Below are 120,168 nucleotides of genomic sequence, written 5' to 3'. Positions count from 1 at the left end.
ACTCATAATATAAGTTGACGCAATTGCTTTTATTTTGCTTCTTCTGAGGCACTGATTCGAATGCAAATGCAAGAGCATTACAAAAGTAAATAATTTTTTCAGCTGAATGCTGGTCTATTTATGCTTGAAAGAAACTTCTTTATTTTTAAATTCAACATTTTTCACTTTCCTAGCATAATGAAAGAGCACTTCATTTACCTCTTTCAGAAAGCAAAGGGAATAATATGTGCATTACTTTAACATTTTGGTACGAAAAAGTCAGTGGAATGTGTACTTTTCATTGAAAAAAAAGAAAGAAATTTTCCATAATGACATCATGAACTGCAGCAGTCTTGTTATCTAACAATGACAGCACCAAAGCCTTAAAAAATTCATAACTTTGGAATCAATTGTCCCATTTTCCTTCCACTTTCTTTGATCTGTTCTACTTTTATTATCACTGTCTTTCACTCAATCCACACAAACTGTTGGCCAATCAGGTGATGTGAAATCCAGTGTAATGTACATAGTATTATCTCATGGAGTTACATCATATGCTATTTCAAGCAGCGTTTCTTTGTGGGATTTAATAAAAATATAGATCACTAAGAATTTTACCTGGGCTAAGCACAGAACTGGGAAATTGGATGCTGTGAGCATGGTGCACTCAACGATATGGATAAGGATGAACTATTACGTAATATATTTGACATTCAATGACAGATTTTCGCCCGACATACATTCAATCATCATACCATGACATAATAAGATTATGAAGAAAAGACAGGCACATAGCAAGCAAGGTACGAGGCAACAGAATATCTCCTTGATTTCATTGATATTTTATTAACTAGGAACACAAGCTGTACACATTAACAGTTGGAAAATATTTCTCAATCTTTACAAATTCCTCGATCATAAAAATGCATTACTTTATTCACCAGTGAAGAGGAGGGTCAGTCTCTATGTACAAAATGAACACAATCCAACCCTGACTTGCTATGGTACATTCACACTACTTTTAGTGTGTCAGAAAGATTCTTAATGGTCAGGTACCCATAGCAGTAGGTCTTTAAAATAAGTCACATTTTATGACTAATTTACGAAGAATTTCACATTAAAAAAAAAAAGACAGTGACAACTTTTAAAAATCAAAAGACAATCCAAATTCAGAGAAAAGAAAAATATTCATGGCATGATTGCGAGTCACTGCATTTCATTTTTATGACAAACATGCTTGCAAAGTGAGGGAAATGATCCTCTAAAGAAAAGGAATACATGGGACTATGATGACACAAAGATGACATGGACTCCAAATTGAGCAGCCACAAATTTTGAATTAATCCATGTATTACATCTTTTCAGACTCACGTGACAAAAAGGGGGGAAGATGAGCAGAAAGTTTACGAAATATGGTCTAAGCTTTCTCTCAGCATACTCTGAGTTACATGAATCACAATGGTCTGCTTGTCTTTTGAAAATTGTCCCTACATGTATGTAAGTCTGCCCGTATGTACAAAGCCTAACCAGCTGACAGAATGGGAATGGTTAGAGTCAGAAAAAAACAAATTCTATAATGATATACAACCGTTTTATGTTCATGGGGCAACTAGATACTCACTTACCAATGAGTTTTCGGTCAGGTGCATAGCTTTTACAGGGTAAAGAAAGAAGAGGTTGGAAAACAGCAATGTTTTGAAATCAGTGTATGAGATGCCTAGCTGCGCATCTTCCTCAGTTACCAATTAATAAGGCAAAATATATTTGTACACCTGCCGAACATAGTAGCAAGTTATTTCTTACTGTTCATATTCCAATAACGCCCTCTGGAACTACGCAGAGAAGTTACATGGCAACATACTGTGGCTCTTCCTGATGATTTAACTCATTAAGAAATAATTATAAGTAAGTTGTGACTGGACATTTAAAGTGTCCTCACATGACAATGTTTATCCACATATACTGGTCTGCTTCCATAGACTTACAATGCCTACAGTCCACTTCAAACTAGAATCTGCTTCAAGCTGTGCATAAAATGAGAAAGCTTTTAGTCCCACTGCATTCGTCACAAAGAGATTCCATAGGCAGTAAAGTGCAGAGGATATTTGTACAGCTGCACCCTTTTTGTGCCAGGGACTTTGGACAGTGTGTATAATGCTATGAGGTTCTGTGCCATAAGCACACAGAGGGTTTAATACATCTGACGATGAGTTTTGATTTGTCTGAAGATGATTCCGTGCAATGGGCTCTTTTCAATTCTATCCCCTCCTATGATTTCATCTCTGATTCTCTCTAAAAATATGCCTTACCCCCCAATCCACCAACACAACAAATTTTATAGTCTAAAATTTGAATGCCCAATGCATCTATCAACAGGGAATTACAATACATGAAACAAGTGGTGCAAACAAGCTAAACATGGTGCAAAGTTATGATAGATAAGAATACCTCATCATGACGCTATACTGGGTATGTCATTTTTCTAATGACTTTCTGACAGTGAGTACATTGACGACCATCACAAGTTAGTGCTTTAATTACACTCTGGACAAATTAAACATTTATGTTCATATCCACTAATCAAAGACAGCAACAAAACTCTGCAATCGATGTTGGGTGAGGAGGCTGTAAACAAACTATGAGCACACACTCAGCCATAAATTTGAATTCAATCACATATTTCATCAAGACATATGCTAGTAGTGTACAGAGTTTCACAAGAAAAAAAAAAAGGCTCAACTGGAAAATTCATTCTTCCCTAGTGCAGTATATACTGTGTCTGAGAGATGATCGTTTTGCTTGTTTGAATAGCAAGTTATAAACATGCTTCATCATGTACTGCATAATTTTAACAAAATAAATATGACATTGGCACAGTGTTGCATGCCTGTTGAGTATTCAACAGAATCAGATTGTTGAAAGCTGTTGCATATTATCACACAAGCTACCCTAAGAGCACTGGGTACTTGTAACAGAATTATGAAATAACAAAGCACAATGAATAGAACCAAACAAACTTTGACTTCTCAAACAGGACAATCAGAAGTTCCATTTAAGCTACCAGTTCCATTCCTTTCACATTTCTATTAAATTTCATTGGAAAATGGCACTGGACATCAGAACATAACTAAAAAATGATCAGTCAATCCACCAATTTTATAAGCTGTAAGAAATCACAGAATCATTTGAACTTCCTTTTATATTGGTTTAGAGTATCTAATGAAGCGTGTGACTCAGCGGTACGAGGGGGGAGGGTAGGTCAATATTCTTTGTTATACAGTGCCACAAATTAATTCTTGTATGACAAACTTAAAAAGATTAGCAAAAAAAAAAATCACATTCTTCACAATAGCTTCCATAAGGCTACTTTGTAATGAATGAAACCTTACCACAAAACACAGAGTAAATGATAAACACCTCTTCAAAAATCTCTTTTGACTTTCTTAGTTTGTTTGGATGTGTTACAAAGCACATGCTGTGTCCTAAATTCCACTGAATGAGCTTCCACATGAAGTTGCTACATGACAATCTGGGAACTGGGGTCAAAGGTTATGTGGTCACGGAATCTATAGCTAGAATCAATTCCTGCTACCTCCAGCATGCTGTATGGACAATAGACATCTGTACAAATGAAAACTTTTGACAATCAATTCATAACAATGTGTGACATATAGGTGACAATCTCCTGTAAGTTAGGCATTAAAGAACATTAAATTAAACTCAAACAAAACAGGAAAAATGGTACAAGCAAAAGAGCATGAGAAATACATCAGCGAGCAAACAAAGACATCTACAGCTACTGCCCCAATATTCTGCTTGACATAGGAATGAACCAAACGACAAATAATATAACACGACCCCCCATGCAGAAAGCTACTTGTGCTGTAAAACTAAGGTGCAGTTATTTCTTGCCTTGACACTTGTGCAACTTTGGCACAGTCATATGTTTTGACAAATATGATGAAAAAGAACATACTTTATCATCTCTCCTGTTACTTTTCATAGAACAGACAAAGTGTTAGTCTGATCGTATGAAAAAAAAAAATCATGTTTCTTTTCTTTTACTCTCTCTCTTTTCCCTGATATGGCCAACATGTACAGGTGCAGTGTTGTTGTGCGCAATACTGAAATTGAGAATGAATTTGCCAATATACACTTTGTACACTGTATAACAATAAAGTCTTTCCCATGTTATTTTCTCCTTTCCCCTTCTCAAATGGCACCTGATGAACTGTACAAGTCTGCATTCAATCAATAGATGAATGCCAATTTACAAAACATAATGCACTAATGCATCACTGAAAGCCATCTCTGCATCAGAGAAAAGCATTTATGTACAAATTTAATTTGGTTCACTGGGGTGTTCAACATTATCAACACCTAATGTTTGCTCACTGCATTAGATTTGATATTCCTGCCACCTTATAATGGGTAGTTTTAAACACAAATCATCATTCTTCATGAAAGTGTGCTGCTACGGCTATACCAGATTAAGTGTCGGTAATTTACTTTCACAAGCATTGTAGAAACTGTACAGAATTCAGTAGAAAATTATTTACAAAAGAGGGAAAAATTACCAATATACATACTACGCATCAGCCACAGCTCCCAGGTAACACCGGAAGGGAAAACAAAAAAGGAAAAATAAATATATGAAAGATTTTCTAGGAATTGATTGCTATTTACAGGCTCATTTGAGTGATTTCATTTTCTGTATAAAGAACTTCTCAAGGACGTCGGCGCACTGGTAGTAGGGAGTGTCAGTGGGATTGTAGTAGCGGCAGTTGTCAAAGATCTTGCCGATGTCAGCGGCAAAGTCGCTGAGCTTGACATAGTGCTTGTTCTTCAGCCTGTCTTCAACCGTTGAGAGGTCTGGTGGAATGAGAATAGAAAATGGCAAAAATGATTTGCATTTGCTTTTTTTTCCCTCTCAAAGAAACAGATCTTTTTTGAATAAAGAAAAAAAGGACAATGACGTCTTCTTCTGTTGTTGAAGAAGCACAGAGGAGAGGCAGAACATAAAAAGGCTGATTGTCTTTTTTTAGCACTGTGAGTCATTCAGTAAGATATAACAACGATGCCTGAAAGCTGCAACTTACAACTAGAGCCAAACTGAAATATGAAACATGTTCATCTTATATTCACTAAAACAAGGCCTGGACTTTCCTTCAAACAATGAAAAGTGCTATAGGTGACTCCCATTATAACAAAGTGCTGAGGACCAGCAGTTTTCTTTTGTTACATCAACATTTTGTTAGAGCCGGACAGTACAGCATATAATGATAATAAGGTGCTAATTTGGGACCTGAATTCTTACTTCACTGTAATGAGAATTTCCTTATAACTGTGTTCATGAAAGCAAGAGAATATCAAGCAGAGGGGTGAAGGGTGAGGTGTGAATTTTCTGCAATTTGTCTCCCTCTACTCACTGCTGGCAACCAGGATAGCCTGTGGTAGTGTCGCTGCCTGGAAAGCAGCAGATGACAGGTTCCAGTCCAGTGGTTCCTTTTTCCAACATATTTGTTAAATTATAGATCAGCAGTTAAAGGGATGGTACAGTATTGGTGAAGATAAGAATTGGGCTTTTAACTTTTTGCGAGATACCAAGAAAACACTTATGAAATAGTACAGAGCATACAATTTTAAGAGGTATTCAAAGTTTATTTGATGAAAATCAGGTTTGGAATGACTGAAACATCCAAAAGCAAAGTAAAACAAAGCGATCGTAACAAAAGGTGGGCCCCACGCTATATTAGAATCGCTCTGTTTTGGATATCTCAGCCATTTCAAAACCAATTTTCATCAAATAAACGTTGAATTCCTCATGGAATTACATGCTCTTTCATATTTCATAAGAGGTTTCTCATTATCTCACCAAAGAATGTTAGAATCTTGAAATTAGATCTCAACCAAAACTATATGATCCTTTATGATCTAACAAATTTCATTTGTAGAGGGAGACAAATTGAAGAAAATTCACACCTCATAACTGTGTTAGTTATGATGGGAGTGCACTGTATAAAATAAACATATTTTCGCTGCTCCCTTGAATCTGGCATAACTTTCTTACCCATTGGCTCCTTGATGACATCATAATAGTCGGGTGCATCCAACTCACTCACAGGCTCAATGAACGGCCATGCCATCTTATGACTCTGCAGTGATAAGAAAAAGAAAAAGAAATTAAACTTTTCTTTGCCACTGAGTCAAATGAGCACAAAATTCACACATATCCCTATGGACAAGAAGTGAATATGGCATGCAAATGGTTAATGAGTTCGACTTCAAGTTATCTTATAAAACAATTCAATTTAAAAAACTACGAGTTCTATTTCAAAACAATGAACTATGAACTCTGTTTCATGGCACAAGTGTCACGCAAAGAGACATGGAAACTGGTTACCACAGTGCGATTATCTGGTCTATGTTTCCATCATAGAGAGCATATCAAAACTCATATAAACACACAACTTTGCTTTATACCCAGTGAAGGATGTGTCTACAATGTCAAAGTGCACATCAGGGGGCATTTCATGGAGCTTCGTAGAGCATTTTGCCTGACAAATTTGTCGGACAAATTTGCTCTCAGCCAATCACATGCAAAGGATTTCAGTAGCTTATACCAGTTTGTCTGAAAACATATCTGACAAAATGTTTCATGAAATGCCCCCCCCCCCCCCCCCACACACACACACACACACACTTATCAGATGCACATATTCAAATACAGGTAAATGTGAGACAAAAAATGAGCTGGATTTGTTGAAGTCCCCCGACACAATGAATACACCACCCAACCTGGTAATTTATACAGAAATCAAACCAGCTTTATGACCACATCTAAGCTTGAGGAAAAGCTGAGCATGAAACATGGGAAAGGAGAAGAGGAAAAAAAAAAGAAGAGAGGAGGGACAACAAAATGATGGGTAAAGAGAAGAGGAAATAGTGGATGGAGACGAGGGGGAAGAAAGAAAGGATGAAGAAACAAAGGAGGAGGATGGAATAGAGGAAGGAATGGAGGAAGATCATTAAAAGGAGGACAAGCACGAAACATAGTAGGATCAGATATAAAGAAGAAAGAGAAAATGACAAAGAAAAGTGAGAAGAGTAAGGAAAGAATACTGTCACACTGCACAGGTAGGCAGTAAAGGTTTGACATAAACCAAAAGATAAAGGTGAGGATGTTGGGATGGGGGGAATAGAATGGAGGGACACTGAAATCCTACATTCTACTTTCATTCCCTCTCACCTGTAGCTGCCTCAGCATCTTCTTGAGGTGGTCGTAATCCTTGCTAGTCAGGGTCTTCTGCTTGGCCAGTCCCTGGAGGCTGGTGCTCTTACACTTGGGACAGATGTAGTTCTCAATGCTCTCCGCCTCCTCCTGTGAGATGCCCACACAGCGACCGTGGAACCAGTCGTTGCATCGGTCGCAGCCAATGTAGAATCTAACAGAAGACAGAGAGAGGACGTCTCAGTGTTGTCCACGAAAACTTACTGTTGCTATTGTATTTGTCCCATTCTTCTTCCCTCTGGCCGTACTGGACATCCTCTTAACTTAATTATTGTGGAACAACCAAGTGCCAACTGATTGTCACTGACATTACGGATGCTGGCAGCAATCATATTTTTGACAACCTGCAGTACTGCTCTATCATGTTGACCAATAGCTAACTGTAGTTTCCTTTAAAGGCAGGTGATTTCTGACAGAATGCAGATCAATCTCTTATTCTACAGCACGGAAGATGATGTGGCCGTTCCATCCCATGAATTTCTGATCAGTATACCATTTAGCATCACACACATTTCAGATTTTAGGATGTGCATCTGGAAAATGTGGACTCTCGAAAGAAACGCAAAATTAGCATTATTTAAACCATGCTACATTTCAGGTACGGATAACAAATGACAAATATCCACATTCTGAAAAGAAAAAAAAAAAACTAAAAATGTGCTTGACATAGAAAACAAACAATAGAGGGATAAGTCTAAGCACCATTTTTAAAAAGTTTTCTTAAAGGTTAACGTACTGTGACTCATCATATGGCTGTCTGCACAGACAGTAAAGTTCCTCATCTGTCTCCTGTTTGACCTGTTTGCAGGCATCACAGACGTACTCTTTGAGAGCAGCGGCCATCTTCTCCGTCACCTTCACACAGGACCCATGGAACCAGTTCAGGCACACATCGCAGCCGATGTAGAATCTGCGGCGACAGAGCAAGCCAAGGAACATATAAATCATCATTTAATAGCACACATACACTTGCATAACTATTTTCAGTCTAGCATGATTATACCAAGCCACAACACAGATTAAAAATACCCAAAGACAAAAGACATCCTATGAATTACAGAAAGTTCATACTAAAGGGGACAGCTGATTTCTTCTGTAAACTTTTTTTTTTTCATTATGAGAAAATAAAGAAAACCTTTCACTTATAAGAGCACAGGCTCATCTGTGTGAAGGCTGTAGCAATTGATAGCTGCAAATTTTGGAGGTAAACATTTTGTATCGAGATCAAAAGTTTATCATCAATTCCAAAACTTTCAACTATTCCATTCTAATAGCCATCAAGATGAAGGAATATGAACTCACTTGGATGCATCATACGGAGTCTTGCAGATGCAGTACAGCTCGTCGCCCGTTTCCCCACCCTCTGCTGGTTTGGCGACAGGTTGACCACTCTCAACACCCACTTCCATCCTGACTGCCTCCACCATGCCAGTCTCAGTCTCAGTCTCAGTCTCAGGTTCTTCCTTGATGACAGGTACCGACACCTGTGACTCCTCGCTGCTCATCACCTTCGTCTTCTTCTTCTTGGCGGTCAGCTTCTTCCGCGCCTTGGCCTTGGCGATCTTCTTCCTTGCCGCTGTGGCTGCCGACGTCTTCTTCGGTTTGGACGTCGTGATGGCGACAGGCGTGACAGTGGAGGTGACTGTGGTTTCCAGAGCCAGGGTGGGGACGGGCTTGCTTGTGGTAGACACTACGGTGATGGGGGCTGGAGATGTTGTGGTTGCTGCTGCGATTGTGGCTGCGGTTATCGTTACCACTGGTTCCTCAGCTTTCTGCTTCTTGGGCTTGACCAGACCCAGGGCTTCTTTCTCCTTCCTCTTCTCTGCCCATCGTTCCCTCCGCATTTCATTCTGTGGAGGTGCAACGGATATAGATTCCCAGTCTCAAATCCTGGTTAAAGTACATTCTTACTTAACTGATGATGTTACCACAGTGGAACTATGCCATAAAGTGGTTGGTTAAAACAAACCCTCTTATAGCAAGGTGATTTTGGAAGTAAAAACTCTTTCTTAATTTGTTTGGGGTTTTTTTTTTTTTTGTGTGTGTGTGGGGGGGGGGGGGGTGGACTCTGATATCGTGAGAAACCTGATATAATATGGTAAATGTCATAATTTTTATGTCCCTGTTATAAGAATGTCCCCCTGTAACTTATATCTTATCATGGGGGAGGGGGTGAGGGTTGAATATTAGGGTTGCTTGCTGTCAGACTGTAGGTGGCGCTAGAGCTACTCACATAGATGTCCATCTTGAGGCGTCGCTCCAGCTGGTTACGCTTGAGGAGGATGGCGTCCTTCAGCTTGGCCTTGTGGCACTCCAGCAGAGCCCGCTTCTTGCTGCTCTCGGCTTGCTGGCGACGCTGGTCCCGCGACATCTCCTGGTGCTTGCGCTTCCGACTCTGCCTCTCCTCCTTCTCAATGCGGTCCAGGATGGACTTCATCACGACCTGACAGGCATGGTTCCTGGACAGGGAGATTAGCATGAAAGCATCAGTCATCACGGATTATGGCTACTGTAAAGCAGGAATTTTTGAAGCATAACATTTTCGCAAAGAAGCAATGTTCAAGTGCATTTTAATTTTGCAAATCACAAACCAAGAATCATGAAATTAAAGGGAACCAAAACCCAAAGAGCTATGTGGATTGAGTGAAAGCAGCAACATCAGTAGAACACATCAGTGAAAGTTTGAGGAAAATCGGACAATTGAAGCAAAAGTTATAGATTTTTAAAGTTTTGATGTTGGAACCGCTAGATAAGGAGACTACTAGAGGTTATGACATATGTGTGGACAACAATTTAAAGAAAATTTAAAGAAAATTCCACAAAAATTCACTTTTCTAGCATCATGAAAAAGCACTCTACTCATTGCTTTCAGAAAGCAGGGGGAATAATTGCTACCCTTAACATATGTCAGTATCAAGTTGATGGAATGTGTAATTTTCATGAAAAATGAATTTTTGTAGAATTCCCTTTATATTTTCTTTATATTCTGGTCCTCACACACGTCATAACCTCTAGTAGTCTCCTCATCAAGCGGCTCCAACACCAAACCTTTAAAAATTCATAACTTTTGCATCGATTGTCTGATTTTCCTCAAACTTTCATTGATGTGTTCTACAAATGTTGCTGCTTGCACAAAATCCACATTGCTCTTTGGGTTTGGGTCCCCTTTTAAATGCATGTGAAAGTTCCTGTCTACACTATACGTATTGAATGCAAGTGACAATTCACGAAAATTGCATGCCACGAAAATATCTTGCTTTACTGTAGTGTAAAAGAACTTTCGCTAGCATTTTAATTTCACGAATTTTAGCTCTTGCGAAATTAAAATGCATGGGATCATTTCTGGCTTTACAATATACTTATGAGCAGAAACAGATAATACAGCATAGCATGAAAAATTACATTCATCTTGAATTAATGATACTAGCAAGAAACATTCATTCAGAAGTTGCATACAAGCACCTTGCTAGCTCTACAGTATTACAGAGAGCTCCAACATAACCCATCATCATGCCAACAAGTGACATTGCCATTATACACACACATGATAAGAAAAATAAAATTAGCATGATATCAGAAACACTATGAAGAGAGATTTAAAAATGGAGGTTGAAAGACTTTTCCTTGGCACCTTATCTATATGTCTTGGCACCGTATTTGTTTTTACAATACTACTCACTTCTTTCCGATGTAATATTTCGACCATTCAGCATTAGAACATACTGTCTTAACAACTCTGCTACAAAGAACACATCATGGATGTTATTATATCACACATTCCAGAAGATGAAAGGAGTGGATTCTTTTATGTAATGAAAAGAAAGCTGGGTCTGGTCTTAAGGTATCCAAAACTCAAATTCTCTGCAAGCATTGCACTGGTCCTACATGATCCACATAACAACTTCAAGCTTCCACAGGACACCATGCTATACAACTCACTTATTGTCAAAGTGATGCCAGTCTCATTAATTCATGTAAACATGTGCTTCAAATTTTGTTGATCTTTTTCTTTGACTAAGACAACTTCTATTCAAAGCAATTTCTTCTGAGGTTATCTGCTCCTCTAATCTCTCTCACAATCAATTGAGCTCCTGTAATGTATGGGTGTGTTCGAGCGCTCTAAAACGAACCAAAGCGAACTGAACCAAAGCGTACCATACCGAACTGTGCCAGATTTGAAGCGTTCGAGCACTCTGTTGAGAAAGCATACCTCAGGAGTTATTTTAGAAAATGTCAGGCATTTTTGTAGCAAGAATGTCATCCACCTGAAGCCTGAACTACTTACAGCTGTCCCGAACAAACAGAATGATGTTTTTGCATTGTTATGTATGCGCATGATATGCTGATATGCGCATGCTTTACAGCGAACTTTGGCAAGCCTTTGGCACGCTTTTGGAGCACATCGGGAAGTGGTCCACTTTTGGCTCGGTACAGTATGGTACGGTACACTTTAGGAGCGTTCGAGCGCTCCTCTGGCGCGGGTACGGCACGGTACAGTTCACTTTAGGAGAGCACTCGAACGCACCCTAAGACTGACGACATCATCATCATCATTATGAAAGGACCAGTTTAAAGAACTCACCTCTGCATCTCTTCTCTTTCTTTTGTGTGTTTTGGCTGCGACACCGTGGGCTTCTTTGGTAATCTTTGCGAGAACTCTTTACTCTGGAATGGGAAAAAGAACATCTCAAATTTTATTTCTCTGAATCACGGACAGAAACTCAGAGAGTAATACCACTCATCCTGATGTTATATTTTACTAAGATACGACTACTTTATACGCCAAATATGTGGCGAGATTTTTATTTTCGTGAATTTCATGAGTCAAGTGCCATTTGGGAAACTAAAGACACGCAAAAATACTGACTCTGATCACGTTAGAAGGTGACGTACGCGTATACGGACTCCACAATAATGAATTTAATCACTCGCGAAATTGTTGGGAAGTACCGATTCACGATAATTCAGACTCGCTAAATATATGGCATATACAGTATCAAACAATACCATATAGCTGGTAAATAATGGAGATTACCCTTAACCCTAACCAGGCCGGGCTTTTTGGGTGTTCTGTGGCCGGGGAGGGGTTGATTCAACCCCCCCCCCCCCCCCCCCCCCGAGATCTCGGCCGTCGATCGCGCAATCGCCATGAAATTTGGCACGTGCATTACCTGTGGCGTAATCTACCAAGCTACACAAAAAGAAATGGAAATTTTCGTCATAATAATTAATTATGTTAATATATGCATAAAATCATACATTTTGCTCTAAATCAGAAATTAAAGCTCCTAGAATCCTAATTTTTGGTGAAAACATTCTTTGTAGCATTCCTAACAATGTACTTGAAAAAAAAAATTTGGTATCAAAATCAATTCTTATGTATTTTATTGTTTTATGAATTTCTTATGTATTTCTTTGTTTTTTCGACCTTTTGTTTTACAATTTTTTTACCGCAAAATTTATGACAGAACCTATATCAAGCATAATTATGCTAAAATAATTAGTTTCAGCCGATAAAAGTGAAAATAATCATATCTTTATGAATAAGAAGAGAAAACTCAATTTGCATAGACTTTACACACAAAATCACGTTTTTGAGCCATTATTGGTCTGACAGGCATGTATAAAACGTTATGCAGCGTCGTAACAGTATGCACGACTTTCGCGAAAATGGTGTCAAAAGATGCGCGAGACTTGAAAGTAAAAAGTCAGTGAACGGTGCGGTCAAAAAATTTCGCGCGGTGGAGTAGTCGCGAAAAATGTCGAGGGGGGGGGTTGATTCAACCCTCCCCCCGGCCTTCTTAGGGTTAAGGGGTGGGGCATAACTGGGCTGATGTCCTCTTGATCATCAACTTTGTAAAGAAACTTCAAACAAGTGTCAAACAAGTTTTACATTGAAAGAAAGATATTATTCAGAGGGGCGAAGGTTCAGATGCAAGTTCTTCACTTTGTCTCCCTCTACAAATTAAATTTGTTAAGATCGCAACTGCTGATCTGTAAATTAACAAACATGTCGGAAAAAAGGAACCAGCGGGACTCGAACCTGTCATCTACTGCTTTCCGGGCAGCGACACTACCACCAGGCTGTCCCTGGTTGCCGGCAGTGACACGATGAACATGGAACAAATACCCAAGCTCCGAAATTCCGACGTTGTTATGTTAAGTAGTCCATTCATCACAAAGAATTGGACGTTGGCAACCATCCTGAAGGAAGTTGATAATAATGACTTTTAAACCACCAATATCTAGAATTTTAGCAATCCTACCCTAAGAGAAAATTGATGGCATATTTATTTCAATGAAAGCTTGTCTGTTTTCATCCCTCATACTTACTGCAAGACGATCTGGAGTGAACTTGGTGTGTGCCTGGACTGTAGCCAGTGTGGTCTGGTTCTGTTTACTCTTCTGAAGCAGCTCCAGTTGCTGTTTGATCAGACTCACCTATAGACAGCCAAGCAAGACTAAACATATGAACAAGATCCGGGCAAAATGGCTGCTGGAGCAGAGCTTTGTGCTTGCACATGTAAGCTTACTGCACAAAGCAACAGATAACTGCCAGCCAAGATTTGTTTTCCCTTAATTTGGAGAATATCTAAAAGAAGAGATTCTTGGATGAATTGAATTACTTTTACAAATCACAGAACCTAACCACTTGAAATATGTGATGCAAATCAAAGCTCTACAAATAATACTTTAAAAAAAGAGGTTTTGATGGTAAAGGTTTACTAAAACACACTGACTCAATCTCTACCATCACATTAAAGGGATCATATAGTTTTTGGTTAAAACCTAACTTCACATTTCTAACATTTTTGGTGAGATAACGAGAAACCTCTTATGAAATTTGAAAGAATATCTAATTCCAACAGGAATTCATTGTTCATTCAATGAAAATTGGTTTTGAAATGGCTGAGATATCCAAAACAGACCGATCCTAACAAAAGGTGGGATCCCACCTGTTATATTACGATCGCTTTGTTTTACTTGTTTTTGGATGTTTCGGCCATTCCAAAACCGATTTTCATCAATAACTTTGGATTCCTCTTAGAATGGTATGCCCAGTACTATGTCATAAGTGGTCTCTTGGTAAATTGTTCAAAAAGTTTAAAGCCCAATCCTCATCTCCACCAATACTATACCATCCCTTTAACAATGCTATGCCTTCATTTAGAATACCCTTGTTTAAAAAAAAAAATCAAAAGAAAGAATATAATAAACAATAAATGTGATATAAAGCCTCACGGTGTCTCACTCCAGCATATGTCAATAACGCAGTTTGCAGAATACATGAGAAGCATTACACACGAGCTACCCCTCAAGATTTCTGTCCCACCTGTTGCTGTGCAGTCAGATTGGCGATTAACTTGGCTCCCTGGAAGGTGGCGGGGGTAGATGTCCCTGCGGTAGAGGCAGCCGCAGCCAGCTGCACCCCTGGCCTGGCTGGCATGGGGTTGGTGGTCCCCAGAGAGGTGGAGGCTTGCTGGAGCAGCAGGTTTTCCCCCGGGGTCTGGGCCAGGCGGATGGGCTTGGGCGTGGTGGCAGTCAGGGGCTGGGTCTTAATGGTAAGCTGAGGCTGCTGCTGCACTTGAGTTGCAATGGGAATCTGACATGTACAAAGAAGCAATAAAATACTAGGAAAATATGGTATGAGGAGTAATAATTGCCCAGTGCCTGCCTTCATGGAAAAATGAAAGAAGAGCAATGATAATCATGGAATATAGGGTGCTCCCATTACAATGAACAAGGTTATAACGAAACTTTGTTACGAGAAAGCACAATTCAGTTCCCAAAATGATTACCCGTATAGATAAATACACCCTATCAGCGACTGAGGATATTCATGACAGGTATGGTGGTGTGTGTCATTGGTTTGGGTTATGAATATTCTTGGAATAACTTATACTGAACAGCCCTTTACAAGGCTCAAATATACCCAATCACATACACATTTTGTGACACAAACAGAAACTTTCTTTCGCATAGTGGATGGAGGAAAAAGAGGCAAAAAAAGTAAAAGCTAATGAAGAAGTAATGCCCCCAGCACCAGTAGGGGTGGAGGCATAATATTCCACAGGATGTCCTCAAAGATGAAGGCACACATACCTTGGCGATCTGTGCCTGAGGGAGCTTCTGCTGCACTCTAGGGGCCACCAGGGTAGGGGAGGTGATGGTGGTGGCGGCTGCTGCAGCCGCAGCCTGCTGCTTCTGATTCTGCTGTGTCTGCTGCACAGCCTGGACTGCTGCCTGCAGGTTGACCTGGGGGATGCTGCCTGGCGTGGAACCTAGAAGATCAGCAAGACATATGGATTGCCATTCGTGTTCATTCAATACACCTTTGAGAATATACAAAGCCAAGGCTTATATCCTACAAATAATACTGCTTGTTTGCACAGCACGTAGAAAAAGGGCACAGAAATCTTAATCAAACTATCATCAAATGAGGCGAAGACATTCAAATTATTAGAGCCTTCAATGTACATTGTGAGCCTTAACCCGTTGGGGACGGACTGATTTTTCTATAACACGCATTTCCCATAGACACCTGCCAGAGTATCCCGGGACTTGTCTTTAACGGGTTAATCACTTACAAATGACACTGCTTGTTTGAATAGCGTAGCTGGATGGGGAATCAAATTCTTAACCCTTACTGCACTTCGTTCGATGTTTGACAAACACGGTAGAGTGTTTTCATCACTGACTAGCACAGATGTCCGAAAAAAATTGTCAAGGAGTAGAAATTTCCGAATCCCCCAATCCCCATTGTGTCACCATAGCCATCCTGTTGGACTGAGGCACATTGCTACACCTTCAGACTCTGGCTGACATTACAACTATGAATTCCTCTCAGAATAATGCCCTTTAATACTTTTCTAATCATCCCTTTAATACTTTTCGAATAATGCCCTTAAGTCTTTTCTAATCATCGTGCAAAAAGTTAAAATCTGAATCCCCAATCTCAACCAAAACGATACCATCCCTTTAAGCTGAAGTGCCGGGGCACAGAAAGGGTTAATCCATATCAGGGGCAACGACCCCCGAGGACTATTAACACCTGGCTAAATACTGGTTAGTAATAGGTTAGAGTAAAGATTAGGGTTAGGGTTAGGTTTAGGGTTAGAGTTTGGGTTACGATTATGATTAGCTTCAGGATTAGGATTAGGGTTAGGATCAGGGGAAGGGTCTGGGGTAATTGCCCAGGGGGGTAATAGCCCTAGACCTGGTTAATCATACCTATGAAGGCACATGTGACATCACATGAAGAGATGACATGTGAAATATCAAGGTATTTTCATCACATGGCCAAGGGTCAGAATTACACTGGACCGAGACTCACCCTGGGCAGCATTGGGAGTTAGGACCAGTCGCTGCAGGACAGCTCCCTGGCTGGTCTGGGTCTGGATCAGCTGGGCTGGTATCATCTGACCTGTCCCCTGGACCTGGACCTGCGCCGGTGTGATGACAAACTTCTGTCCCCCGACCTGCAGGACCTGAGCCTGGTTGCTAAAGACCTGGGCCTGTCCTGTGAGCTGGGGCTGGGTCACTACGCAACACAAACGTGGCATTGGCATCCAATGTTAGTCTGTGTGTAAACTCACTCTGTATCCAAAGCTTCTTACAACCAGATATGCATCCCATATTACAAAATAACTTCCCCATTTCTCGTGTCTATTTTTCTTACAGATGATTGGGGGGGGGGGGGGGGTTATTGTCTGAATAAAAGTGGTTTATTAATCCTAGAAATAGCAAGCCATACCAGTGTGCATATATTCCCCAGTAGTCAGAAATATCATGAACACACACATTTTTTCCCCCTGTTTGATCAGACTCACCTATGGAGAGCCAAGTAAGGCAAGCAGGTATGAAATTTATTTATTTTTTTTTCCAAAAGTGACAGGAAATGATACACATTAGGTTCTCATTTTATCTACCTAAAACTTGTCATTAGTAGGCCTATTTGATAATCTTATAACAGATAAAATCTAAATGCTTATTTAGCACTGAAAATTTAGACCATCACTCTACAACAAAGTATGCATAACCAATCTGGAATTCATATATAATGCCACCTAAATTAAATCACTTTGAGTCAAGTATGTTTTTACTGTAGTAAAATGTAATGTGATCAATAGATTTGTCGAAAATGTCATACACATACACACATACAGAATAATAATCTCTGGTGTATCTTCATGTGGTTAAAATTGGACATTCACTGTGACGGTCGGTCAACAGGCACTCACTCACCTGGTGCCTGGGAGGTGGCTGTAGCCGCAGTGGACGTTGGCGTCTGAGCTCTGACTCCCTGAACCAGCTGTGACACACTGGGGCTTGTGATGACCTGCTGCACCCCAGCCTGCCGGATGGTGGCCACTTTCCCGGGGGTGTTGGGGGCCAGGAGGGGGTTGGTGGATGGGCTGACACCTGTTGGCGGCACCTGCTTGATCACCTTGAGGGTACCCTGGCCCTGGGCCCCTGGGGTGTTGGTGATAACAAATCGGGCCTGGCCCTGTGCTTGGGATGGGTTGGCTATGATTCGAGCCTGTCCGGGAGAATCAAATAATTTTATATTTACTTTTTATTTCAAGTTTCCCACATTAAAGACTGGTTCTACGCATACAAGTTTGATGGTGTTACAGCAAATGTTGCAAGAATGACACGTGTACATACACATTGCATCCACATCCAATTAAAACAGTACTTGCTATGAATACGCAGTACTGATAAAAAATTTAGGCAGATATTAGCTAGCTGCTGGTACTTGTGAAAATATAATGAAAGTTAAGTCATCTGGGAAAGTGTCTATTCTTCTCATCCAACTCCCCCTCCTTCAGAGAGAACAGTAAAAAAAAAAAAAAAAAAAGAAATGGGATAGTCTAAGGCCCACTTGTTGGGCTATAGGACCGTCACAGAGTTTGGAATCATATACAAATAATGAATGTTTAAGAGTGCAATGGACAGAATATTTCATGAGGTGAAAGATGAAATGATCCATTCGACGAGGCACAGCCTATATAACACCTAAAATAGATCCTTGTCATTTGATGTTTTATTAAATTAGAAACAGGAGAAAATCTGAGATCGAAAGAGTGCTCACTGAGCGCTTTACGCTAGTGCTGTCGCATACACACACTGCAAACACAAGTGTTTAACATGCATAGTGTGCCGGGCTCTTAGCGAGCGTGCTATGGAGCAAATCGTATGGATCCATAATTGCACGGATGATGACGTCATAGTGAAATGGGCCGAATGTGCAATGTCAAACAACCAATCAAATGACAAGGATATCTTCAGGCGTTACATAATACACAATATTCAACGGTGAGGTCAGTGTTACCTGTTGGGTGCCAGCTGGACCAGAGATGTACTGGATGGTGGTACCCGGTGGGAGACCCTTGCCCTTCCCTGCCAGAGCAGCGACATTGCTCATTGAGATGGTAGTCTTCGCCGAGCTGGGCTTGGCAAGAGTCACAATCACTTTGGCTGTCCCACTCACTCCAAGACGCTTCTGCAAACGTGGGTTTAATGTAGAGACGCAGACAAAATTGTGAGAAAGAGTATGGACAGAAGCACAAAGTCATAGACTGACTAAAATGTCCTTGAGAGAAATAGTTTGGACTGGGAAAAAGTATACAAGAGTCCTTTCTTTGCTATTTGAGGCAAGGTGTGGCAGAGAATTTATGATACTTAACAATATGCTTGGAACAATCTTTAAATCTACTGAACCTGCCTAAAACACAGCTCTGATACAGGTTTAGGTAGTTCTAGACTTTTTTTTTTTTTAAACTTACCTTTTAAGTAAATGGAAGGAGCCCTGGGTGTTTCAAAAATACAAGGAACACCATAACCAGTAAGCAGCATCATGTACACACTGAGACAAGATGCCAGGACTGTAGTGCTGTACATAAAACTGCCACAAGAGCTTTCATTTCAAAGCAAGCATTATAAGCCCTATATCTCTCACCTTCCACGGCTGACTTGTGCGTGAATGACTCTGACTTCAAACAAGAAGTACTGCAGAGACAAGGTATACTGCCAACCCCTACCACCCCGTTAAGTCTAGGACCACCTCACCTGCTGCATCTGCAGCCGCTGCTTGGCCAGCTGCTCCTCCAGCTCCTGCCGCACTTGGTCGGCCACAGACTTGGTGGGCTTGAGGGACGGGATGGCCATCTTGCCGTCCCGGCTGCTGCTCACCGACAGCTTGACGGCCGCCTCGTTCTCCTTGTTGTGGGAGCTGCTGACCTTGGTGACGGTGACTGGTGTGGTTGTAGCGGAGGAGGCAGCAGCCAGGGCCTTGGACTCTCTCTCCTTTGCCTTGTCTCGTGCCTGTTGCCTCAGTTGCCTTGGTAATAGACAGAATTACATGATATAAATATTCCTCACATTCCCTTACAAAACCCTTTCATTCTATTAAGCTTATTTTGCAAAGACACAAGCTGAAAAATTGCTCCTCCCTCTCTCCTCTTTAAAATGCCTCTCAACTGGAAAAAAAAATAGTGCAGTCGGAAAGGGGGGTTCCCATGCACCCCAAACATATATTTTTTTAATCTACTTCATCTAGACCAATTTTGTGCGTAGATTTCAACCATGCAATGTTAACAGGTCAAAGCGTGTCCCATAGTGGTCAAAAATCCGTTTCCATGGTAACGCATGGTGAAAATGTCAGTATCTCATAAAAATACATGTAACCTTTGATAAAATTGTTCAATTATCATGGCTTTGGTATCAAATTAAAGAAAATTAAATTATCTATATGATGATACCAATTATGTAGGGGGTTATACCAATCTTTATATTAATTTTGAGGCCAGAATTCAATTTTTTCACATTTTTTTTGCAAAAATGCATTTTTACCATAATACTAATCTATCTCTAAATCATACCAAAACATACTCAATTTGTTTGAATATTCTTCAAAATTATACCAAATATGTATGTAATAAATAGTGAAAATTTCGTAGATATTGCTCAAATAACAAGAAAGTTACGGCCATCCAAAGTTGACATTGACACCTGTCAAGAATTGGTCAAGAATTTCCAGATGGATGATGATGCGCGCCCTCTATTGTGGAGAAATAAGCAAGCTTGCTTGTGATAGGACAAAAGTTTTGGTGAGAAGCTTTATTGTTTGGATCAGACCGGGATCAGTCAAAGAAATCTGCCATAAATCAAACCTCTGACCCTTGTATCTGATTGCATTTTGTGTCATATTATTGTTTTTAAAACCATTCTGCAACATACATTTATTTTTGCCTGAAAGCAAAGTACCAAAAAAACTTCATCTATTGAAGCTTTTCCACTACAAGTTTATGTTCAGTGAACTTCAGTCTCACATGTTTAAAAATGTGTTAGGATTTAGGTATGACATGAAATCAGAACTTGTTGATGTGTTTTGTTGAATTGAGTTGAATTTACTAATATTTAAAGAGAACATCTATGAATAGATTGTTATTTGTATAGTTACTTTGCTGAGTGTGAAAGTAACAGATTACAAGATTAGTTTGATGGAATGATACTGTCTGTAACATAATACTAGTTTTGGTGTAGACCTTAGTTCTGTAGACTCCACATAATGTTGTATTCATTACAATAGATCTGTGATGTTAGAGTCTAGTTCTGTAATTGATGGTGAAAACTAAAAGTAAACAGAAGCACCCAAATTTTATCTAAATTTGCAATATTTCATGAGGTATATTTTCATGCCTCTGCACTGAAGGTGGCGGATCCGGGGGGGGGGGGGGGGGGGGGGGGGGGGATTGGGACACATTCAACAGGATTGGCATTTACTGTACATCCTCTCACTAAATAGATATTTTGAAGCAATGCTTCTCCTATCATTTCTACAACATTTATTGATACAAAAGTGTGTAGCTGTATTGCTGAAACTACTTCTAAAACCATGCACGAAAGAACGTCGGTATTTGCATTCATAGTATCCGTGTGATGTAATTACGGGGCTTGAGCGGCGGTGTTTATTTTGGACACTTCCCAGGGGATTGCTTTTGAATGTTGACCTTTTTAACAATATAGTTAATGTAGAGCATTCTTTCTTTTTGTGATTATATTGCATTTCATACAAACAAAAGGGCAATCGCTGTACAACCGTACCGGTAACGACAATGTGAAGGCATGGTAAATTGAAACATATTTGTGCTATATGCTGGTGCATTGCCCTGGGGGTTGGATGGTTTTGAACAAATCCCACTCGGTTGCTTTTGAATGTGCACCCCTTTGACTATGGTGATTGTAAAGCAGTGTCTCTATACCATTTAAAAATCATGAAAAGTAAAGTGTCTTTATTTACCACTCGGCAACGACTTTACATGCATGTACAAGTGAGTCTACTGTGGCATATAATGTATGTTTTGTTAATCTGTTTTGGGACCACGACGGTCAGGGCAGGGGTGATCTGGGCACTTCCTAAGGGCTTGACAAAATAGATATTGTAAAGCAACGTCTCCTATATCACCTTAATTGCATTTTACGAAAATAAAAGCGTATGTGCTACAAAGGCGGGAGAGCTTTTCAGAGGCATGTAACCATAAGGAACATTTTTCGCGGTTGTACAGTGTATACTGCATGTTTTTCACTGCCTTTAGGATTACTTTGAGCACCTCCCACAAGGTGGTCTCTACAAGTGAACCCTTTGGACTGCATAGATATTGTGGATCAATGTTGTTATTTTATCTCTCCCCCGGCAATTTTTACAGAAAAAAAGTGTCTTGATATGGCAGGAATCCAATTCAATAGAATTCAATTCAATTTCTATTTCATTTTTCGACAAGAACAGATAGACATCACTTTCTTTGTAACAGAAAATGAGGTGCGTAAAATTATGTCGAATGAGAAGAATGTACAATGATTGCACCATACGATGATTATACATAATCACAAAACTCAAGTGATAGTCCTAAAACTCAAGGAACCACCTTTTTTTTTTAGACATGCACTTTTGGAACGACTGTATATACTGTAATTGCGTTGATATTTGCGTTACAAAGGTCATGTATAGAGGCAATTGATGTGTGCACTTCCCATATAGTAGGCTCCCTTCGAATGATAACCACTTTAACTATGTCAGTGTAAGTAAAAATTACAGAGCAATACATCGTCTGTTGACTCCATTGAATTTCATTAAATACAAGTTTCTTTGCTAGAGGACCAGAAGGACTGTTTAAAGGCATGTACCCATAGAACATATTCATGTATTTGCGCTGGTACATGATTATTGCATGTCTTAGACTGTCTTTGGGTGGGGTAATTTTGGGCACCCTCCACGTGGTTGTCTTCGTATGTGAACCATTTTCACCTTATATTAAGATATTGTAGAACAACAATTCTTCGAGAACTTCCACTGAATTTTAATGGAAATGAAATGAATAGGACGTTATGTACAGAGGGTTTTTTTTTTTCGCTTCAAACAGCTGTATTCACGTGTGTATATGTTTTGTACCTGGCCGTGAGGGTATAGAGATAAATTCTGGTACCTCCCTGCATGCGAGCCACTTTGACTGTGCACAACTTTTTAAAGATGTACACATTCTAGAAAAATGTCTCTGCTGTCAATGCCAATTGTATTTCATGGAAATAACAAAGTCTTTGCTAGATGGCGAAACGACTTTAGAATAAAATCTTGTACGCTTAGAACAACGGAAATCGTGTTGGTTGATGCATGTTTTGTAAATTAATGGTCGTGAGGATAATATGATCGACTGGGGTAACTTTGGACACTACCCACAGGGTTTCCTTTGACTGTGCCATCTTCAATATCTCAAAACCCTCAAGGATGCAAGAGCTTAATCATCGAGATTCAAACAAACCACCCTCCAAATAGAGTTCATTCATTACAAAATTACCGTAGACAAATTATAGATGTTGACACTTGTTTAATTTCGTACTTTGATTCTACGTAATATTAATGGATAAGCTATCATTATCTGTCTGATAACAAACTCTAATCTTATAATAATAATAATAATAATTCATGCTAGTTTACTAATGCTGTAAAGTTTGTTTTTGGTGAAGAGAAACTGAAATATCATATTTGAATACACTTGATATGCTCATATCGGGCACTTTGATGCATCAGAATATTCCCTTGGCTCGGAACCCTTTGCATATTATGCAAATGAGGCCCAAACTATGTACATGGTGAAATGTTTGCATCGCACTAGTGACATTGTAAACATAGGTTTCAACACTTTCGGTGTTCCAATCTGAAAACTAGAAGCCCAGTTTTCATGGAAACACTGTTTTTTTTATCATAATGGGAGCTAATTTGCATATTATGGAAATTTAGGCACTTTGCCCCACTGGATTTCTTGGGACTTTTAGTATGGTGTTTGGGAGCCCATAACAAGTATAGCACTGCAGTGGAATTCCTACTGTTGCAATTAGTGTTAGGTGAAACCCTATTTTGACTGGACTAATGTGATCTATGACAAAATGTGTATCCAGTGTCTGTTAACAGTGCTTCATTTCTTTCAGAAGTACAGTATTTGTTGTAGTAGTCCATCGAGTATAATGAGCTTGCTCTGGTATCGTACAGAAGTTCATGCAGGACCCGTTTCACCAACATTGATTTCAGTGAGATCAGTGCCACTTAGTGTTTTCGTGACTGAAACATACCAATCAGAAAAGTGAGATAGCGAGACTGAAACCAGTGAAGTGAAACTGAAACCAACAAAAAGTTTGTTGAAACACCCTACAGGACTGCAAGAAAGGAAAAGGCATGAACTAACCATTTTTATTGGGATTGGGGGCGGAGGTAGAGGAGGGTCTCATTTTATGAGAAATTGACTTAATCTATGTTCTGTGCCAAATTGACTTGAACGAAATGTCAGCTTGTGCCAAATGCAAAACAAAAAACAAAAAAATCCAGCTACTGGGATGGAATGAATACACCACTAATAATGACAATTGTGATTTCTGGACAGCTGTGTTATAATGGCTACAGGCAAGTTTGAGTGTAACCATGGTAGCTATGGTCTCTAACAGGTTAGGTCTCAACTCCAGTCAATTAAATAGCTATGAATTTGCATACGTATGTAAATCTAAAATGGTGTTTAACGTTGAGAAGGTGTTGCATTTTTTTTGTTTGAGAAAAACATTGTGTTTAGCATAAAGTTGCCATAGAAATGACCTAATTTGGGCTCAGATTTTATGAAAAAGAGGTCACAAATGTGCCCAATTTTGTTTAAAGAAAGGCAGGAAATAAGAAATACATACACTAGAAACTTATCTCATGATTAAAGGAACTGTACAGTACTGGTTGAGGTAGGGATTCATGTTTTGAACATTCCTATTAGAGGTAATGAAAAGCCTCTTATGAAATATAAAAGAGCATGTAATTTTAAGAAGGATTCAACGTTTATTTGATGAAAATTGGTTTTCAAATGGCTGAGATATCCAAAAAAGTGCTAATAATAAAAGGCGACATGCCACAACTTTATTAGAATCTCTTTGTTTCACCTTGTCCTTGGATATCTCAGCCATTTCAAAACCGATTTTCATCGAATAAACTTTTGATAACCCGTAGAACTGCATGCTCTTTGACATCTTATAGAATGGTTTCTGAATATCTCGCAAAACGTTAAAAGCTAAATCTTCACCTCGACCAGAACTGTACACACCCTTTAATGTCAGTTGTATAATGAACACTTGAGGTATCCTAAAATTCCCATTCATTTATCTGGTTTGTGGGGTGGCCATGTTGACGATGTCATTTCGGCATGTTCCGAAGCAGAACTTCTGGGTAAATTTTACTGGTAAGTTTGTTAAGACATATACAAAATACTTTCAAATACAAAATTTGTTTGTTATGCGATAGTTGCCAGTTGACCCCAAAATTCAGCCTCAATTCCCTGGCCTATAGACTTACAGTTGAAATCACTGTATATGTGACCCTGCACCTCAAAACAAACAAAAAGTCGCCAGACATGAATTTTTAGTTAAGACCATATTCTGAAAGAGCAGATTTTAAGCTTTAAAATGATGTATGACTCAAATCAAATGGACTCTCCTAACCTATCTAAATACTGGAAAGAAAGCGCAAACTCAGGAAAAGTGTGAACTGAGAAAAGAGGCTCTGAAGTACAGTGTCTATTCAAGCGCTTAATCTCTACCAAACCGTGCTGGCTGTGCGATGAATGGGACAAAAAACAGGAAGTAAACCACCAGAGTAACAACAATGAAGGGATTATCAGATTAAACTGAAATTAAGTATGCCTCATTAACACATTCTGTCCATAATTAACGCCAACTTTCAAAGCATTAGCACTATCCTTTCAAAAGTTATTAGAGTTGAAAGTGAAGAGTGTGGACAAGGTTTCTCAGAAATGAAAATGGGATCCCAAAGACACACCTAATCACACTATTCTACCAAAAATGTTCGAGATAAACTGCTAAAAATCACACTTTCCCTCCCGTTTTATGATACCAAATTTTAGCATAATGTAAAAGAAGACCCGCTCTTTCAGAAAATATGAAAAAGTCAAGTTCGGTTAGGTTGACCCATTTCACTTATTTTCAGTCCTCACGCAAAATCAGTGTGTGCGACTTTATGTTCGTTTTGAGGTGCACGGTCACATATAATCAATTTTAAACAGGGCCCCGGTATTACGAAATCCTATTGCTCGATTCAAGCTATTCGCATGCCCTCGATCGAAAACGTGCACCGTATACCCGAATAGTATACTAGTACTAGTACTGTACTGTACTCCTATGTGAACCAATGATTTTTTTTTCTACTCAACCCCCCCCCCCCAGCAGCGCGCTGCAAAAACTACTACCCTGACCTCAAAATTGATATGAAGATTAGTATAAATTCCGTGTGATGATTGGTATATCATTCAAAGAATTTAATACTCTTCATTTAAATTTGACATTTAAATCATGATAAGTGAACAATTGTATCAAATATTACATACATTTTAAGGAGATTCTGACATTTCCATCATGCGTTGCCTTGGTAACAGATTTTTTTTTTTGCCACCATGGGACACTCTTTGACCTGTTAATGCATTTCTTTTAATTCTACCCACAAAACTGGTCTAGATGACCCACTTTATCACATCCAACTTCATTCTCATGCTTTTGGAACCAAATTATGATAACTGAAATGTTTAAATGAGATTATTCAACAATAGAGGGCGTACATCACACTCCCACCTGCACATTCTTGACATGCTTGAATGTCAACTTTGGATGGCCGTAACTTTCTTATTATTTGAGCTATATCTATGAAATTTTCACTTTGTATTGCATACATATTTAGTATAATTTTGAAGAATATTCAAATAAATTGAACATGTTTTGGTATGATTTAGAGATAGATAAGTTTTATGGTAAAATTGCATTTTTGCTAAAAAATGTGAAAAAATTGTATTCTGGCCTCAAAATTAAGATGAAGGTTGGTATAACCCCCTACACAATTGGTATCATCATATAAATAATTTAATTTTCTTTAATTTGATACCAAAGCCATGATAATTGAACAATTTTATCAAAGGTTACATGTATTTTTATGAGATACTGACATTTTCACCATGCGTTACCATGGAAACGGATTTTTGACCACTATGGGACACGCTTTGACCTGTTAACATTGCATTTTTGAAATCTACGCAAAAAACTGGTCTAGATGATGTAGATTAAAAAAATATATGTTTGGGGTGCATGGGAACCCCTTTCTCCTACTAGACTAAAATATACACAACTAGAAAAGCACTCTGAGAGCGCAGACCTCCGCCAAGCATGCAGCTCATTTCCACCACTGATCTTGTTCTTCCATAGAGATATCAGTGATTTCCACCCATACGTACTTACAATGTATATAGCACTGTGTGCTGAAAGTCACCCCATTTCCCAATATAGAAGCCTTTGTTATGTCATAAACCCTCAGCTGCACGGCACGCCTCACCCTAGCAGAAACAAGAGCACGCACTTTAGTGCGTGCATGCAAACCTCAAATACGCGCAGCCTGAACTCCCAAGTTCATTGACTCTACTTGCCAAAATATCAAAAATCCTTCATAAATTCCCCCAAAGAGAAACGGTGAATCCATAATCATAGCATTTCTAGAAATGATGTTACACTTAAAATGAAATATATATTCTTTTTTTTTGCTGTAGACACGCAGCTACAGTTTGCTGAATGAGATAGGGGGAAAAAATTGTCTTACTTTTCACAGTACTGCTGGACTTCCCATAATTCCAGCTCCTCTTCTGGTACCCAGACCTCAATTGTTTCTGTCGATCTGGGCTTGTCCTTGACTTCTCGTCTTGATGGAGTGGCGCTGGAGCGAAGACCTGAACGCTGGGGTTTGTGAACCTCTGCATTCCACAACAAAGACAAGGACACATAGACAGAGAAAGAAGGAGAGTGAGATAACCTTGCCCTCTTTGTGTTTTGGAATCAGCTTCTGATGGGTCTTTCTACAAGATCAACTAAAACACACACACACACACACACACACACACACAAAATATTTCAAGAAAAGTGGTCCATAGTATATTACTCTGGAATATGCTTGACTAACAGCTATGTATATGTGGACACTAAATTTGGCCAACACATACAATTCAGTGGGATGTATACTTCTTGTCACAATTTTAAATTCTTTCTCAACACGCATTTAACATATTTTCGGACAAAACACTAAAAGGCATTCACCAGTACCAGGAAGTTTTTGTAATGTTCTTTCATAAATGCTTAACAACACAGCCTACCTGGTGTTGACACTGCAGTCTCCTTGGGAACAATGGTCTTGCGTATCAAGTACTGTGATTTGACTCCACTTGGTGGCACGTCCCTCCTGTCAATAATCTCTGTGGTGATCTTCTCTGAGCTTGTGTTGATAACTGTCACTCCGTTGTTGTTGGGTGGCTTGATATTGATGTCATCCCAGCGAACACTTGCCCAGAGAATGCGCAGCAGCAGACTGACTGCCGAGAGGGACTTTACGGTCTGGAGACGATAGCGCCAGCAGATCTTGAACGAGGGCCGAGGACAGGGATATGGCCAGAAGTCACCAACATTCTTGGTGTTGTAGCTGTAGCCCTCCACTTCCAAATTTCCTGCTCGGCGACTAAGGCGCTTGAGGTCATGCTGTGGTAAAACCAAGATGCTTCTCTTTCGGCTGCGAGTGGAAAACATGTAACAGATTGGCAGAGGTTTGGCAAGGCGCTTGATGACTCGTTTGGTTTTTGGTCCTTTCTGGAGCCGCACGCGATCGTTTGTTCTTCGTGGTTTGGGAATGGCAGCTGCTTCCTCCTTGAGGGCACTTTCAAGCTTTATAATTTCAGCCTGAATCATTGTCTGGGTGACAGATGTATCAATTTTGCTGATAATGGTTTCTGTTGTGGTTGTGGTGGTATTGCTAGCTATCAGTTCCCGCAGTTCTCTGTTGATGGTCGTTGTTGTTGTTGTAGTGGTCTTTGTGACAGTGGTTGTGATGGTCTGTGATTTCTCTGTCACAACAGCAACAGCGACAGTTTTTGCTACTTTGGCTTCCTTGGCATCTTCAGAAACTGCTGCTTTCTCAACTACCTTCTCAACTACTTTTGTCTCTTTAGATTCTGATATTTCAGTTGTAACTTGGCTAGTACTTGACACTTCTTCCCTTTGATTCTCCAAGTCAGCACTTGGTGTCTCTATGGAAATTTCAGGTTTTTGCTCAATAGTTGTCGTATCTAAATCTTGAACCCCTCTCACTGATTCTGTTTTGGAATCAGTAGTTGGTGTCACTTCTTCTTTAACTTCAGGGACGGGCTGCTGTGCATCATCCGTACTCTTCCCTTCATCCACATCCATCCTTGAATCCTGCTCTGCAACACTGCTAGCGGTTCCAACCATCGCTCCAGATAACTCTCCACTGGCCACTTTAGCCTCTGGGATTTCAGAAACAGCATGCATGTTTAAATCAACATCTGGCTTTTCATCAGGTATCACTGTAACACTGCTAGCGGTTCCAACCACCATTCCAGATGACCCTTCACTGGCCAGTTTAGCCTCTGGAATTTCAGGAACAGCATGCATGCTTGAATCAACATCTGGCTTTTCATCAGGTATCACTGCAACACTGCTAGCAGTTCCAACCACCACTCCAGATGACCCTTCACTGGCCACTTTAGCCTCTGGAATTTCAGGAACAGCATGCATGCTTGAATCAACCTCTGGCTTTTCATCAGGTATCACTGCAACACTGCTAGTGGTTCCAACTATCGCCCCAGATGACCCTTCACTGGCCACTTTAGCCTCTGGAATTTCAGGAACAGCATGCATGCTTGAATCAACATCTGGCTTTTCATCAGATATCACTGTCTTTGTTTCATTGTCGGCAGACTGCACCTCCCCCTGATTACCAAGTTTCTCTTCTTTCATCAGGTCAGCAGAATTTGCAGGAGTTGAACTCACTTCTTGAGAAAGTTCACCCGCCACAACATTTTCTTGCTGTTCATTCTTTGCTTCATCAGCAACACACGCCAAACCTTCATCAACAGCCATTGCTTCTGTTTCATCATTGTGGCAGTTGACCAATTTCTCCCCCGTTGACAGTGCTGAGTCATTACAAGTTGACTTACCATGACTACTCTCTTGACTGGCTAACTGTGCGTCTTCTACTTCCATTGGTGTAACTGCAGCATCGGATTCAGAGTTCGTTTTGGCGACCTGAGCACATTGCACACTTGATACATCACCTGCTGTGTCAATCTCTGTCTGTCCTTCAGTCTGCATCACTGAAAAGTCACAGACTTTTTCCAAAACTTCAACATTGCTATTATTGTTTGAAGACGATAAGTTTGTTCCAACATCTCCATCTGCAAAATTTGCGACTGGTTTGTCACTTGAATTTCCGGAAGCACTAAGAGCACAGCTGACCATAACATGATTATCAGCCACATTGTCCGTGCAAGGTGTTTTCTCCCCAAGCAAATCAGAACTTGGGGATGACTGAATAGTTCTTTCCACTTCTACTGATCCCGCCTCAAAATCTTTAGAGGGTTTCATTTCACTCACAGCTGCTGGCAACACTTCCGTGGATTCAACAGGCAGGTCATCAATATGGTTTTCCATGAGAGGATTTTGTTTGAACAAAATTGATTCCTCGGTCTGCCGACAGTTCTCTACACGATTGTCCTCCACTTTGCTTCTGAGTTGCTCAGGGTTGCAAGGATCCATCACCTTACACAATGATTGCTGATCACCAAGCGATGTAAATGCTTCTTGATTCTCCAAGTCATCTTTCTGTGCTAATGAACAGTCCAACATATCCTCCTTAGGACTCTTTTGCATGATGCTTACTGCTCCACTAGACTCACTCTCATTCTGCAACTCATTGCTTAAGTTACACTGTGAAGAATCCTGTGGATGCTCAGTAGCTGACACATCTGGAGGTGCATGCTGCTGGTTTTCATTGATGGTAACATTGGGACTGAATGAGGTATCTTTTGAGACACTAGGAACTGTAGGAGCTTCATCATTGGTAGCAGTCTCAGTGAGTAAATCACTACTTGAGTCCTTTTGTGCCATGAAAGAATCTTGCGGGGGTTTGCTGTTTGCATGTGGCGGTTGTTGTTCAGCATTGGTGAGCTTTGAACTGCCTTCATCTTGAACTGGGGGATCAGTCCTTGCATCAGGTTGTGCTTGCACAGAGTCTGGAGATGGCTGCCTCTCTTGCTCCATGTCAACTGGTTGTTCCAGCATTTCTTTGCCTAGGGTGGTCTCTACAGTGCCATCTAGCACTGGCTTGCACAAATCCTCCACAGTTTGACTTCCACTTGTGTCACTAGAGGGTTTTGAGACATCTTGCTCATCAGCTGCTTTAGGAGATATTTCTGTGGGAGCGTCTCTTGATTCACTTTTACTCTGCTGGCTACCATCCTCTTGTGCTGCCTGCAAGACTTCCTCACTCTGAGCTAACTCAGTTTGTTGTTTGTCTTCATCTGGCTGATCATTTGTGGGCAGGGGAGAGACTCCGGGTAAAGTTTGGTTGACATTCATATTAGGTGGCAATTTCTCAACAGAGTCTGTGTGTGAGACAGGAGAAGTGGCAAGATTTGTTGCATTTACTCTTTCAGGATCACTACTTGACCATTTTTCATCTGTCACAGGGTGAGCAGACTTCTCTTCTGAAAGCTTCATGGGAGCAGCACTGCATTTCTGGCTTTCATTTTCAGCCTTCGTCTCAATTTTGGCAGTTGTTTGTACACTTGACTGAGACTCATTTGAGATTGGTCCACATACTTTGGGCTGGTTAGGTTGGTTGTGCACCTCCTCCTTTACATCTCCAACTTCCATGGGTTCTTGTTTTGCAATGACCTTTGGGGTTGGAGAAGGGACCTCTGTCTTGACAGAGACAGATTTTGTAGGAACTGATGTTGCTGTGACAGGAGCAGCAAGAGCAGAAACAGAAGTAGGTTTGGAAGCACTGGGACGAGTTGTTGCAGGAGACGAAACAGGAACGGACTTTTGTGTGACCTCCGCTTTTGCTGCGTTCCCAGCCTGTACAGATGGTTGACGATACACTTGAGGCTTCCTGGATTTGCGAACCTCCATCTGCTGCTTCATACCTTCTACAACACCTTGGACGGCCTTAATATCTCCTCCAGCAGCCAGCTTTTTCTTCAGGGCAGCGAGCAACTTTTCCTTCTCTTCAACCATTTTCTGTTGTTTGGCATACTTTCCTATTTCCGACTGGAATTTGATTGTCTCCTGTTGATGTTCTTTGGTGCGTAGTTCCAGAAGTCCTTCAAGTCTCGACTTGTATGGAATCTTTCGGTAAACGGTGTGATTCCGCAAGGCATTTGAGATATCGAGATCTTCCAACTCAAGAGCTAACTTTTTAGCAGGAGTTATTTCCCCAAGCACTTTCCCATCACCTTCTGATATATCAATCACTTCTCTTGTACTCTCAGCATCATTGCCATCTCCTTTGCTGCTCTCAGCTGGTGTATCAGTTCCTTCTTTTAGGTTTTCTCCTTCCTTGGTTGAAATTACATCATTTGTAGTGGGAGATGCCTTTACAACCTGGACAGTTTCATCAGGTGACTGCCCCGGGTCAACTTTTTCACTTTGACTTTCACTGCCAGCCAGCTTGCTCTCCTTGACTGAAGTGCCACTTCCAGAGGTAGATGATGCTGCATTCTTTGCAGCCTCAGTGGTGGATTGCTCTGGCTCCATAGGCTTGCCAACGTCTACTCCTGTCTGCTCCTTGGGAGGAGCTTCCTCGGTTGTTTTTCCAGATGCTGGAAATACCGTAACGTCATTCTTGTCATCTTTGGCATCACTATCATCAAATTGTTCTCCAGGATCCCTCAGAACAGGATCCTTTTGAACAGACTCCTGCGTATCTTGTGTGGACTCCTCTGTATCCATCTTTGTTTCTGCTCCATCTTGCTTTGCGTCAGAATCAGCAGCACTGCTCACTTTCGTTTCATCGTCCGTGCTCTTTTGGGTCTCACTTCCTGCTTCAGTCTTGGAACATTGTCCATCATGATCCATCTTGTCATCGTCCCTTTTGGCACCTTTGTCTCCAGCATCTGCGTCTACCTCCATGCTGGAATCTTTGGCAGCTTCCTCTTTTACAGGACCAGTTGTTTGTGGCACATCTTGATCAACTTCCATTCCATCTTCTTTTGGTGCTCTGGGTTCCTCCGTTGCTGGAGGATTTCCCCACTTTGCCCATGCGCCGGCTGCAAGACAGAAACAAACAAATAAATTTAAAAAATGAATTTGCTAACACAAACACTTAAAATGTGTGTAAAACCAGTAAATCCATTGGCTGGGTTTGCTAGCTATTGTAAATTTTTTTACAAGAACTCAATTACTCCTCCAATGATCTCGTGTACAATAACAATACCAAAATTACAAGCTAATTACTGTCACAAGTTAATAATGTCATTTCTTGCAACTTACTGTTCCTTCCTTTCTATCCTTACCAACTAATATTACAAGTGGACATATGCCAAGCTGAACTTATTACAGGACAAGCCAGGCTGAAGTTATAGCTGAAAAATATCTAAATAAATGCACAACGTCTGTTTCCCATGACCTGCAACCCGTCTCACTATCATGCTCATTCAATTCAAAATAAAGTCATTGCTTCTCTTCCCACCAAAATGACACTACCACAAGAAATTTTGAGTTGAATTAATGACCTCTTCACATGATGTAGATGACCTTTCACCTTCAGTGTAACAGCTTAAAATTTCATCTTTAGCCAAAGCTCTGTGAACTTTGACCTGTGATGTTGAGAATATTGCACAATATTAATCAGAGCATATTCATCTCATTTAGCTTACAATGGACAAGCATAAAAAAAAAAAAAAAAAAATCCATTAGTACTGTGAAAAGAGACCATGGCTCCATACTATTTCTTTTTTCATTCTTCTCGTGGCCAATTTGGGTTAATTCTTTAAATCTGAAATTTTTGGGCCCACAATAGACACAAACATGTATGGGGAACCAATATCATATCTTTGTTGCCTGATCAGACCACCAAAACAAAACCTTCTTGGAAAGTCAGTCGCTCAACATCAATTTTTAGTCGTCCCAGGCCAATACTAATGTTGAGCCCTGGAGATGTAGGTAGGATGGAAGCAGAATGACCCAAAACATAATGAAAGAAACACCTTTTGGGGCAGGGGGTACAAAATAGATACATAATTCAAGTGCCTGAAAGTGACAATATCACTGCTGTAGTCATCCATTACATGACACAATTATCTGAAACAATGTTGACTTCACCATCCTCTTAAGCTGGGTCGAACAGGCTAAAGCTAGGGAAAAGTGCTTACAAGCCTTGGCTGCCTTGATACTTCGTTCCAGCCCAATCTTGGCAGGACTTGGAGGTGGGAGGGGTCTCCTCTTCCTGGTTGCACTGTGCCAGCCGAAGCCGCTGCCACCATAGATGCGATACTCCTCCCCTTTCAGCTTCCATACCTGATGCACAGAAATGACGAGAAGGCACCCTGATTAAAACTCAAGCTCACAATGGTGGTAATACATGTAAAGGGAAACCAACTTATAACAAGGTCCCTGGAACTGCTGATCCTACCTCATTATAACCGTTACCTTGTGAACGTACTAAAAAGAGACCAGTGAAGTACAGTAGAAATGGAAATTCAGGACCGGCAAACTCACCTCAATTCAAAGCGGTACCGTACTTCCTCATCCTTGTAAGTGAGCTCAATATAACTGGGTTTCAATATAGGGACCTAACCTCAATTTTAAAGTTTCATGGTTAGCATAACAACATGGTTAGCTTAACAACATAGTTAGCATAACAACACAGTTAGCATAACAAAATACAGTATAGAATGTTACAAGATATTCCCTCCCTTGGCAGATTTGAAGTGTTTTGACATGTCAAGTGGAGTGCCAGTTGTGATATCAAATCTGTGTTTATACTACTTTACTCTGAAATAACAAACTCCAATCTGACAAGGACAAAACCACACTTGCCTATGTCCTCCATGGGCTAAACATGTATTTTTAATGAGCCTTGGAAGGGCAGAAAAACACGATTTCTAGATGCATACTGTAAAACTGAATTTGTATTCATGAGGATGAATTTCTACAGTATCAAATTTAAGCCAGTATAGTAAAACTGTCTTGTACTGCATAAGAGTACAGTGCACTCCCGTTACAAGAAACACGGTTATAACAAAATTTCGTTATATAACGAAGTAAAACTTCTGGTCCCAAAATTATCACCATAAAAGTCTACGGTACAAAATCCGCTTATAACGAACACGGTTATAGCGAAATTCTCATTATAATGAAGTCTTTTCCAAGCGCAACTGACAGAGAAAAACAAAAGAAATGTGTTCCGTCATAACGAAATGCAGATCTGATCACTTTCGAAAATACGTAGCGGAACAAGCATTTACAGCGTCTCTGCATGGGTGAACGCTTCATGTAACTGTGTGTTCACTTTGTGTGTCACCCACGTATTTCGAGAACTTGCGTTATTGTAATACAATAATCTGAAATCAAAATAATAAACTTCGTTTTCTTGTTTTGAAGGTTCTTTACTACAAAACACACAGATTCTGATACACCTAAATGTCCGTTAGTTCGGGAATGAAATAGGGCTTGTTATTTGTTTGTTGTTTCCTTGTTTTTGTTACAGTGTATATATTGTATTTGTTCAGTTATAACAAAATTTCGTTGTAACGAAAGAAAACTGCTGGTCCCGAGCATTTCGTTACAACGGGAGTGCACTGTACTACCAACATGGGCAACCCTTAAAAAATAATTATTTATTCAGTGGGCCACCAATGTTCGGTGACAGTCTCATCAAACTGAAAACACAAATCATGAAAAGAAATGTTCGTCAAATCCATTCATTTTGAGTTTACATGTTTATGATATCTTTACAGCTGGATTGGTACATTATCCATGGTCAGAGCAATTTGATTTAGTGGACAGGATCAATTTTTGTAATCACTCAAGTAACAGTTAGGAATTGCATAGATTTATCTGATAAGAAAGTGGCATTCAAGAGTGACCATTACTCACTAGCATAATGACAAAAATGTACGTAAATCTCTTTGCAACCCCTCCCCACCACCCCCCCCCCAAAAAAAGAAAGAAAATATGCACACAATCACACACACACACACACACACAAACACACACATCTTAGATACTCTTCCAAAGTCACTGATAAACATTGAAACGTTAAAATTTGAACGGAAAACCATCACTAGTTTTGGGCAATGTACAGGTTATGCACATGAACACTTTGACAATGTTTTGTCAGTAACGCTGTTATTTCTGAAATGCTCTAGCAATCATTACATTTCCCAATAACAACGTCAATGAATCAAAAGTATCTCGATTTACCTTTATTTTTCTAAAAAACACAACATTTACAGATTTCTTGGAAGTAATTAATCTTCAGGTATCACAAATGTGAACGACACATTGACCAACAAGAGGTTTAATGGCAAAGATGAACTCTCATATACACACACACACACATACACACACACAAACTTACTTGATGCTTGATAGGAAAGCAGTACTTGACCCAGCTGTAGTTGGACTGGACCTCATCATCATCATCCTTCTTCTTCCTGTCCCCCTTCTTGCGCTCTTCCTTCTCTAGAGCAGACGTCCGCTGCATCCTAATGTGCCCAAGTCCTTCAGCAAAGTAGGAGTTGAATACCACTGGTTTGACAGCACATTCAAGGACAGAAAGGGCCAGAGCAAAGGCATGGGGCTTGGAGCACATGTGGACTGCCTTGATCCAGTTGCTGCGATGGACAGTCCAGTTTGTGTGCATCAAGGATCTCGGGATGTTGCTTTCCAGCTGCGTGATGGTGAGGCGGAGGGTGGAGATTGTCAGGATGCGGTTTCCGTGAGTGCTGCCGTGCCATTTGAATTCGGCAGCAGGTGTCAGGGTGAACTTGTTGACCAGGTAACGTTTGCGGTCGCGTTCCTCAGCATGCTGGGGCTTATTGAGTGCAAGCCTGTTGGTCGTAAACTGATTCTTGTAGGACTTGTATGTTCCTTCCATGCCAAGTTTGAAAAGCGACTCAGGTCGCAATGTGCTCCGCGTAATGATACTCCTGTCTTCTCCCTTCCCAACACGATTAATCTCCCCCTTTGAGTTGATGACAAGCATATCATCCCCTTTGGATCTACTTGACGCTACAGTAGAGGTGGTGCGGGTTGGAATGCTTGTTGTGTAAGTCAAATAGGGAGTCGCTTTAGGGGGTGGTGGCTTGTAGTTTGGATTACGTGATCGCGTCATTACCCTCGCCCCTTTGCTTTCCCCTTCCTTGCCCTCACTCTCACCATCCTCCTTTTTCTCAAGATCCTGCTCTTTAGAGTGATCTCCACTGTCTTCTGCAGGAGATGATTGATCACCATTTGGCTTTTGTTCTCCATCTCCATCAAGTTTCTCCTCTTTCTCTTCGCTTTTCTCAGAACTGTCTGCTTCTTTTGCATCTTGCACAGCACTGCTGTCCATCTCTTGGCTTTCTGCCTCTTTTGCTTCCTGGTTACCAGTGGCTGTATCACCTGCCCCATCCACCTCCATCTTTTCTTCCCCCGTCTCGGCTTCCTTTACTCCTGCCTCTTCCTGAGCCTTGGCCATTGCAGCCTCTTCCTCCAGCCGACGCTTCTCCTCCTGTTCTCTCAGCAATGCCTCTTCCCGCTTTGCCTTGACGATACTTAGCTCCTCTGCAAAATCAACCATGAAATAAAAATGTAAGTAAGATTACTTTCAAATGAGAAATACACACTGCATTCCAACTGTGAATAATTCATCCTACTTCACATGCAAAACTCAGTGGTTGGTACAAGTCTGCTTCAATAGCACACAACAACCAAGCACAGAAATTGTGCACTCACAGGTTCTTAAAGGGACTGTACAGTACTGGTTGGGGTGGGGATTCATGTTTTGAACATTCTTAAAGGACAAGTTCACCTTCATATACATATGGATTGAGTGAGGGCAACAATATTAGTAGAACACATCAGTGAAAGTTTGGGGAAAATCCGACAATCCGTTCAAAAGTTATGAATTTTTAAAGTATTTGTGCAATCACTGCTGGAGGAGAAGACTACTACAGTGCATGATGTCACATGCGTACAACAATATAAAGAAAATAAAAAGAGAATTTCACAAAACTTGACATTTTGAATAAAGTGCTCATTTCTTCGACATTTTACTGACTTATGTTAGGGGTAATATTATTTCCCCTGACTTCTGAAAGAGAGAAGTCGAGTGTTCTTTTATTATGTGAGAAAAGTGAGAATATCTTGAATTTTCTTTATACTTTCTTTATGTAGTTGTACTCATATGACATCACAAGCTATAGTAGTCTTCTCATCCAGCCGTGACTGAGCAGAAACTTCAAGAATTCATAACTTTTGAACGGATTGTCCGATTTTCCTCAAACTCTCATTGATTTGTTCTACTAATATTGCTGCATTCACTCAACCCACATGTCTATGAAGGTGAACTTGTCCTTTAAGTGAGATAATGAGAAACCTCATATGAAATATGAAAGAGCATGTAATTCTAAGAAGGATTCAACGTTTATTTGATGAAAATTGGTTTTCAAATGGCCGAGATATCCAAAAGAGTGATAATAATAAAAGGCGACATGCCACAACTTTATTAGGATCTCTTTGTTTCACCTTGTTTTTGGATATCTAAGCCATTTCAAAACCGACTTTCATCAAATAAACTTTTGATACCCCTTAGAATTGCATGCTCCTTGACATCTCATAGGGTGGTTTCTGAATATCTCGCAAAACGTTAAAAGCTGAATCCTCACCTCGACCAGAACTGTATACACCCTTTAAGATACATGTGACTCCTGTTATAATGAAGTCCCCAGGACCAGCAATTTTCTTTTTCTTTGTTCTACAGCCAAACATTGCAGTATATAAAGATTTGTATCGGCAAAAACTTTTGGACCTGAATTTTACTTTGGTGTAACAAGAATTTCTATTTCAATAGGATTGCACAGTTCAGTAGCATTATTCATGAATAGCACTAATGAATAAAGTGTACTAAAATTGCCACATATACATTATGCCTGTATTTCAACAGTCTGCTGAATCAAATTTCTGTGAATAGTGTGAACAAATTGTACTCCCTACCTTACGTGTACTAGAGCCACTACAAAACATCTAAGTATTATCACAATATGACTTTCAATGAAAATATACCTTAAAAGAAGGACTCAGACAATTAATTGTACCTACATAAACAATGTCATCATAATCGTTATGAGCAAAATACATTGTATCTAACAGCTAATGCTCTAGTTGTCTAAAACAGGAAGCAAGTGGATACAGGTATGAGAGTCAGAGATTAATAATTGTATCATGCCTTAATTGTCACCAAGAGTTAGAAATCAGAGACTTCTCTGAAAACTATTACAGACATAACTCCACTTGTGACCACACATAATTAAGAGTTTATGCACTCTATACATCCATAACTATGTACTGGTAATAGATTCCACTCCTAACACTCATGACCCCATTCATGGTTATTATTCAGTTGTTTTTATTTTTTCTTACAGTGTATGTGGTTATGTCATCGTAGGCAGTTGAGTACTGTACAAGCTGTTATTTTCGCCTACAGATATTTTGCGAATAAAGAGATCACATTGAGGGTATCATAAGTGCACTAATGGCTGTCAGTTTGAGATGTTTTTGTGTGTGTTGTTCAATTTGTGGTCCAATAGTGATTCATAAAATTCATTTAAATTAATGCTTCACAAAAATAACAGCTTATACAGTATTCCCATCATTTTCCTTTGGCACTTTAACTTAAAATGTCAAATGTTTTGTTTTGTTTTGTTTTTCATTTTTTATTCACAAGCATGACAACTCATTGCGCTAATGCACAAAAAAAGAAAGAAAGAAGGAAAGACATTACTACAATGTACTACTATAAGTACACAGTACACATGAGATATTCTTTAAAGGGACATTCCAGACGATTTTCATAATTTCACATCATGGAGTACATAAATTGACAATTATAGGTTTGTGGAATTTATTGTGGTTCTTGAGCAGAGAAACAATACTTTGAAAAATCTTAAACAAATTACACTGAACAAGGATGATGACATAGGAGGTTCACATATTTCAGAAATGTGTCAGTGTAATTTCATTACAATACCGCTTCCTTGCGAGTTCACCAGAGTATCATCTATGCATGCCTTCTTTTGTTCTGCTTCCTTGAGCCCCAACTCATGCATTCTTATGGTGACTCTGCCATGTCATCATCCTTGTTCATTGCAATTTGTTCTAAATTTTGAAAATATTCTTATTCTTCATCCCAATTATCACAAATTCTGAAACTCTGTCCTCTGTAAAACTAATTTATAGTTCGTTCAAACATAAAAATCTGAAAATCATCCAGAGGTCTCCTTTAAAGCTGCAAGAGGGAAAACTTACCGGCAGTTTTCTGCAGCACAGATTTCTGGTTGCCTCTGGCACTGTTCGTCAGTTCTTCTGTCCTCTGCATCTGGTCAAGGAGATCAGGCATGCTGTCAGTGAGGGCCTGGAACAGGTCCACTTCCCACTTTTTAGCATCTAGGGCATGCAAGAGTTCTTCCAGTTGGGGCTTGGTGCTGTAGTACCAGACTTCATTTTCACCCTCCCTGGGAAAGGTCAATGCAGAGGAAATCCAATTTGATTATAAAAACATTTCATACAGCTCTGAGCGAACCATAGTATTTGAAATCAGATACAAGCTTATCTTCTTCTTTTTTTAAATTTCATGACAACAGCATGATACCCGTTAAGATTGTAGTCATAATCTGATTTGATTATTGTGCTTCTGGGCTTGTAGGTTTGATTAGCCAAAAGGCCCTACTTCTACATACATGGTTGGTGGTCAGTCCAGACACACTCCATTAAACATTATAATATTCTACTCTAATTGCTTTTCTGGCACTACAAGATTTTGTACACATACTTTTTGCCTTACCCCCAATTCTACATGTTCTCTGGTGGCATCTAGTATCTAGACTACTTACATCTTAGCATTAATTTTGATAATTTGACCACAGTGATCAAGCTGTAATCCAAGGACACAAATCTTCAGCCAGTCTTTTGTATACTTGGGGAGGAGAGAACTAATTTTGAATTACTTTGTGTGCTGAAATGATCATGAGCTGCAATTTTGAAGATCAATATAGAGAGAATTTTGATTGTGACACAACTTGCAAAGTATCATGTGTTCATATTATGTTGGTTGCAACTGATGACACTGCTGGTGAAAATATCTACAGAAGAATATGATACCTTTTCACCAATTTAATCAATACCTGGTATACAGTCAGCAATCAGTACTCAGTATGGCTTTTTGAATTCATCCATTATAATCTGATATTTTGGAAGGTTCTTCTTCTTCTCCTTTCTTGTAATAATTCTGAAAGAGCTACATTGTATGCAAGCCTATCACGAAGATGATCTTTAGGTATTGTGTAGTTAGGTGGGCCATTCGCCACTTCAGTGCATTAGCATCCCACCCTTTATAATGAATGAATGAATGAAGTAAGATCTATACTTCCCTTTACACATTTGTACATGTATAAATGCCAGTAGAAAGAATTTCCTCAATGGACAATAAAAGGAATAAAATGAATCTGAATCTGAATTATTGTAAAATTATGTTTTTCGTTTCTTTGAAGATAGCACTTGAGCACTTACTCTCTACACTTCTGCTCTGACAAATACAAACCCACTATGTCCTTGAATTCTGCAGATGTTTCACTAATGAAAGTGGGTAATTTTCTTTCAGTGTTCCCATACACAACTACACAAGCAGGCCATACACAATAGATGCAAGAATAACAGGACTGAAATTACTCATTCAGCTAAACAGATGTTCAATAACACAAATAATAATTTATCCTTTGCATTATTAATGGTATATTTTGGATTCTCATATTGAATGTCACCAAACATAGGTACACTTCTTGAAGTAGCAGATTTCCCTAATTGATGCAGGATAGAGTAATCAAAGTTTTGAACATGTGGCACCTTTACTCTATAACCTACTGTACATGACTGCTGCCGAGTATTATCTATTCATAAAATGAAACATAATGAAGGAGGGAAAATTGCTCCAAAATTCAAAATCAATGATAGATCTTACACTTACAGGTACTTGGACTCCCGTTATAACGAAGTCATTATGATTGGCAGTTTTCTTTCTTTACATTGAAGTTTCGTTACAATATAAATGAACAAACATTTAAAAACAAAACAAAACATAGAGCGAATGTTGTGGCCTGAATTTTTACTTTGCTGTAACTGGAATTTCGCTATAACTGTGTTCATCATATTTAACAGGAGTGCACTGTACATGACTCTCATCAACTTACACAAATAATCTCCTACATAAGTGCCAGTATTTCCTGCCATGTCGGTCATAACCAAGGGGCTCCTGTCGGATGAGGAGTCCGCTTTTCTCAACCTCAGAGATGCAGTCATACACACCAGCAACACGGTGCTGTTGACACACAGTACACAGCCAGTCATCCTCTGGGACTTCTACTAGATCGACACATTCAAGATGATACACAGCCGAGCACGTTTCACAGCAAATGAGATCTCCAAGTTTATGGCAAGAACGACAGTGATCATCATACGTGATTGCTCCCTCACTTAGGATTTCTTCACGCACTCTATTCGATGCCAAGAACTGGTCACACAGGAGACGTAGGACTGTCAGTTTATCCGACACTGGTGAAAAGGGGTAATTTTCACCCTCCAGTGCACCCAGGGCACTCCTGAATTCTTTGTCACTTTCTACGTACGCTCGCACAACTTCTGGCCAAGTCATGCTGTCCAAAAACAAAATCTGCACATTCACACTGTCACGTTGGTCATGAGGCCCAAAAGTTGTCCCGCTACTCTCTTCTTCCTTAATGAGTGTGTACAAAAGTGCTTGATGAGTTTCTGATAATAACGTACATTGTTCTTCACTGCAAAGTGCAGCACAGAAGTCCTCAAATCGAAAAGGAGACAATCTAAGCTGGTGGCTAAAATGTCTAAGCACCTCATACACAGACAGGGCCTCCAAAATATCTTCAGTGTCAAGCATGAGATCTGTACTTGAGGGTGGAAGTTCAAGAGATGGAATTTCCTCGTATTCAAGGAAAGGCAGCGCTAGGGATCTGCTTGGTCGAGACAGCAATAGTCTCCTTTTAGCTGCACTGCTGCCATCACTATCGCTGTCCTCATCTAAATCGTCAACATCCCCAAGTGAATTAGAGTCAGAGCTTTCATTACTACTCTCTTCTTCTGATGATGATGAAACAAGCAGTTCATCATCATAGTCTTTTTCATCTTCATCATCTGAACTCTCATACTTTGGCCTGCCTTTTTTCCCTCTGCCCTTTCCTACCTTGGGTTTTGGTTTTGATTTGCTCTGAGGTGGTCTACCTCTGGGTCTTCCACTCCCTCTACCCCTGCCAATAGTTACTGGGCTAGATTTTGCTGGGGTGTGCTGAGCCGCTATCACCTCCTGGATAAGCCGCTGACTTCGCCTGGCAGCCTCCCGCAATCTCGGCGATCTTCCTCGGCCAGATGCTCCGGTGCTGCTGGCCAAACTGACAGGGGTGCTGCAACGGGAGCTGGCTGGACTCGAGTTGTTGCTGTGGCCTCCCCTTCCTCGTCCAACTCCTCCGACAGATTTCTTTGCATTTGTCGGCGACTCATCCTGAGAATCGACAAGCGATTTTGGTCGTCGCCCACGTCCTCGCCTCATTTTAAAATTCACTTGGCGGCTGCTACCGAGTGCTTGGTAACCTTGCACACTCTTTAGCGTGGTTTCAGATCCACTTGCACCGCGAGGAAACACGAAATCGGCATTCTATTTACGAATCGCACGCAGTTTCTGCGATGTCCGCCATTTTCTGAGCTATTGACCACGTGACCTATTACCTCACTCGACGAGCAAATACGTTAGTGCTAGCGAGAACTCCGGGTCCGCTACACTCTGAACTTTTTTTTCGAAAGGCTTCCATACGGTGTTTCCCCCTCCATTGTTCCTGTGGCATTAATTACGGCACTCACATTTGAATCAGCTGAACTGCCAACTAATAATGACTGCAATTTTCCATGATAAGGAAACCAGAACATTATCAAAAATGTTGGCATGAATTATATAGCCTTCATGTTTGAAACCAAATCTGAGTGATGGAGGTCTCCCCCACGTACAAGTGAGCTTAGTGAACCGAAATCATGCCAAGTCACTTTGTTTTGAAGAGAATATCATTCGATGAGTCAAGAATATTCTGTTCATAATGATTTATCCATTTAAATGTCAAATGATGGAAAGATTAGCGATACAAGTTGTAACTTAATCACTGAAAATTTTGACGGTAAACGGACCAATCAGAGACGCGTTTACATCATTCACTTGCAATAAGAGTGCGCCGCACTCGCATGCGCCAATCGCATACACTAGTGTACAACGATATCGGTATTTGAGTGTATTTGGTACGTACCTGGCGCAATCACTCGGTAAGTCAGAATCTGAGCGATATGAAAGGCCATCTAAGCAATATTAATGTTGCAGCATGCACTGCGGAATGACCGCAAATGAAAAATATTGATGGGGAAGTTTGACCATTGACAATCAAACCTGCCTTTGCGGCCACCTGCCGTAAAAAAATCTCCACCCACGAGGAAAAAAAAAAGCCTGTAAGGACCCTGTCTATAGCGACCACCTATCTAAAACGGCCGCCTTTTTCGTCTCCCGTGGGTGGCCGTTTTAGAGGCGTTTGGAGGTGAGAGTCACCTCCCCGGTTTGAATGTATTCTCTCTCTCTCTTTTTTTTTAAAGATTCCAACAGGTAAGTAAGATTCAGTTGCGGATCCAGAGGGGGCACTTCGGGCGCGCGTCCCCTCTGTATTTTTTTTTAACAAAAGAAAAAAAATGAAACCTGGAAGTAGCACCAGTATATATATATATATACATATATATATATATATATACACTGTATATATATATAAACCCTTCAAAAAAAGTTTGGAAATCTGACTTCAGTTGTAAATTTCTCCAGTTTGTAAGCACTATACACTACATGCTTGATATCAATGGAAAGAGTATAAAATTTTCTTTAAAATGATATCCTACTCATTATGATTATGCTATCAAGTAAAGGATTGTACTCAAAAGTGTCTGATAAGGTCTGCATTGAAAAGTTGCAAAACGAACAAGAACTGTCCTTATGAATGAGAATGATCGTGAAGAGTACATAAAGAACATGTTCTTTTGTGTTATGTCTTTTGTTCTCAACTGGTCAGCCATGAAGGCAAATTTCAATAGACATCTTAACTTCGCATTCCAGTTTTCAGTGGTGGCATGCTAGGCAATTTTGATAGCTCATCAAGTTTTATGGTTGTACATCATACCACTTGTAAGCAATGTTCAAAAACCCTGCGCCATAGGGCAAATTTAAGCTGAGATGCTTCAAAAAGATGACAACGAAAAACCACATTTAGAGCGAGACATGTGCGCAACTTTCTCGAGAGAGAGAGAGCATGGAGAGGGCATCATTAGAAATGGACAGGCCTGCATGCAGCCCCGACCTCAACCCCATAGAACATTTTTGGGATCAACTTGGTCGAGCTGTGGGGAAGAGGGTCACAAATGCAACGACATACAGGCAGGACTCCGTCAGATACTGGTTGACGCCAATCAACAGCATGAGGACACGGTGCCTGGCGGTGGTGCAAGCACTTGGCTCGTCCACCAGGGATGCTGAGCCCCGATCATGTTCATTGACAATATAAAGACAAAGTAAACATAAAATGAACACAAAATAACGACAAAATGAAGACAAAATAAAGATGAAATTCCAATAGAATCAAGACCTTGCCATTTCACCTCTTTATGTCTTTGTTGCGATTAATGTGGCAAAGTTCTTTGAGATGAAATGGTTTGAGTCATGATCGTTTGTGTGTGTGTGTGTGTGTGTGTGTGTGTGCGTTTATCTGTTTGGTTGAACCATTGAACGCATACATCATGTTTCACTCCATAAAAATGCTGATGTTACAATGGGGAACTCACTCATCACGAGGAAACTGCATTACGGACGTCAAAAATTGGGCCATTTTGCAGCTTTTCAATTCTGACTTTACCTCATATTTGTAAGCACTGCACCTCCATGTATACGATAATCATAACAAGTATGGTATAATTTTAAAGAGAATTAAACAATCTTTCTGTGGTACGAAGCACAAATGAATCATTTCTAAGAAAAGATGAGAAATGATTGATCAAATTCAGATTTCCAAACTTTTTTTGAAGGGTTTATATACATATATGTATATATATATATATTTGCGCCTGGTCTTTACGGAATTCCCATCAGATCCGCCCCTGATATTTCATTTGTTTCGGTTTTTTGTGTTTATATGTATGTTTGTGTGTGTGTGTGGGGGGGGGGGGTTACTCTTCCTCCTTTTCTTGTTTTGTTTGTTATGAATTAGTTTTATTTGTACAATATTATGCCAAGAAAACAATGATGAGGTCTTCATTTTTTTATTTTACTGTCGATTGATATATGCAGATTATGCACAAATGTCATTTTTTTTTTTGCATATCTACTTTGTAGTTCCATATCGATTCACCATATCGTTATCATTTGTTTGTTTTTCTGCCAAACGTTAGATATTGGGGTATGGCAATGACCCTTTAAAATTCAGTCTTATAGCTATGGCTTGCTGAAAGGGTAATTAAAACTTACCTTTGAGGGAAATTAAACTTGATAAAATCTAAATGGAAATATATGTACATGTAGCAGCGACCCCGGGTCACTAGAAATGAATGTTAAGGCACAACATTTTAAGAAATTATGTGCTTTGGTGGCCCAAACTAGGTAGGCCCTACACCCGTATGCTATAGATATAATGATTTCTCATGAATATAATGGTGTCGTGGAAAATCGTATTTATGCTTCAGTGACAAAAATCAAATATGTTTGACTCTGTGAGGTTAGGCAGAGTACAATGCAGGCCTATCATATTTAAGGCCCTTACATGTATAAAACTGTCATTTTCACATCATTCCAATGACATATAATTATTTTGCTTTTTAATGTCTTTCTTTCTTCTTAGTCACAGTACGTGGTATTTTAATTACTTTCTCATACCTGTCAATTTTCATATGATTTTTAGTCACCCAGCAAAAAAAAAAAACAAAAAACACACACACAAGAGAGAGAGAGAGAGAGAGCAAGAAAGAAAGAAAGAAAGAGAGTGAACACTTTTCAAGTTCATATAATCTCATAAGATGTTTGGCGGAAATTTATGTCATGTACTCTATCTATAGGGATTGGCTATCAACCTGATATAGATCAATAAAAAAGGTAGCTTTTTGCAAAGGCAGCTCACAATAATTTGTGGACGTGCACAGTCATGAGTGTAGCGAGCTCCGATTGCTGTGCGCGAGTCTACCGCTCACTGTTGTGTTAGTCCACGAATTATTGCGAGCTCCCTTTGCAAAAGGCTATGATAAAAAGGGGGAAATGGTAGATGGTTGAATTGTTGTTAAAAAAAAGAGAACTTCAAATAGTAATAGGGTTCTTGAATTGGTCTCATGAATTCTTAGATTCCTAAATTAACAGAATGAAATGCAGAAATTCGGTCAACACAATCACCTTTGTGGCTTTACTCCGTATGTCAAGTTGGCATTGACCAAAAAAAAAAAAATCTTATTTCTCCCTTTAATCTCCCACTTTGTTTTTGAAAGGATATGAAGAGATACAAAGGAAGGAAAACTTACTCCTGCTATTTTTATTCATGTCTATCATTGTGTTAAATTGGTCATTTGTTATCATTGTTAAGGGCGTTTAGAAATGAATTTCAACATATCGATTTCGCAAATTTTACTTTTGTTGCCTTGGAGGACGAAAAGGAAGGTGTTCACTCATGCGTAAAGTTTTACTTTGGTTTGAACTACCAGATTGAGAGCCATTAAATTACGTTTAATTCAGTATGTGATACATTAGTTTTGATCAAAATTGTGGGCCATGAAAAATATGAACTGGAATAGACGCTTCCTTTTCTTTTCTTTTTTTTTGCTGAGCATATTAGTGGCTCATTCGTATGTTTTTCTATTTGAGATGATTTCATTTTTCATTTATATCTATTTTTTCGAGTCACCAAATTGCACCAAAATAGAAAATAAATTTGCTGATATTGGTTTTGTGTGATTTACAGAATTGCGGATTCACTAACACAGTTATCCTTCGAATTAATATCTCTCACCAACTTCTTAGTTTATATTGTCGATGTCAAAGGTTAACAGAAGTATAGACAATGAATACAACGACGTGGTTGCGGAACCAGGCAACCGGCACTAAATATTTTGCTAAACAAATACTTTTTATATTTCGTCACATATACGTGACGCACATGCATTCTTTAAACACACACACACACACACACACACTTTGCATAACTACAAGTAACACTTGTAACGCGCTGCCATAGCCATCATGAACGGCGCAGAGAAAGGCAGAAGGGTAATGAGAAAATGGGATTAAGGAAATATTTACGAAGTCCAAATAACTAGGCTTTACGTAAAAACTTTGTACTTGTGTAAGAGGAGAGAGCAGATTTCGAATGTCTAGTGGAAGTTGATTCCATAGGAATGGACCAGAAATGATCAATCAGTACCCTGAACATCATGAGTTTACATGTGGCACAGCGAGTAAAGATGAGTTTAAAGATCAGAGGCTCCTCGAATTGAAGGGTTGTAAGGAATTATCAAGCTACCTGCGGAAGTTCCCATGAGGACTTGCAGAACTTGCTCCTCCAAGTGATGCTGCCCTGAACAGGATCCGCAGGTTGGATATTAACCTATATGAGGCTATATCCCCCCCCCCCCAAGTTAGACGGCAGAAGAAGATGAAGAAGAATAACAGCTACTAGGGAGCATGTTCCACGTGTGTAGACAGTGATGATGGTGATAGTGACTACTTGTACAATGAATGCAAAAGATGTGTGAGATGGGTCGATCCTTTCGTCCTATGTGGACTGTGGTCAATTTTATCTGTTATGTTAGATGTCTGTACAAATGTATCCAGTTCACCTGACACTGTATCATGAACATTACCTATGTTGACTTTTTTTTTTCAAAATACACGCTCTTTTATTGGCAAACTGGGTACAGTTGTATCGGATACTTGAAATATCTTACATCATTCTGTAATGACAACTATACCCTGGGATCGTTGTACTACAGTCAGAAAATCAAATCCGAGGAAAGAGAAAAATGTGGTTGCAATGAGTGTCGATTAGCAGTAGCACGAAAGTACAGAGCCAATAACCAATCAGGAAGCTGTCACCATTTTGTACAAAATTATAAGAGAGAGTTGATGTACCTCGGATAATGGACAGACAGCAAATAGTTGACCAGTTTTTACTTTCCCACCATTGCCGAAATATAAAAACAATAAAAACTTGATTTGTCATTGTCGGAATGAGTTTCTCAAGTTTTGTTTCTTCGCTTCATTGTGTTGCAGCGGACATCGGTCGAATGTGCATCTTGCTGAATTATGTTACATTGTGCAAGCAATTTTTTGGCATTAGCTGCTTTCCATAGGCATCCCTGTAGAGTCGCGGTAGAGGTTTCGGAGTTCCATGATGCAATAGCGCAGCGCGGCCGGCTAGCGCTCGCGCTGTGTTATGTACACATTACATGCGAAAGAAAAGTCAACGTGGCTTGGCACTGGCACTGCGACTGCGCTTGCACGCACATGTGTAGCGTAGTGTAGACGATCGACCGACTACATGCTGCATCCACGGATTAGTACAGTTGTATTTGATGCTGCTTGAGTTATATGCATGCCTAACTAGTGACTCGACGAGTCGAATCCACTCCGGCCCCGAGACAAATCCAAACCATGAGCACTACGAAAGGAATGTTCAAATTGGACCCAGTGTATGATTTTTCAAACGCGAAACTAGATCTTCCTGACTGTATGTTCAAAATGGCAAATATCCATGATAGAGGGAATACTTCGTCAGCGCCAGAGGGCGAGGTGAGTTCTACTTTTTCTTCACTAGATTTCTATGTTAGATTTCTACACGTCGTATTGTAATGTTGGACATTCAAGCAGTGTAAACTGTTGAGAGAAGGGGACTGTGCATTTTTCGGGTTATACGCAGCCGGTTTATTTCCATATGTCTTCTTATAAATATTAACTCATGCAACACCTTCACGAAAGGTAAATGTAATGATCTAACTGTTTGTATTCTTAATCTGCCCCTTCACTCCTGTAGAAGATTCTAGCTGATGAAAAGGGTGTGTTCGTGTCACAAAGGAAATGAAGAAGTGTCGAGTGTCCTATAAGAAATCTATTTTAACAAGCGCAAGCCCTGTAGTGATGGTGGTGCATTGAGTCAGAAATGAGCTAAAATCTTCTTTGTCAGATGCACCACTGAACGATTAAAGCCTGGGTTGAGAGGATCCTAACTGCGACCAGCCCCAACGTGCAGCATTGGGGCTGCGCCGTTTTCGCATTCAGATCTAAATGTTGTAGTGTTGTACAAAACGGGTGCCGTTCCGGCGCTATATTTCCTTAATTTTTCAACAAAAACTACTAGGAATACTTACATGGGTCGATTAAGCCTAAATGATTCAAATCGGCGACTGTTTGATGCATTTCATTGCTTATGATGCAGAAAATGCTGTCTTATAAGGCAAATATCTTCAGCTCACCGATGCTCACTAAAACTCACAATCACTTGCACATGCGCACAGCATGCATTCACAGCTGTATTGCACGCTACATGATGCATATTCATTTCACCTTATATGCACCGTGCGATGATGCATTATTCATATCCTTGAGCATCTGTAACGTTGACGTCATTGTTAACACATGCGTAGATGCGTACTAATGGATATACACGTTCAAAATAGCAGCAAAGCTCTCCACTAGGGCAGGCCGCTTACTCCAAAAAAATGTGGAAAATTTTGCAGTTTCCAGATAAATTGGTGAGAAGAACCAAGGCAATGGGGTAGTGTATACTTCATTTTTTATTGTCACTGTGTTTATGATAGAAATTTAGCCATGGTTTATTTGTGAAGTTGCCGTATATGTGGCAATAGGGAGTTGTTCGTGATTCTCACTTTAACGAAACTGCGAGGTAGCCGCCAGGACCCGCCGCAGAGCGGCAGGTCTCCGGGGCTAAGAGGATCCCAGCTATTGCATTGCATGCTGTTGTGAATTATGACTCTGCCATCAGGGCAAGGCTTTGTGTTTGACTTTGCTGGCTGATGACAGTGATGACAGTGATGTAGCAATACTGTCGACGTTCAGTCGTTACATATTGAACAGTTAGCTGAGGCAGGTATTTTACACACAGTATGTACCTGCACTCTCTACTCCTGATGAAGTCCTCGGGACTGGTGATTTTCTTTCGTTGCGTCGAAATTGCATGATACACTGAACAGCAGAAAATGTGTAGCTCGATATATTAGATGATGATTCGGGGACCTGAATTTTGATTTTGTTGTACCAAGAATTTCATTATAACTATTTCTATTATAATGGGAGTGCACAGTATATTCCACAACCATACAAGCTAGACAATTGTGAATTGATTAGAGTTATACAATAGAATACTAAGGACGGCAAAGTCTAAACTCATATTTATAATTGATTGAGTCATTTAGTGCAGCACATCATCATAATCCTGAAGTCAAAATCACGATAAAGCCTAGTCACTTTTGGGATTGTCTAAGTCGCACCATAATTCAATATCAAGTAGCAATTTCAAAGTTTCTTGAGTTTTTGCACCATATTAATCTATGATGTATTATTCTATTAAAATCCTCATGTAATGTTATCATTTGTATGTCCCTCCTGTTATGTGAGAAGATTGATCCTGCACTTTCTGCATTGGAGCAAAGGCAAGAAAGTATTCTGACTGAGCTGGAATCTCTGAAAACCCAAGTTGCTGCTTTGTCATCCAAGATCCAACCTGGTGTTACTGTGCAAGTTGCAGCTGCAGCTGTTTCTTCTGGGGGACCTTCCAAACTGGTAAGAATCTTAAGATAGTGAAATATGCTGCTTTTTAATTGTGAGTTTTGGGTTTGCTTCCTCTTTAAAGGCGTCTTGTAAGGGTGAGAAGCCTTTAAAGAGGGAGCATGCCTTTGGGTCCTTTCGCTGAGTTGATCAACAATTGAAGTATTTATAGATGGAAGAACAACATTTGCCAGATCAGAATGATTGATGAAGAACTCAAAGTAATGAGATTGAAAGATGCCTTTTCCTGTGTCAGATGCACTGTGGTATTATTTAACATTGTGCACCATGGAGTTCTGTTTTTTAATTTGTCAAGGAATTAAAGGAGCCCTAGGGCAGCGCCCAGTAACTCTTTAGGTCATGGAGTATGATCATTGGTGAATACCACAACTCTGCACACTTGCACTGGTCCGACGATCTCTGACCAGTAGAAATCACTGTCGGACCAGTAACTTTTCAAGAATGAACCAGTAAAAGAACAGAAAACTGGGTACCTACTGGTCTGACAGACAAGTCGGACCAGTAGAAAAAAAAAATGGGTTAGTGAGCTGCCCTGAATACCACCAGTTTTTCGCTGCAAAAGGAATTGGATGAATCACATGTTTATTCTTTACTCACAAAGTTATAAGAGAGGATGGCAGAAAAAGATGAATTGTATATTTCAGTAAAGGAGAAGTAAATGGAGCGCTTCTTAATATATTCGTGATTTTGAATGTATGCATGTTACTGTTACCCCCATGAAACCTGTATCTAAGTACAGTATGACTTTGTCTAGTAATATCTGTTTTGCTTTATTCATATTGAAAAATTTTGCCCTAATTCACGCAGAAAATCCGAAGTACGAACGGAACGGATGCTTGCGAAGGTGAATGAGTGTGCAGCGCTTGGCTAGTCGACACATTACAATGGGGGTGGCAGCGCTGTGCGTAATTTCCCGCGTAGTGTGTTTGTGCAGGTGACAGAAATCGGGTTAAATCTACAGAACATGAGATGTAGTCTAGGACCTTATCATTCCTTGACAACATTATTTCAGTTGATTAACTGTGTACAATATGTGTATATGCAAGCACCCGGTTGCAGACAGCATGTGGCAAGCGACCGTAACAATCATTTACGTTATTACTACCTGCGAAGGAAATGCACCAGTCAGATTAGAACCATCATCAAAAAATGAGACGGAATGTGGAATGTATTACTTGGTTGTTTCTGCTCCTAAACATACCAGGTAACAGTTATGTTGTTCATGAGGCTGCTACATATCTAAATAATGTCTCACATACAAAAGCATATGGATAATAGATTGTAAATGATATTTGGTGAGAAACAAAAGCTTGAAATCACAGGAATTCACACTGCTGATGACGGCAGACAGTGAAGGTCAACAACTCAAATTTTTGTTAGTAGTCTGTCATGTGATAGTTCTGCATAGATTGTACATGTTCCCTATGGCAGCAATTGTGACTGTGTAGTCTAACTTTACTGCAAAAGTGTGTCAGGACTGCTCAAACAATGAACAAGATTCTTATATCACAAAAATGGGCAGAATGTCCTCTTTCTGAAACCATCCGCCCCAAGTTTGTGTGACCTTCTGTTCCTGAGATATCTCATATGGAAGAAATGCAAGGCGGCAAAATATGCTTGAATTCGCCAAATTTGGACTGTTCGCCATAGACGAATGTGACCCGCTACAACAAAATGATTGTAAAGTCGGGCGAGGTCAATTATTTGAAAATTGCATGATATACTGTAATTCCCTAATCTTTCTGCTTTAAATTGATATATAACAAAAATAATCGGCTGCGGAGATATCGATGTTTATAAGAGAGCATGTCGAGACGTCTGGAAAATCACTGTTTCGAGAAAAGCGCCCTAAAAGTCTTCCTTTCGACGCAATCGCGATCAAGGGACATGCAAGTCAGTTTTCACCTCTGGACAATCGAAGGTAAGCCCTAGCAACCCCCGAAGAGTTCATTCAAGCACATCAGCGTTGGCGGTCTCCTCACCAACCAATCAGTGACCAGCATGTGAGAAGCGGCTGAGCATCGCCCACACGCACCAGTCGACTGGGCAGTGTGCGAGCTTCACGCTTCGGTTAGCAGCAAGCAGCAAACTGACCAATGAGATCACTCTGGTCGTTGTTAGGGGCGGAACCTATCTGTGGCGCTCAATCCAAATTTTCGAACCAGTTTCTACTTCGTTGAAACGCCAAAAAACATGGCTCAGAAAAATGCTATTTTTGGTCTTTCCTTTGATCATTTTGCTTCAAACTTTTGACAGATGATAGAAGACATGTTATACTCCAATAATATATCAAAATCAGAAAATCGTAAGTTTTGACCAATTTTAATGCTCTGACTTCAAACTCGATTTTCACGGCTTCGACCGTGCGCGACTTTAGGACCTTTTTGTTGTAGCGGGTCACAAATCTACTCATAAAGTACTTTTTGATGAAAAGTGCATCACTGCTACAAATGTTACAATAATGACATATAACATAAATAATTCCAGAAGTGTACACTTTCAGAATCCAGATTTTGTGGAAAGATGAGTCAATTTTTTACCCATTTTACGTGCTGTAGCGTTTGCGTGGAAGCGCTTTTTTGCAGATGCCGGAAAGTTAACAATATGTTAAATATAGACATGATGATTACAGCAATAAGAAAAAATATACACAGCTCACTGAATTGCATTAGAGATATTATCTTGACCATTGTAGGGTCATAGAGGGGACCTAACTTTTGGTCCTGTGATTGAATAGTAAGGGTTTAACTTAGTCTGAGTATTTTGTCATTATTTCATTAGAAGCATTGTTACCATGAATTGGTAAGTTTTTTGTCAATTTTTACAGAACTCTGGCTGTCTTTGTGATGTGGTCATCTATGCCAATCCCAACAACCCACCCTATTCACTGCTGGTTCTCTACGAGCTACTGAAGCAGCAGTACCGGTGTATGACTAGGGTCCATGCACACTCCTCTGTTTCATCAGTCCCAGAGAAGCTGCTCAGATACTTCGAAGAAAATGGTATCCATGCAGCCAGCAATAGAGGGGACAACCAGTTGTCTCTCACGCTGATCTGGAAAAATGGTGAGCTAGTGTGATTAGAACTCTCCTGTTCCTTTAAGTACACCTGAAACAATAGAATGTGTTTGGCATAGAATTTTGAATTACAGAAAAAAAAATGGTCTAAATTGAGAAAAAAGTGAAGAGAAGACAAAGAGATGTGAAGAATGAAGATAATTTTACAGTTAGTTGCGGTGTATTATGAAGATTTATTAAGCAGCAAAAACAGACTATTTTCTGCCTTTTAATGTGTAAACTTTTTGAAAGATATGGAAGCACATATAAATGGGAACCTCTATTAATGCTCATGTTAGCATAAAGTTCTGATTTCATTGAGTAAAAGACATCTTCATCCATTTCATTTAAAGATTGATCACTCTTGTTGAATAATATACATCTCTAGAGAATAAAGCTTCTTTCATGCATCACTTCTCTCAATTTCTTAGTTAATCGTTTGTTTGTTTTTTTATGTTCTCCCACTAGATTTAATCGAATTATTGCAGTGATTTAACAATATTAAGTACATTCTCTTGTGTGTCATGTAATTGTGCTTATTTCTATGGTCTCTCTGACGGCACAACTTATACAGGACAGTAACAGTGTAGTGCCAGATCCCAAATCACACTTTCAGACCTCCCAACCATTGAGATTTTAGAAGAAAGAATCTGAATTTTGACCACTTCCAGCTCTTGGTTTAAGGAAGTTTCCCATTCTTATGCCTCCGCCACGAAGTGTCGCCGGAGGCATTATGTTTTCGGGTTGTCCATCCGTCCGTCTGTCCGTCCGTCCGTCCGTAATCAATTTTGTGGACAGCGTATCTAAAAAAACCGTTAGAGGTATCCTAATGAAACTTGGCATGTATATGTATGAGGTGGCGAAGTTGTGCCTTTCAACTTTTAGGTGCTCAAGGTCAAAGGTCAAGGTCAAATGCTCAAAATTTCACTATTTCCCCTATATCTCTGTAATGGCTGGAGGTATTTTCTTGAAACTTGGTGTATACATGGACTGCCAAATAAAGATTCCCTCGAGAGAGTTTTGGGTCATGAGGTTGAAGGTCAAGGGTCAAAGGTCAAGTGAAAATGTTAAAATTTCACTTTTTTCTCCATATCTCAAATATTTTAAGGTATTTTCATGGAACTTAGTATATATGCATGTACTGACTGACAGTGATCATGTAGGGAATTTATAGGTCATGGGTCAAAGGTCAGGGGTCAAAGGTCGAGGTCAACTCATCAAATTGTCATTATTGCCCTCTTACTTATGCAATGCCTGTAGGATTTTTTCTTGAAACTTAGTGTATGCATGTATTACCCAATACAGATTCTCTTGGAAGTTTCTTGTCAAAAGGTCAAAGGCCACAAGGTCAAAGGTCAAGTGAAAGTGCTAAATTTCACTTCTTCTTTAAACTTATAAAAGGGTCAAAAGTTGGGTACAAATCCCTAAATACCTGCACTCTTATTAGACAGTATAGCCATTCATCCAAATAAACCTAGTTCAAGGAAAGTGAACAATCAGTGCATTTGTGACAAACCTGTCATTTTTAATATTTTGCCAGTTATGTGAAACTGTCATCACATATTATCAAGACATTGTGCTATAGGCCTATTCGGAGAACCATGCATTATGACGGAGGCATACCAGTCGCCATAGCGACATTTCTAGTTTTTTTCATATTAATTATGCCACACATGTTGTGTGAACTACTTTATCTTTCTACTTTTGAGCCAAATCATCCGTATTTTTAAGTCAGAAAGGTTGAGAAATCTGCACGTTATGAGCTCTCATGTACTGTTGAGTGAAGTCATAATGGTTTCATTTCTTTTATTACTAATGTGCTTGACCAGTCACCCATGGTCCAGAGATGAAGGTCAAGGCCAGTAGTCAGACCCCTATTCAGGGAGAGGTCAACATCCTCCGCTACCTGTCACGACTCTTGACCCCCGCCTATGACGCTGCCGACATCACCACGGTCACCAGCATCGACGGCTTCCTGGATCTCACCAGCTCCACCATCCTCAAGGGTAGCTCCAAGGAGAAGGCAGCCGCCGTGCGGACGCTGAATTCAACTCTTGGAAAGCGCACATGGCTGGTGGGGGAATCCCCAACGATTGCCGACATCGCCGTATGGAGTGCCCTACACCAGACAGGGCAGAACAGCGGGGCTCCCTCTAATGTCCAGAAATGGCTCAAAGCTTGCGCGGCACAATCTCAATTCAGGACTGCTGTTAGCTCTGTAGCATGATGTGCAGGTGATGCAGATAGTTTAGTGTCAAATCACCAGTTGCTTGCTGATCAGTACAGACAGAAACTGTTTACAGGAATGATAACAACCCATTAGTGTAGAAGATTGTATCAGTCTTGTAGTCTGCTGACAAAGGGTGCTGACCTCTGTGTGTTCTATTCAGAGACAATACTCCAATTTACATTGCACAAAAGTGATGAGAATGGTGAAATATGATTTTAAAAGTGTTCTTCTCCTACTCTTCTGCTGAAACTGCTTGCCTCCATGGTTAGGCCATTTTTTGGATGAGTTATTCTAATTGATTTTTTTTTTTCAAATGCTGATCACCATGATATGAACCGAGATACTGTTGCTATAAAGACAAGTATGTCGCTCATCTGGTGTAAAAGGAGAAATGGGAGAGTGAAAGATACCTACCAGGCTTGATTATTGCTTGTCTGCAAATTCAAAGGAACAAAGACACACAAGTGTGAGCATTTTTACTTGTACAGTGGACTCCCAATATAACAAAGTCCTGGGGACAGGCAATTTTCTTTCCCTATGTATTGAAATTTCGTTATGACTGAACAAATAAACAATAAAAAAAAAAATAGGGAAGATAATGTTGTGGCCCAAATTTTTATTTTGTTGTAACTGGAATTTCATTATAACTATGTTCTTTATAATGGGATTGCACTGTATTTCGTTATAACATTATTTGAATTATGAAACATGCATCTACCATGTAAATCAAACACAATGATAGTGAATTGACTATGGCTTGTGTATATGCTCAACACAACTTAATAGAAAGTGTTGTGCGTGAGTGTATCTCGCTTATGTGGTAATATAACTCGTCTGAATGGCTGCCAGTCCTAAGATGGCTAGATAACTGAGGTTGTACTGTACTTGAAGAAATAACATGGATAAATGCCTAATACTGTGAAGAAAATATAGGGTTGTCAGTCAGTGATGTACTGTAAGGGAGAAGGATTTTAAAGGTGCATGGTCCAGGTGTTTTAGTCAAATGCGTACGCGGGTGCACAGCGCAAGTTTTCTATAGAGACCTACGCTATTGACTCCTCTTTAGCGCTTACGCTGTGGCCCACTTCCCCGAGTCCAAAAAGTCCGATCCACTGTAGTCAGTGGTCCGATCACAGTTCGGCTCATGATTCGGCTGAGGGGGATGACAGTTTTAGCAAACTTCTTTAATGTCATAATAAGAAGCACATATGCACGCACCCTGGCATTACTACAGACTGCGTGATGCGCAGAGAAGACATTGAAGGCAACGTTACTTGGCAACGCCAACGCGCTTTTCTCTTGATGACAGCTCAACTTCGGCAATCTTCGTATCGATGCTAGCGGTGATCGGCAGTGTCATCAACAGCGCCCTCTACACTACCGGGACTATGCACCTTTAACATAGTCCTCATGGCTGTGTAGGGCTGCTTAACCTGTTGAACACTAGTCCCAAGTATACTCTGGCAGGTGTCAGTAGAAAATGTATGTTATGGCAAAATCAGCTTGTCCTCAACAGGTTGAGGTGTAACTCCCTCACATAAAGGCAGAGTGTTTGTGATACAGCATATTCAAACACAAAGATACATACACTTGCCTCGGTCGCTTCGCTCCCTCGCAGACTAACCGCCCCCCCTAAGATGAAATCCTGGCTACGCCGTTGCGCGGAGCTTGGTGTTCTTGGTCAGCTGACTGTTGTTCCATACGCGCCTGTTCAGTTTGGCCATGACTGCGTTAACTTTCCCTATCCTATTGCTTATCTCATTGTCAAGGGAGAGGGAACTGGAGATTGTCGAACCAAGGTAGGTGAAGGAGTTCACTTCTTCCAGATGTGTGTCATTGATGGATATGTCTGGAGGAGAGTCAGTATATATCTTGGGTCAAAATCTTAGTCTTTTTCAGGCTGATGGTTAGTCCAAATTCTTCACAGGCATGGGGCGTACGATCAACCAGCCTCTGCAATCCGACCTCTGTGTTTGATATCAGTGCAGCGCGTCGTCTGGAAACAACATCTTTTCGATATTAGAACCTCAACCTTTGTTTTAGCATGCATGCAGTCGCGCGTGCAGTCTTCGAAATCGTGCTAAAGGAGCATGGAGAAGAAAATTCCAAAAAGTGTCAGTGCAAGAATGCAGCCCTGCTTCGCACACCGCCGCGCTGCTCACAGGGAAGGCATCAGAAGTTCCATCGTTATAGCAGACTCTACTTTGCATGCTTTTGTCAAAGGATGTGACAATCTGGAGCAGTCTCGGGGAGGAGGGGTCCTATTTCTGCAGGAGACTGAAGAGTCCACATCGGTTGACTAGGTCAAAGGCTTTCGTCAGGTCCATGATGGCAATGTACAGCTTTTTTGCTGCTCTCGGTACTTCTATCCCCTGGAGCTGCCGTAGTGAGAAGTTCATGTCTACTGTAGATCGGCCTGCCCTGAAGCCGCTCTGCGACTCTGAATACATCCGGAAGGCAAGACTCTGCAGACGTGGTAGAACTAAACATGTGTGACAACTTTCCCGACAACACTGAGGAGAGAGATGCCTCGATAGTTGTTGCAGTCGCTGCGGTCTCCCTTGTTATTTTAGACAGTGACGATGTTGGCATCACGCATGTCTTGGGGGACGTGTTTTTTTTTTTACCCAGCAAAGACACAAGAGCTTGAGGAGGTGTTACATTAGTACTGGCATGGCAAGATGATATAATTCTATAAAGAAAATAAAACAAAAAATAGTCAAATCATATGTCATCGTTTGAAGTGAAAATGAATTGATTTCTTTTTCTGTTTCTCATCTCTTGATATTCTCATCAAGCTCAAGACCGATGATGGCTCAGTTGCAATGCGATATGTCGTTGAGGACGAAATGTGTTCCGTCGAAGAGGAGACGCGGCATTAACATACATTGTACATGCTCTCAGCTGGGTTTCATGTTGTTAGTCTTTGCCTTCTGCGTCAATCAAGCCGTGTCTCAGAGTAAGTGGATAAATACTACACAATTATTTTTTTTTTCAACGTAGAGCAGATAATGTGCTTCTTTATGTCATAGATTTTCAATTTACAAACAATATAGACTAGCAAATATCTGAGCAACTATAACGGAAATAGTGCAGAATATCATTTGAAAGTCATCTCCGACGAAGGACCTTGATTCGGGTGTACATGGGACCTAACAAGAACTGCTAGATTACTATCATAAATGTTGGCACAATGATTTCCTACCAATATACTAATGATTGCTGTGATTTATTTCAGCTGTAACAAGCCATAATGCAAAAAGGGTGCATCAGAATGCAACAAAAGAATCTGGATATGTCTTAAATGTTGGATTCTGAGAAACATTATTACCGTTTACACAACAGTCGTTTATTTTTACATAGACCTGCATTTATCCCTTTTTCTGATTATCAAGACTTCATTCCAGTCTATGGCGTGCCTATTATTTCACCTCTTAATAATTCTTTTCAAATTTGGTCAATATTTACTAAACAAAAATAATAATGTCCAGACATATACATACTCGTGCAAAGTTTCACAATTTGCTCATTCGTGTGGAGGCAACTATATTGCGTATATTAACGTCCTTTACTGATCAAATTCTTATTCATTTACGTATCTGTGTTCATTGTTGCCAGCTGCATCACCCTATACGAATCCCGTCAGGACTGAAAAGATCAAAATAATCGGTTGATTTTGACATAAATAAGTTCATGACTGCTTCCACTTATTGATATAGTCATTCCTGAGATTGAGTCGCACTCGTCGTGCATGGCTTTTTGTCCATGGTGTTTAGGTGAAGGCGATCTAAGGCTGATGGGAAGCATCCGCCCCAATGAGGGCAGATTAGAGATCTACCTCGAACAGCATTGGGGAACCGTATGTAGTAGGAACTTCAACGACACTGACGCTATGGTTGCGTGCAGGCAGCTAAGTCTGGATTTCACCGGAGCCAAGGTGGTGACGGACCATTACGCCTTTGACCACGGCGTCGGAATGATGTGGTTTACCACGCCCTCATGTAGCGGCAACGAAGACCGTCTGACAGATTGTTTTATTCGTGATTACCAGGAAATGCTTTTTGGGTGCGACTTGATCATAGACGTCGGTATCAGGTGCCTGAGATCAGTGAGAGGTAGGTTTTAATTCAAAATGTTGTTAATTTCGCCGTTCACATGTGAAACGTGTGATTTGTCATGCATTAAAAAGGTGAGAAAGGCAATTCACCAACTTGGAAGGACTTCACGGAAATTGCCCGTACAAAACAAAATAAATAGGGTCGGCCTTTTCATTCATTCATATCACGTCATAAATTTGATTGGTTGGGTTTTGTTTTTTCTTTTTACTTTCTCGAGGAATAGGCCTATGATGCAGATATCTTATCAGTAATCATGCCTGATGTCTTCTTTTTTTCTTCATATATGATGTACGTGAAGTTGCCGAGGGAGCCAATGAGGGACTTCAAAACAATGGTACGTATTTTTCCCCATAATATTCATTTACTTCCATTCAAATGATACCAAAAACAGCAATTCAATTTAGTATTACTGTACAACGTGTAATATAAATAGTTCTTTTAGTAACATATTTTCGAACTAGGAAATAGAAATTAAAAAATGTAACTGTTGATACACACAATTTAAGTTAACGAAGATAACAACTGAGACACACATTTACCTCAATAACAAATGGATCGAAAATAGTACAGAAAATTACCAACAAAAAAAAGCTATTTTATCTAAATTTCATTTTATGTCATAATCAATACCATCACAAAACAACTCCCCTTTACATCTGCTCCTGATAATATACTTTTACAATAGTTATCCAAAACATTAAAAACCCTCCATGTATCTTCACCTCCCCTCCCCTTTAAATTACAAATATCAGACAGGAGTCTGTCATTGCTCGTGATGTCCTATTCCCATCCTCACCCCGCGCCTCAGTATTACATCAGGGCCGGCGCAGCCGTGGGGGCCGTGAGGGCTCGGGCCCCCGCACTTTTTGTGCACCATACAAAGGAATATATAAGGTGACATCACTTTGGGCCCCACACTTTTTTCAACCCGGAAGTACGTAAGTGGCACTAAAAAAGAAATAGATCGAGATCTTGAAGTATGGCGGCGGTAAGGTTATGTGTTTTGTCTGAAGACCTTTTTTTTTATAACACCCGGAAATGGGAGGGAAGAGAATGAGCTGAGGACCTTTTTTTTTTTTTTGCTTGTCAGCTGAAGAAACCCGGAAGTGGACGGGGAGAGATGAGGGACTTTTTTTTTTTTGCTTGTTAGCTCATGAAACCCGGAAGTGGGCCCCCACACTTTTGAAAACACTGCGCCGGCCCTGTACATAACCACCTGCAGGGCGGATCCAGGAATTCCGTAAAGGGGAGACGCCTTTACAAAATTAAAGGCAGAGTTTACCATTTGCAGATGGAACAAAAACACAGCATTAGTGCTTCTAAATAGTTCTAAAATGTAAGGGATAGAAACAACCAATGTAAAAATTTGAACCAGTATAATCGATGTTAAGTATTTTTAAATATATAAAATGTGAACAATACGTATAATAAAAAATGTTTCCAGATTAAACCGTCTACAGTTATAGTTTAATGAGAAAAACGGTGATATCTCCTTATATTTTAGGCTTTGTTGCAAAAATTTTATATAGTAGGGTGTTTTGTGATACAACTGACCCACACAGTATTATGCATCTAAAGTGATATCTTGAAAATATTTTAAATCACTGCTCCAAAAGGTCAACAGGACCATAATGGGGGCGCACGCCCCCCCCCCTCATTTTTTTCTTTTTATTTCTTTTGTTTAAAAAAAAACTAAAGAGGGGGCGCGCCCAGTGCGCCCCCCTCTGCATCCGCCACTGACCTACCATTCCCTTCTCTCCACAATCCGCAGCCCACCCATGCCCATTACAACTACTAATATACTACCTAACCACACACGCACATAATGAATGCTCAGCTACACACACAAACAAAACCATCTCATCTTCAGGAATAAGGCACAGCGCTTTTATAAGTCCAGTCGGAGAACTTCTTGGGAACATCCCTTTCAGGTCATATACACATGTGAGGGAATGCGGAAATAGAAAACATGAGCAAAAGTTTAATGAAAACTGGACAATCTGTTGGATCGCTGGATATGAGAACTACTAAAGTTTGTGATGTCACATGACATTGTGTAGAACGATATAAAGAAAATAATTTTATAAAGAAAATTCAGTTTCTTCGATTCAATTCACTTTTCTTGCATAATTCATGAGCACTTGACTTGCCTCTATAAAAATGCAGGGGGAATAATATTACCCTTAACTAGGTGTTTCAAAAAAACATTTCCCACTTTTGATTCTTAATAATTCATAAACTATATATCAGATAACACTGTCATTGATATGAGTAATAGCTGAATAGTGTACAATTTGGTTGAAGGTGGTTTGAATATGAAAACATAAATCAGTTTCATGAAATCCATGATTAATTTCACAGTTAGGTTCCAGGTTTTGCTCTATTTTCAACCCTCTGTACAAAATTTCACTTTGCACAGGGGTCAATGGGTGTGTATGGGAGTGTGTGGTTAACACCCTGACAATGGTCCTAAACAATGGTTAGGGTTTGAATGCTTCATTATTTATTCATGAGAAATTCCACTATCACAACTAGTCTTTATTCAGCCTCTGGCAGTATCTGTGTAAAGTCAAACGCCTGCAGATACTGTCGTTGGGTCTCGATAGGTGCTCTCCCTACTTCTGAAAAACGAAATTACAATGAATACCTTCTGTTCTATCGTAAACATGGTGACAGGAAGCAAAGAAAATCAATTAGAGTATACACTTGTGTAAATGGAGCCTTAAATAAATCTACTGTGAAACATATCGCCCCAATGATAAATGCTGCTGAACTCTTTATCAAAAATGATTTCTTTTTATCAAAAAGCGAAAAATTTGTCTGACTATTTAATTAGTAGACAGTTGTATTAAAATGAGGAACTTTAGATCATTCATGCTTATTTATATCCCAAATTTAGTGATATGTGAAGCAAAAATTGAAAATGATTGCCAGCTGGAACGGAATGTGGTGTTTGGAAGCACATGGAAGCATATGTGCTTACTTTTTCCATGTGCATACAGTTTACCCTTTACCGTGCATGAATCCAGACTAGCAGTGCCCTGGGCAATCCACATGAATTATTGATTAAGCATTCATGTGCCAGGGAGCACGAGACTGACGCCTAGTCAACAGGTGGTTCAGGCATGTCTATTGTTCAGGGCCATTGTCAGCACACACTCACATACACATCATTGGTTCCTGTGCAAAGTTCATTTTTGTACAGAGGGTTAAAATTTGATCAAAATCTGAAACCTTACTTCAAAATCAATCTTAGATTTAATGAAACTGATTTATGCTTTCACATTTAAATTACCTTCAACCAAATTGAACACTATTCAGCTATTATTTATATCAATGACAGTTTTATCGAATGAATAGTTTTTGAGCTATCAATGATCAAAAGTGGGAAATGTTTTTTGAAACACCTAGTACATCAGTGACAAATCGAGGGAATGTGTATTTTTTCTGAAAATTATATTTTGTGATATTCCCTTTATATTTTCCATGTCTCGTTCTACGCACATGACGTCGTCAACAGGACGGTAGTAGTTTTCTCATCCAGTAATGACTGGGCAGAAACTTACAAAATTTATAGCTTTTGAACAGATTGTCTGATTTTCGTCAAACTTTCACTGATGCGTTACTAATATTGGATAAGGCTGATGGAATTCACATCTTTACAGTGATTACTAGTCATACAATCATTTTATACCATTAAGGCCTTACGCAATAATTACTGACGAGACATCAAACCAACCACTAACCTGCGTGTCCCTTCAATCGGTATAATTGATATGAAATAGGTATGTATCTGAATTTTTTCTATTTTGTTTTCATCTCCAAAAATTTCTTGCCAAACATAAGTTATCATTCCTTTTTTTTCTGACTGGTCAGAATTTTGGATACCAGCAACCCCGGTTTTGGTTGGCATCGTGATCGTATTTGGAATCATCTGCATCGTTTACAGAGCCAGCCGATAGAGGTCGCCATCTCGTCTACAAACATCATAATACTAGTATTTATACCGTTATTTCCCAAGCTGCCAGGACCAACGCGACTTCAGCAAAGGCCACACCTTGGGAGCAGCATCACATGGTGCTGATGTAGCAGTAAAATGTGCCTTAAGAGCTGAGAACCCGTACAGGGCCGGTATTCATAAACGTGTAGGAGTCGTAGGGGCCCGGGCCCTCACCTGTGATTCGGTGTGTACACGAATAGAGTACCATTATGTAGCGTAAGAGTAAATCTCGTATCAAACATAGTGCTCACTATTACCAGGTCCTTTCATTACTAACATAAATATCCCCTAAATACCAGTGTATATACTCTTCATGACCGTGTCTGTTGTTGCAATGTGTCAGTGGGGAATAGTTGATAATTTATGAGCTCCCATGTATGTTAAACTAGTCAAAACGACAGCAATTTACTTTATCAGTATTTATTATCATTATGATTATCTATTCGGTATTTGCAAGATAATACACGTGATAACAGATAAACAAAACAAGCAAAATACAAGGGTACAAGATGTCAGGCTTTTCCTGGTGCGCTTCCCTAAGTTGCCGGGTAGGAAAAAAATCAAAATCACTATTTGACATCAATGTGATATTTTTTGTCTTTCTTAATAAACTGAAATACGTTTATGTACTCTATATAGTTCACGTGAGGCTGTCGGAAACGTTTACAGGAATATCAACTGTACATGTACATGTATAACATTTTTAGCAAGATATTGAAATGTCTATGTTTGTGATCAATAAATCGAACACAAGTGTAGACTTGTACTGCTTTATTGTTTAGTGTTGTCGCTGTCTCATGATAAAAGCCATTACTAATGTATACATTATGTCCATTACTAGTAACATTTTTTGCTTCAGGAACTACATGACGCCACATCTGAATCGTGGTGGAGAAAAAAAATCATTTTATGAATTCGAGGAGGCGGTGGCAAGACTTATTCGATACACGTGCTTAATGTCATGTTTTCAGCCAAAAAACCCACAAACAAATGACAAAAAACAAAAAACAAAACAAAAAACTTTACTAATACTTCATGTAAAGTGTTAGCTTATTATTAATGTAACAACAAAGTTTATGCCAAGTCCTGTACTGGCACTGATATATTCAACTCATGAATGAGCGAGCCCTTGTTAACAAGAACAGCAACCAAATCAGAGTACATTGTACTATGCTCGCCACTAATCTCTAGTGGGATACACAGGGATCAGTGATTGCCCACTGCCCGCTCTGTCAAAGAGATTTTATAACATCTCTTTGTCGTGTTTGCAATAGTGACATACTGCCACCTACGATGAGAGTTTGTGATCGCGCACTGCAAAATTATAATACATGTACATGTACATAGGTGTTGGGACGATCAAATGTCAATAGAGGACCACATCCACGGGTGTAGAAAGTATGTTGTGATGAGATGGTGTTGAAAAATGCTCACCTGGCACTTCGTGGTGTTAATTTGACACTGTAGCTGGTGATATTTCTGACACTGCGTTGGTATCAATTCCACAATGACACCGCATCAAGGTGTTGATATGATATTGCTGGTGTTAATGTCATTGGTATAACACCCGTCCATCTTTAATAGCAGACCACATCTACTGGTGTTACTCTGGTGTAAATGTGTTTATACCTTTCTTCAAAAATCAAGCCCTTTATCGGAAAGTTCTTGATCGTCTTGTTGAAGTTCAAAATCATCAATAAGAACAGTAATTAAGAAACTATTCATAATAATTTTATATTTTGATATGACACCCGGAGGTGTTATAACACCATAAAAATGAGCAATGGAAATTTATCACCAGCTTGGTGTCTCATATCTAACACCGGACTTTTTGCAGTGCGCGATTGTGTAATCCCCGATGTATCATTTTTGTATTGAGAATGAGGCGTATACTAACAATAACACGTACATCTGAAAAAGAGTCATTAATCTCTCACAGGAACGTTTCTTAACGTAAATTGTATTTGCGCAGTATAGGTTATCACCGAATTCAGATTTAATCCCAAACGTTATGATTTCATGTCATTTCATTTGTTTCATTTCCAACAAAGCAAAACATTTGCCACAAAATAACACAATATCAATACAATATAGTAACGAAGAAAACGTATACTCTGATAAACAAATGCAAGAAGGAAAAAACGCCTCTTTTACATTTTGACCTTTTGGATTTTTTTTTCGGGGGGAAGCGTTCATTTGTTGATTTGTTTCATTTGCCTTTATTTGATGAAATAAAATTTTCACTTTCATTAGGCAAAAGTAAAACAAGAAATCACCAAAAATATATGGTACTACAGCATAGGACAGGAAAAAAAGAGCAAAATGCAATGCCAAAATGGTGATGGTGGCCATGATGATGACGATGATGATTTAGTTTGTGAGGGCGATAACATAATATTTACATGATAATATTAAAGGTCAGTTTAATATCAAAGGAATTTCTACTGAGGCTTACGGCATTCACCCCCTAGTTTGGATGACAATTACATTGTACTATCAACAGACCAGTTCGCTGTCAGATGTCGTAATCTGTATACAGAAATTATACCTAGTGTAATCATTATGGAGGAAAATTGATGTTCTATCATTACGCAGCACTGGTGAGAAAATCCATCGAATTTCTCAATCGACTCCCAATGCAACTTTAAAGTAAACTACTCCGAAATTATCTGTAGCGTAGGTGAAGATATTTTGAAAAATCAGACAATCCGTTAAAGGGGACCTCCGGATGATTTCCAGACTTTTACATTTGAAAAAAAAAAAAAATGAGTACAGAGTTTCAGATTTTTTATTGATTGGGATGAGGAATGAGAATGTTTTCAAAATCTATAACAAATTGCAATGAACAAGGATGATGACATAGCAGCCTCACCATAAGAATGCATGAGTTGGGGCTCAAGGAAGCAGAACAAAAGAAGAAGGCATGCATAGATTTTTCACAGGTGAACTTGTTGAGCAAGCGGTATTGTAATCGAATTACACTGCTACATTTCTGAAATATTATGAGGCTCGACTGATGTCATCAACACTGTTCAATGTAATTTGTCTAAGATTTTCAATTTATTGGTTTCTCTGCTCAAGGACCACAATAAATTCCACGAATCTATACATGGAGCTGTTGATTTATGTACTACATGATGGGAAATTATGAAAATCGTCCGGAATGCCCCTTTAAAGAGTGATGCACTAAGTGTAAACTACTGCAGTAGTCGATTTCATGGGACGCCCTCTCCAGATGGAACATGTACATTTCACGATGTCATAGTACATCTATCACCATGATACCTTGGGTCCATGGTATAATGGAACGATAAAAAGAAAATAGTAAAGAAAGGAAAGAAAAAACAACAACAAAACAAACAATTCTTCTTCAATTGACATCGAATTAGCACTAGACTTAGCTGTTCTGGGAAGGCATGGAGAATAATGTTTGCAACTCCATCTCATGAACAAGCAGGCCTATGTTGATTTTGATAAGAAATTAATGCAGACCATCTGATTTTACTTTGATTATCAACTTGAACATGGCGGAAATAGAGGAGTACTTTCACTTTCACCATTCTCAATAACAAGTCAAGTTACGTTTCCTCTTTTTTTAAAGAATGTATATTCCTGTAAGAGTTTCTCTCTATTGTATTGTCCTGCTTCGGTATAACATCATAATTGTTACATAATGTTGCCGTCTAGAGCGGAAATTAGCCAAATTACAAGTAACAACAACAACAACAACAACAACAACAATAATAATGATAATAATAATAATAGAAATAATAATAAAAAATAATAATAATGATAATGATAACAATGATAATAATGATAATAATAACAATAATAATAATAATGATAATTATAATGATAATAATAAATGATAATAATAGTCATCATCAACACATTGTCGGATTCTCCTCAACGTTTACTTTAGCGTTTAATATTTCCACTTTCCTTAACACGGGCAAGCGCATGGTGTGTTTACAAGTTTGTGTGTCTGTGCGTGTGTCCGCGTGTATACGTGTGTGTGTGTGTGTGTGTTTGGGATAATAAGATCAGGCATATCATTATGGTAAGCATACAACAGGTTCGTTTGGCCTGTCATGCCGTCCCTCACAATCAACAACGAGGACTAAAGATAATGAAGAGTTTGATGCCAAATAAGAGTGTTAGTTTGAAATATCTGCGATTTACAGGAAACAGAGAAAATGATAGGAAATTTGAATATTTGATAATGATTCCAAGAATATTCCTTGATAATTATGTAGGCCCTATATAAATAAGTAAGGGCCTACTATACTGGAAAAGTTTAATTTTGCTCTATCTGATGAGGCTATACTTAATCTGTGTTTTGATAAAATTCTTCATAAGTTGAGGGTAAAAGTCAAGAGTCGAAGGCCTTGTGTTGTGGGTACAAAAGTACATGTATAATGAAATTATTGTGTTTCGTGCCATCGTGCCCCACTTCAAACGGTCCTATTGACACATCGACATGAGATGGTTATAGACACATGCAGACATCAAGTTGTTATGGATAAGGAAACGCTATGAATTGAATCAATGAGAGAGAAAAAAACTGTCAAAAAAGGTCCATCCAACAAAACAAGAAGTAGAAAGCTAACAAAAAAAAAAGCAAAAACAAAATCATAACCCACCCTCTGAGCCGAGTTCGCCTCGGTTACGGATACGGGCACTCTGACCAACCGAGGACCCAATGAAGAGGCTTCAAACACATACTTCAGATCCTATGATTCTGCACCAGGAATATACTGTACAGCTGTAGTGTTGCAACTGATTAGAAATTGCCCTACATCGATCGGAAGATCGTTTTGTTCGAATCCATCTGCCCGAGTATGTATATGCCCATGATTTTTTTTTTAAATCATGGCTACTACTCAAGAACACTGATTAATTCGACCCTTATTTACATCGATGCAGGACAACTTATCAATCAGTTGCAATTGAAAAAACAACTCGACTCAAGAATTTCATTAATTCGAATATTGTTGTTATTTTACTTAGACAATACCCGGGAAGTTCGTCTCACCTCCCTGACAATACCACGTTTAGTACGACTAGAGTATGCCTTTGCGTCCCAGAATATCAACGCCCTCTAACGACGAAAGAAGTAACAGGTTGCGCTGGATGGTAGTCTTGCAGGTTTGTCTAGGCAGCGACTTCTTCACTGCATGGGAAGGCGCATTTTGTGGAAAGGACTCAACAGTTGGCACTTGGGTCTGGAAAACATCAGACTATACCAAGTTTGACCAAAGCAGGGTGGGGTGTTATTGATCCTGATTATAGGTCAAAGTCGACTGTTATGCAATCTTTGAATCGCCCACGCCTCGGGAGAACAGAGGCAGCGTGGGCAGTTAAAAAGACTTTTCCAGGAAAGATGAATGGGAGGAGCAGGAGAGGAAAGGATCGGAAAAATAAACACAATGGCAGAGAGATAGGAAGCAGTGATGCATAACAAGACATCAAGGGAAGGAGTTAAGGAATTAAAAAAAAAAGAGAAAAAAGATTACTAACCTTATTGGTTGCACTAAATAGAGGTCTTTGAACTTGGTTTCTCTGCAAGACAGAAGAAGATTTAGTTCTGCCGGACTGACTGCTAGAGTGCCATCACAGGCCCTACTTTATATTTCCAGAACTGATGAATAAAACAAATTACTTTGACACGAGCATTACAACTCGGACATGCGTAGGCCTATAGACCCTATAGTGTGTAGGCCTATAATGAACCTGAACCCCCAATTCCTGACTGTTTGATAGTAGTAATTTTACAGAATTGAAGATTCTGAACGTGCAAAACAGACAGGTCACTTCGTCGAAATCTAGTAAAATAAGCGAACAGAAAATGTATTGATGAATGGATATAGGCCCTTTTCAAGTCAGGACCTAGCATGTTGGACTACTAGAGTATTATACATTACAATGTCAAAACTATTATGCTACGCCGGTATGTGTACATAATTATGTTGAGAAAAAAAAAAGATCGTGCAGTTTTGAGAGGAAATCACATTTTTTCTTTGTTTCCACCACTTTAGGGGCAAAAAACTTCAATGCAGTCGCAGATTTTAATTCCTTATTCTAAAGAATTCTGTATACCCCAATAGGACTACTCATCACTCTGTATATTTGTTTTGTGTTTGTTTGTTTCTTTATACTCGAGAATTAAGACAATTAAAATTGAGAAAAACGGTTGGGCCCTGTTACATGAAACTGTATAATCGAACACTAAAACCAAACAATGAAACATATTATAAGTCTGAAAAAAAACAAACATAAAGTTATATGTTTGCTTTTTTCTGGTTTTTTTTCAGGGTTACTTTGTTTTTTATTGTAAAAATTCATTTTTACAAAACCAAGGTTTGTGTAGGGTCCACTTCGCACAGAATGAAATCATTGAAAGCCAACTAATGATGACAGACATGGGGGAGGGGGAGGGGGGGGAGAGAAAGAAGTTGCGTCATAATAGGTGCGCTGGCCACTGTCACAATCATACAGTGCTAGTCAGCGATCATAAACAAAATTTGTGTTCATGGGGTATTACAGTAAATGTAACACAAAGTACTATTATATCGGGTTATATAGCAATGTTTGAGTGATTGATCGATTGTTTGTTTGTTTGTTTGTTTGCTTGCTTGTTTATTTGTTTGTTTCCATTCACCACTGTGGGCTTTTGATACCGATACCTATGTGGCCAGTAGCAGTAAAACAAAAGTGATTATCAAATATACTAGCAGCGGTGATGCCTCCAATTTTCACTTCTTCTTTTCGTTGTTGTTCATGGAAACATAATTTGCAAAGCTGAATGCATAACATTACCATCAATGACCATGGCATTTGGTCAATGAAATTTATTCAGGTCGGATCAGAGTTGTAGGAACGAGGTCAGATTAATCATCAACAAAACGGGTAAAGTCACACACTCCGCGGGCTTTCAGTTTATCGTACTGTAGTATGTGTTTTACGCATGCAGTGTTTGTATTCATATGGCACGGGATGAGCTGCTGCGTAGCTGTTACACACATACACACAAACACACGCACATCCTCTTGGCCTTACACAGTTGGGGCTGTTAGGGCACACTCGTAAGCTCCTATGTGAATCCGACCGACCGACCTCATCCTACTTTACCCACTCATTGATCTCGTGTACGTGTGTGTAGGGGTGTGTGTGTGTTGTGTGTGTGTGTGTGTGTGTACGTGCGTACTGTACATAGCTGTAGTAGTAGCGTGTTATCACATACACACAGTAGTGAGTATGCTAGACCTTTGATGCTATGCTAGCGCAGCGTACCCACCGTGTGTATTGAAAGACTAGCAAAGAACCTCGTAAAAAGAAGTACGCTGTACCAGCAGTGGCGAGGAACGTTGTTTTCGAGCTTATTTTGAATGCCTTCCGTCGAACTATGTCTCTTTCATGAAGGATTAAACATTGACCGAGAAGATGGTCTTGATCCTGGACTTAGTGGCTCTACTGGCCACAAACAAAACAATATCCTTTGGGGCACTGTAATTGAACGACGTCGTCAAGAGGAAAAGCAAAGCCGAATGTACGAGACAGAGCAAATTGATCGCAAACGATCGGGCAGTGAGACCATTGGCAGGCAGCCCAAGCCCATCGCTGGTTGTGAGCGAGAGTATGAACTTGACGGTACGTTGTTGATTAGATCTGTTTTACCCGAAACTTTGTGTAACAGATACCCTACTTATCATCTCATAATAGCTTGTTCAGCAAGCTCATGGCCACTCCAAATGAGGTCGACGAGTTCCATGATTCTCAGCAGTGGTGTCCGTTGTGCTCCGAGCGCATAACAGACCCCAAAATATTGCAATGTTTGCACAGTTTCTGTCGGCCTTGTTTGGAAAAACGTGTTGCTGAGCCAGATCGTGTCAAATGCCCGGTTTGCATGCATGAAACATCACTCGGTGATATGGGACTGGATGGTCTCACCTCTAGTATCCTCATCAACAATATCCTTGATGTTGTTAGCAGTCATGATGATGAATTGGATGGCAGAATGTTTGGCAGTGCAGAAAACCACAGGCGACAGTGCAGCTCCTGCGAAGAAGGTCAGATTGCTACGAGGGTGTGCAAGGACTGCAGTGAGGCTCTGTGTGAAAGTTGTGTCCTAGCTCACCAGCGTGTGCGCCTCACGAAAGATCACACCATTGTGTACTTGGAAGGGGTAAATGGCAGCAGACCTCATGCCAAGGTCCCAATGCTCTATCCCTACCATCAGTATGGCCTTGGGTACCAACCTCCGAAGATGCAACCTGTCTCAGACAGACCACCAAGCTACTGTGATATCCACAAGGAGATGCTCCGTCTGTATTGCGACACCTGTTACAAGGCCATCTGTCGAGAGTGCACCATGGTAGAGCATAGTGGCCACAGCGTAGTCTACCTCCAAGATGCTGTTCAAGATAGCAAAGCCATGACCATGCGCATGCTGAATGATGCCAAAGCCAGCTCCAGAGCACTGCAGGAAAGCTTAGCCCACACACAAGCAATGGCAGAAAGAGTTGAGATCAGGTGCCAGGCTGTGGCGTCTGAGGTGCGCTCAAATATCCGTCGGCACAAAATGGCACTGGATGAGAGAGAGAGGGAATTGCTGCGCAAGGTTGAAGTCATTCGGCAAGTAAAAAGCAAATCTCTTCATTCGCAAGCTGATGATATCCAACAGGCAATGGAGAGCTTGACAGAGTGTATGGGAACTGTTGAGAAAGCTCTTGACTCGGGCACAGATGTGGATGTCCTGAAAACAAAAGAAAAGATCACATCTGAGATGCGTACACTGAAGAGTCTGAGGGGCTATCTCCAGCCTCAGGAAGATGATGGGATCTTCTTTACTCCACCTGATAGTGTCCTGCACACTGCCATACTATCAATGGGATACATCAGCAGTAGTGCTTACCCCCCAAATTGCTTTGCCACTGGTGATGGATTGAAGCGTGCCTTGGTTGGAAAGATTGCTTCTTTTATGGTTCACTCTAAAGATCACAACAATGAACCGAGATGTGTAGGCGGAGAGGTCTTGGAGGTGACAGTACGTGGGCCAGACGGGGTCTTATACCCAGCAGAAGTCATCGATCAACAAAATGGCACATACCTGGGCAGCTATCGACCTACACTCGAAGGACAGCATTACCTGTCAGTTACCATCAAGGGGAAGAATATCATGGACAGTCCATTTGTTATCACAGCACGAAATGCACGCAACTTCACCACCATTGGTCCAGCCCTCATGACTTTTGGAGGTGAAGGAGAAGGAGATGGACAGCTTTGCCGACCTTGGGGGATTGCTGTTGATGCTGATGGCCGTATCATCGTGGCAGACCGCAGCAACAATCGCATCCAGATATTCAACTCAGATGGCTCCTTCAGTCATAAGTTTGGCTCACCAGGAACGCGTAATGGACAATTTGATCGCCCAGCAGGAGTTGCAGTTAGTGGTGAAGGCAACATCATCGTGGCAGACAAGGATAATCACCGCTGTCAAGTCTTCACTGTGCAGGGCCAGTTCCTTTTCAAGTTTGGTGAGAAGGGGAGTAAGAATGGCCAGTTCAACTATCCCTGGGATGTTGCAGTGAACAGCGAGGGGAAAATCCTGGTTTCAGACACCCGGAACCACAGGATTCAGCAGTTCAACCCAGATGGTACTTTCATCAATAAGTTTGGCTTTGAGGGAGCACTGTGGAAGCACTTTGATTCGCCCAGAGGGGTAGCATACAATAATGATGGCCACATAGTTACTACCGACTTCAACAACCACCGTTTGGTAGTGATTCATTCTGACTTCCAGTCTGCACAGTACCTTGGCTCTGAGGGAACCAACAATGGCCAGTTTCTGAGACCTCAGGGAGTGGCTGTGGATCAGGAGGGCTATATCATCGTTGCCGACTCGCGTAACCATCGCATTCAAGTATTTCAGCCAAATGGCAGCTTTTTGTGTAAGTTTGGCATGCCAGGTACAGGCTCTGGGCAGCTTGATCGCCCATCTGGTATTTGTGTATCTCCTGATGGTGTCATACTGGTTGTAGATTTCGGAAACAATCGTGTGCAAGCATTCTGAAGTAAATACGGGTACTTGAAGTAGGCCTTTTGTGTTACGAGGTCTGAAGTATTTTATTGGAGGATAATTCCGGGCTTGTGATATCCCCACTTTCGTTTGCATCATATGCCTGTAACACTCTAAAATGTTGTGTTTGTGTGTAAATTAAAGTGCTCAAAGCAAAGTGTTTAACATTCTCTGACTCAAACTTCCAGGCAGGTTAGCAATTATGATCTGATCAACAATGATATGCGGGTACTCAAACAATGATGAGATGTTATTTTTCTGCTACATATCTGCCCTTCATCAATTGAATTGTAATGGCGTTGCAGTTTTATTCTGGCAATTTTAGGAAAATGAAATAGAGTTTCATCTTGAACAAACTCCTCATTCTGTGTACAAACTGTATGTTTGTGTATACCATGACCTGCACTAAGGCCATCTTGTTCCGTTTCAAGTACAAGTCTTGGGTTATGAGGATTGCTTTAATATTATGTGCTTATTGTGATTTATGGTAGACAAAAATACAAAGGCTTGCTGCGCATTCGAAGTATGGGCAAAGAGTTTCCTTGTTACAATTAAATGACTGGAAACGGCTTCTTTTTATCTTTTCAAATTCAGTGTCAGGCCATAACATAATGAACAAGAGAGACACATTGTGCTTCATGCTCAGCTGAGTGTAACTTTATATGCTGTTTCACATATTGGCCAACTGGTGCAGTAGGCTTTTGCTTGAATACCAGGCATAAGAACTCGTCATTTTAGCTGGCATCAGTGTTGTGTTGAGATACCAGAGCATCAGTCCAGAAAATGACAAGTACAGACATAATCTGCTGTGTCTGGCATAGTGTTCCTGCTCTATAAGCCTACTCTCTTTGTGCTGTGCATTATACGATACAAACCGAGCAGATGTTTATCAATTTGATGTGTAAAACGAAAACGAGTACCCAACTACAGTGTAACATATGGATTTAATAGCATGAAATGAGTTTCATATACACTGTTCATTGAAATTAGTAGGGGTTTTTTGTTGGTTTTTTTTTAATGGTTGTTCAGTGCGACTTGTGCATTTTTTTTTTGTCAAAATGATTGCATAATACATTGAAAAAATGTTGTGCTTTTGTATACCTTAGTTTGCCCTGAAGGCAATACTCGACCCAGACTAACTATTTTCTTAAGATGACATGCTTTGCCTTGACAAACTGCTTGCACTGAATACATCAGATAGTGCATTCACACCACCATCACTAATTAGCCAGTTTCAGGCTTCATTTCATTTTGTTACCAAATCTTAAACAATCCTGCTTTCTGAGCATACAGTACATTGTACGTGTTGAAAATGACTACATACATTGTACAGTCATCAAAGGGCATGCCCATGACAAGAGTTGATTTATTTATTGTTTCCCCCTTTTTTTAATTTAGTTTTTATTTTGACTGAAAGGGTAAGGGTTGAAAGGAAGGAGATGAGATTTCTTGATGTGGTTGACCACTCCCAATAACAAACATGGCTGCGCTTGGTATCTACCTCAATGTGATTTGGTGTGCTCTACCTCAAGAAGAAGATTACATGTGGTTCAAGATTTCTTTGTCCACGTCTCAGGTTCAAGAATGATGAAGTGATTGTAAATTGCTTATAAAACATGCATGTGTTGTAGATTACGAGGTAAATTGTTTATCCTTGAATTGAAGGAAAAAACTGTACAAACTTGCAGCTGCATTTACTGATATTATATGATGAACAGGCTTCAAGTGCAAAGCATTTTGTTGCCATCGCTTGATTAAAAATGCAAATTTATATTATTTAGATATAATATTCATTTATATGTATTGTGACTTAGCAAAAAAAAAGAGTAAATTGTTGTGCAGGGATTTGTGTGGGTTCATTTTAGTTGGGCATATAAATGTGAAAATATTAACTACAATAGTAAAGTTTTGCTGTCATTTTGGGTGTTACTCCCCAGTTGTTACTTAGTATTACCATATAAACCTCTGATTGTCATAGACAATTTAAATTTTTTGTATTGAGCAATGCAACAGAATCCTGAATATTGTACAGCTAGCTTCATTTTCAGCTAATCCAAGTGGCGTTACTGCTGACAATATAAAGCTGTATTACATGTGAAATGTTTTTCATACCAAGTCTTGCAGCAGTTACATTGTATATGATTTGATTATTGTGTGCATGCATTATATATATAAAAATGTGGCTACCAATTGCACATTGTTTGATACAGTGTTGTACATGTACCAACCACATTTGTAAAAGTTGGAGGCACTTTTATTTCATTCTTCAGGTTTATCAGTTCTTTATGCTCAGGGATGCCTTTTTAACTGATAATGCTCCCAATGAAATCTAAGCTATTATTGCAGAGGGAGCCTAAAATGTAACACTAAATGTTTCTTTTAGTTGAAATATGCCACATTTTCTAACATTATGCTGACTTTGCCAAAGATGATGTAGTATTAGCTGCCAAGGGAAATATACTGCAGCCTGAGTCAAAATACCTTAACTGTCCACTGTAAGATGTAAGGTCACATTTGTTTATTTATTTGTTTGTTTGTTGCAGTTACCTTTCTTAATTTCATCAACATTATTGCCCACTCATTCACAGCTTTGACATTTTGTTTTAGCGATCCCTCCAGTATTTAGTAAGCTCAGTCGATGTGCATAATTGTTTACCATATTATTCAAATTGTGTTTTTGCAGTGATACTGTGTGTTTGCATGATGATTATGAAATACCCCACTTTTGACAGTACATGTACCACGTCGAAGCATGTTGGTCCAGTCAGGCTTTCCATATAGAGTTATTTTGTTAGGCATGTAAGTTGTAAAATGTCATTGTTTGAGCCCTCAAGATTTTCTGCACATCGTATACGCCTTAGACCCAGTTAGCGAGGGGATTCAAGAGTAGCAGCTCAATTAATTCGCCACCCACCCAAGTACATTAAAAAAACCACAGATAGTACCGGTCTGCAAAAACAGTATGTGTATCGGAGCTTAAAGGATATTAAAAGACATTTTTTAAAGCCAAAACTATACGATCCCTTTAAATGCTCATTAGTAATGGTTGACTCTCGACACTCATTATTCTTTGGCCATTTGTGTACAGTGTAGGCCTACTTACACAGAGATCAGTGATTACACAGAGAAAGTACACTTTTGTAGTACCCAATTTGTTACAGATATTCTCGAATACACCCAAGCTGGGCCAGACTTTTCTCCGTGGTATCCCCATGTTACCAGGTCTTTAAAGCCACTTCCCTGAAAATCACATAACTCCCATTTTTGTTGTTGTTGTCCTTTTGTTTTTTAAGTGTGTTTACACGTATGTAACTGCCACACTGCTACAGTGAAGATTCATTGGTTTTGAAGCACAGCAGAATATGATAACAGGAGGCTTATGATCGTAAGTATGGAATGAGGCATGACTAATCTTGGATCATGGGGAAATTGGCTGATGTCACTATAATAACAAGCCTAGGGTATAGTTAGTCCTAAACTTTTGAATTTGATTCAAAATAGATTTAACTTTTATCACGTCTATCATTTACCACAATGCACCGTAGTTCCATTATGTTCCAAAGTGTGCTCTCTGAAGGGCCTCCTATACATTGTACGTGTGAAATGTGAAATACTGCAGATGCTGAAATTTCACAGAATTTAAAAGAAAAGATTTTGTACATCCTCCCACAATCAAAATGATAATAATATAATAATAATAATAATAATAATAATAATAATAATAATAATAACAATAAATATAATCGTAATCATAATCATAATCATAATGTATAATATAATAATAATAATAGTAATAATATAATACAATAATGATAATAATAATAATAATAATAATAAAGAATAATGATAATGAAGAATTGAATAACCTCCTAAGATATCAGGTAAAATATCGGGTACAGTGTATGAAGTACAACTCTATAAGAGAACTGCAATGTATGTGTACATTCAACATGGCCTGGCAGGCAGCAGCTGCACACAGTTGCCCATCCTGCTGTGTGTACATGTATGCAAGCCTACATGCATGTTTAGTAATGGGAGCTGTATGGTATCCGCATTCCTGATCACAAATATAACCACCTGCAAAACTGATTTAACAACTCACAATTCGCAATTTTTCTTGTAATTTTTTTTTTTAAATTTTTTTTTGCATCTACAGTAATCACCAAGGCATACTGGTTTCCTAATTATCAATAGCTAAGAATGTAGAGGCCATTGCCTATCTCTGACTACCTTGCCACAATTAATTCATAAAGAGGGGTGGAGATGGGGAGTCTGTCTCAAGTTTTTGCGTTTCATGAGACTGGGATCAGTTGCGGGATGTTATGTGTTCCAAAGCCACCAACAGTCATATTCAGGGCATGTTATGTAGTTGGAGGTGAAGTTTTGTTTTAAATCATTACTCCTTAAGTCACTCCCTTCAGTGTACCAGATCACATCTGAAAACAGCTGAATAACTTATGTTAACTCTTAATTAAGTTCGAAACTACCGATGTGAGAAGTAGAAGTAATGAGGATTCCTTGATTTCCTCAGCATGAAAAGGTCAGCTGGCCTTGTGCTGCAATGCTGACTATGCTGATAGCAGGCATTTCTACCTCAAGACTCAGTATTACCAGTACACCTCAAATCCTGTTTTTTTTTCCCCATCCTGTTTTCCACCAAGCTAGTTGTATTATCTATGCGATGAATTAACAGATCTATTCGTGATTTGAGTGATATCATCTCTGAAATAGAACAAACTCTCATTGGTAGCTTGATTGCATACAATTTTAGGAACAAGTCCTCGATTCATAGGATGTATGACACACGGACTGCAATTTCAGTTGCCATATAAGCACAAAAACACATTAAAAGGATGGCATCCTCCTTCTCATTCATCATCAACATCAAATAGTCTTTATCTCATGCTTTCACAATAAGGCACAAACTGCTTTTTAACTTTCTATAAACCAAGATTATTAGAATTTTTGTGATTGCATAAAGAGAAAATGGGTAGTTTCAATCACAAAATGTTTAATTACAGTGCAGATACACTGTATGTCCATCCTAACGTACACATTACAGTAAATTAATAGAAATAAGAATTTCTGTAAAAATTTGCTCAGGTTTGATTGAACACAATACAAATTGTACCATCAGCATCAAGGAGACTTTTTTTCCTTACTTTTTTGAAGTCATATGCCAATAAAGATGCCAAATAACTGACACCCAGCATGAATAAGATTCAGGCGACATAAGACTATAAACTCAGTAAACATTTACATACACTCATTGACTCATGCTGTGTATACTGCCTGTATACACGTATGTTGTGTCATTTAGTTATTTAACTGACTCAATGCATTTGGGGTATCAAAATGTCATCAATATTTTATGAAAGTATAGTACAGTTTGATTAGATGTGTGTTTAATGAATTGCCTTCATAATTCAAATGTTTGTTTACGGTTCAAGGAGTCTTTTTTGTGTTCTGACCAATTTTGGTTCGTTTCATTTCACACAATGTACACAGCACCTCCTGCACAATTTCCTTTTCTTTTGTATGCCTTTGTCATTATTATTGTATGCATTATTCAGTATTTGTAGAGTGCACCCAGTTCATGTATAATGTTTAATGTCTGGTCAGGTCAATCAAATCATATTGGTATATTTGTGAAAGACGTGCTGCAGGAGAAGGGATTTGTGGGTCTGTCCCTATCATTTTAGATCTCTTTAACATCTAGACGTCTAGTTGCTCACCTCATACACCTAAATGTTTATCTTGTATATGAAATTGTTAATTAGAGATTGTCTGAATTTGCAATTGTTGTGCTACCTCTGAAAAAAATGACAGCTTTTTAAAAAGAATGTCAATATATTCATGTTCAGTGTGGTAATGTAATGAGAGTATTTGAATTTCTAAGAAATGACTTTTAAAAATGATGTGTATATCCATGTTATATGTGTATCGTGATCTGAGGTGCAAAGTTGTGTAGATTGACTGGGAGAAGAGACTTTACCTCAGACACACACTGGTAAAAGAGACAGGAAACTATTATCTCAGGCTAAAACTCTAAGGTAGTCATACCACAAAGAAATACAGTTGAAGCAAAGCTTATGTGCTGTTGTGTGCTAGTAATACCGCAAACAGTCTAAGACTGATGTGCTCAGTTTTCAACGTTTCATGCATGTATCTGCTGTCATTGCTCTAAGCAAGATGGGTGAAAAAAACCCAGCTGCCTACGCCATAGTGTCGCCTTCTGTGCTTGCAATGTAAAACAGCGCTTGCTTCAAAGTATACCCCTCACTCTTGTTCCTGCCATGTTATATGCTTCAGGTTTGCTCAGTAAGAGGAAAAAGTGTTGTGATGTTGTTGTGTTTTTTATATGAAATGCTGCAAGAGTGATTAATACAGGGTGCCATTCCTGTTGTGAACATGCTTATGTTTTGTTTGATTTATTTCCTAGTTTGCTACATGTATGTTGAATGAATACAGTAACTTTCTTTGGAGCAGTCTTATTGCTTGTTCTGAAATATCTAAACAGCACCTGATTCTGTGTATGGCACAATGATTTTCTGGCTTTGAAATAGTCCTGATACAGATCCAAAATGGATGACAGATTCCAAACTCAGTATATAGTCCTTTGATAATGAGTAGATTTATTTCTTTTGATTGAATTTGTGATTTGTAAGACTAATGCTGCAGGGTGCTAGAATTTCTTCAGGCCCAAATAATGAATGTAAGTTTGTAAGTTGTGACCTCATTCGCAGAGACTTACATTGTATCTACCATGGTGCATGTATGCTTTAAGTTTGTCTGTTTTTTATCAGAGAGAAGCTGTTTCAAAGTGCATAGTATGCGGCTGTTCTGTACAAAATCAAAACCAAACTGATTCACCACTTCCTATGGGGCTGCAGCAATGTGTATTGGTATACTTTAACATCAGTGAGGGGTTGATGGTGTTGTTGATTATATCTCTTTTCTTTGTGTTTTATTGGCATGGGTTCACATGGTTTCTTAGAAGATTCTGGGTTCTCCAGAAATGATGAAACATCACCTTCTTTCCATTCTATTTGTAATACTGAAGGATCATTGCACTAATACAGTTAGAGCATATATTCTTATTTGCCCTTTAAAATATATAATTTCTTTCACATGAATCTGACATACGGGTATAATACAAAGAGAACAGCAAACAGATAAAGAATCAATATTTGTATTAAATAAAGAATGTAGCATGTGAACATGAACTTAAGGGGCTACCTCTGCTGTTTACACAGCAACTGGTAAGTGACATCTCATAGCAGCTGGTACAGGTATTACTCATTTTAACTCCATCGTGTTTTCAGAACACTTGACGTTGTGCAGTATTCAAGTCATCAAGCCAGTAACGTACTGGTAGCCAAAGTGGTTCAGGAAACTTACAATTCGTAATGGAACAATGTTAAGGCAGTTGTTTGAGAAGGGCATGGGTAAACAGGAGCCGCGGAACTTTTTTGGGGGTAGGGGGCTGTGGACTGGGTGTGTGTGTCATGGGTAAATGGACCCCATCCCCCCCCCCCCCCCCAAAAAAAAAAACCGACTATCATGGACATATACCTTCGGAAAGTATAGGGTGTTGCGATTTTTCCCCTGTTCTTCTGTCCCTCGTCCCCCCCCCCCCATATGTGTGGTTTTTTTGTTGTTTTTGTTGTTGTTTTTTGAGACCCCAAAAGTGTGTGACACTGCCCATGCCCTATGGTTCCGCGGCCCCTGGTAAAGACGCATTTCAGATTCTGTGATGATCTGTGAGTTTCACATACAGGTAGAGATGAGTGAGAGATCATCTCGGGAAGGAAGCTGGTACGCTCTAGGTGTGCCAACTGAAATGTATACCGGTAGGTTGGAACAGGTTCTTCCACCTCCCTGGCTAGAGTGCAATGAGTGACCATTTCAGTGCTGTTGCCATGCAAGAATGCATCTCCCCCCCCCCCCCCCCCCCCCCCCCCCCCCGAAGTCATAGAGATAATGTCAGCATCTCAGTCCACCAACAGTATTTTGTATTTGCTCTTCCTGCTCTGAAATCAAGTAAGAAATCGGATCAATCCTGTGGTCAAACCGCCGAGTTACCCTTGCACTTGAAACAGCCTCTTGTGTGTGAATGTAGCAGCAGCATCATGACCTTTTCTTCTATTGTGATAAATGTATGCACAGCTACAATTATGTTCTTAGGAATTTGCAATAATGCATTCTGAGCATGGTGTGGAAGATTAGCGGTAATGAGTGATTTCTAGAGTATTGACTTAACCGTGAAAGTAATTAATATGATTTAGCATTGACCGTGAGGAATTTTTCTTTGTACGTGTAGAAACATCATTCATGGCATTTAAAAATCATGTTCTCTGTATTCCGACTGCAACCTGGTGGTTGTAGAATCCAGATAGCATTTGATATTTGATATTCTAGGGGAACACTGAAGTTACTCAGTTTTGCCCTTTAATCATAGTATGACAGATGTTCCAGCAATTTCAAGTCATAGTATTGACACTCATTAGATACAGAGACTTGGAAAATGCAGTGGCAATGGCGTTCATGTTACTGTGGTCCAGAAAATGTTAGGTCTATGCATTAATTCAGAACTAGGATGTATTTTAAAACTTGTGACTGTAAGTAGCTATACCAGTAGGAAAAATGATTACCGGTAGTTCATTCACCATCATAAATTGATTATATTTCATTTCATTGCATTTGTTGTTGCACAGTTTCATTGAATGAAAATAAATGTTGAGAATGGCACCAACATTTGTTGTAAAGTTTTATTCTTTCTGTCCTTCAGGTAACTATCTTACAATCCTGAGAGTGTCAAATTGTATGTGGCAAACAGCAAAAGTCAAAACAGAAAGGCAAAACAGAAACACATTTTTTGTCTTCAGTTGTCGCACATAGCTGGTACGTTGCACAACGTCATTGGCGACAAGATTGATTCCCACTCTTGGCACATTCCGTATTTGTTATGACACGTTGACATAGCTGGCAAAGTTTAATTCCTCTAGAGAAACGTAAATTGATGTTGATATTGGTGAGATTCCTCTATTGTGTACAATCAGGAAGCATTTGTTGATGTGAGCTACAAGTAGATCTGTTTTCATGAGTTAGCTCTGAGAAGACTGGTTATTTCAAGAATGTGCTGATGTTTTCTGTGTAAATTGGTTAATTTTTGAAGCATCTGACAGTGAGGCTGGGCTGTGTTGTCTGTTGTGTATTAAAATCAATTGGATTCTAAAGTACAGTATGCTATATATTTAGCATGTCTAATTTGTGCAAATTTGGACTTCCCGACAATTTCATGAGTGGTTTAATTGTGTATCAGTTCACACGGGTAGGCATTCCCAGATACTGTTTGCATGTACTGTGTACTGCATACCAGTACATATGCATGTGGGCATGTATGTTGCATTCATGTCAATGTTAATATTTTTGTGTATTGTTAATAGTTGTGAATAGCACCCGATTCACAAAATTTGCAAACGTATAAAACTGCAAACATGGTGTATACAGTCTTGGTGATTGGCCACCACATTTGGGGTTATTTTCAGCTACATTTTCATGTCGTCTTCTCCTATCTCTGCAAATTTCCCTTCTTTTCTCTTCTTCCATTTACCTTCACACTTCCCCACCCTGTCAAAATGAGATATGTATCGGTACACTGAGTATTTTGCCAGCAAAAAGACTTGAGAGATACAGGTAGATAGAAATTATAGTGGGATAGAAAAATGCATACATGTGGGCACCATGCAGTGTTTCTTGGAGTCATAAGCATTTGATAAATACATGTACAAAATGTGCATTATGTGTACATCCATCGGCATGCTGAGATGTGTTGATGTACTATGTACACACGACTATCACTGACGTTACATGTGCTCACATATCGACATAGTATAGGAAGTCCAGGCTGAACTCCAGGCAGTGTGGTTGCTGATGAGATCAAGTGTGTATGCACTGCCATGCTACACAAATGTGTTACATCAGGGAGCACCTCCCTGGTTACATGCAGTGTGTTGGGTTGGCTGCATGTACCAAAGCGTAGTGTTGCACACTCAATGTACGTTCCATTTATATTATACTGGTACATATTTCATGTGATTTCATTTAACAATCACTTGTTCCTCTCGGCCATATCCAGCATGTATTGCAAACACTGTATCATCGTGAATTTCCACGGTGTTGGTCATGTCACGCAGGGGAACCTCTTTGTTTTACCACAGTGAATGACTCTGATCAGGGAATTGCATCATATTACATAACAGCTTGCTTGCCCTTTGATTCCCTGTACCTTCTGAGGACTACAGCCCCAGTTGGTTGGGCTGCTAATTCTAAAGCATGATGAATATTTGCTGAAGGCAAAATGGGCTCTGAGCCAAAGAATTTCCTTTTCCTCTACTTAATGCCCTTTGCAATTCAAGGCCAGTGTAATGCTTATCTCCCTGACCTCTGGGGTATATAAAACCCACCCCACCCCCTTTTTGTACTTGTGTTTATGGGAACATAATAATGTTAAGAGAGATGATATGTGTTGAAAAATACAAGAAGAAATATATATAGGCCTATACACTTGTAGCATTTGTATTGATAGACTTGCATGTGAGTGTGTGTGTGTGTATGTGTATGAGTGTGTGTGTGTGTGTGTGTGTGTGCTCTGATGAGGTATAGGCCTACATTAATTGTAGGATCTTGTGCTTGCAAGATTTTCATGCTACTGGTATTGGTAAGGCCTGAAGAGCAATGCCTTTTCCTTATTTTTGATCTAAAATTAAAATACTTCTTTCAATGATGATCGATGTTTCAACATGAGCGAGTTAAGTTTGAGATTTAAAGAAAGGAAATCAATGCCAAGTGTGGTTTTCTAGCCTGAAGAAAACAAACCTATGCATTTCCCCCATACCTACATGTGTACATTGTATATAATCTATGAGTAGTATAGGCCTACATAAATGCATTTTTAGAATTTATATGTGCTCAGGGTGTGACATATATTTTGTATATTAAACATCATACATGTTGGGCTAGCAAATTAATGTTAATGTCATGTGGTATTGTAAGGATGTATTCATGCTTCATGTGTGTGCACAGTGAAAAGTCTTTTTCTTTACCTTGAGACTGCTCATATCTACCTAAGGTACCAGAAACAGGGTGAATGTTGCAAAATAGGCCTATATATGTGTGCACAACAGAGCAGGCAGGTTTCTTTGAGAATACAGTTGTGGTTTTGAGAAATACAAAACTGTAAGTCAGTACAATTATAAGAATTAAGATAGAGGATGATTTTTGTATGTAACTGCAAGGTAGTAGTGCATGCACTGGAAAAAAAAAATGGTATGTTATCGAAAGGTGGATTTAGGAGCTGTATATATTGCAAACTTCAATGTGTGCATCATGCCATTGCTAAAATGGTTGAATCACAAGGGCCATGATTTCCTGTATGAGAAAATGTGAAATGTGTACACTGCAGCGACCACGTGGTTATAGTGAGAAATTTAAAAAAGTGCGCGTCTTGAGCCGAGCCACCAGTGAACACTACGATCCGATGGGGGCGCAGTCCTGTAAATGCCTTTTCTGCAACATAGTCAAACCTTTGGCCCAGCAGAGACACAATGTGAATTGCACAGCCAAAGTCAAGTGTTTGTACTGTGTGAAAAACCTGGGTGCCTATCACATACACTAGCTACTGTACTTAGCCAAAGGAGTTGGTGGGATAAACTTGTACTTTATGAGGCTGAGGTTACAATGTCTGCTGTGTTGACCTTTTGACCCCATGTGTCTGCACATACAAACATTGCATGCAGCTCAACTTGGCTTGAAGTTCACTGTGGCACATTTGAAACATTGCCATTTTTATGTAACACACTACACACACATATTGCTGTACAAGGCCCATCCATCAGCTCACTTATTGAACTGTCAAGCATTTTTTTATTGATTAAAACTAATAATAATGAAAAATATGCATTGAATAAAAAAATATTAGGAATGATGCACGATGAAGGAAGACAAACATTTTAAAGGGAAATCATATTTCCACTGAAAATGGGACAGTTTCACACTCAGTATGTCAAATTTCTGAAGAAAAAACTAGCTTTTATTCTAAAAATATATCTTTTTATTTCACATGAAGAAATATATCAACATCATGAAAACACACTAGTTGATGGCTTCATAACTGCCATTGAGATCATGACATCACAATACAGGCATAGGTAAATGTAGTTCAGGTTAATGAGTGAGAAGCAAATGAGGTTAAAATTGTGTTATACTGGAGCCAACCTTATGGTATTGTATGGTGCAGCATAAACATTATTTGTCACACAGCTGTATACATTGTTAGATAGACACATTATGTTTTTCTATTGTAAAGGAAGTGGTGTAGACGAGGATTGGGCTTTCAACTTTTTGCGAGATACCAAGGTACCACTTATGAAATAGTATAAAACATACTATTCTCAGAGGAATTCAAAGTTTATTTGATGAAAATCGGGTTTGGAATGGCTGAGACATCCAAAAACAAAGTAAAACAAAGCAATCCTAATAAAAGGTGGGTCCCACTTTTTATTAGGATCACTCTGTTTTGGATATCTCAGCCATTTCAAAACCAATTTTTTATCAAATTAAACAATAAATCCCTCTTGGAATTACATGCTCTTTCATAGGTCATTAGAGATTTCTCATTATTTCACACACACACACACACACACACACACACACACACACACACACACACACACACAAAATGTTAGAAACCTGAAGTTAGGTCTCAACCAAAACTATACAATCCCTTTGAACCTGATTGAAAGTAAACAGTGATGAAAGTGATAAAGTAAGTTGCATGATTTATAACAAGACAATGGCCACATAAAGTGCTCATTACATTGAGTATGTATGTACACTCCTGACACAATGACTATGTAGGGCCTACTGATATTTTGCACACATACTTGTATGCAGAAATAATAATAAATGGCACAACCAAGAGTACATTGTCCCACCCCACCCCGGTGATCCATTCATTACTTGCTGCAGGAAGCAGGGACCAGTAGTTGGTATTTCTGGGCTCAATGTGGCATAAACACCCTCACATGCAAATTTTAGTGTGGGTCCCAACATACAGGCCTACCAAAATCAAAATATACAATTTACTGTCTAAATGTGTCATTTAATAGCCACTGAGAAGAGATATATGATTGGTATTAATTCTGTGTTAAATGTATATCATAAGTAGCATGTGGATAGTTAACACAATAGGACAGCACATTTATTTTAAATGTAATATGAATTTTCAACCATTTGAAGACTTTTTTTTTTTCAAACTGAAAAGATAAGAGACATTGCAGAAATTATGTGATTTCTACCAGGTAACCCCATCAGCAGTTGGATATGAATTTTTACACATTTCAAGTTATAAATTCAACACGTCCATTTCCAACATAACTTGAAGGCTTCCAAGAACATTTGACAAAAGAAAGCTAGATTTTTTTTTATACTCTTCAAGGTTGTGATAAGCTTTATCTATATGCCATATACCTAGGTACAGTGTATGTGTCTAGTGAAAATATGTGCTTTCAAAGTGTCATATCTCCATATGAAGCTCCAACCCTGTGAGTCAAGCTTTCTGCCTCACATAAAAACAATCAGTGAGTGTTAGCCTGTGGTGGAAAATGAATCATGACTGAAAAAAGGGATTAAAGAGGCACCTAGGTAGCTGTATCCCTCCTACCTTCCTGTTTGCACGGCAGGGTTTGGCAGCAAAGATCAAAACATGTCATGTGGCGATGACAACAGAAGTACTACAGATGTCAGTCCCCAGTATCTCTCAGAAGAGGCATCTTTCTCTTGGAAGTGATTGCATAACGATTCCTTGTACTCTATGAACCAGCGTGGTGAGTATAAGAGCAGGGGTGGATCCAGGAATTCTGTAAAGGGGGGGGGGGGGGGGCGTGACTAATATTTCTGGTGCCACTTCCGGGTTTCATTGCAGTATTTTCTTTTTATTTTCTTTGTTTTAACGAAAATTAAAGGGGGGGGGGTGCGCCGGTTGCGCCCCCCTCTGGATCCGCCACTGTAAGAGGCCCCTCAGCAGACTCAAATCAACACACGAATGTAAATTCAAACAGTAAATACATCAAACATCAGTGTCAGCTACTAAACTACACCTCAACATGCACTGTACATACACCATGCTAATAATATAGAGCACTAATCCCAGAATTAGTTCACAAGTTGCACCATGGTGTGGTTTTTTTCTCTAATAGCTAGGATCAACATGAAAGTCATATATAAGCAGTATGGATGTAACAGTAGGTGTATTCACATTTTAATTACTGTGGTATTAGATACCACAGTAATTTGTTGGTACGATTCTCACTGGTGGAATACCAAGGTAATAGATCTGGATGCTGTGGTTATTCACTATTTACCATTCTCATTCTCAAAATACACATGTAGCATGTTATTTCTGGTAAGCACTGTGCATGCTCACATCTCCTGTGGTGGCAAGACGGGAAGTATGTCAGGTCACTTGAGAAATACACTGCAGTATAAGGATCGCTGGTTATCTTGTGACACGATTCTCGATCAAATCTCGCATGCATATTTCTTGCAAAGTTTGAATTACCATCCTTAATACCATGGCATTTCGCGATGTGTTTCATTCTGTATTTGCCTGTGTTCACATTATGAAATACCAGTGTTTCACAATCAATGTGAATACACTTATAAGGTGGGAGCAGTCAGTTAGAATTTGCACATTGCACCTGACTAGAATGAGACACTTTGAATACAGAAGAATCATATGCATTTTTAAATATGATTAAACTTTTCTGTGCCTAATCTAAATATGCTTTTTAACCCATTGCAGACTATAGTCCCAAGTATACTTGGGCAGATGTCTATGAGAAATGCATGTTATAGTGAAATCAGCCCATCCTCAAGGGATTAAAGAACTATAACCAAGGGAGCTAAACAGAGAAAAACATGGCAGTCCAAGAATTTTAATAATTCTGGCCTTTGTTAACTAACTCTTTAGCCAGAGAAACTGTTGGGGAAATTCCAGTGCAGTGGAAAGTTAGTCTGAAAGAAGAAAAATTATTTAGCCGAATAGAAATTTGATCAAAATTGTATGTAAAAAAATATAAGGAAGTTGTGAAATTCTGAAGTTTTTCTAATTATTCCCCAAAACATTTCTTGGACAGTCAATAACAATATGCATTATACTGAAGAGGTGATGTCATCCCCTCACAACTTGTCATATAGTTTCAGGGGCCGATCCAGGAATTCCGTAAAGGGGAGGCACCTTTACAAAATTAAAGGGGGGCACACACCCCCTCCCCTCTTTTTTTCTTTTTATTTCTTTTACTTTAACAAAAAATAATGAGGGGGCATGTGCACAGTGTGCCCCCCTCTGGATCAGCCACTGAGTTTGAAGATTTTGATATTTCAAGTTGATCATTAAACACAGTTAGGGCCTTAGTCTAAATTCTTAAAATATATGACTGATCATCATTTTGAACTTATTCAATCAAAAACAATGTTATGTTTTACATCAGTTTGATAACAGAAGACTTGAATTTTTGTCATTTTTTAAAACAAAATTGATGGAAAATTGTGAGGTGATGACACCATCAGGTCATTCATTTGCATATTCACATCAACTGCACACGAGAACTGTTCTGCAGAAGTAAGTGAAACTTCACAATTTCATACCTTCCCAATTTTCATCCAATTGTGATCAAATTTCCACTGTTGTAGGCCTACTTGAGAGATTTTACTCTTTCTTATCAGAATAACTGCCCTGGAATTCTTCTTTAATATTATCAATGAAAGTGCTCAAACCCATAATGTATATCACTGTCAACTTTTTCTGATATCAAACAAGCAATATTTCAGGTATTGCATTTCAGTTATCACAATAACTGCACACTTCAAGCCTTGACCTGGTTTAATTGTCGAGCCCACCGGAGGTGTTGGGAGACTAATCAAGGGATCGCTTGCAGCGTCCGTCCGTCCGTCGTCCGTCCGTCCGTAACGCTACAAAAACTTGAATAACTCTCTACTGAGGACTTTACATTCAATCAAACTTGGAGGGAAGAGTGGTTATACGAAGTTATACATTTTACCAAACATGAAGGTCACCTCAAGGTCAAAGGTCACAGGCAGGGGTCAATGAACTTAAATAGGGCCCAATGTAAAGTTTTTACGGCACATTTCGATTATGGCTCATAACTTTTGATGTATATGTCCGTTTGTTTGCAAACTTGGATGGTAGATGTCCCTTGGGGATTTGAAGGTCACCACAAGGTCAAAGGTCACAGACAGGGGTCAACGAACTTTTAGGGCCCAATGTTAAGTTTTTACGGCGCGTTTCAATTATGGCTCATAACTTTTGATCCATATGTCCGTTTGTGACCAAACTTGGCTGGTAAATGTCCCTTGGGAAGTGGAAGGTCACCATAAGGTCAAAGATCATAGGCGGGGTCAATGAATTTAGAAATACAATAATTTCTTCTACGCGAATGGGCGAGACACATTTTGGCCCTTGCCTTGTTACTCTCATCATAGTTGTTGTTTTTTTCTTTCATAATCACTTAAATGAAGTATTCTGTAAAACACTTACATAGGTTCATTTATAGTTTGGCCCATATCTCTGTAAACTGATACTGTGAATTGCAGAAATCTAGATTATAGCCCCAAAATCTGTGGATGTTTAGCTTCATTAGATTTATCAAGCAAGCATCTGTGTGCCTTCCTATATCACATCATTATACTGTGACAAGTTTGGTTGACTCTCATTATACTGTGATATATTTGGTTGACTTTCATTATTCATGTTCCAGACTGAGTGTTTCTTCTGTTCCATATTAATTTTTACCATCTATCACTCATTGATTTGTACAATTTAGAATTATAACAATGTGGTTGTTGTTATCTCTTCATATTCACTCCAAACTCAAAAACAAAACCATAGACAAAACCCATTAGGCCTATAACAAGGAGCTGACTACTTCATCATGATGAAGTAGTCAGGTTCTTTTCACTGTCACATTTTAAGCTAAAATGCTAAAATAACTCCTATTATTATAAACGCCTAAGTTGGCCTTAACAAAGGTTTCATCAAAGTCAAACATAAAATTGAAAATGAAAAATAGAATTTGCACACACATACTGTCAGGATACAATAAGATTGGTCATAATTGCACATGCAAATTAGACAAGGAGATGATATTATCCTTTACTTATGTCAGTCCTGTTGGTTTCTGTATATGAGGATGGTATATGTCATGTGATATCATGACATGTGCAACACAGTTGACAGATTGCTCAGGTGACCTGGTACAGTTTAAACCCAGTGCAAGTTAATAATATTCTGCTATGGCAAGCTTGGGGTAGATCTGTCTGAATCACGTACCAAAACATGTTTGTATGTGGGTTAACAAAAAATTTGATTTTTTGATGCTCCATCCATAAGTTTATATGTGATTGACACTGAGGAGGTAGAAATCTAGCAAGTTCTGGCATAGAATACTGTGTGAGCAGAGCTGTATCTCTCTTCTCCAACGACCTCACACCCAAAGTGATTGCAAGAGATGTTCACAATCCTTTTTATGTTCTTCATCATGAAGTGCACTACATTCACTGTATGCATTTCCAATCTTTAAAAAAAAAAAAAAAAATCTGATTATCTGGGGAATTGAAGGTGCATCGATAGAGCATAAATTTGAGTGAAGTTTTAAACTTTTAAGCAAGAAGTAACCCCTTTAGTTCTTATCAGCAATCACTTTTCCTCTTCTATTCCTTCAAGAGCTGCTGTAGAACCACTCAACAACTACTCACCTTGTGTATCTGTAAACAGTCGACATCATACATCATTGTTGTGCAGTCAAGTGCACCAATAGTGTCCATATGAAAGCCAACAGTGGGCTATTCATGCTGCCATAAGCTGGCCAAATATATGCATGGTGTGAGTCATGGTGAAAAGCAAGGTCAACAGCTTCTTGGCAGTCACTGACCTACATGTTGGCTTAGAGATGAATCTGGCCTATCAATTTGTGGTGGCTATATGCACTGCCATTCATGCCAATGTGATCAAGAGAATTAGAAGTGAGAGAGCAAGACCCCCTGTGAAGAAAGATCACCACAAGACTGGCACTTGACAGCTAGAGCTGATACTTCCTGGTGCTGCAATGATGTTAAAACAGTAACTTTGGACAGCTTCACAGAAAACCGCTGTTTGTTCCTGTTGCTCGACTGTACATCCTTGTGCTTCAATGATTGCATAGCTCTGTGAATTAATGATCTTTTTGTGTTAAATAGTTTTTCCATGCACATTGTACGCGTACATGTAATAGAATATACATGCAGCTGATTCATATGAATTGTGGATTGTCCCCCCTTTTTTTAGTGAGTATATAGCTTAAAAACATAATCCTCTAGATGGATGCTGTCCATGACCTCCTATGAATGGATGGTTTCCATGACAACATTTTGTTTAATGATTAAGACTACATTTAGATTATGGCTTGCCAACACTCACACAAGGCTGAAATGCCTATTCATTTTACCTTTTTTCACTTGCTATAGATTTGCTTTTTCATTTGAACCACACATACTCAGAAACATATACCACTTATGAAGTACCGGAACAATAATTTTTGAAAAGATGGATTTCATTGCAGGCAAGGGTAAACTATAACACTGTCATATTTTCTGACATCAACTGTAGCCATAGTTGTTAATCATTTTGATATTTCTCAAAAAAAAAAGGTGTAAAAAGGCTAAACATGGACACAAACCTTATCACAAAAGCCCAGCTAAATTCCCGTATTCTATCAAAGTAACCAGTCCACTTTCCAGACCACCAGGATAAACAAACTATCAGTACCCACAACTGCTGAGAAGTGGAAAAAAAATGTTTGCAGCTTAAAACACCAGTATAAGTTTGATTAATAAGGGCTACAAAGGGATATTAAAAGAAGCATTTCACATTTTTTTTTTTTGCATGATTGAACCATCAGGTTGTAGAATACCCATGCCCCCACCTTCCTAGTCTAGTTCTGCCTCCGTTGCGCAGTTCTCAGGATCGCGCTCTCACTCGCGTATAGTTGGCGAAAAGAGAATCGATAAAAAGGGTCCAGAACTAGACTACCACCTTCCTGATAACATCACCACCACCTTCACTCTAACTTATTTGTTTATTTAGGCCTGTTGTTATCTATTTATTTATCTATTGTTGTGACAAATGTTTGCTCAAGACTGATGAGATAATGTGAAAGTTGGCAGACATGGGCATCACTACCACCAGTGCATAATTGGACAACAAATTGAAAATCAAATTGTTTGCACACACCAACACAAAACTATCATTAGTTACGTTCAGACGGCAGGCCCTAACCTCGAGGTTAGGAAACCTCGAGGTTTAGCTCTTGCCCCCTAACTACGACGTGTGTCCACACGACGAATCTTAACCTCGAGGTTACGAAACCTCGAGGTTAAGCTTCTGCCCCCGTAACTACGAGTGGGTCCCACTCGATGTTAAAACCACAAAACCGGAAGTTTCAGCCCACACTGGTGAACAAGGCGTCTATTTATTCTTTAGTCCAACCCTGTCGGACTCGCTTACAGGTACTCTTTTTCTCTGTCATGGTATGCAGAGATAGCACTGCACTGATGACTTTATGCCTTTATGAAGATACTCGTCAAAACATTTTTTTAGCGTCGGAGAAGAATATAGAATAGAATACAGTAGCGAGTTCGACGTGTTCAGTTTCAGAGATCAAGCGCATGGGAAGAAAAGATGATGTTGTGTCCTGCGTCATAGGTTTTTCACGTGTAGTGTATTTGTGGTGTACGTTATTGTGTAATTGGGTATCAAGGACATTGTCCTATGCTATGTGAGTTTGGTCTTGAACGATGCACAAACATTTTCACATATCATTATTTGCTTATGTACAGTCATTTTTAGACTACTATTAGTACTAATTTAATGACAGGAAAACTTTGCGAAGGTGGTTCCCAAGGTGACACGTACTGTTTTGATTTAAGAGATAAAAGTAAGATATCACACATCTCTTCAAGGCACCCAACTGACAAATTCTGCAGCTTTACAACCCCTGACCTGCAGCTGGACAGGGATTCAATCAAGGTCAAGGAGAGCATATTATATTTCTAATCTGGTACTTGTCATATTTTTTAGATAATTGTGTATAAGTCTAACTGCAACATTTTTTTTTTTTAAATTCAATTCTAGACTTATCGTCATGATCCGGGGTCATGATAGAGGGGAATATATTTTTAATGTCAATATTAATTTTTTTCTTTTATCTCGCTTAATAGGCCTACATGACAAATCTTTTAATCAGGTATGGATTGGTATGGACATTGAAATGGAAAACACACTTTGATTTTCTACGACAGAACAGTGTTCAAAACCAAATTATACTATAGTGCGTATGGCCCTGGGCTTGGGTATGATCCAGTGGCAGATGGGGGGGGGGGGTGTACAAGGTGCCCCCCTTTTTTAAATACCAAAATATGTTTGAAATCGCATAATGAACATAATATGAAAAATCTCCCTACTGTGGGAGGGACCCCTCCCCCTCTTTACAGAATTCCTGGATCCGCCCCTGTGATCTAGGGACTATTTAAACGTTAGAATGTCTACCTCTCATAGCGGTATGTACGGCATTATGATGATGACGCCTCGGCAAGGAACTGGTTGCAATATTATCCGACTTTTACTATATCAGGCTAAATGAAAATCTAGAAGACACATAAGTTGGCAAATTTAAGTTTGCCATGATTAGAATCTAATCACAGATAGAGATGACGTATCTTGCCTGGCACCTTTTAATGGCGCTAACCGGAAATTCAACGTCTTACCATGTACATGTCACCGGTACACCGCTGTTCACATACTAGTGCAGTTGACACGTCACACTATGGATTAAAACCATGTGGCGTGAGCATGTGGTACGTGGTACCATAACGGGGACAAAACCGTCAAAAACATTCAGGTAATTGGAAAAATGCCACAACTCCTACGTATACTAAGTATATTGCGCCCAAACAATAGGTCTTTCGATTCCGCGGCCGCAGGCGGGCACTTTGTTTCTTGCTGCGACGTCATTGGATCCTGTGTGCGTTGATGCCATAGGTCACGAACTTTTCACCAATCGCGTGCGCGCATCAGCTTATAGTGTTGGGTGATACCAAGGTCAGCAAACTTTAAGTCCACCTCGTAACTCCCCAGGAAGAAAAAGAAACCAGTCGAGGAAGTTCAGATATGTGTACAGAGAACATTTACATGATATTTCTTGTATTGTGACTAGAGATTGGGTTTACAATACGGGATAAATTAGGAGAAAATACTTTTCGCCCTGTGTTGAAGTTGATGACTTAGAAACGAACACGAATAACAAGTAACAGGACCATGAAATATTAGATTACACAAAAGATCAGAAAATTAATGATAGGAACTACATGAATTTAAGTTTGGGTTTTCTTCAAACAGTAGAATAAGCCATATTATGGAAATTCTGAGACACGTACTACGATGATGACTGTTATCAACTTTCTCATTTCTTTTATTTGTTGGTCTACGTAAATAATGCTCTCACAGTCATGAACACTCGTGAACATAATAAATCCAGTCTTAAAGATATAGTCACACATGATTTAATGCACTGCTGCTGAGTTTTACCAGTGTCTCCTTTCAATGGTGTCGCTCCCAAATATCTCGATGAATCTTTAGTGATCCAATACTGTGCTCTCCCGCGATCTCAGATCGCTTTGAACAATATTTTGCCTCGTCTTGTCATTCAGACTAAGTTTTATAGAGAGCAATCTATTGCTAAGCACGCTGCCCCTTCACTTTAGCCAATATTATCCCATGTTTTTGAAGACCTCATTCACAACATCCAAGTTTATAATCGTCCTGAAAAACATTTATTCAAAAAGCATTTTGAATGAGTTGCGTTTCCATTTGATAGCATCTTTCCTTCCTTTTATGAGAGACTCAATGGCGGTATTATGCCACTTAATAACATATTATCATTAATGCTAGAAATTTGTACTTTTTCAATGATTCGTCAGCTATATAACCCCTTTCCCCATAACAATTTTATAATTTCTTAAACGCCAGAACAATTATTTTGTCACATTTCTTCTTGATATCCTTCAAAGATGAAGATTATTAAATATTTGCATGCAAGAGAATGGACGATTTTAGAGGCCGTGGCCTCACCGCCTCATCTTCTAGTAATTTGTGTAGTGACATGTGACCGATATCACCTTTCAGAGAAAAAAAAAGTGAAATAAGAATTCCGTGATATTCTAATTAAAGCTGTGACGGAACTTTGTTAAACTTTTGCTAGCCATGTAACTTGATTTGTTCTCCATAATAATACGACTAGTTCTTTGCTCTTGAATCTTAGTATTTAGTAATCATGAATCTTAAAAATTAGTAAGTAGCACATGCAGTTCAAGAGGGCTGTTGTTTTTCGCTCGAAGCAGGGTACGAGGTAAGAGGCAAGGCGACATGCGATTGGACAGACAGCGAGGCGGCGCGCGCTTCTCGGAACAACATCCGCGCGACTTTCGACCATCTTCGTCATCATCGTTGATGTGCTTGTGATGTCAATTGAATCATGCAGTAGAGATCAGTGGCTTGTCGCTTGCCGCCCGCCCGCCCTCTCATGCGGCGCACCATGCAGGGAGAGACCACCAGATCGAAGAAGCCAAAGAAGAATATGCCGGTGTGATGAACGTATCAAATAATCACGGGCACGGTATCTTATCACCTTCGGAGGTTGTAAGGCCAAGGGCCACTACACCTCTTCGGTGTTTGATAAGTAAGTAGGAAATATTCCAGTTAAATGTTAAACATTTTTAACCGTGAGTGCTCATTCAATGGCAATGCAGACGACTAAATTTCAGTCCCATTCGTATATATTTGTGAGGTACCGCAAGTATGGTGTTAAAGCCAAGGACAGGTACAACGCAGAGCTGAGATAGATCTAGACTATTTTAGAGATCATCTCTAGAGCCTATCCCCCATAGCTACACCACGCAAATGTGCACGGGTATTTATCTTTCTGTGACATTTAGCAAGTTGTGGGGGAAAGCGTGCATCTGTACATAACTTTCGGTACAGGTTTCTAACATTTTCTAATGAGGACGAGAAACCCAACCCCTTTTAAGGGCACGTAAGCCGTGCCCATGCCCGGCCCGTGTCTAATTCAAGAGGGATAAACCTATGCTATGGATTCAACGTTTATGTGATAAAAATTATTATCTATTGATATGAGAATTGTTATGCACAAGATCTGACTCTTCTTTAATACTCAGTAATTTACAGTAAAACTCAAAGTGGATATTTTGATGCAGTGCAGAATAAGATGAATTTTGGGCATAATTTTTCAATTCTGTGGAATCAATCAAGGTATTAATCATTCAGTGAAACATATGACAAGTAAAAATATTTGCATGCTGTTATCTGTGTGCTTATTTCTTTGACTTGTCTCATGAGTTGAGTATTGCATGATAGACCAGGAGTATTTAAAAGCCATGCTGTGCGTCATGAAGTAGGTTGTTGGTAGTGATGTGCTCCTCCATAGCGCTACTCCTTGTGATAGACTTCTGTGACACTGCCTATAAGTTAAACTTACAGGCCTATAGTTACTAGCATGTTAATTGTTACCGGTACCTTTCTTATGGATCGGTGTCACATTGCTAATTTTCCATTGCACTGGTAAGACTCTTTCATTCAGAGATCTCTGGAAAATGATTGCAAAGGGGTAACTGATCTCCTTAGCCATCTCCTTCAACACTCACTCTCCTGGCAGCTAGTTCACAATCACAGTCTTAGATCAACAAATTTTAACTTTTGTTGTGAAATGAGCATATACTAAGTATGATGCACTAAAAAGCTTTTGAAAGTATCCAAGATCTGGGTGGAAATTTCATGGAAAAAGACAAAGCTACCAGAAAGCCTTGTCGACATGCTAATAAGTGATCCTCAGCAAATGAATCTGTTAGCCAATTTGTTTCCATGGGCAGAGCACCCCTACAGCCCACAGGATCAGGTATGGGAGACTTTGCCTATATAGGGGAAGGATTTCATGGAGCCATACATTGTTTCCACAGAACATACTGGGCGATATAGACTGATCTTTCCGGTCAATACCAGAGGCTGTTAATGTTCTTCAAATGTTCAGTAGAGAAGTAGATGTCCTACCCATGGCATTTGTGCAGTATTTTAAACCACAGAGAAACAGAAGCGCTGATGGTGAGCAATTCTGTGTCTTTTGGTGTTCATCAGTATCCTTTAGTCAGTCCTTTTTCCCCGAAAAACAGTCCACCTTTGGAACATTGGCCACACTCGGCTGTTAAAGGCACTGGTACATCTTTCAAATCTGCCGTAATAAAAAAGCCTTCATATTTTGTGTACTTCTGCTTGCGCTGTAACCTCTGGTCATATTCCCTAGTGAACCTTTAGGAGAGGATCAACATAAGGTAGAGGCAATATCATGTTGATATCTTGAGTGTCCACAATTAATAGGCCACAGATCAAGATCAATAATTGTTTAGGAGAGATATGAAAGTGTCGTGGTTTACAAAGTAAGCTTTTTTCCATTGATGATATAATGCTACAGAGCAGAGGAAGACCCTGAGGAAAGGCCTCGGATCGAGGACAAAGAAAGTCTTGCAGAATGCTGCCCTCAGGCTCTTGGATTATCACCAAGATGTCGACAAATTGCTCCAAGAGATGCAGAGGCAGACCAAGGTACTGGTATTACAGTGATAAGGGTGAAGGTAACCATATCCTAGGTATGACACCTCTATTCCATGAAAGCTAATTACAGCTTTGGTGATGAACATAACCTTTTGAATGAAGCTGTTTGTGAAATATTCTTTAGAAGTTCCAAAAGATCAGGAATATCAGACATAGTGTGTGTAACAAACACCGCAAAAACTTGAAGCCTCCAAAGCTGTGTCACAAATTCATATTAAACAATGGTACTGTGGGTGCTGAATATTACTTGAGGATTTTATTTTTTCAAATTTAACAATGACCCAAAGTACCCCCCCCCCCCCCCCCCCCCAATACATTACCAGTTAGTATGAACATGATGCAGCATGGACAGGCAACAGCTGCACACAGTCTTACAGATGCCTGGCCTATTATACACTCCTGCATGGTATGCCTACAAGTATAATGGTATATAATAAATATCATGATTATGCTGTGCAGAGCAATATTTGCATTCCTAATTGCAAATTCAATCACCGGAGAGAAGGTCATACAACTCCCAATTTGCACATTGTTATACCCATCAAATATTTAGCAACCACAGTATCTTCTTTACACCAAGCAGTTATGTATATCCAGAGTGAAGCAGAAACCATTATCACTGCAAGATCATCCTTTGTGACTTGTGACAGAAACCTTTGCAAAGCCGCCAGCAGGATGAAGGCAGATCTGATGTGTCTCCCACAGGCTCACCTTCCCAATATGGCATGTGTGGGAACATTTCACCAGATGGTGATCAATTTCAAGGTAACATACCTAGAAGTTTCTCACTCCATTATGCATCTGTCTTGACTGAAATGCATTTGTGTCTTCATACGTATTCCTGATTCCTGTGCATTAATAGTTAAGATTGCCTTTTGAAATTGAGTATCCTATAAGATTGTGAGTGCATATGGTCTCTTCGTCATTTGACAAATAGTTAGAATTACAATCTGTCCTGAAATAAATTAATTTAGGACAAGCGTTTTCGATATCAATGTTTTTCAGTGTTTCCACAGCTACAGTAATTTTGAAGGTAAGAAGTAAGGTCTGATGAATGCCATTCATGCAGAAGCAATGTTTATGAATGTTGTGCTGAAGGCCTGATCATGAACTCATTGCAGGCATTTTTGCTTGTAAAAATGCACAGGTATTACAGACCATTAAGAGTATTTAAAGTAAGGGTATTTTTAAGTTCAGTTCTCTTCATTTATACAACATCTTAGAGCATCCTTTGTTAGAGATTGCTACTGTTGCTCAAAAGAATGAGTACAATGAAGGCAAGGATATAGAATAAAACAGAAACAATACACAAACTAAGCAGCTTGTATGTGTTTGGGTTTTTTTTCTCTCTATTTTTCCACTTTTCCATTAAAAATGTCAGCCGGAGCTATAGTGTCATGTTTGCGGCAACAAGCAGAACTGAGTGGCATGCCTGTCTCGCTGTTGTCTGCCAAGAAGTGTGCAGAGTTCCTCAGTACTGTTGCCAGTAGCAACCAGTCGCTAGGAGACAGTCATATGATTCATGGACTCCTTACACCAGAGGCAAAGGTTAGTCTACCAGCATTGATGCAAAACGTGTTGGTGATGGAGATGTATTAGAGAAAATTATGTAAAAATCTAATTTTAGCTTCAAGAAACTAGAGAAATTCATCACATCAAATGGCACTACACAGTCTTCTGATCACTTCTGCAGTTAAGTTAAGTTAAGTGACATTGTTTTCATGAAATCTGGTCAGAAGCCCCGAAATTAAAAATGGTTAAAACTCTTCTTCTCAAGAACCAGAAGTGACAGAGTTAACTTAGCACCGTGAGTAAAGACATTGGTGATTGTAGTCTCAAGTTTATTCATGGTGAATCCAGCCAGTCCTTGAAGTCCCCCAAATCTTACCAAGTTTAAAGGAAAATGCAAATTAGGATGTAAGCAATCTATGAGATAGTCGTTTTCATACTAGGTTGAAACATGTTTAGAAATACTGAATCATGTGCTAGGATTTAAAAAAGCAGTGTCTCACAGCCTCCACAACAATTTAATGCATTTGTTTCACAAGAATGCAATGTATTTGAATTAACACGAATTTCTTTTCAAGAGACAAAATGGATATATGTTTTGTGCTCTTGGATTTAATGGGGCAGGAGAGTGAAAAATTTAACCGCTTGAATATAAAGATAATGGCCAGTTCAAGAGGTGCCAGGGTTGTATGGCATTCTTTTCCACACTTCAACCATCAAAGAATATACCAGGGAAAGTATTTAGGGTTGTGTGGCATTCTTTTCCTCACTTCACCCACCAACAAATATTACAGGAAAAATATTTCCTTCCATGAGTGACCAGATCTAATTGATGGTATTTTGCATTGTTGAAATCACAGACCAAGGTGGATCAAATTTTCGATCTGATCAAATCACTAACTGAACAGAAGATCTTCCACAGAGGGCGCTTGGCAGAAGAACTCAATTCACTTACAGTAAGCATAGCTTCAACTGCTTGTCCTTTGTGTTCTTTTTCAGTTGCTTATTTCAGAATGTGAATGTTTTATGACAGTTAACTAAAGATTTTGACAGGGACTTAAACCAACAGGTGTTGATAAAGTCAAAACATTCTTGCTTCATTTCTTGCTTAAGTTCTTGCTTAAGTTCTTTCATGGTTATTCATTGGAGTGCTCATTGATTTTCTTGGTTTCTGTGATATTTCATAATTTCCTCATGTAGATTTCAATCCAATAATTTGATTAGTACACAGACTAGCTGCAGATATGGACAGTCCCACATTTCCTTTTGATAACAGTTTACCCGAAGCACCTTGGAGTGCCCATGGAATAAATGAATAGAAATGCAGTCTGACACATTCTTTATAAGTCCCATCTCACACAAGTGCAGACAAAACTTGAGTGGATACCACAGGTGAAGTTACTGAGATCAATTTACTTTGCAGGAAACATGTAAGAAGTATGATATAACGAAAAGATATTTGCCAGGAATAAATAAGAGAACTTAAAACACTAATGATAATCCAATCTGACTTGAAGTACGGTGAAAATTTCACAATTTATTTGTCGTGCTGTGGTAATGCTTCAGCCTGTGTCATTTTCCTTTCGTTCCCTATGCCTTACTGATATTGCAGAGCAAGCAGGGACTTCCCCTTGAGTTGTTGTGGCACCTGCACAGGGAATCCCTGATGACCTTTGACCTCTATTTGACCTCACACATCAATCATCAAACTGTTCTGGATGGTCTGGCTGGGGACATTGCAAGTATATGGGAGGGAAGCTGGGAGAGGGGTGCGAATGCTGAGAAATGTGACTTCCTGCAGCAAATGACAATTGGTAAGAGCTCTGATACCAATAAGATATGAATATTTTATCAACCATACTCATTTCCTTTTAATTTTTGTGATATTATAGTAGACTTATAAAGAAAGGTGGTATAGCGATAGTATACAAATATGCACAGGTGAGAGGACGTTAGTGGAGATGCAGAGCACTGGAGGGTATTTACAATGGTGTATGCGCCTATTGCATGTCGCACAACATTGTGAGTACCTGAGAGTGTGCTGCATCTCCACTAACACCACAAACTTAAACCTGTGCACTATTTGTTTTATAAAATGGTTCTATGAACTATTTATATAATATGAACTGCTATGGCCTTGAAGGGGATACAACATTTATTGCGCGAACTAGAATTGTATCGCCCGAGTCGAAGACGAGCACAATACAATTCTAGTGAGGGCAATTAATGTTGTATCCCCCGAAAGTAGACAGTCCATATCATTGTTATCACCCATTTTAGGCATCTTGAGCAGTAACTTAAATCATTACAATGTAAACTTCCTGATTTACAGTAGCAAATTTCCACTCGACGCCAGGTCGAACCCTACACCACTGTGCTCAACTATATACACCTACATGCATGCACACAATCCCTATGAGGTACGCGGTGCGCGTAACAGCCAGCTCACACAGTCGCAGGGAGCGATCGTCCTCTATTTTTATGTGCTAACGTATGGGAATTTGCCCTCTGTCGTGAAACTCGGGTATGCTGTGCACATAATAGCCAGCGCGCACAGTCAGACGCACGCCTACACACGGTGCAGCGATTGTCCCCTAATTTTACGTGTTCTTTGCCCTTCATTGCAAAACCTCTCTGTGAGAAACTCTCATCAACAGTAAATTTTCATCACCGAGAGCTCAAGTGCGTGGATGCTAGCGGTTTGTGCATATTTTCTCTTGGTGATTGACTGGAGTGTTTGCATTTAAAGTTAATGGTGAAACCCAGAAGAAGAAAAATACCCACTAATATTGCCCGCTGGAAACTGTTGGTTTCCTGACCACTTAAAACACCAACTACAATTGCCCAGTAAAACTATGTGATATAGGTAATAATCTTTTTTATTTACCTTCATAGGTGAATATCAGTCAGCTACATGAAGAAGTTGCTCAAAAGCCAAGATGTCCGAAGAAATGTTCCAAACACACTGTATATGAACTTTTACATTTTTATTCAAAGCATGTGTAGAGTTGCATCGTAGTGAAACTTTACCCCTTATTGTTTTTGGTGATGATGCCCCCTTTTCATACACAAAAAGCTTCTTCTTTTTTTTTGTTTGATGGCCTGCTATATGGTCTGTCCTAGCCTTATTTCGTGAAGGATTTTGTTCATATTTCCAGATAGAATTTCATTGTAGTCAAAACAGGCTATGTTTTATGGCAGAGATTTTGCAGCAACCTGGGGATACAGTTTCCATTGCATGACAACAGGCATTTCTAGTCATTGTTGTTGTAAGCAAAGGCATCAGCACCATTATCTTCACTTTATTTGTCTATATGATCTTGATAGCACTAGCTCACGACTCTTATATATAGGCCTCTCCTGTTCACAGCCTTTGGTGTGTTTCGGTCCCAAGTTTACCGTTGTGAACTCTTTTGCTTTCCTACATATGTCTTTCTCCTCAGACACCCTCGTTTGTTTCATTCAACTTGTCCATCATGAAAAGATTGCACCTTCTTCTTCAAGCGATGTGCCTGAAGTTAGAGGGATTTGTGAGGTGAGTTGAATGTTATCACTTCTGAGTCAGTGCTCTTAAGAGTAAATGTTTCCGTGTTTGATTATATATTTTGGAAATTTGGCACAGTGACAGCAAAGATGTTCAATTTTCACCCATTCACTTTTGAACAAAACTGCATAATTGTTACAGGCTATTAGTGTCAGGGCTTAATTTCATCAAAATGTGGAAGTGGAGAGTATTGATATACACACTATTTCACTGAAATATTCAGCAAAATAATAGTAATTATTGATTTACATTATTTGTACAACATTTGTTCATGGGTAAAGTATTACAGGTGTAAGATTGTATGCAAAATATCATAAAAACCAGAATTGAGTGTTAATTGTTAAGATAAGCTAAAACATGGGCAAATGGGACAGCATGCATGTTATTTGCTTATGGTATGCAGAGATATGTTATTAGACAAACTGTAGAACCAGGTTAGCATTTTTGATATTCTGTAAATAGATTTGAATTTGCTAGAAAAGAAGCATGTAACTTTCAATGATGTGATAATTAAAGGATTAAAGTGGGTATTGTCACAGATTAGTTTGAAATTTTTTTTTTGTCTGTCTTTCTCCCTCCACCCCTTCTTTCTCATTCTCTTCTTTTCTCTTCCTTTCATTTTCGTCTGGAATTTGCAGTGTGCTGAAAGGATTCTTGAGCAAGTCTTCACAAGTGAGCATGCATGCATTTCATCTGTCACAACAAAATACAGGAAAGACGTATTGATTCAGCTGTATCAGTATCGTGTCGGCCAGCTGTTTTGAAATTTCTTACGATTCCTTTTGCTTTCAAAAAGCTTGTTATAATGACCAAGGATGACCTTCCAAGCTCCTCATGATGTTTTGATGGCAAAGATAGAATATTTAACCTATCAAAGTTGAGATATGTTTTGGTGAATTGCAATGCAAATATCATTAGTAATTGCCTTTCCTCCAAGGAAGTTTCAAATAGTTTGATGCTGCTCTCTTCCTTTGGTATGAGTATTTGAAGAAATGTTGATGTATTCATTGTGTATTTAACATGAATGTGCCAGAGTGAGAGTACTGTAGGTGGACTTATTTCAAGTTACCAAAGTTGTTAGAGCATTTCAAGCACCAAAATTGCCTGAATTTGCAAGACTATTCTAATTTCAAATGCTTGTTGTAAATTTTGTCCACAGACTAAAACAAGAATGAAATAGACATATCTTGCATATGCACATTCATTAATGGATATCTGTTAACTTATGCGAAAAATTTCATGAAAAGAATTGCATAATCTATGAACTAAATCCAACCTACTGCTGTGAATTTAGTGTGTTCACAGGGCACTTGATTATTATCTTTTGCATTATTTTGTACATTGATCCTACTTAAATTATTCTGGAGTAAGCATTCTTGATATTTTAAAACAAATTGGAAATAAGGTCAATCAGGCTTTTTCCCCCTAATGTTTAACCCGTTGAGGAAGAGTCCCGAGTATACTCGGGCAGGGGTCTATGGGATATGCATGTTGTAGCAAAATCAGTCCGTTGTCAAGAGGTTGAATGTTTTGACAGTGAATGTAGATTGTAATAGGATACTGTATCATGTGTTTAGACTGGCAGTATGTAGAGGATACAGTAGTGACATATTGTGAAGTGATTATAACAAGTATGCATTGTCTTGACACATTTCATATCGTCTCACGACAAATGAGTAACTGAATTCTGTGAAGGAAAGTAAATGCTCAGTTGGAGAAGGTATCTACAGCTTTTGTGTCATTTTTCATTTATGATAAACATTTCTGGTCAGTTTCCCTTTGTTTACATTTATTATGTATTCAAAAAGTTGCATCACTTTGGTGATCCTTGACATTTGTACTCAAGTTGATTTCTATCCTTTGGAATAATTTCAGGTTTATGGAAGCTTCTGACCATACATGCATTGGGAATTTAGCAGTTTCTGAGATGGAACACAGTACATGTTGTACTAGTAAGGGCTTTCCATTGCTCTGTCAGTAAGAGCCCTGGTCTAGCAGTCCAGATGTATCAGGTTTGAATCCAATAGATTTTCTTTGTTCACTTTTCATTTGTGTTGCATGCATTTCTGGTAAGTTTCCCTTTCTTTGCATCAAACACTTTTGATCACACAGGAGTGTTCCAGGCTGCATGTAAGCAGGGTGGTGAGCCCCCGAGCCACGAGGGTGTTCTTCCGATGTCGAGACTCCAGACCCTGCTCCCGATGGAGAGCTGTCGCCTTTTTGCCTCTCGTCACATCACTCAGCTCCTCAGCCACAAAACAGGCAGCTCAGGTAAAAGTAGCTGAAGTCAGAACCTCAGCAAAGTTGCATTTTTGGGTATCATCTTCATATTATCACAATTCTTACTTTGACTACGTGACGGTAATTACCATTCACCCTTTTGTTAATTTGCCACACCACAGTTTGTTCCACTGTGCAATATATTAAATAATGCTAAATATAGGGAAATTGCTCACAGAGTATAGTAGCCAGCTTTTAAAATCATGTGGCCCGTTACTCCTTAAATTCACCATCTTTGAAGGAAAACAAAGCAAAACAAACAAAAAGGAAGAAATACAATAAAAGTGTTTTTCTCTGTGAATATGAATAAGTCACAACCAGAATATGTCTTACAGCATTGTGCAATAATGAGCTGGAAAATACATTTTTAATGGTAAGAGTTACAATGTTTTTTCCTGTTAATGATTTTTGTGAAATTAATTTGAGAGATACAAGGGGAAACGCACATAATTAGAATAAATGATTTCAGTTGCTTAAAAAAATACAGATTTCTCAAAATGCTTTGCTTGTATGATACTGAATGTTCAGATATCCTTCGTGCCAGCCAGTCAACAAGGTCTAAGCACTGCCAGTAACAACAGAGAAATTAAACATTTGTACCTACCATCACATGTCAATGTTTTTATTACTTTAAACTTTTTATAAAAGTAATAGTGAAAATGGATAGAAAGGATGAGATTTATATTAGCCTTGACGGATATTTTTACGACTTTGCAGCAGTCACTGATACGTTCGGTCAGCAGCATGAGTGGACCTTTGCCAAAGCATCACCATACGTGGTTAGCCTCTTCCGACAGCTGCTGTTAGCTTTACATGAAAGTGATGCAGTGGGACTATTAAGGAGAGCGCTGGAACAAGAACAGGTACAGGCAGACAAAACCATGTCAGTTGTGCTTGTATCATTCTCTTATATCATGTAGAATCATTGAATATTGAATGAAGTTAGACATACTCTTGGACTGTTGCATAACAGCTCATTCATATTGGGAGCAATGGTATAATATCATATCAGGGATGCCAAGTTCAAAAAAAAATTAATCATGACTCGGCATCTCGGCATGCAAATGTGCGCGCGAGCGAGGGTGTGGGAGGGGTTCCCCCCCCCCCACCCCCGTGGCCTCCCACGGTAGGGAGCTTTTTCAATTTTTAGCTCTTAATGGTGCGATCAGGTGCATACTTTAGTGACTATTTTTTACTTATTTTGAAAGACAAAAGGGAAATATACCTTCAATTGCAACTATCACTTAAATCTTTTGAGCTATGCTCATTATTATAGGCCCAAGTTGCAGACTTCGCCCGATGCGTTAGAAAAATGGGTGTCATGCGTGAGATCGTGAGATGGCCCCTAAATGCTTGAGTCTCACACAGAATGCGTGAGACTTGGTAGCTCTGTCATATAAATCGATCATCTGCAATGTGGTAGGGGTGATCTGGGGGTCCAGTGTCATGCTTTGAGTTTTACATCCCAGGGTTTCTAACCATGAGCGAGAGTTTGGAGTGAGACACTGTGAGGATGTGAGTGACCAAACCTCATTGATCAAAGTGACGGTGGTTGTGGTGGGGGGGGGGGGGGGGGGCAGTTGGGAATGGTGTGGAAGGGGAGCCCTAACCCTAACCCACACCCCCCCCCCCCCCTTTCAACTGGAGGGAGCTTTGCCAACTTAACATTTTAAATGGTACACTCTGGTGAATACTTCAGTAAAAATTTCAATGCATGCATAGAGAGAGTGTGCCTGTGGGAAAGTCTTGAAAGTTTGGGCTTGGGCATTCTGAAAGTTCAGATTGTCAGGGATTTGGCGGGCATTTTCTTGTTCAACTCCTGTTTTGAGGGTTCTGCGTGAGAATTCTTTCATCAGAGTGAGACAGTTAAAATTTGGTAAGAGAGATGGCAGCCCTGACATCCTCAAGACAAAAAGTTTCAGAGGGAACCGCCTCTCACTTGATGGATGATATTCATCGTCTTCACTTGAGTTTGGAATGCGGTGTGTCTACTGGAGCTCAAGAACCGCTGTAGAAATTGGGTTCAACGATATAAGATACCAGTAATTTGATGAATCAGGATATGAAATGTCAATTAATTATACCTCCGCCAAGGGAGGAGGTAATGTTTTCATTTATTACCATTTGTTTGTTTGTCCGTGTGCAAAATAACTAAAATAGTTGCGAAGGGATTTGGATGAACTTGCAGGAAAGTTTGAGAATGACACAATGAACCGATGATTAGATTTTGGGAGTGATTTGGAAATTTTTATGGCTTTTATGAAGGATTTTTGGTATTTTGGCAGGTAGGGTCAATGAACTTCGGAGTTCAAGCTGGGTATTTTGAGGTTTTCATACGTGCACTTACGTGTGTGCTCTAGTTTCTGCGCTGCTAGGGCGAGGCGTGCCGTGCAGCTGAGGGTTTATGATGTAACAAAATGCTTCTACGAATGTATATTGGGAATTCGGGCGATTTTTAGCATGCATGCGTATGGGTGGAAATCACCGATCTCTATGGAAGAACAAGATTATTGGTGGAAACTAGCCGCTTGGCAGGGGTCTGCCCGCGCAGAGTGCTTCTCCAGTTTCTAATAGTCTCCTGGTGTTGATAAACTTTCCAAACCTACAGCAGAGTTTACTCTCTGGTCAGTGGCAGCTGTTGCCATAGTTACTCTCTGTTGTCTTTATGTCACACAGGTCAACTGGAAGTCAACTTTGATCTACACTTCAACAGTTTTGATCTACTTTCCTCAAGCTCAAGAACTGATCAGATGTGAGTTTCTTGTTTCCATATCCCACAGAGTACCTTTCCGAGATTATGTACAGTTGACTCTCATTATAACGAAGTCCTCGGGACCGGCAGTTTGTTTGTTTGTTTTTTTTGTTATATCGAAATTTTGATATAACCGAATAAATAAACAATGAAAATGCATAGAGGGGAAAATGTTGTGGCCTGAATATTTACTTTGTTGTAACCGGAATTTCATTATAACCATGTTCGTTATAACGGGAGTGCACTGTGTTGCTATTTGTCAGAGAGAATGATGTATCAAGAAGCAACTTGATAAAATGTCGGCAAGTTGTAGATAAGGACTTTTCCTTGTCATGAGTAGATTTTTTGTGGCTTTATTGTGTAAAGTTCAGTTTTGATTTGGTATAGGGGATGTATAAATTTGTAAAATCATGTCCTCTTATGTGTCATGTTATAGAGACAGTATAAGAGAAGAGAAGCTCACGTTGTTTGTGAGGGGAAGCAGATGGACAAAATGATTTAAAATGAACATTTGTTGGTATAAGGCAAAGTTACTTGCTGCCACTTTGAAGGGCATAGTAGAAGGCATTTATAAAAAATCATTATGAAATGGTGATGTGGATCCTAGTCAAATGATTGGCTAAGAGCTATCATGTGACCAGTCTTTTCTTTTGGCTAAAGACCCACTTGGCTTCGCCTTGTGCATTTCTGACAGTTCCAAAGTTATCATTTTGTGGATATTTCTAATGCCCTGTGTGATATACCTTATTTGCATTCTATTGTCTGCAAAATGACCAATGGTTATTATTCTGCATTTTGTCTCATACCGGATAATCTTTCTGATTATCACATTCATTTTAAACACATACTCTGTCTCCTGATTTTCCTATAATGTTTAATATTTCTTGTAAGCATCTCAGTCTGTTCCTTCTGATTAACAGGCTGATTTTGGTATAAAATGCATTTCCCATAGACATCTGCCGGAGTATACTCGAGACTAGTCTTCAATGCGTTAAAGTCTCTTTTCCTGCTTGTTAGACATGCTTTTTAATGTTAACAGCCTGGCATATCTCACATCATTCTTTCTGCTACCATGTCTTCTGCTCATGCAGCATGCATTCAGGAATTTGTTGAGCAAGCCCTGGGGAGCTATGAAGAGGGACCCCTCATCTCTGCTTTCCTATTGGTCAGACAAGCAGCCAATGAAGGGCCTCATGTCTTTCCACCGTATGCCTCGTGGTTTAAGGTAGTGTGGTTATTTCAGTCAAGTTTCTGTGTTCTGTTTTCAGTTTCTGTATTCCTTGCAGTAATATCCCTGGCAGTAGGGTCAAATGATTGTGGTTGCAGCTAGTCAATAAATAGTGATGGAATAGTAAGATTACAGATATTTTTGTATATGATTATCCGAGATGAGTTGTGGTAAGACATCAGTTTCTCAGCAATATCCCTCTGATGGTCCCCATGGAAGAATGCAGTAACTATCACTGCCAAATTTTGATGTTCTTCTTCTTTTCTTCTCCTCCTCCTCCTCCCACTCCTCCTCCACTTTCTTCTCCTCCTCAAAGAAAAAGTTACTTTCCAGCAAAGGGCACTAGCAAATCGTGATAACAGAGTATATTTCATCACAATGTCTGTCTTTTACTTGACTGGGTAGAATTCCCATGAGATGTTGCAGGATATCGACCCGAAATTCTGTTGGCTTGTTTTGAAGTGTTCCTGTCGACTTTTAACTGATTGTTTTCCTCTGTCTTTCTTATCTCAGGAGACGTTTGCCTCTGGACCATCATCAACAAACAAGAAAGCATTCTCCTTCCTCCTAGAATTCCTCACCAACCTCGTGCCTCATGAGATGGCATCTTCTCTACGGGTAGGTTTGGTGTTTTGTTCTCTTGACACTCTTTTTCTCTCCATGAGGATGCAGCTAGTTCATTCGATAGTGCTACCATAAACCTTTTTCCCTCATTTACTTCACCGTACAAACCTTCAAGCAACATATAGTTCATTCTAGTTTGCCAGCTTGTTCAGTTCAGTTCAGTTCATTTCAGTTTGGTTTGGTTGGTTTGGGTTGGGTTGGGTTCAGTTCGGTTTGGTTTGGTTCAGTTCAGCTCAGTTCAGTTCAGTTCAGTTCAGTTCAGTTCAGTTCAGTTCAGTTCAGTTCAGTTCAGTTCAGTGTAACATTGGTTTGTTCAGGAATTAGCACAAGACATACACTTATCACTTTATGTGCCATGTTGCACGCCCAACTCAGTCGACGGCATGCCAAGTTCGCATATTTTGCTCAAACACACAAACCTGCCCAAACCAATCAATAACATACCATATGCCACAGTAAACTGAAAGCGCTTCTCGCGATTCCAGTCCTGTCACATAAAGCTTGCATTTTGTGTGGTGAGTGACGATGAAGCAGTATTCGCTAGTGGATTTGCTAGTAAATGTTTCTGTCACTGTTTGTGTACAAATGTCTTGGCTTTACAATAGTGTAGCTACTGGGCATTTGAAAGAAAAATCATCATAGATTTGTCACACAATTACCATCTAAGCAAAGCTTGGCAGTCTTACAACTCTATTCATTATGTATCCATAGTAACAAAAATCTATAAAGGTTACATACATTTGAAAAACAAAATGTTTTCTCAAAGCATGACTATGCTGCTGTTTCAGAATAATGTGGCACACAGGGGGTTTGCACCATGGCACATAAAGAGTTAACCCTCTATATGTGCCTAGGCAGTTTTAGCCAAACATGTCAGGCTTTTTCATCAGCATGCAATAATCCCTCCAAACTTCACCTGGTGGATTAGCAAGCCCACTCAGGTGTAGCACTGTGCCTTGGTCCAACAGGGATTATGGATGACATGGTGACACAATAGGGATTAGGGGAGTTGGCTAATCTGTAATCAATGATAATTAATTTCTATACATCTCTACCAATTGGTGCAGAAAGTGCTCCAATCAGCAAACAATAATACATGATTGGCACACAGACACTGAAATATTGATTGTTTGAAATCATTTCTAACAAAGAGAACTCTGTAATTGTTTAGATCAAATTGCAGGATTTTAAAGACCTAAAAGAATGCACAAAAAAAGGAAAAAAATCTCTGCAGACATCGGGATACACTCGATGATATATGATGAAAAGAAATGTCTGACTTTTAACTAATCAATGGCACTGATCATGCAGGCAAACAGTTACCATAATCACTTGAAGAATAGTACAAAGTTTTACATGTGATGAACATGGGTTCCTTCCGTATGTTAATCTATCATTTTGTTATATTTATTTGCATTTGTGTGTGTTTGTACCGGGGTATGTTTTTATGTTTCTGCACATACTGTACCTGGAGGCATGCCATTTGTCAGTTTGTCTTGAATTCAGTCTGTCTGTGTCTATCTTGAGTTTATTCCATCTTGTAGGAGGCTATTGCCTCGTATTGGAAGAAAAGTTGTCTGGCACCAAGCACTTATGCTCTAATCCTTATTTTTTTGTTATTGTTGGGTCTTTTTCAGGCACATATTCAAAATCCACCCACAGCACCAGCCAAGTGCCAGGACATACTCAGAGATTACCTGATGTTGGCCAAAACCAGACTGTCAGATCTCAATGTGAGTTTTCAATGAATTTATGGCTCGGACACCCCAGTCTTTAAAGTTAGTCCTGAATGAATTGATACTATAGACACCACAATCCTTAAAGTTAGTCATGACTTCATTGATACCTCAGACACCCCAATCCTCAAAGTTAGTCATGGAATCATTAATACTGCAGTCACACAGATGTCACAGTTAGTCATTATTCAATTTATAACGTAGATACTAAAGCTTAAAAGGTAGTAATGTATTCAATGATACTGCAATATCCCTAGTCTCAAAGTTAGTCATAAACTAAGTGTTATTATACATTTGTACCATGAATACCTTAGTCTCATAGTTAGTCACAAATCTATTGTTATCACAGATGCTCCAATCTCAAAGTTAGTAATTCATTGATACAACAAACAATGAAACGTCAGAGAAGGTAGTGAAACCATTGGTATGAAAATCACTGAGATCCCCAAGTAGTCATGAACACAGTGATACCATCGTAATATCAAAATTAGTCATGGATTAATTGATACCACAAACATTTCAGTCAAAAAGGTTAGTCATGAGTGTGTTGGTACTGCAGACACTTTCCCTTTTGCCCCAAAGTGCTTCGTATGATCCAGTCATATATTCTTGATCTCAGAACAATATTACTGATAGTATTTTTTGTGGGAATTTATTTTCTGATGATAACTGTTCCCAGAATAACTTTACTGATACTAACACGCCTCAAGCTAAACGGAAGGAAGAGGAGAACTGAAGTGGAGAAATTTAATGAGCTTCATAACAATCACAACAACAAAGCAGTTTCTGGTAGAGCATTTTTATATCATTTTCCTTGTAATAATTGGTTAAGAGTTGGTTGCAGACATGTAATTTGTTACATGCATTGACATTAAACCATAGGAAATTTCACTCATGAGGCATATTTTCATCAGATCAAGGATCGAACTGATGGACTATTTTGTGATCTAGGAAAGTAGCCCGATATCACAAATTTTAATCTTTATCAGCTCGAAAACAGCCTGCCTGGGAAATTAGCCCGAAGTTGGTGCATGCGTACTTTGCATCATGACTCGGCCCGCTCAGCCACAGAACTCTACATAGAGTTGTATGGTCTTGGTGCGCAGTGCAAATGATGGGATCGAGAAAATTTCAAGCTGATGGAGACGGCACCCAAATAGCATGCTATTTCACAAATTGGTGCGCCATTTTACAAACTAGACCAAGATTTTTTTGGAAATTCTCCCGATCAAAAGCACGCTATTTGCATCTTTTTGCACAAATAGCGGGTTCATTTGACATCGGGGTCATTTCCTAACCACAAAATAGCGCAATATTTTGAAATGTTAGTCTGAGGAAGACAGGCCTATTATGATCTCTTGTAATTTGATCTCTGCTGGTGGTCGTGAATTAGGAGCTTTTCAAGCCATTCTTGTGCTTGGTTGTCAAAATATGAGTATCAACACAACAAGGAACACAACAACTGATGCCTCACATTCTTTGATATCATGCATCATTTGTTTGCAGGAACCTTGGCAGTTTACTGTAGCGGGTCGTGTTGGCAAGTTTGGGACTGGCGTGCAAAGTCTAAAGGTACATTGGATGTCTGTGTTGCATGCATAGCTTGCTGTACAATAAGTTCAAGTTTCAGATTATATATCTAGAAACATTTCTTTCGACATGGATTGTAAATGTCCAGGTGATTCCAGCAACCTATGGGGGATAAATCCAGACATTGAAATTCTAGTGATGTAGCTGCTGGTGTTCTGATCGGTGTATATGCCAAAATTCTAAAGAAGAAATAGTCATCACCATTAACTGTATGACAAAAATAACTTTCAATCCGTGTAAAACGAACTTGTGATTAGAGTTTAATTCAGATAATCAAAGAAAAGACAAAGTGAGTATGTCTCATTTCTGTTTGTCTGTCTGTGTGTGACCTCAGCCAAGAGATAAGGCTCTCATGGATGTAGACGTGGCTGTGGATTCCTTCGAGAACAATGGAAGAATACCTCCCAATGTCTTGGAGGCAAGGTAACTTGTTAGGAATCTTGTGGAATTCACCCGATCATGGTAGACTAGTCAGGTTTTGTCACACATTACAAGCAGTATACTTTTTATTGTGACATTTCCTTTAAAGAGTGACTTGCTACTGGTGTTCTATGCAGTGATCTACTGAACAGATTTTCAGTATTGTTAATCAAAATGGCAATATTAAGCTGAAGTTCTCAAATGTAACATAAATGTGAAGTAAACATGTGAAGTAAGAAGTGCCACCTACATCCATGTATCTGGACAAAGCCATAGGAGATTAACATCAGTTTCAAATTGGGTGCAAATCTGAAATTCAAAGTAATTTTATGGTGTAGGCCCTAATTTATTTGTCAGGACTTCATCATAACAGAAGTTGCGTGTACTGAGTGGTCGGAATTCCTTGTGGAACAGAGAATTCACACTACTTTGTATAATTATCATTGCACTCTGTACTAGTTCTCCCTTTCTGTTCTTATTCCAGCATTTTTAAGAAACCTTACTACATGGCACACTTTCTTCCTGCTCTCCTTACTCCAAGAATGGTGAGTTTTAGTGAAACTGGTAGACTCCCATGGTTGCTGTTTTTCATCAATTGTGGATTTAGGATTAGGATATGATGTCAGATTAGGGTCCTGGAGTGCAGGACAAGAGGTGGGATTTAGGATTTAGATTTTGGTTAAATTGACATGTGAGATACACCATCTGATCTTGTCAGCATGATGAAACTAGCAAATAGGGGTGTAGACCCAACAGGACTGAACCATTTGATAATGAATATATGGAGGAAGTGGTGTTCTCTGTAGGGGACCTGTGAATGTAGTCACAGTGGAATCATTGAAAAGTAAATCTTGGGATTGCTCTGATTTCAGTTTGTTTGTTGTACATACTATGGTGTTACTGTAAAAGTGGATATTTTCGCGCGACTAATTTTTCGCGCTTGGCCATGTAAGAAGAGTTTCGCGTGTTTTTAATTCTGCGGAATTAAGACATCAACAACCGGAACATATGGCACGCAAAAATATTCGCGTGCTTTTATTTTTGCGCTAGCTTTCTGTTGCGCGAAATGCGCGAAAATTTCAACACCGCGAAAATTTCCACTTTTACAGTATTGTTCTCTACAAACTCATCCAGTATCTTGCAAAAGCTTGTCTTGTGATGGCAGCAGGTCTCAAAATATTTTTGTTTGATTACAGTCCAAATTATTAACACATCCAGAGTAAGAATTGACTCTCTTCTGTGTTCCCATATGTTGTTCTCATAAAATTTCATTGCATTAGCACACATCATCTCTTCTCTTAGTCCCCACGCGATAAGTTTTACAGATGCCTGTTACATGTCTTCATGAACATAAATTTTGCAATGAATGTACTGTGTGACTTGAAAGTTGTCATTTGAGACTGCAATATACTCATTTCTATTCAAGAATCTTGCTCTGTTTGTAGCAAAATGAGAATACCTGATTTGATAGAGGATGTCAGTCTGTCATATGTTACATTACATTTACAGTCCTCATTGTGATGTGCAACTTTATTAACTCTTCTTTTCAATTTGACAATTACAAGTCAACAGAAAATTCGTGGAGATATGCACCTCTGCTATTTAAATGTGTGCTCTTTATGTGAAGCAAAACAGCATGACAACCCAATCTATTCTCATTCTTGTTTTCTTCTCTCTCTTTTTTTTTTTCAAGCTTCCTGACATTGCTGATGGAAAGATGAAGTTGATTGAGGCAATGAAGAGGCAAGTCGGAAAATCCCTGCAGTAAAATTTAACAAAAGGATGTTTGTGCATGACCTTGGTTAATAAAGGGACATTCCAGATGATTTTCATAATTTCACATCATGTATTACATAAATCAACAACTCCATGTATAGATTTTTGGCATTTATTGTTGTTCTTGAGCAGAGAAACAATACTTTGAAAAACCTCAAACAAATTACACTGAACAAGGATGACATAGGAGGTTCACATATTTCAGAAATGTAGCAGTGTAATTTCATTACAATACCGCTTGCTTGCGAGTTCACCTGTGTATAATCTATGCATGCCTTATTCTTTTGTTCAGCTTCCTTGAGTCCTAACTCATGCATTCTTATGGTGACTCTGCCATGTCATCATCCTTGGTCATTGCAATTTATTCTACATTTTGAAAATATTCTTATTCTTCATCCCAATTATCACAAACTCTGAAACTCTGTCCTCAGTACAACTGATTTATAGTTGTTCGAATGTAAAAATTTGAAAATCATCCGAAGGTCTCCTTTAACCCATTGAACACTAGTCCCAAGTATAGTAAGAAATGTGATAATGAGAAATGTGTTTAATGGCAAAATCAGGTCGTATTCAATGGGTTGATATGAGGAGTCTGTCCTCCTTCATAAAAAAGTCTTTATGTTAAGTCTTATGAAGGATAAATGACATTAACCCTCCTATCATAACTATGTAATGGGAGGAAGTACTGCATGCATGATATTTCATGAGGATTGTGTTATGCTTTTCTTCCGTACTTTTGTTTAAATGAAAGGTTTATGAAGAGCACTTTACTATCTGCAGTGTGCTTTGAACACCATGTACTGAGAAGACTTTCAACACTCTAGAAGTTACATGAAAGGCATTACTGCTAGAATTTGTGCTAGGGAAAGAGAGCCTGTGGAAAGTGAGTGTGTGGCTATTGTATTGAAACAAGGCTGTTCTTTGTCTGACTGTGGATCTCTTTAATACAGTGCTAACAAGATTCCAAACAGTGTCTACCGTCAGTACGAGGAGGCCTGTGCCAAGGAACTCAATGAACTCCTGGATGGTAGGTTGTGATTTGATTTGATATGATTTGATTTGATTTGATGTATTCTCTGTATGGCACTGCTTTACAATTACATCAATTTCCAATGGTTTCAATAAACATTGTTTATGCAAACATGACATTACACAGAATACTTGTTTTGTACAATTTTAGGAAAAAAAAAAAAAAAAATATATATATATATATATGTTGATAAGGTAATCCACGTGTTGGCAAGATAAAAAGATAAGTAACAAAACTGCAACAAAGTTCATACTTTATTCACCAACGGTTTATTTCTTCACACAAATTTTCGAGCGTCTCGCCGCCCTTTCTCAAGTGTTGATACTGAGAGAACAATAACAAAATTAAGCCATAACAATATATTGCAACCGTGTTACCAAGGATGCGCGCTTTAACGCATCAATAGGCCTATAGTTAACTTGTCGAGCTACACTTTGTCTGAAGGGGAGGAGAGCGTACTTGGTCTCGGTATGTCTTTCTGCCCTACCAGGCGACTCGATAAAGTACAACTGTGCGCCGATACTTTTCACTTCACACAAGAAATCCCCCGAACCGAACTCCGCTCTGCAAACAGGTGCCCAAAATCTGAGACAGTGGCAGAAGAAGAAGAAGCGTCGCAACCTAGGCCGACGAGGAAACTAGTCTATCAAAAGCGACGCCCTGCTGTCCCCAGCGGAAGAGACCCCTTCATCGACTCGTTTGTGAGCAATGTGGAGAGACACCTCGACAAGCTGCTGAAGGAGACTGAACGGGAACCCTCATCGAACATATCACGGAAGCAGCAAGACGCCATCCGATCCCTGCGCGACAACGCTGACATCACGATTAAGCCTGCTGACAAAGGGGGAGCCGTCACCATCCAGGATACAGCGGACTACATCACCGAGGCGGAAAGACAACTGTCCGACACTAGACTCTACAAGAAGCTTGACAGTGACCCTACGAGCTCGTTCACGAAGGAAGCTGAGACTCTTTGTAATAACCTGAAACACATCGAAAAGAGAGAAGCGAAACAACTTGTACCAAGTAAGCCGGTAACTAGTAGATATTACACATTACCTAAGATCCATAAACTTCCGACGATGGTAGCAAATGCCACTGACAAAAATGCTGAAGATTTGGAAACTTCCGAAATTACTGAGTTATCGAGAGAACATAAGATCATTCCGCCTGGACGGCCAATTGTTTCCAGTGTAGGTTCACTTACTGAACCGATGTCAGCTTTCATTGATAAGTATCTACAAGCGGTCTTACATAACATCGAGAGCTATGTAAAAGATACCAATGATTTTCTTAATAGACTCGACAACATTCAGCTTCCTCTAAATTGCACTCGAGTCACTTTGGATGTCGTCAGTCTGTACACAAACATACCTCACTCCGATGGGGTTAATGCACTGCGTAGATTTTTGACCAAACACGACCCTTCTTCTGACATGCCCATAGAAGACATTTGTCGTCTTGCCCAGTTCATCTTGAAACATAATTACTTCACATTTGATGATGAATACTTTCTACAAACTCAGGGTACTGCCATGGGTACAAAATTTGCGCCAGCATATGCCAGT

The 120,168-nt window shown here is 39.4% G+C and overlaps 4 protein-coding genes across 4 annotated transcripts in view; 3 read left to right on the top strand and 1 right to left on the bottom strand.

Moving 5' to 3' along the window:
• Positions 1–3,708: 3,708 nt before the first annotated feature.
• LOC139727362 (nucleosome-remodeling factor subunit BPTF-like) lies at positions 3,709–43,670 on the bottom strand. The gene is made up of 20 exons (XM_071638326.1): positions 42,145–43,670; positions 40,208–40,413; positions 36,279–37,465; positions 34,069–34,213; positions 28,000–32,964; positions 27,453–27,603; positions 19,343–19,613; positions 18,606–18,776; positions 17,516–17,810; positions 16,605–16,811; positions 15,370–15,552; positions 14,604–14,854; positions 13,604–13,711; positions 11,853–11,935; positions 9,504–9,729; positions 8,573–9,120; positions 8,007–8,180; positions 7,229–7,424; positions 6,050–6,134; positions 3,709–4,851 (listed from the first exon to the last, which is right to left on the bottom strand). The coding sequence occupies exons 1-20, from the start codon at positions 43,530–43,532 to the stop codon at positions 4,670–4,672; spliced, it is 11,022 nt and encodes a 3,673-aa protein (XP_071494427.1). The 5' UTR covers positions 43,533–43,670; the 3' UTR covers positions 3,709–4,669.
• Positions 43,671–49,632: 5,962 nt separating this feature from the next.
• LOC139726706 (aminoacyl tRNA synthase complex-interacting multifunctional protein 2-like) lies at positions 49,633–58,200 on the top strand. Its single transcript, XM_071637693.1, has 4 exons — positions 49,633–49,820; positions 51,666–51,827; positions 54,661–54,898; positions 56,719–58,200. Exons 1-4 carry the CDS (start codon positions 49,683–49,685, stop codon positions 57,114–57,116), a joined length of 936 nt encoding a protein of 311 aa, XP_071493794.1. The 5' UTR covers positions 49,633–49,682; the 3' UTR covers positions 57,117–58,200.
• Positions 58,201–72,575: 14,375 nt separating this feature from the next.
• LOC139726695 (E3 ubiquitin-protein ligase TRIM71-like) lies at positions 72,576–76,935 on the top strand. The gene has a single exon (XM_071637684.1). The coding sequence runs from the start codon at positions 72,976–72,978 to the stop codon at positions 75,307–75,309; it is 2,334 nt and encodes a 777-aa protein (XP_071493785.1). The 5' UTR covers positions 72,576–72,975; the 3' UTR covers positions 75,310–76,935.
• Positions 76,936–101,485: 24,550 nt separating this feature from the next.
• The window catches only part of LOC139725874 (Fanconi anemia group A protein homolog), a 49,892-nt gene continuing 31,209 nt past the window's right edge, over positions 101,486–120,168 (top strand). Inside the window, exons 1-15 of the mRNA XM_071636955.1 lie at positions 101,486–101,659; positions 102,481–102,576; positions 103,233–103,434; positions 105,064–105,155; positions 105,803–105,836; positions 107,277–107,435; positions 108,165–108,307; positions 110,121–110,196; positions 111,288–111,421; positions 111,938–112,042; positions 113,686–113,781; positions 115,709–115,797; positions 116,279–116,339; positions 117,488–117,537; positions 118,521–118,597. Of these exons, the coding sequence (XP_071493056.1) occupies positions 101,486–101,659; positions 102,481–102,576; positions 103,233–103,434; positions 105,064–105,155; positions 105,803–105,836; positions 107,277–107,435; positions 108,165–108,307; positions 110,121–110,196; positions 111,288–111,421; positions 111,938–112,042; positions 113,686–113,781; positions 115,709–115,797; positions 116,279–116,339; positions 117,488–117,537; positions 118,521–118,597 (1,588 nt within the window). The remainder of the gene's footprint in view (positions 101,660–102,480; positions 102,577–103,232; positions 103,435–105,063; positions 105,156–105,802; positions 105,837–107,276; positions 107,436–108,164; positions 108,308–110,120; positions 110,197–111,287; positions 111,422–111,937; positions 112,043–113,685; positions 113,782–115,708; positions 115,798–116,278; positions 116,340–117,487; positions 117,538–118,520; positions 118,598–120,168) is intronic.

Source organism: Diadema antillarum, unplaced genomic scaffold (assembly GCF_040938485.1).
Source record: "Diadema antillarum isolate AM-2024a unplaced genomic scaffold, OU_Dant_1.0 scf00000017, whole genome shotgun sequence".
In the NCBI taxonomy this organism is placed as follows: domain Eukaryota; kingdom Metazoa; phylum Echinodermata; class Echinoidea; order Diadematoida; family Diadematidae; genus Diadema; species Diadema antillarum.
The sequence above is the reverse complement of the archived record's forward strand: the minus strand, read 5'-3'. Positions and strand labels throughout refer to the sequence as shown.

Bases quoted from the DNA above. Each gene is read 5' to 3' on its own strand.
- LOC139727362 (XM_071638326.1), bottom strand. From the start codon at position 43,532: ATGAGGCGAGGACGTGGGCGACGACCAAAATCGCTTGTCGATTCTCAG. The intron at 6,135-7,228 runs GTGAGAGGGAAT...TTATCACTGCAG, and splicing joins AGATGCTGAGGCAGCTACAG to AGTCATAAGATGGCATGGCC. The intron at 4,852-6,049 runs GTAAGAAAGTTA...TCATTCCACCAG, and splicing joins TGTCATCAAGGAGCCAATGG to ACCTCTCAACGGTTGAAGAC.
- LOC139726706 (XM_071637693.1), top strand. From the start codon at position 49,683: ATGAGCACTACGAAAGGAATGTTCAAATTGGACCCAGTGTATGATTTT. The intron at 51,828-54,660 runs GTAAGAATCTTA...CAATTTTTACAG, and splicing joins CTGGGGGACCTTCCAAACTG to AACTCTGGCTGTCTTTGTGA. The intron at 54,899-56,718 runs GTGAGCTAGTGT...GTGCTTGACCAG, and splicing joins CACGCTGATCTGGAAAAATG to TCACCCATGGTCCAGAGATG.
- LOC139726695 (XM_071637684.1), top strand. From the start codon at position 72,976: ATGGCCACTCCAAATGAGGTCGACGAGTTCCATGATTCTCAGCAGTGG.